Below are 111,833 nucleotides of genomic sequence, written 5' to 3' on the forward strand. Positions count from 1 at the left end.
GCTTCCCTGACCTCATATCAGTGATCTTCTCGACTTCGAACTCGTCGTCTTCGAGATCCACATTCCAACTATCTTCCGGTAGGAGGACTTCGTCGAAATCCACTCGGTCGGATTCATCCACCGAAAGACGGATCTGCGGCCGATCCGGGTATTCTTTGACCAACTTCAGCTTGGATACGTGTACTACAGGGAACAGGCGATATTCGGTACCTGCCGTTTCCAGCTTTACCGCATGTTCTCCAATCTTCTCGCTCACCCGGAACGGTCCATGCCATAGATGGGCCAATTTGCGGGCGTATCCTTCTTTCACTCGATCCAAATAAAGCCACACCTGCGATCCCACTTGGATTAGATGTGGACGGGCATCTTCGTTGTGTCGGTCCGCTCGATCCTGTATCGCACTCCGCAGTCGTTCGTTCACCTGGGATCTAGCTTGCTGGTAGTATTTCTGGACTTGGTATCGCCATATGCGAGTCGTAGACTGCGACGCAGTGTACACATCAATGACGTAGCTGTTGCCAGTACCTCGAGATACTTGCACCTGGTGGATCTGCTTGAGTTTGGTCAGAATCTTCATGTGACGAGAGTACCGCTCTGGCATCAGGTTGACCGGTGTAAGGCGCGCAAGATTTCCAGTCACCACATTAGGACACGATTGTTGCGGGACGTTTGCCATGGAGGATAGCGCGTTAATTTAAAAATGAACCTTAACTAGTCCTTCAGAACACTGACTGCGGATGACCATTCTAGAATGCTCCACCAATTAACGGCTCTTTTCGGTCTTGCGTCGGCTTTGCTTGCTCTTTCTCGTGACTGAATGCGAGGTAGAGCAAATCATATGTTTTCCACCTGTGGCAACAGAGTCTGGTGCCACACATTTTCTGACGGAGTGTCTGCTGCGCAGACAGTTATTTTGGTCAAAAATGTCAGCAAAAAGTCAATTCTGCCCTGATGTGAATTCCGGTCAAATTTGCCGATGCTGGCCTGGGTTGAATCTCCCGATACAAAAATCAGGCTTTGTGGCCTGATGCTCCATTTAAGTCCGATGTCGTACCTATTAATAATGTGAGCTTTAGTACATAGCCATCTTGACTCAATCAAACAAAAATGATTTTTTTTCAAGCTTTTACAGTTAGTGCCACCGGAAGTTCTGGCACACAGGGGCCGCCACACCGAACCTACATGTATCACTCTCCAAGTTGACGTTGCCAATCACCAGCGCAAAGGAAACAGGCAGGGACGGCCTTATTAATAGTGGAGCCGAGCGCACGTACAATAGTATGGTCTCGGTGTTTCAGTGCTCGGCATGCGCTCGATAAATGTCGGGCAGGCAACTACCGTAGTTACATCAATTGACCTGGCGTATCAAGGCGTATCCTTTTCGAGTCGAAATTCGACATCAGGCGACACAACGACTAGGTGAAGTGGAAAACATGAAGTCGATGACTGCTTTGTTGTTGTTGCGGGTAACTTGGGCGCAGGTAGAAGGAAGTCAGGGTAGGAAGGAGTAAAAGAAGAAGTAAGATTAATGTTTAAGAAAGTAGCGGGCTACTAACAAGAAATTAGTATGCGGCATTCAGAAACATAGTCTAGAATTGCCGCTACCATTCATCGTACTAAAATGTTCAAGACATTTTAGTACATTATTTATTAGAGTCAAAAATACCGTGTCTCTTCATTATTAGTTTATAGAGAGCACGATGGGAGAGGCGGTCCCTGTGACGGGCCCTAACCTCAACAGCCTCCCTGGATCGACATCAGGGAACGTCATTGGATAATATAATACACGTGTTTTGATTGGTCTACGAAAACCCTGCTAAAAGTGTTCAGTCAATTTACAAAATGGCTACACGAATTCGTGTTTTTTGCGTTTCTGAAGCTCCTAGAGGCCCTACAGCCAAACGGAGACCGGATTTGGACTCTACTCGCCAGGGCAGTTTTCTGGGGAGGTGGAGTCCAAATCGCCATTTGACCACCTGTGCACCAGGTGGCAGACTGAAAAATGACTCGAAAGTTCAAAACGAATTAGTTTTGACAGTGATAGGTTTTGAGAGTACACTTGTATTGAAGTTAATAGCAGTTACAACAAGTGGCCATCTTATCGGAGCGTGTATGTTAACTTAGAGAAGCTCAATGCCAACAGAATCGGCCCACATGACGGACAGCCTTGAATTTAGTAGAGACGACAAACGCAGATGATGCTGGGACGGCATAAGGTCTTATTCTATGGTCCGGCGCGCGGTATAGGATCAATCAGCAGCTCGGGGGCTCATTGAGCTGATCTCGTAGTCTCACATCACAATTTACATTCTACTGTCACCGCACCAGCCACACGCACGTCAAGGACACGCACGTCAAGGCCACGACACCAACAAACTTCGGTGCTTCAACAGCCAGCTTTGGGTATTGCAACGCTTCATTCTCGCTCAGTCGGCGTCATTCAGGATACTTGTGGAGACCAGGCAGATTGGCTCGAGGCTCAGTTATTTAACGCCAGCTTTGAGGATCATGCCTCGGTCGGCGCAGGTGGCCCGGATGGACCCTACTATCGCCAAGCATCTCATTACAATGGCTGCCCCAAAGCAGCTACCTTCGACTACGAATTCTCTATCGGTTATTGACACGGCTACGGCTAATTCTTCGAGCACGATTTCAACTCAAGATCAACCCACTTCAACTACATCTACATGCACTGAGCCAACGACTTCGACATCAACAGTACCGAAGATTCGCCGCAGTACTCGATCCCGGCAACCTCCGGCCGCCTTTAGCCTGTCGTTCATACGAGGGTCCAAACCCAAAAGGCGACGTCGACGCAAGGAGCGTCCGTGCGTGCCCCAGACTTGGGGTGTAGCATTCCTAAAGGACCGAAAAACGAGTACAACTGGTGGCTTACTCTACAGGGTTTTGTGGAGGACCCACAAGTATGGCCGGCTACCACGCACATGGGAGCCACGTGCCATGCTAGTTGAGGACGGATTTGAAACCGCTATAAAGGTTGTGGACGAGTGGGTTGATGGAGGTCGGCAAACCGACTTCTTTCAGTTCGTCAGCAACTTGTACCCATCGGTTGCTGGTGCCAACCCGATGGGTACATGCATGTTTCTCGCACTGCAACACGCATTGCTGCTAGTAGGTGAGCCGTTTGGTGTTCGGAACTCCCATGTTCAGGAGTTCCTTGCGAGAGCAACAGAATTAAAGCAAGATCTGTCTCGTGGAGTGCCGTGGACAATTTTTCGAGCTTTTATTTTACAGTTACATGTAGGTGGTTCTCGGCTATCATTGGAGGATATTGAGTACAACAGGCACCGTACTGGACACCGAGGTGTCGCTGCCATAGTACGGTTGCCATTAGAAGATGGTATTTACTTGGTTGCTGCCTGTAATACTATGGCGGTTGGACATGCATTTGTCCTCCAGGTCCGTGGAGCCCAGAGGACAGTTTTTGACGATTCGTCTCAGTGCCCTTTGAAGGACTACGGTGAGTGGATCGACAGAGTGATGTTCGTTCGTAAAGTTTCACTTTTAGATTAAGATCAAAATATAATTTTTTGATTTGTTTACCTTCACTTTTGTTCTATTATAAAATTAAATGTACATGTATATTTGGCGGCTGTGTGCCAGGGAAAAACACTTTCAGTGTAAAAACCTTATCGAAAAGTAACACGAGAAAACCTTTGCATGTAAAAGTTCTTAAAGGAAAAAAAACTCATGTTACCACGTGACTCTTTAAAAGTTGTGAGGTAATATAAAAATGGTTAATTTATCGTGTATTTTAAAGTATGTTTAGCTGTTAAGTTTAGCGAGAGAGCGCATACCTAACTTGTTTCTTAAGTCTCTAAATTGGTGCTTATCAAGGGCTTTAGTAAAAATGTCTGCTACCATCACTTTGGTGTTGCAATACTCAATACAAAATTCGCATCTCTCAACCTTTTCCTGTACAAAGTGATATCGAATATCAATGTGTTTTGATCGTCCGTGTAGTTCAGGATTATTTGAGATTTTAATGCAACTTTGGTTGTCTTCTTTAATCGTGACTGCTTTCGTGGTTGTGAAACCGAGTTCCTTAAGTAGTAACTTCAGGAATATCAGCTCCTGCATGCAGTGGCATAATGCAATGTATTCAGCTTCTGTGGTCGAGAGCACAACCGTGTGATGCTTTCTCGAAAGCCAGGATATAGGACTTTGGCCTAACATAGTGATGTAGCCACCTACAGAGTGCCTACTGTCAGGACAGTTAGCATAGTCTGAGTCGGTGTAAGCCGTGAGGTGATCTGCAAGATTTTCTGTGTTAACCGTTTGTGATCCTCCTAGTAGTAGACCAAGATCCTCTGTACCAGAGAGATACTTCAGCCCTCTAATCACTGCTTTCCAATGTTCCTGCCCAGGATTAGCAAGAAATTGGCTGACATCACGCATGTAGAATGCTAGGTCGGGTCTTGTGCCAACCATGAGGTACATGACACTCCCAACAACTTCACGGTAGGGAATGTCTTGCATTGTTTCTTTTTCAAGTTGTGTCTTTGGTTGCATTTGACTTGTTAGCTTGGCATTACGATCTGATGGAGTTGCCACTGGATATGTTACCAGGTTCTTAAAGCGATCTAACACTATGCGAGCATACTTGCGTTGGTGGATAAATATCGTTCGTGCATCGCGGTTTCGTTCGATTGACCAGCCGAGGATGTACTTCACCTCCCCTAAATCTGTCATGGAGAAACGTTCGTTCAAGGCAGATTTGATTTGACATACGAGGTTGACAGTTGGTGCAATGATCAGTAAGTCATCAACATAGACTGCAATGTAACATGTCTCGCCTTCGAAAGCCGCCATGAATACGCACCGATCTTTAATCAGTCTGTGGAATCCAGGGCTTTCCAAAAACGTGGACAAGGTGTGATACCAGATACGGGGTGCCTGTTTGAGACCGTAAAGGCTTTTGAGGAGCTTGCAAACGAGGCCTTCCTTACCAGGAACTACAAACCCTTCTGGTTGTTTCATATAGATTTCCTCGTCGAGGGTTCCGTTGAGAAACGCTGTCTTGACATCCATCTGGTGAATTTCAAAGTCAAGCAGAGCTGCAATCACTAGTAGCAGGCGTAGGACTTCCATGCGGATGACAGGGGCAAATATCTCATTGTAATCGACTCCATATTGCTGTAAAAAACCTTTGATAACTAACCGTGCTTTAAAGCGATCGATTTCTCCAGAGCCAGTGTATTTAACAACAAAGACCCACCGATTTTGGAGTACTTTGCGGTTTTTGGGAGGAGTTACCAGGATCCACGTCTGGTTTTTCATTAGTGACTGGTATTCCGAGTCAGCAGCTGCATGCCATTTGTCTGCATACGATGAACGCATCGCCCCGTAATATGTTTTTGGTTCCGGCACATGGCGAATCGCAAGGAGACTGAGGACTAGAGACATGCGTTCTTCCTCTTCCTGAACGTCTTCGCGGGAATTTAACTGGCTAAGGTTGATTTCTTCCTCATACCGAGGGCGTTTTACACCTGTCCTCGAAGGTTGAGAGGGTGTTTCCGTAACGAAAGAGTATGTCAAGACGCCACGTTCCAGTGCCTCCCCAAGGGAAGGAAGTTGGTTCGAAGTGGTAACACATGCATGTTGTGGTTCTACAACTAAGTCACCCGGAGATTCAGGCTGAGATGGATTGGTTGGTGTTTCCAAAGGAACACATGCTGGAAGTTCAACGTCAGTAATGGGGGCTTCTGTTAAGTGATCCGGCAGCTGAAGCGGGCCTGAAGTGACCTCAATATTTTCAACAGTAGGAAAGTCAATCTCATTGAAAACCACGTCGCGACTGTAAACGACACTATGGGTTTTTACGTCCATGAGTCGGTATCCTTTCTTGTGCTCAGGAATTCCAAGATAGATGCAGAGTTTTGCTCTGGGATCAAGTTTGTCCCTGTATATGTCGTTGACATGGACATACGCAGCACAGCCAAACACTTTCAGATACTGAACAGTTGGTTTTCGATTGTACCACAACTCAAACGGTGTGCAATCCTGTGTGTTAGCGCTTGGTGTCATGTTGAGGAGTGTCGTAACATGTGAAACACATTCTGCCCACAGTTGTTTGGGTAGCGAGGCATCTAGCAGTAGCGCACGGACACGTTCCATGATTGTGCGCATGCGGCGTTCTGCAACACCATTCTGTTGTGGTGTATAAGCATTGGTAAATTGAGCGTGCGTCCCATATTTAGAGAAGATAATGCGTCCCAGTTTCTCGTACTCTTTAGCATTGTCAGCCTGTAACGCCTGGATGTCCACATCCGGCGGTGGCAGGAGATATTCAAGAGTATGAATATCACTTCGGAAAATATTCAAAGCTTTCATGCGAAAGTCTGTGTAGCATGAATAGAGCTCGCTACGTGCCTTCATCGGATAGGTAAACATGTAGCGACTGAAGTCGTCAATGAATACTACGAAGTAGCGACATCCGCCAAGACTAGGGACGGGAAGTGGGCCACAAATATCAGAGTGAATTTTATGCAAGGGGCTAGTAGAGCGTTCAACATGTCTATTGGATGGGAAAGGAGCGCGGTGTGACTTCGCGTAAGTACATGCAGTGCAAAAGAAAGAATCTGGTCTTACTACAGCCGGTGCATCCAGTCCATGAAGAGCTTGGTCTTTAGTGAGTGCCTGCAAAACACGGATGTTAGGATGGCCAAGACGTTTGTGCAATAGCATGAGTCGGGTTGGCTTACCTGTGGTAGCCACGTGAGCTTCGGCCTTTGTCAGCGGAGAGGCTTCGAATTGATAGAGCTTCGACGTTGCGGATTTCATCGCCTTGATAGAGAAGCGTTGGTTGGTTTGGACAGTACACAGAGTACGCTTGAAGCCAAAACGGAAGTCATCGTCGACAGCGGCAGCGACCGACAGCAGGTTATACTGTAGTTTCGGCGCTAGGAGGACATCGTGCAGCGTAAGCGTCCGCGGTTGGCCCTTGCTGTCGGTGATCTGAAGCTCCACAGTACCAATAGCTTCGATGGGGACCTGCGATTTTCCACCAACAGTGATGCCTCCGCTTGCAGGTGTTTTAGTCTTGAACCAGTCCTCATGTTGAGTAACGTGACTGCTGCAACCGGAGTCGATCGTCCAGCTGGAATCAAAGTCCTGGCTAGGTTGCGCCGTGAGGCTAATAGCGGATGGAGCTGTTTGCACATCCGATACAACAGCAATTAGGGTCTCTTTGCGGCGTGACTGATCGTAGCCACCTTCATCGCGACGAGAGGATTTGTTGTTGTTGTTGCTGTTGCCGTTGTTGTTGCCGTTGTTGTTGTTGCGATTGCCACCATAGTTACCGCGGCCACGACCACCGCCACGACCACCGCCACGACCACCTCGGCCAACTTGATGCCATGACCCACCACCCCCAGATCGCCCTTGGTTGCTGTTGTTGTTGCTGTAAGGATGCGACCGGTAGTTGTTAGGTCCACGTAGCTCAAAGTTAGCAGGGAGAACAGTGCCAGCCTTAACGCAGCCATCACGTAAGTCCTTCTGTAGAGCACGGCACTGACGGATGTTGTGACGTGGTTTCTGACAGTAGCTGCAGACATCAATAGGGACGGTCGCTTGAGCTGCCAACGCAGAATCCTGAGAAGGAGCAATGAGAGCCCGTTCAGCCTGAGTTGATTGACTCTCAGGTGTCCCTTTGATACGGCTGTAACGTTCTTGAGCCTGGATTTCGCGAACCTTGGTCTCAATACTCATCTTGAGTTCGTCATACGGGATATACTTCCGCACACCTTTCCAAACTCGGAGATCGTCCTTCTAAGTCTTCGGCATCGAGTGGAACAGGTACAGTGATTTCTGCCCGTCAGTCAAGGGAGACTCGGTTGCTTCAGACGCGGCTTTCATCGCGTTTTCCAGCTCAAGGAAGAAGCTAGTCAGATCACCACCTTCTTCGTACTTGATCTCCATAAGGAAATGCTGGATGAAGTAGGGGTCGCCATGAAAGGCCGCACCCTCATACTTGGTACAGATGGCCTGGAAGATGTCGAAGGCCGTTGACAGATTCTTGACAAGACGGATATGAGTATCATCCATCGTCTTCATCAGGAACGCCTTGGTTTGTGCCTCCATACGGCGAAGGTGACGAGCAGATGGTAGAGACGTCTTACGCCGCGTAACTTGCTCCCGATCACGGCTGACGTGGCGTTCCGCAAATCGCCGAACTGTTGGTAGATCAGCACGCTTCGTTTTCTTGGACGATGGAGTATCGTCGTCGTCGCGGGGCTGCAGCTCATCCGAGCTGTCCTCGAAGTCGACCTCATCCGAGTCAATACCAGCCGGAGAGCTGGGCTTGGAGGGATCGTCGTCGTCGTCCGACTCAGCCAAGTCGTCGTCGGAGTCGTCATCTTCGTCTTCACTGACCCCATTGTAGTCCTTCTTGGTGACGAAACCGAGCAGATGCTTGCCATCGAGTGACGCACTGACTCGGGCCTTCCACACGTCGAAATTTTTGGCGCCAGAGAGGCGGGGGAAGTCGTCACCGGAGGCTTGCTGAGGGCTCATGACCTGTTGCGGGTAACTTGGGCGCAGGTAGAAGGAAGTCAGGGTAGGAAGGAGTAAAAGAAGAAGTAAGATTAATGTTTAAGAAAGTAGCGGGCTACTAACAAGAAATTAGTATGCGGCATTCAGAAACATAGTCTAGAATTGCCGCTACCATTCATCGTACTAAAATGTTCAAGACATTTTAGTACATTATTTATTAGAGTCAAAAATACCGTGTCTCTTCAATATTAGTTTATAGAGAGCACGATGGGAGAGGCGGTCCCTGTGACGGGCCCTAACCTCAACAGTTGTCGTAATTTACGACAACAAAGCAGTCATCGACCTCTGGGCAACATGTATTACACTGTAATAGCGATTACAGTGTAATACATGTAACCCAGAGGCTCTGTCAGAGCCGGCGGCGTTTGGGTACGGGAGGGGATGCGGCGACCGTCGCTCGAAGAACCTAGTGGTGGCCTGAGGATGATAGTAGCACTAGGGCACAATCCACGGCCACATCCGAACCCTCTGCGTCAAGCCTTGGCTCAAGGTGACCAACGCACTATGTGCGTCGCACATTCGGCGGTGGATTCTCCGCTGGCTTGCTTGGAGAGTGCTAGTGCCGCGGGGCGAGGGACCATCGTACAGACTCGGACGAAATCAGGGAAGCGTGATGCCGTGTGGGACCAAAATGTTAAGGCCACGGGCTCTTCTGTTCAGCGTTGAGTGCAAGTTGAAGCGGTCTACTCTCAGTGGGGCCGCCATCGCCGCCAGTGTATGGAGATTCATGTGCAACCCCATCCAGTCAGTGACGACCGGCACGGGCGAGTCAGCAGCGCCCGAGGATGGGATCGTCGCCGCGAGAACACGCCAGAGTGGCGCAGCGTGTGTCAGCGTTGAACGCGGTGTAGCCAGAGTCAAGTGTGCGAGTGACCATCGCGAAGCCCACCGAACGGACGCGGGCTCTCAGGTTTGAATTTGCGTCGCCCAGAGCAAGCCGCTTGAACTGACAGCCCAAGTCTCCTCTATCCCATCGCCATGCAGAGCACTAGCCCCAATAACTATAGCCAGCCCATCGACGACAACGCTGCGCCGCGCGAGGTGGCGCCATTTCTCAAGAGCCTTCGTCGAATGCTGTTGGACGAGAGCGACACTGTGCTGCGATGGACGCCCGACGGCCGCGCCTTTGAGATCCACGACATGCAGGAGATGACGGCTCGCGTACTTCCCAAGTACTTCAAGCACTGCAAGTACACGAGCTTCCAGCGCCAGCTCAACTACTTCAACTTCCGCAAGTGGACCAAGTCCAAGGCTGTCGTCTGCACCTTCTCCAATGATTTCTTCCTGCGCGACCAGCCTGAGCTTGCATGGAGAATCACGCGCAAGAAGTCTCTCAGCCCGCATGTGCTGCCCAAGTACCGACCCACGGCTGCTGCCCGTGCATCTGTCATGCCCTACTGGAAGAAGGAACCTCTTTCCGCTCCACACCCTATGAGCTTTGAGAACATGCTAAACGGTGACAGTCGATGTCGCATGCCCTACCCGGCAGTGGGCAACGACCTCATGCTCAAACAGCACGAAATTCGCCACCCACAGCAGACGCATATGAGCCGGCGCTACTACAGCTTCAACATGACTGCACCGCCGTCGGAGCCGTACACAACTACGAGAAGCTACGACCTCCCGAATGGAGAGCAGACTGAGCCACTCGACTGGATTGACTGTCTGCTACCGCCGACGGACGACTCGTACATGTGTATGTACCCGCCAGCAGTGCCCTTCACTATGAACAGTGTCAACATGCGCAAGAGCTTCGAGTTCGTGCCCTCCGCTACTCTGTGAAACTTTGCAGCACTGTATGTGTATAGTCTCTATGCCGAGGAGCGGAGGCCAAAATTTGCAACGTAGCAGCCGCACGTCCGTAACCAAGACATCGAAATACTTGTACCTACCCATCGACCCATTGCTGCGGGAGAAAGGTTTAGCAGGATCAACATGTCCTTGCTGGTCTCTTCACTGCATAACACCGCTAACTCCATTTATTCTTCAACGTCTCTAGACACACTGTCTGGGTTGATCTTAGCTTCACATGATCGTCTCTCTTCGCAATTTTATTTCCATGTTATCATCTGAGTCCACGGACAGTCGACGAATGTGTGCAGCTGCAGGCTAGGAACGTGTTGGTCAACGCTGCAACCGGGTGGTGTCTGACACCCGCACAAAGGCCTTCACGAGTTCGCGATAGCCCTGCGCCATGTCAGCAGTGGCTCGTGTGCTTTGCTCCAGTGAGCGCGCGATGGCCAACAGCACGCTGCGCTGTTCAGCCAAAACCAATGACGGCGTCTCCGTGTTGCCTTGCGTCAACTGGTCCTCTAGCTCTCTGCACTTAGCTGTTTGCTGCTGGAAAATCTGAATCAGATCCTGGAAGCCACGTGCCATACCCGCAGCCGCCACCGAACTCTGTTCCACGGACCTGGCCAACGAGCGACTGTCGTTGTAGTCACCTCCAGCATCGTCGCTCGCGGTCGTAGCACTGCTGCCTTGCACCTGTTCGTGCTCTCGTGTCGAGTCTCGCCTGATCCGAGAATGGACATCATCTTCTCTCTCATCATCGCTGCGTTTCCGCTTGTGACGCGGAGGAGGGACCACGGCCACCTCCGACGGTGTTGATACCGACGTAGCAGTATGAAACGCTTCAGAGTTCCCAGACCCCACCTCCTCCTGCTGCTGCTGTTGCTTAGTCCCTTCATCTTTTGACCCCTTCTCCTTCAATCGCCTGTTCACGGACTGCTCTTGCGAATGGTCTGGTCCGCCGTCGCCCACGACCTTCTTCATGTGGGCCTCGAAGACCCAAGGCAGTTTGCTCTTAAACTTGTGGCACTTGGGCCGCAGTCGTTTGGCATTTTGCCACCATTCCTCGCTCATCTCTGTGCCGCTCGCTTGAAAGCCTGGCTGGGAACTCAGCCACTTATACTCGGCGTACTCGCCGCGTAGGTTTTTAAATTTAACCGCCACTTGGCTTTCCGTCCATGGTTGCTCGCGCGGGAAGCTCCGGTTCAGCGACGCTGTCAGGTGCTCGCGCGCGCTCTGCGTGAGCAACACGCCGTTTTTCGATTTGTTGTCTGAGTCGGCGCGCAACGCCGCGTCTAGCTCTAGCAGCCTCAGTATCTCTGCCTCGAGAAACAACACCATCGTAATTAGGGATGGTTTTGGACTAATTTAAAACTGTCTAATATACTTCCAGAAAACGTCCGAAATTCCATTCAAAATTCCAAACTATCTAAAACTAACAGACAGAATATTCTCATTTGAGGGTCATTGAGCAGCATTGCGGCACTACTGCACTGCCAGTGCCAGCACAAGCTAGGATACTGCACGATACGTCGGCGCATTGCTCACTGCCCGACCTGGCAGTAGCTGCAAGTCTCGAGCTCATGCAAGAAGCCTAAGAGAAGGCCAACCGGGACCGCAGCCTCACACAGCTCTAGTTCTTGGAACTGCCGAAGTACGTTACCTCTTTTTTGCCTATGTATACGATATAGTGCGTGACTGACTTCCCATTTGTGTTGTTCTAGTCAATATCTGTGATGCGCCTGTCAAAGCTGTGGACATGTTAATGCAGGGGAATATGCAGCCAGTGGCCCCGAAGGATGCGAATGAACCGATTCCTTTACACGGAGGAAATTCGCGATGCCTTCATGAAACAATTCGCTCTGGTAAGTTGCTTATTTATCTGACACCTAGTCACAAGAAACTCTACCTCACCGATTTCATAAAGATTATCTTACGTGTCAGTTGCCTGCATTATCCGCCCAATACGCAGACGGTGGCTGATGCCGTTCGTAGTCTTCAGGCGCTGCCGCTCAACCACGACGCATTAGTGATACAATTTTGCGAGGTGGGCTCTATTCAAAGACCGTCTAGAGGGAGGTTGGGCATGCTTGTTTGTGCTGCAAATTAAAGAATGACTTATGGGTTTTTAGCTACAGATTTAAGTCATAAGAGCGCGTTGTATTTAATTGAGGATATCTACACTTTCAGGACACGATTGATGCCTTGCAAGGTTGATGTCATCACTTTGAATTGTGCCATAGTTGATGTAGATATAGGCAAGCCTTTCAACTTTTTCAACTGATAGCCTGTTCCTTCGCTTGGAGTGAATGTGGTCGAATATACTCCAGGCCCTCTCACTGGCTGCTGACGACGTAGGAACCGCAAATACCATTTGAGCTACCTTTTTGAGAAGAGGGTAGCTCTTTTCGTCCTTGGCACCCCAATAATCACGTGGAGATGCTTCTAAATACTTCATTCGTAGATCTTCACCACCCCTCCGCTTCATGCATTTAAATTTGAGAATCTTGGCGGTCAATTTGGCCATATTCGCAGGAGTTATCAGGCCGCATCGTGGCCGCAGTAATTGCACCGCCTGTGTTTCTTTCCATTCTCACGCTCAATAGTATAGTGATTCCAGGTTTCATCACGCGGGCGTCCGACCTTCAGTGGAGACACTCGAAAACGACGAGATGACCCTGGAGTACGAGGCGATCGCGCGGGATTAAGAGAAGTCCTGGGCGACCGAAACGAAGCGTGAGGAGGCCTGGGCGATCGTGTAGGAGTAGAAGCACGTGGAGGACGCGATGGTGTTGCTGAGCGAGGTACTTCCGCCACGGTTGGCATAGGGGGGGATCGCGCTGGTGCTGGTGTCGGAAGGGGTCGAGATGGAGGTGGCGAGTGAGGTGGAGGCGAGAACATCACCCTACGCGAGCCTGTTGCCGGCGACGTAAGATCCTCTGGCGGGCTTAGCGGAGAGGAACCTCTTTGGTAAGGGCTGTAGCGAAGCGTCCTCCATAGTGCCGAGCTGGGGGGCGAGCGGAACCTTCCGAAATCTGCGTGTAGATCGCGGGGAGTATCCCCAGATGATCTTTGCTGTATGTTCTCCCATTGTGGCGGCCCGCTGCCAGTATCTTCCTCCCTTGTCGCCATGAGCAGAGCCGAATCCTCTCTTTCGCCCGGGTACCTTTGGGATTCTATATGAATTTTGGAATTTTGGATACTTCTAAACTGTTTAAAACGTTTTTGTGTATTTTAAACTTTTTTACTCTTCAAATCTGAAACCATCTCTAATCGTAATTAGTGGTGTAATAATCTGAAAAAAACACGTGAGTCTGATCGAAGTGACAAAATTTGACATTTGACAGTAATATTGAAGACCCGGGGCCAGGTCATCTGGACCTACCGGTAGCAGGTGCCCGGGGGATTCGCATTTCTATGCTCGCGCAGTACTTCCTGGTCCAAGTTCTCAGCACAGTATGGTTGATGATGATGAAAGGTGATCCTTTGTTTTTGGAGTTTACACTTAATTTCTTAAAGAAGCCTTATAGATATTTGTGACGGGGTCACAAAGCACCTTGCGCTTGAGGAAGTCGGCTCCCGAGAGCTTATACACTCTCAGTGAACAGTAGCTCTCTGGATATTCATATCCAGAGTTTTAGAAACCGTCGATGATCCCCTATAAATAATTAGGGTGCTACATTTGTAATTATTAAAAGTATAGTGGCTTGCAAGTGATAGGCTAAAAGGACGGAATACCTAATAAACTACGGTAAAGCATAAAAAGCACTGGTGAATGTCGTTCCAAGCCGCCTGGGTCAACATTCACGCTATCTGGTTTTAGGTGGATGTTGCTCCAATATACGATACCACCGATGGTGGGTGGTACAGTACATGAAGGCTACATGATTTAAAGAAGGGAATAGATGAATACTTATAGGATTCCTATCGAGGCCGTCTCGCGTCAAGACAGCAAGGTCGGACGACAGCGCACGTTCGACCGCGGCTTCTTCATTTTGGCTAAGCTGTATCCTCATACACATCAACCTTACGACGTAACGCGTAAGTAAGCCCCCCTTCCTCTCTCACACACACACACACATCACACACATCAGAGGAAGAAAACAAATTACCACGTCGGGTATTTCAAAGGGAGGACTGACAGTAGAGAAAATGATTCTTGCTCCGCTTCGTCATCCGACTCGCAGGATTCCTCAGCGTTCATCTTTCTATGTCGCCGTCACTCGAGTGAAAACGTTATCGCAGTTGTATCTCATGGCCCCCCTTACGAAAGCGTTTTAGGAGTATTTTGCTCCAAGTCGTGATGCGCTGGCAGAAACCCAAAGACCTCATGCAATTGAGGATCGAACAGATTAAGAAACCATAATGCTGTGGAAAAATTGCTACAGGTCTTCTTTAAAATACAGTACTTTCTTAAGTTAGGGTACCAGCTTGTTTTCAAGTTTTTGAAGTTTGGGGATAGCCACTCAAATGAATGACTATCATTCTCGCTCGGTTTGTTAATGTCTTCTTCTAGACTGGAAGTCTTAGTTAAATCGCAATTCTTCTCCTTTTTTTCTTCTAAAAAGTCCTTCATTCCGCACTAGTTATTACTTTTTTAAAATACCGTAATATCCAGAGCTTCACCGGGCTTAGCACGGCATTAGTTCACAGGTCCCTTTTTTGGCGAAGGGAGAGAATTGGCCAGTTTTAGGATATTTGTAATCTCGATGTATTTATAGGAAGGGTGTATCCTTTGGTTACGGAGTATGCGGACGTGGTGAACAAACACCCACCGACCCAGCTCCCACCGGATCGAGGCGTACGGTGTAACGGGGTACGTAGCCCTAAGAGTACCCTGGTTACATGAAGTGTGACACGTCATTCTTCGGATATTTGGTACAAAGTACCAAGGTCGTCCAAAAGCCAACCATTGGTTGATGACATTATATTTCTATAGGTGACTTATAGTTTGTATTAAACCCAAGCTTTATCTACCTATAAATATACTCAGTTTACATTCCACCTTAATTAGGTCACTTCGCTCTCTTTTGAATAAAGAGGGGACCTGTGAACTGCCGTTCACTGAGAGTTTGTATACTCTCGGAAGCCAACTTCCTCTAGCGCAAGGTGCTGTGTGACCCCGTCACACTTGGTAGCACTCGTAGTCAATCCACGCCACTGCGGGTAGACTACCTGAACCTCTCCGAAGTTTGTTGCCATGGATAGGAACGACTTCTCCCATATGAACGACTCTCAGTTCGAGTCGGTTCGGAAGATGGCAGGCATCTTCGGGATGGAGGCCCTGCAGAGCCTGGGGGTGTCAACACCGGCCGAGCAGCTCGAGCGCGTCAATGCGTTTGACGCGTACGAGCAGGGCCTCATCGCGCATGTGCGGGAGAACCGGTAGGCTTCGGCGGCGGAAGAAAATCCGCCTCACCCGAAGCCAATACGGCTGAAGGTTAAGCCGTATGAAGGGAAGGAAGGCGAGAATCTTCACATCTGGGTCCGAGAAGTAGCGCTCGCGATGGACGCGGCTCTGATCTCGACCGAGCAACTTCGTGTTGCTTTTGCACTCTCCAACCTTAGCGGCCGTGCTAAGAGTTGGGTGTACACACGGGAAGCAACATCCCCTCGAGGTTTCACATCCTGGGCTCAGCTGTGTGAACAGCTTCGAGCCGCGTTCCTCCCGGCGAACTACGAGTACCGGCAGCGTTCGCGCTTCCTCTCGTGTAAACAAGGGAGGTGTGAACTGCACGAGTACGTGTAAGAGATACGGGAGCTCACGGCGTCCCTAGTAAGAAACCCACTCAACGAACACATCACGATGACTGTGTTCATGGACGGCCTTCGAGTGGGCCCCGCACGCACTTAGCTGTTCCGGGTGCAGTCAAGCACGCTTGAAGAGGCGATTCAAGTGGCTCTTCAAGAAGAGTATAGCCATCGCCAGGCGCGTACGCCGGCCTCAGCGTGGCCTGGGAGCTCCTTGTCGGCTCCCGGTCGAACAAGCCCCAAAACGGACCAGTTCCCATGGAGCTCGGGTCCGCCGAACAGCGTGACATCCGCTGCTTCGGCTGCGGGAAGATGGGCCACTTCAAGCATGACTGTCCCGCGGAAAGAATCCGCAGACGGTCCTTCCCCAAGCCCGTCCTCAAGGGTCGCTGGCAGAAGCCAGAATCCCGGGGACAGGGGAACGCCCGAGACCAGTAGGGGCGGGGCGCCCTACTGGGGAAGAACTAAGTCTTCGTGATGGGTGCGCGGGTGGCGCGTACCACGAAGACTTAGCCCCTGAGAGTCTTCGCACTCTCGAATCGGCGAAGAGCAGCGGCGGGTTGCTCGTAGTACACGGATGTGTACGGGGATACGATCATCCCTTTAGAATCTTTATCGATTCTGGAGCGTCGAAGAATTTCGCACGCCGCCAGACGGTTGCTCGTAACAGCAACAAGTTGTCCGATGCTTTGAGGGAAAGCAAGGGCAACGGGACGGTGTCAGTGCGACTGGCCGACGGGAAGGTCGTCACTGTCCCCAACGTCCAAGTGGATCTGGCCGTCAAGTTTGAAGACTTTGACAGCCTCGAACAGCTCACTGTTCTCGATATGGATCCATATGAAATGATCCTGGGCATGCCCTGGCTTGAGAAGCACGAGCCCTGGATCGACTGGCGAGGCAAGGCAATCGGTGCCAGCCGCCCTGCGCAGTCCGACAGAGCATTGGTGAGTCATGTTCCCACCTCTGTCAGGACCCGGGGCGCCCGCAAGGGTTGCCAGGGTACCAAAGCATCCGGCAGATGCTTGGGAGTCGTCGACGTATATGACGACTCCGAAGATGTTTTGATGGTGGCAGCGCCCAGAAGAGGCGCTGACCAAGTGGGTAACTTAGGTCCACAGGCGGGTAGCTTAGTTCCGCAGACAGCTGCAGCTGTCACGAGCACTGAGAACAGCGTGTTCAGAGTGGATTACAGAGTTCCACTCACGGTCGCCTAGACCTTAACTGAAGAGGAAGACGTCGGATACGCTTCCTGTGTGGGTAACAGAGTTCCACACACGGTCGCCCAGACCTTAACTGAAGGGGAAGACGTCGGATACGCTTCCTGTGTGGGTAACACAGTGCCACACGCGGTCGCCCAGACCTTAACTGAATAGGAAGGTGTTGAACACGCTTCCTGTGTGGGTACCAGAGTACCACACGAGGCCACGAGTGCCTCGGATGTCGTAGCGCCGACATCCCTAGACGTGGGCAGCAAAGCTCCACGTCACGGTCGCCGTCGTCAACGACGCCGCCGCCGCCTCAAGTCGGATCCGAACTTCGTTCAGATCGACGTCGCTTCAAGCGACTCGGAGTCCAGGGCCCGGGCTCCTCCGACAAGGCCGGTGGAAGAGTGTTATCACATCTTCGATGGCGAGACCGGTTTACCCGCCAAGGCATCTGGTGTCCACTTGGAACCGTTGCCAGAGGTTGCAGAGATACTGAACCTCGAGGAAATGACGGTCGAGTCTTTCCTGGCCAACCTCAAGGCTGGAGAGATTGCTGAGATGGTGCTCATGAGACCTGAGATCACTCGGAAGGAGCTGAATTCCTCCTCTGTCTTGGACGAGAACGTCCTGGAAGACCTAAACAAGCAGCGTCAGGCGCGCTTGGGTTCTGAGATCCTTAATAACCCCAAGGATCCGGTGTATCCTTTGGTGACGAAGTATGCGGACGTGGTGAGCAAACACCCACCGACCCAACTCCCACCGGGTCGAGGAGTACGGCATGAGATTGACCTCGTGCCTGGCACAAAGTATTGTGTCACGAGGCAACCTCTCCCGCGCAAACAGTGCGAGATCATTGATGCCTTCTTCGCCGCGAAAGTGAAGGCAGGCATGGTGCGGGAGTCGAAATCCCCGCACTTGACGCCGACTTTCTGCGCTCGGAAGCCGAACGGAAAGTGGCGTCTAGTTCATGCTTACAACAAGCTGAACAACGCGACGGTGCCGACCCAAACACCAATCCCACGAAAGGATGTGTTGCTAAACAACATGACCGGCAGCGTACTGTACAGTGCGCTGGATTTGGTAGACGGATACTACCAGATCCTGATGAGAGAGAGCGACATCCCGCTCACCACGGTGAGCACTCCAAGCGGTATGCTTTGGGAGTGGCTCGCCATGCCGCAGGGCTTGTCTAACGCCCCGGCGACGTTCAATCGCCAGGTGACGCAATTGTTCCGCCCATTACGTACCTTCGTACAGACGTACTTCGACGACATATTCGTCCATAGCCGTGCCGAGGGAGGCAAGACGGCCATGGAGGTGCATTTAAGGCACCTCCGTCGAGTGTTGGACGTGATGCGAGGGAACAAGCTCTACGTTAACATCGACAAGTGCGTCTTCGCGTCACCAGAGATTAAAGTTCTCGGTTGCTTCGTAAGCAACGTGGGCGCTCGGGCTGACCCAGACAAGGTCAAGGTCATCGCAGCATGGCGACGCCCCGATCCCAAAAGGATCTTCGAAAGTGGTTGGGCTTGGCCAACTACCTTCACAAGTACAGCGCAGGGTACGTGGGCTTCGCTAAGCCCTTGTCGAGCCTCCTTCAGAAGGACGTCGACTGGCGCTGGGAGCAAGAGCACCAGGCTGCTTTTGACAGCATCAAGGCCAGTCTCCAAGAGGCCCCTGTCCTGGCCCTGCCGGACGAGACGAAGCCGTTTAGCATCGTCTGCGATGCCTCCGACTACGCCATCGGATGTGCATTGCTGCAGGCCGACACGGCTGGACATGAACGAGTCATCTTGTTCCAACCCAGGCAGCTCAAAGCCGTCGAGCGGAACTACCCTGTCCACGACAAGGAGCTCCTGGCAATGAAGTATGCCCTTGTGTAGTTTCGGGTTCACATTCTGGGCTCTCGGCCCTTCGTGATCTACACAGACCACGCATCCTTGTAGACGGCGACTAACGCCTCACCTCTCCCAAAGGATGGCGAGGTGGCTGTCCTTCTTCGCGGAGTACAACTTCCGCGTCGAATAGAAGCCGGGCAAGCTCAACGTGCTTGCGGACGCCCTCTCTCGGCGTCCTGACTATGAGTTGGCCCACATCACACGGGTGACAACAAATCTATATGATCGGATACGCTTGGCGTATCGGGACGATGAGGCTGTCGCGCCTATCGTCAAGTTCCTTATGGCAGGAACGAGCGCGAAGTCCGACTGGCTCTCGTCGCGACAGCGCTCACGGCTCCACCGATATGAGTTGAAAGATGGCCTCCTCTATTACCGGGTGAAGCCCACTGATCCTCCACGGGTGGTCGTTACTAACGACGAGGATCTGAAGTTCGATATCCTCGCGGAGGCGCACGACGCGCCCTCCAGCGGCCACTTGGGCCGCGAGAAGACCTCTCTGTCGGTCTCTCAGGCCTTCTGGTGGACCCACATGTACAAGTGGGTCGCCCGGTACGTTAAGACATGTGAAACATGTCAGCGGGTCAAACCCGCAGGGCACTCTTCGGCTCCACTACAGAACCCGCCCATACCGGCTGACTGTTGGAAGTCGATGAGTCTTGACTTCATCTTTGGGCTTCCCGCCGACGGGCACGGCAACACCGGAATTTTGGTGCTCGTGTGTCGGCTGAGCAAGATGGTACATCTTGCTCCGGTTCCCGTCACTTTTACGGGCGAGCAAACCGCAAGGTTGTTCGTCGATGGCGTGTTCCGCAAATCACGGTCTCCCGGAGACGATTGTCTCGGCCCGAGACCCGCAGTTCACGGCTGCGTTTTGGAAAACACTGCTCCCTTTACTGGGATCTCGTCTGCAGATGTCCACTGCGGACCATCCGCAGACAGACGGTCAGACAGAGCGCGTCAATCGAGTGCTCGAGGACACTCTGCGCACTGTGTGCGCGGCAGCACCACGTACGTGGTCGACGCAGCTTCCAGTTGTTGAGTTTGCGCTTAACAACGCGGTGCACGCGTTCACGGGGTTCATGCCGTTCTACTTGAGCGGCTTCCGTCACCCCAGAGTGCCTCTCACTCTTCGAGGAGAAACTGACCCCTCTATTCTAAGTGGGGGAGAGGCTCGGAAAGCCCTTTCCTCCCAGGTCTCGGATGTGAGACAAGTTTCGCTGCGGAAACAATTGAAATCTATTATGGATACCAAGCTGAGCGTTGTCAGCAGGGTCCGCGATGCCATGGCAGCGGCCCAAGACAAACAAAAGGAGTACTCCGACAAACATGGAAGAGGAAACTTAAGTGTATTTAAAGTGGAGGACTTAGTGTTACTAGACACGAGGAGCCTACCTCTTGACACTGTCAGCTCTGTTGGCAGCAATACGCTGAAGCACCGCTTCATCGGACCATTTGCAGTCCTGGCCAGACATGGTGCGTCGTACACCATCGACCTGCCAAAGTCAATGACGACGCACCCGACGTTCTATGTTGGACGTCTTAAGCGGTACTTTGATCCGCAGGAGGTTGCTGATTCGCGGACCCACCTTGACCCAGCTCCTCGAAGCGAGGGCCGGTCACAGACGTCGACGAGGGCGTCGGAGCAGGCACCCAAGCCTCGGTCGGAACGGCAAGGCTGCGGTCAAGACCGTACGCCGGAGGGGCTCCGTACGAACGGACCCCCGGCGCCATACGCCGAGTACGCTGAGTACGCCAGGTATGCACCATACGCGTACGTCTGGGAGTGTGCCGAATGCGGCTCCGGACGTGGCAGCAGAGCCTCGATCCGTCGGATCATGCGAAAGGCCTCGTCCAGATCGGACGAAGAGGCCCGGCGATCCACCCGCAGATGCAGGCTCGCGACCTCTCGCTCCAACAGGTCCAGGCGGTCCGCAAGACGAGCGAGCTCGCCCTGATTCCCGGCCTGAGCGGCAGCATCACCGCCAGTCCCAAGGCCAAGTGCAATCTTAAGCACGAGGACACGTTGACGGAGGCGGTCAACCTCAGGGCCCTGTGTCGGACCCGCAGCCGGAGCACTCGGACGAGAGTGGCGTTCGGGAGGCGCCGAGTACTCGTACTCGTACGAGGGCACCTCTGCCCCTGCTTGACCGGAATGGAGAAGTCCACTTCCACGTGGGGCGGATCCTCCAGGAGCAACGGCGTCGCGGTAAGCGACAGCTCCTCGTGAAGTGGAGGGGTTATGCCCACTCCGAGAACTCGTGGGAGCCGATTGAACGGCTCCTGATTGACTGTCCAAAGGCTGTCGCAATCTGGGAACAGAAGCGGCGGCAGCTTCATAAGTAGTCCGGGGCTTCTTGCCCGAACGGGGTACGGACGATGAATACATTCCGTACCCGCGCTCATCGTGAGCGCTGGAAGCCGCACGCTTCAGGATGTCCCTTGGCAGTATGCGCTTGCTGACCAAGTGGGCAAACCGAACACGAAGATCACGCTGGTCCAGGATGCGGGACAGCAGCTGATCTTCATGTAGGTCCCGCAACACCGAGGGTGAGTACTTGAGAAACTCCACCCAAGCCCAGAACATGTCCTCACAAGAACTCCAGGTGGGACAGTTCTCGGGCATAACCCAGGAGTATCCCCAAAGAGGATAGAGACCACCCCGGGTCTCGAGCTTCTTACGACAAGTCGTGAAGTCCTTCAGGGGGATGCGGTGTGCCGCGAGAAGCACACACCGAGCAGCCTCCAAGTTGTCAACGAACAACTGTTCTTTCTGAACAAGGGCACGTTCGTAAATGCCCCTAGAAGTGTGGCCACCCACAAGGCCACGAGGAGCGACGAGAACCTCTAAGAAGAGGTCAGCCCCAGAGCTCTCCTCGGGAGGCCAATACCCTCTTGAGTTGATGGCAGCTCCCTGGCTGACGGGTGCCACCACCGAACCCCCACGCACACGCTGGGCATCTCGGAAATCCTCCTGCTGCTGGTCGAGGGCGTTAGTGACCTCCCGGGGCTCAGAGATAGCACCCTCCTCCTCATCTTCTTCCTCCTCCTCGTCCTCTTCATCCGAGGAACCGAAAAAGTTCCGATAGAAGTACCCAGTCTCTTTCTCCTCGCGGAATGAAGTGGAGACTTCGAAGCCGTAAGTTTCTTAGAGGGCTTGGCGTCTTCGGCTTTGGCGGTCTTAGCACGCGCAAGACCCTCGGCAAGCGAGGAGTGTTTGCGAGGTTTCTCCTCCCAGCCCTTAGCCTTGACGGCCGGACTCTCGGAGCGCACCGACGTCCTGGGACTGTTCTCCTCGTGATCACTAGGGAGCGACTGGACGCTGTCGTCTTTGTGCTCGCTGGGCACTGGGCTGTGCCCTCCCGCAGAGCCCACAGGGGCATCGTGCGTGCTCTCGGACTCGGCTTCGTCCTCACTGCCAAAGTCGAACTCACGTTCAGCGAACCGAGGGCTCGGACGATTATCTGGGAAGGCCGAGGGCGACGGGCTGCGGTGCTTGCTTGTTCGCTTGCCCACAGCCGCGTCACCAGATGAGCCGATCGCCTCCGAGGCCACCTTAGTAGCCTCCTGGAGTGCAGAGCCTTAGCCGCGAGGCTTAGCGCTCTTGGCTTCCGCCTTTCCGGAAGCAGCCTTGGAGCGTGTCTTCACACCGCTCATCACAGTGCCACGGGGCATGCCAACGGCTGAGGTGGAGATCAAGAAGAGGAGCGCACAGACTGCTGCTCGAGGCTCTAACTGTAAAGTGAGCCTCCGCCACGCTCGCACGGCCAAGTCGATGTTTTTCGACTTTGAGAATGAAAGTTTGCGACGTACACTTCTTAATTCTGACTGGTCGGTAAGCCGAACCTAAGTGGGGGAGGATGTAACGGGGTACGTGGCCCCAAGTGTACCCCTAGTTACATGAAGTGGGACGTGTCATACTTTGGAATATCTGGTACATGGAACCAGGGTCGTCCGAAGCCAACCATTGGCTGATGACATTGTTTTTCTATAGGTGATTTAAAGTTTGTATATTTAACTTAAGCGTTGCCTACTTACAAATATACTCAGCTTACAACTTACCTTAAATTGGTCATTTCGTTCCCTTTCGGTAAAAGAGGACCTGTGAACTGCCGTTCACTGAGAGTTTGTATAGCCAACTTCCTCTAGCGCACCATACCTGCCTTCGCTTTCGCAGCGAAGAAGGCATCGATGAACTGTTCGCGTGGAAGAGGCCATTGTCTCGTGACACAGTACTTTGTGGCAGGCACGAGATCGATCTCATGCCGTATGTGACGGGGTCACACAGCACCTTGCGCTAGAGGAAGTTAGCTTCCGAGAGTATACAAACTCTCAGTGAGCGGCAGTTCACAGGTCCCCTCTTTATTCAAAAGAGAGCGAAGTGACCTAATTCAGGTAGAATGTAAACTGAGTATATTTATAGGTAGATAAAGCCTGGGTTTAATATAAACTATAAGTCACCTATAGAAATGCAATGTCATCAACCAATGGTTGGCTTTTGGACGACCTTGGTACTTTGTACCAAATATCCGAAATTTGACGTGTCATACTTCTGAAGTACACTTCATGTAACCAGAGTACACTTAGGGCTACGTACCCCATTACATCCTCCCCCACTTAGGTTCGGTTTACCGACCAATCAGAATGAAGAAGTGTACGTCGCAAACTTTCATTCTCAAAGTCGAAAACCATCGACTTGGCCGCGCGAGCGCGGGGAAGGCTCACTTCACAGCTAGAGCCTCGAGCAGCTGTCTGTGCGCTCTTCTTTTAGGTCTCCACTTCGACCGTTTACCATGCCTCATGGCACTGCAAAGAGCGGTGCAAAGACACGCTCCAAGGCTGCTTCCAGAAAGGCGGACGCAAAGAGCGCTAAGCCTCGCGTCTAAGGCTCTGCACCCAGGAGGCTACTAAGGTGGCCTCGGAGGCGATCGGCTTATCTGGTGACGCGGCTGTGGGCAAGCGAACAAGCAAGCACCGCAGCCCGTCGCCCTCGGCCTTCCCAGATAATCGTCCGAGCCCTCGGTTCGCTGAACGTGAGTTCGACTTTGGCAGTGAGGACGAAGCCGAGTCCGAGAGCACGCACGATGCTCCTGTGGGCTCTGCGGGAGGGCACAGCCCAGTGCCCAGCGAGCACAAAGACGACAGCGTCCAGTCGCTCCCTAGTGATCACGAGGAGCACAGTCCCAGGACGTCGGTGCGCTCCGAGAGTCCGGCCGTCAAGGCTAAGGGCTGGGAGGAGAAACCTCGCAAACACCCCTCGCTTGCCGAGGGTCTTGCGCGTGCTAAGACCGCCAAAGCCGAAGACGCCAAGCCCTCTAAGAAACTTACGGCTTCGAAGTCTCCACTTCATTCCGCGAGGAGAAAGAGACTGGGTACTTCTATCGGAACTTTTTCGGTTCCTCGGATGAAGAGGACGAGGAGGAGGAAGAAGATGAGGAGGAGGGTGCTATCTCTGAGCCCCGGGAGGTCACTAACGCCCTCGACCAGCAGCAGGAGGATTTCCGAGATGCCCAGCGTGTGCGTGGGGGTTCGGTGGTGGCACCCGTCAGCCAGGGAGCTGCCATCAACTCAAGAGGGTATTGGCCTCCCGAGGAGAGCTCTGGGGCTGACCTCTTCTTAGAGGTTCTCGTCGCTCCTCGTGGCCTTGTGGGTGGCCACACTTCTAGGGGCATTTACGAACGTGCCCTTGTTGAAAAGGAGCAGTTGCTCGTCGACAACTTGGAGGCGGCTGGGTGTGTGCTTCTCGCGCCACATCGTGTCGCTCTTAAGAACTTTACGACTTGTCGCAAGAAGCTCGAGAACCGGGGTGGTATCTACTCTCTTTAAGGCTACACTGGGTTCTTCCCAACCAACTGGAGTTCTTGTGAGGACATGTTCTGGGCTTGGGTGGAGTCTCTCAAGTACTCACCCTCGGAGTTGCGGGAACTACATGAAGATCAGCTGCTGTCCCTCATCCTGGACCAGCGCGATCTTCGGGCGACTCCGATGGATCCATCGATTTTCCATCGTGATGTCGGTGGACGTCTCGGATTGTTTGTCGGCGCCTTCCAGCAGTTCTCGATCGAGCACCGGATCGCGGTGTGGGAGGGTTCCCACAAGCTCCCAATCTCCTGGATCCAGTTGCGGGAGTCAGCGTGGCTGCTCAATTTCAACAAGCAACAAGGCTATCGACGTAGTCACGCCGGGAGGGCTTGGAAAAGGTCCTTGTGATCCTGATTCTGTCGATGCCGGATGGTTGGTGTGACGTGGAAAATTTTCTGGATTCCTTCTTCCTACACCTCCTTAGACGCGGGGACAAGGTGACGTGATTCTCTGGATCTGCCTCTCGCCGCGCCAACTTTACGTCGCTTTGACATTGCCTGGTGACTGCCCTGCAATCGGGGGTCGCCCCTTGTTTGTCTTGCGATCCACACCTTCACCGACGTATTGTTGTACACTTCTGACCTCTCCAATGAAAACAATCTCGGATTCACTGATTAGTGCGGCCGATGCCGTGATGACCACCTTCCAGACTGGCGTGCAATCACGTTGTGGCTCTGATATCTATACAATCGTGTATATCCGTTACCCGTGCTATCGTGCTCTACAATGGTATCGTGTTTTGCGGTGTGCAATCGTGGTCTCCCAAATCGCTTCCCCGTGATATTGTGGCCCGGCCCGCCGTCCGTGTAATCGTGTTAAAATGTATTATCGACCTCCGTGTCTCGGTGAGCACATGTTCTACACAGGTATCGTGCTCCGTGGCTCATTGATTTCCCGTCCATAGATTCAGTGGCTGCAGGTTTATCATGGCTTAGTGGCTTGGCCACCGTCCAAGCAATCGTGTTATGTTGTGGTGTCGTCGTTGGACTGCCGTCCGTTCTATCATGATCTACCGTAGTATCGTGCTCCCTGGCTCGGTGATATTCGGTTCTACCCTGGTATCGTGTTCCAATGCTTGGTGATCTCCCGTTTATGGTCTTTCGGGGGGTCATGTTTGCTCCCTTGACTATGCTCCATGTTCTACCGTCGTGTTTTTTTGGAGAATTGTTTTCGTGCACTCTTACCGTTACGTGGTCTACCGTGGCTTCGAACGTGCGTGCTCTTCCGAAGCCCGTGCTTTTTAGCATGCTGGGGTGTCAATATTATAGTTCCCTTCCCTGGCACGTACACTCCCGTCATATTCTTGTCCTTCCAATTTCTTATGGCTGCGTGCTCTCCGTGGTTCGTCCTTTTCAGAATAGTTCGTGGCTTTCGTTGTTTTCGTGCCCATCCGTGCTTCCGCTTCCTTCCCAGCGTGTACATGGTCTAATTTAATGTCCTTCCAAGTTCCCTGCTCTTATTTGGTTTCATGTCCTTCAGTGACCCCGCGTCAATTTGATCACCCAGTGTGTGTGATGTACGCTACGTAACGTGTTGGAAAGTGCACAAATTATCTTAGATTCAAACACTACGCGCGCGAATACGAACAAATTTTTATAGCTAAAGGAAGACGCTCTATTTTCGCGGCAGCGGAGTGGTGTGTATGGGTGTAGGATGGGAGGTCACTATTATTAAATTTTTAATTTTTTTCTAATTTCCGTATTTATACTGTAAAACATTTGTGCATCCGGACCTTTTGTCCATCCGGACGCCAGAATTAGCCAATCATAATGATGTAGCTATTTGAAAAAACCTTACTATGGAGCATTTGTCCATGCGGACCTACCTATTTTTACCCACTCTACTATTTATGCACAGGATAAAGCCGCGGTGAAACTACTAGCAAGCAGACAACCAGCCTTTCACATTCAGAGCCTGCAAGAGCCAGCATGGCAAGAGGGCGGAGCCGCGCTCCTGGTGGCGCTGGGCGAAAGCCAAACGGCTACAAACGCGAGTGCGAGAGCTACACTAAAAAGCTGGACGTAATAAATTTCCTTCGTGACAACAATGATGACATGGATGCTACTCTCGATAGATTTTACTGCCAACTCATCCCAGCAAAACGCGTATCAAAGCGCAAGCGGATCAACGAGTGGTCGAAGCAGCGTACACACATTGAAGCCATGGTTGCCTCCACCGCTACGGCGAATTTGAGGTCTTACAGAGCCCCAGGAACAGCAACAACAATCAGCAAGTCTGGAGAAGAAAGCATTGTTGAGTGGATTAATTCGCTACGTGGTGAGGGTATCCCTGTGTCCCGTCTAATGCTTCAACTTCAAGCTCAGGAAGTTGCCCGTGACGAAGGCGTAGCAGATGGTGTTTTCACTGGGAGTTGGTGCTGGCAGCAGGGGTTTCTGTCTCGTCATGGCTTGTCTTTGAGAACAAAAACTCGTCAAGGCCAGAAAACCCCTGCTGCCATGGAAGACGCTGCCAACAACTTTTGGCAAGAGGTAGAGCAAGCAAAAAATGATCTTGGTGTAGATAAATTCTACAATGCAGACCAAAGCGGCATTTGCTTCGAGTATCTGCCCAAGCAGACGGTGGACAGAAAAGGTGTCAATACAGTGTGGGTCAGATGTGGTGGAAAGGACAAGGAACGCCTGACAGGCATGTTTCTGGCAGATTCGACTGGAAAACAGTATGACCCTTTTTTCGTGGTTAAGACTGAGCCCTCGCGCAACCCCGACAAAGCGGCCTACAACTACGTGGCCCAACATGGCTTTGGAGACTCCTTGTGGAAAACAATGCAAACAATTCAGAGTGATGCTGCTCTGCAAATCTATGGCAACAGCTCTGCGTGGTGGAACTCAGGCTTATCCGTCGCTTTTCTGGACTACCATTTCGCAAATCGAGATGAGGTACAGCCGGTACTGTTGCTTTGGGATGATTTCTCGGCTCATTGGACTGATGAAGTGCTTGAGCATGCAGAGCTGCTAAATGTGCACCTTCTTAAAGTTCCTCCTGGATTAACTTCTGTGTGCCAACCAGCTGATATATCCTGGTTTCGACCACTTAAAGAACGCCTTCGAAAGCGCTGGGTTCAGCACGTGTCGGTGCAGCTACAACAATTCCGTCAAGGAAATTCAGGCGGCAAATTTCAGCTTAATCCTCCCTCTAGAAACGATGCTATCTACTGGGCTACGGCAGCGTGGAACGATCTCGGCGCTTCGGTGATTCAAAGCGGCTTTAAACGCCAGCTTGCGGTAAGTCCGGCAACTGAGCACGAAAACCAACTCGTTGAAGCGTTGGAGCGACTGCAACTGGTTGAAGAGACCGTCAACGAATCTGACGATGTCATCAACCAGTTCATTAACGAGACAGATGATCAGCAGTAGTGGATCTGCAGGAAGATTTGCATTTTGCATAGGAGTAGAGAAAAGGTAAGCTTCAAAGCATGAGGTTTTTCATTTGTATGCAATCTTGTGCGTCCGCATGCACAAATGTTTTACAGTATCTAACACTAATTTAATACTACTACTACAAAAAATTGCAAGCAGAAATATGAAAGATATTTAATATCTTTCCTATTTTTGCTAGCAATTTTTCTTAGTAGACTTTAGATTCTAAATTTTAGAAAAGTACTAAGTACAACAATTTTGTGCGTAAAATTATTTTTAAAAAAGTACTACGTTTCTTCAATATCATATTTCTAGCAATAAACACTAACTTGATCATTTAGAACGAAATATGAGTCGCCAGGGACCACAATTTTTAGAAACAGCTTCTAAGACCATATCGTACATGTTCGCATATCGGTGTAATCTACTAATGCAGCATAATTCTCACACACGCAGCGCAAGTGAGTGCGAAATGAAATTTGAACGGTGCTTATAAGTACGGTATGTAGACCACATATAACGTGCTCACCACATATTGCAATTTTAGTTAATCGGCCGCCCTCGCTGCGCTCGGCAGAATTTTAGCCAATTGAGGCGTCTTGGCTGCACTCGGCAGCCAGTTGAACGCCCGTACTATTAACTCTTTCACTACCACTCCATCAGATGGTCTTTACAGACATTGTACTGTTCATACAGAGACAAATTCTTGCGTCCTATTGGCTGATAATAATAGGAGAGTTGTTCATAATTGCTTAGGTACATGGTGCTGTCTAGAAGAAACCAGGCCTAACACCTTTCTATAAAGCATCGAGCCACCAAACCGTCACTTCTATGAGCATGCCATGAACAAGCTGTCGACCGCCGCATAAATCTTTAAACACATGTAGATGCTCACCACACTGTCGGTGGTCGCCGTGCTCGTGGCCAAGATGCACGCGATAAGTGCGGTGGCGACGTTCACCCTGAAGGCCACGCTTTCTTACTCATCCACAGCGGAGCCAATGCAGACCGAGCCGTACGAAAGGTTCATACTCACCAGACTGTTGGTCGTCGCCGTGCTCGTGGCCGAGATGCACTCGATACCTGCGGTGGCGAGGTTCGCCCTATAAGGCGGTACTAATTTCATAATGGACACAACGGAGATGAATCCACACGAAATGCACATGCATATTAGACTGTTGGCGGCCTCCGTGCTCGTGACCAAGGTGCACTCAATGCATGCAAGAACGAAGCTTGCCCAATACGCCGCACTACCGTATTCGTCCGCAATGGACACGACGGAGGCCACGCCGAACGAATTGTTGATGGTTACCACACTGTCTGTGGTCGCCGTGCTCGTAGCGAAGGTACACTCAATGTACGCGGTGGTGAAGCTCGCCCTAAAGGCCACACTACCGTAATTGCTCGCAATGGACACGGCGGAGACCGAACCGTACGAAGTGTAGCTGGTCACCTCACTGTCGGTGATCATCGTGCTCTTGACCAAGGTGCTTTCAGTGTAAGCAGTGGCGAAGTACGCCCTAAACGCCGCACTACCGTATTCGTCCGCAATGGACACGACAGAGGCCACGCCGAACGAATTGTTGATGGTTACCACACTGTCTGTGGTCGCCGTGCTCGTAGCGAAGGTACACTCAATGTACGCGGTGGTGAAGCTCGCCCTAAAGGCCACACTACCGTAATTGCTCGCAATGGACACGGCGGAGACCGAAACGTACGAAGTGTAGCTGGTCACCTCACTGTCGGTGATCATCGTGCTCTTGACCAAGGTGCTTTCAGTGTAAGCAGTGGCGAAGTACGCCCTAAACGCGGCACTACCGTATTCGTCCACAATGGACATGACGGAGACCGAACCGTACGAAGTGTAGTTGGCTACCACTCTGTCGGCGGTCGCCGTGCCCGTGACCAAGGTGCACTCAATAGATGCAGTGGCGAAGCTCGCCCTAAAGCCTAATGCTGCTAAGGCTGGAGATGTACGGCATTCGCAGGCTTTACAAGCTGAGCACTACCACATATACCGGTATTTGATAGTGTTTCAAAAGCTATTGCAGAATTGCTGAAAGCCGCCAACAAAAGAATCAAGTTTATGTGGATGTGGCGAGGGTACGAATCACTTTAGTCCACTCTACAGTGCAACAGCTTCTTCAGATCCTTACAAAATGATTGAATACCTTCGCTAGGATCCACGATGCAGAGATTCAACGTGGAAGCCCACTTCAATTTGGCCCAGCCAATCGGAGCTGAGGATGATTATTGGTGGTCTAACTGTCAGCCAATGAGATTACCCAGTATTTTGGCGCCAAAAATCTTGTCGATTCAAAGGTCGCAAAGAGTACAGCACAGACCCCCGCGCCGATCGGCACCGATTGGCGCCGCGGTCGCAGTTTAGATTATCATTTTTCGCTTTGGCAGCCGATCATCACGCCTCGGGATATGCTGCGATAAGGGGGCCCCGCTAGTCTCCATCTCTACAATGGTATTGATCGCTGTGAAGAGGAATGCTGTCCGAATGTCGAGCCACCCAAGATCGCCGCCCAATCTCGTCATGACGGCACGCTGTCAGCCGGGCCAGCATGATTCTCTCGCCAGTTCATGGCCTCCACGCCGTCCGTCGAGCTGCTGAATTGAATGATTGCCGCCACGAGGAGGGCTGGCAGCTCTCCGTGACGACCGACCTAATCAAGGGGTATCGGCAGAGCTACGACACTATATGTCGAGCCCGACGTCCTCCCTACTACCCGAGTGCTCATGGACCGGCTAATTCGTCATCACACTGACGTTGGTGCTCACGCTGCATGGCACAGTACCCGCTTGCTCATGGTAACCATGATGTGCGCCAATCTGCTTCGTTGCGGGTGAGTACCCGCGAGGGTGGCTGCAGCTTTCCGTACCATACCGGCAGAACTACGACAATATCGGAAGAGCCCAACCTACTGCTGACTTTGTCCGTGCGCATGGCGGTCCGGTGCGTTTCTTACTAGCGTTGTTGCTCTGGGAGCACGGTATGCTGTCCGTCGTACGAGCTCAGTGCCTGCCTGATCATGGGTACCCAGTGGGTCGAGAAGATTTGCAGTGTATCCTGACTGCCAAGCGAGCAGCTACCCTCATAACGAGGCCGCTGATCTGGGCAAGGGTACCTACAGCGCTTCGAAACCTTCAATCGAGCTCAACAAACCGACCAAAATCATCATGTATTTGTGCCTCTCGCCCATCGTCAAAGTGTCGCCATCATTCGTGCTGGTGCGTGCAGGTGATCACCTGTCCGCTACGGCAGCCCATCGTCAAAGTGTCGCCATCATTCGTGCTGGTGCGTGCAGGTGATCACCTGTCCGCCATGGCAGCCCATCGTCACAGTGTGCATTTTTGTTGAACTTCGAAAGTAGCGTAAATGATGGTAATTGAAGTGTGGAGTGTGGTGGTTAAAGCTCATTACGCATCTTCTAGGCCACCTCTGTTACTCTAGTATAATGTGCTAGCACAGTGTGAGAGCTGGCACTTTCGAATTTGCTAGCATGACGGGAATAATTGAATCTTTGGAGTTGGGTGATGAGGTGGGAGGAGATAGCCGTTATGAAGAAGAAGATATCAGTTCCGAAGTGGAAGATTTTAATGAAGCAATAGTTGGGGGAAAGTATGTCAGTGATGACGAGACCTAGGTCATAGCTGATAATGACACTGCCGACGAAGACAGTGATGAAGACGCAGAGCCTGGCATCACCGCAGAAATACGTGCTGACGGTGCTGATCGTGGTTCAGTTGCGGCAAATTACATTAACGGCTTAGCAAGCTTGAGTGGGCTTTACCTCCCGTGGCACAAAAAATGTCGAGAAAGCTTACACTACCAACCGCGAAATAGGCTTTTTTTGCTGCTCATAAGCAAGGAGTTCAGGCGGCGGTCCAACGCTGGACAAACTAAGGGCTATCACTGCGCGGCCACCAAGTGACTACCGAGATCGGATTCGACGAGTACATAGGTCTAGAGGTCGCGATGAGCATTTGCCCTCTTACCGACATTGCAGATTTCTGGAGTGAGAAGCCTTTTCTCGGCCAACGTGATTTTTTCGAAACATTAAGCCGCACTCGCTTCCAGACTATCCGGGCCCGCGTCAATTTCACCCGCTCGAAGCTACTGCGGGAGATGGGGCCGACTCGCTTTGGCACAGCAGAGCTTGAATGGAGCACATGCAGACTAAGTTTGCAGAACTTGCGACTCCATTTGGAACCAGCAGCCTTGACGAAAACAGTGTGCGCAAGAAGGCCCGAACGCATGCAAAATATTTTATCCCGTCTAAGCCAGAGAGATATGCGATTCGGTTCTACGCCGTCGTAGCATGGTCATCGCTCTACATTCATAGCATTTGGGATAATGGTTCTGGCAACCTTACCCCGGGTGCCTCTTCATCCCGCTATACCAAAGTTTTTCCTAACCTAGGAACGCCACTTGCTCGCATCCTAGCTGACCCCGACTGCACGGTCGGCAAAAAGAGTGCTTCGGCTTTGTGGATCGCCATGATGGGCCATCAGGCATCACGTTTGCCGTCACCGAGTGGTCGCCGTCTAATGGTTACAGACAATTTCTATGCAAGACACGCCTTAGCGAAGACACTGTGGATGTTCACGGACGGTGAAACGAGACTGCTTGGTACTATGCGCGAAAACAAGGTTGACAGCAAGAGCAAAAAGGTGGTAGCGGCCTCGATTGAGCGCGTTACAGAACAGCCGCATGGGTCTTGGGAGCTCATTGCGATTCTTGAGGGTGAACCGGGATATATTCAGAGGAAGAAGGATCACTCTAAAAAGTAGCGGACGGCTCCTAAAAATCGACGTACAGTATTCCCACCTCGTAAAATGGTATTTGCTGCGAATGCGGGCTACATTGTTTTTAGAGACAAAAAAGTGGTCCTGTTCTATACGAACGATCTACGGAGGAAGCCTGACGAGCTTATCATGAGGCAGCACGACACCAGGGCTATTGACTGCGTCCATGGATTGTTCCCGATCAAGCGCTGGACGGGGAATGAAAATCTTCACCGGAAAGTCTTCATGGCACCTTCAATCATTGCGGCCTACAACATGGCAATGAACGGCGTTGATCGTGTCGATCAGCTTCGTTCCACAAATCCAACACGCCGCAAAGAGATGCACCTCTCGATGAGCCTTTTCACATGGGCTCTTGATCTGTGCGTTATAAACGCATTTGCTCTGCTGAACGAAGTCCGACCAGCAAACGCACCAAAGATAACACTACGCGAGTTCAAGCGTCGCGTTGCACAGCAATTGACGGAAAAGCAGGCAGCGATAACAAAGCAGCTGCGTGAGCGAAAAAGAAGACGTGACGATGCAAGTATATCCAACACAGTAGGAGTCATCTGTAGCGAGCACATTTTGACGCCCAACTCGAAGGTCCAATCGGATGGCTGGTTATAGTGCATGTTTTGTAGCATTCGCGGTCGGCAAATGCGTGCTAGATGGGGGTGCGTGGGGTGCCAACGCGGCTTTCATGTAGAATGATTTGCAGCGTTCCACTTCCAAGATTTATTCAAGGCTTCAGTCATACCAAATGTGCGTGTGGCGCTAGATTTGGTGTGTGCGACTGCGACTGGAAATCAAGCCTTCCAAACACGAACAAGAAAAAACAACACAATCACACCGATCAACATGCTCACGCTTCCAGATTGATCACTACCAGCAGGACGTAAAGTCGTTACCACTTTGCATTTTTTCTGAATTGAAAGTTCTTCATTCTGTTCCTTTCCATGTTGTATCAAACTGCTACCTATACAGGTTAGTCATCGCGAGGTTTGGGTAGCTGGTCGACCATGTACTGATGCTGGCTACGTTGTACTGCAGCAGATAGGTCGACATGCTGCCGGCGCGTCGTCACTGCGTCTAGTTTGTCATGTTTCTAGCAGCCTGGTAAGTCACCAAGCTAGTTGGGTAGCCGCAGTGCTGGCAGGCCTAATCGTCTTTGTACTGCCGGCTGGGTGTCACCTTGGACTAAGCTGATTGGCTAGCCGGTTAAGCGATGTTCGTGCTTCGGCTGCAGGCTGGCGGGTCGTCGTGGCTTGCTGTCATTGGGGTTTCATGCTGCTGACTAGGTTGGCTGGGTAACCGAAATGCGTACCCCTGCCCTACTGGCTACTCGAGCTACTGCATTCATGTTGGGCTCGTGGGTCAATTGGTATGTCGAGCTAGTTGACTATCTGGTGAAGCGTCGCGCAAATATCGCCTTTGCGACCACGCCATAGTTGAGCTCATTGAATTTCAGCGTCCAACTGGTGAAAGTGAGTGGATGATAGATCCCATCATGCTCTTGTACTACGGCTGCCGAGATCGCCCAATCCATGGTATACACACCGTAGGTTGAAGGCCTGGATCAAAGTGGCGAAGGATGGGCGCTATTGCAATCCTGTTCCTCGCGCACGATAAGGCTGGATCCACCGAGATTCCGCGTCATTAGAAAATGTACCCAGATCCATCGAGGCCGGATTTGACCGTTCTTGGTCCAAAGCTGGATCCATCCTCTGCCCCAAGTCACCCTTCGGCCTCTCTAACTCTGGATCCACAGCACCTAAGGCTATGGCTAGCTGGATCTTGGTTCGAACAGCAGGCATAGCCATCGCGGCTAATTCCACCTCCCTAAGTTCATAAAGTATTGCAGCGAAGATCGCGTAATTTTCAAATAGCCGGCTGTAGTAATTCAAGTTACCCAATAACGACTGCATAGCCCGGAATTATTCGAGGAACATCAGACCGGCCAGCGAGAACAAGTCCTTTGTATTCGACTCCGTTCCTTCTATCGAAACCCGATGGCGAAGGTAATCCACCTTGCGCATCCCCCAATAGCTCTTCACGACGCTGATCGAAAGGTTCCACATACTGCACGACTTCAGCAGGGATGCGATTAGTTCGCACAGCTGATCCCATGACCCGCAGGGCCTAGCATGTCGTCGATGTAGGATATGCGTCCCAGTACTGATGACGTACCTGGGCCCCCTGGATCGCCCGTTTCAAATGGATCCACATCTGCTTCGTCTCGTCCGAATTCATCTCCTTCAGATCCAGGTATCCGAATTAATCCATAACGGGCGCTGTCGATCAGACGTTGAAAGATATGTGCGCACTCTTCAATCCAAAGGGCATCCCGTTCCGCTCGAAAAGTCTAAATGGTGTGATGAAAGTCGAGATCGCACGTGCTCGGTTCATCATAGCTACCACCTAAACTCCGCTAGCCATATCCAAATAGCAATACCAGAGGACCTTGTCCAGATCCTCCAACAGGCCGTAGATCAGTGGTATTGGATACACCATGAGCCTAGTCAAACCGTTCACCACTCGATAATCAATACATAATCGTATATCCACACCGTTCTTCTTGACAATAATGACAATAGGTGATATCTATGGTGACATCGAGAAACGGGTGATCTCGGCTCGCGACAGACCCTTAATCAGATCCGATATTTTTTCGCTGAATTGGGGTGCTACCTTCCGCGCTTTCTGGGCAATCGGTCTTGTGTCATCGACATCGATATCACACTTAGCACCACGCGCTGCCGGTGGTAGCGCATTGTCCTTACCAATCAGCAGTCGACTCTCTCGGATCTTTTAACGGCGGATCCATCTAGCTGTCCTCGATCGTCACTTCTTCCGTAGTCTGTGGTACCTCCGGGATCACTGCTATGCCCTTGCCGAGATTCTTTGCATACAAATCCCCACCCTCGTGGTAACAGACCTGCTTATTCTCCGCCTTCACCGGATCCACCACTGGATCTGGATCCAGTTGCCTCACCAAGCTCACTGGGTCTGGTTGTTTTATAGGCTTCAGTTCATCACTGGGTCCATCCGATTTCGCGTCTTGCGATGTCATTGGATCTGGGGAGGTACCTCCCACCAAAGGTCATTGATATCTACGGGTGGATTGGATCTCACCAGATCCCGGTCGTTCCAATCTACACTCCTCAACATGTTCCAAATATTCTCTATCTGTATCTGCCGAGATGAGGGTGGATGTTCGTGTGGTGTATCCTGTTTAATCAACGTTGACACCACCGGTGACGATCCGTGTACTCCATTTGATGTAGAGTTCCGAACCAGCGGTGGATCCACAGGATCCAAACCATCAGCTTTCGTCATCCGTGATCCATTATCCACAAACTCTCCGCCACCTGGAGATTTGCCTTTGCCATTCCATATAGCCTTGGATCCAGCTTCCACGGACTGGATCCCGGCTCGGTGACTTTTTTGTAGGATCTTCCGCGGGGCTGGATGTGAAAGTCGATCCACCAGAGGACCGGTCGGTTCTGTTGGCGCTTCTTCCACCCCGGTGGGGCAACTATTGTGGGGTGTGATTGGTCAAAACTGCTACAGCTTTCTTAGTAAAACGTAGCGGCATTTTAATAGTACTAAATTATCGCCAAACTAAACCGGAGTAAGACTGCACACAACGTTGGTGGCGTCGATCCGTAGCCATGAGCAAGGTAGTAATCCAGCCCACTCCTCTCTTTGTATGTGTGTTTGCCTTCTCTAACGACATTTTGTGACAGGAGGTACTGGTGACGTTGCTGGCCCGAGAGATGGAACGTGTGGCGCGCAACACCGAGAACTGGCAAGAGCGCATGACGGCGCTGGGTGAGATGCAGCGCGTCTTCGAGCAGCTCGAAAAGGACCCACCGGCCAGCACCGTAGCTGCCAGTTTGAGCACCGAGGTGTGGAAGACGCTACGGCCACTTAAAGCTATGATACAGGATCTACGTTCGCAGATCGTCAAGGAAGTTTGCGCACTGCTCACGACCATCTCACGGGTCACTCGAGACGCAATGGCTCCGTTCCTGCGTGATATACTGCCTACACTTGTGGAGGTGCGTGGAAGTGGTAACAAAGTCTGTGGTACGTACTGCGGCGAGTGCCTTGAGGCCGTCGTAACGCAGACGGTGGTCAAGGGCCCGACACTGCGGCTCTTTGTGGAGATTCTACTGGACAGCAAGAACAAACTCATTCGACTATGCTGCATCTCGTGTCTTCGGCACGCGCTCGTCGCTTGGAGCCCCGTGATGGACAAGAGCGACGTGCAGAAGCTCGAGAAGGGACTGCAGCACGCTCTGTACGACGCTAGCTCCTCATGTCGAGCACAGGCGCACGAGCTTTTCCTGGTCTTCCACACTCTGTTTCCCAAGCGAGCGTTCGTGGTCATGAGCATGGTCGACTACAAAATTCAGAAGCGACTCGAGGCGCTCGTGTCTTCGGACGTGGCTGAATCCACGAAAGGTGCCGGCTCGGCGTCGAATGCCAGTGTGGATGGAGACACCACTCCAGTGCAGCAAGTGCAGGCCTTAGCGGGCTTTAACTTGGATGTGGGCGATCGTGTATGCATCCCGGATAATGAACTGTTTGGGTTTGTTCGTTTTTTAGGTGAAATTATCAGCGTGAAAGGAGTTTGGGTGGGCATCGAACTGGATGAAGCTTACGGCAAGAACGATGGCAGTGTCAAAGGACGGTATTACTTCCGCTGTAAGCCTAAGCACGGCGTTTTCGTGCGTCCTCATCAGGTTTTCCTCACAATGTCAGGCTCCAAGCTGCACGAGCACCAGCTTCAGCAGCAACAACAGATTCAGGACGGCGACAGTTTCGTCCACAAGGGCGATACTAGTACGGAGCTCGGAGATGAAGTGGGCGGCGGTATTGAGCCTCTTCCACCACCAGGAGGGGTGGTGCCACCATTTTCAAGCACCCCTAGCACTTCACCATCAGCAGCGGAACCTACTTCTTCGTTGAAGCTGCCAGCCCCCACCGATACTCCAGGGCCGTCCAAGTTGAGTTTAGTGCTGAACCGAGCTTCTATAGCTCACCGACGGTACCTAAACCGTCTACTGATCCATGTTCGCGCTGAGTTAGAGGAGCATGAACGTTTTGAAAACTACGGAGCAACCGCTAGCTCGGCCGACGCAGTCCAGTACTTGCAGCAGCTTCAAAACAGCGCGCAGGACAAAATTGTTCTCTCCGATGAATTTATCCAGCAGATCATTCAGGCCCAACAAGCTGCGAGGGAGTCCTAAACAACGGAAAACCATACTCCCGTCAGTACAATCAACATAGGATAAACTCGGAGACATAAGCTACTGTAGATGATTGATACCAGATAGTCAAGCAGGTATGTTTGATGGCAAAACCGGCGGTGAAATGATCTCATCACTCGCAAAACATCTTATACTACATGTAGTAGTACCTCGAAGTATATTGACATTCTCACGTCGTTGTACCTCGCTCTGCTTTAGCGTGTGAGAAAGATGGTTGGTCCCGGGACTGCGCGACGCTACCATAAATCAAGCCTTCATCTCTGGAGACTTCACTGTCCACAAAACTTCGTGAAGCAAACGAAAGACGACGATCAAAACTACCGTCAAGCATCTTCCCCCTTCCGTTCGAAGTCCACGACGAAACGCTGGCCGAGGCAGGATCACTCATCACAGTTCCACCTCGCGGGTTACTGCTTGATAGCCAGGAATCGTCGCTCAAAAAAGAACATGTAGTACCGCGGTCAGACCACCAGAAACTGGCACCCCCGTAGCTGTCGTCGCTCAGTTGAGCCGAGCCCCCTTCCTCGCTCGAGACCGACGTCACTGATGCCGATGACGCAGGTAGCAACATGGACCCGGTAGTCGAACCTGCAGCTCGAACCAGCAGCGATCGATGTCTCCCGTCCGCCTTCTTCTTGTTCTTCGTTGATGAAGCCGAAGTCACCCCGGGGAATAGTCCCGTTTCCTGGAAAATAGTTTGTTTCTCTCGCTCAATGGCCAATCGCGCCTCCACCACCGCTTCAGCCACGTGTTTGTCGATAAATTTCTTAGCTGCAGCAGCCTTCAACTCCTCCAGCAATTGGTGATCACTCTGCGTAGATTCATTAGATGCCTCTAGTTCGTCTCTGGTGCTGCTCACGCTGCTTCCACTTGCTATGCGTCTATGCTTTCTAGTAGCATTGTGCAGCTGAGCATGGGCATCTGACAACAGCTTTTTCTGGCCGATCCGCTTTGCAAGCCAATCCTGAGCCTCATTGCGAGCTTCCTGTGCAACTAGCGTCAATGTCGTCTGCTCTTCTTCTCGCAAATAATCCAGAGTCGTTGATGATAATGTTGGAGGCCTTGGAAGTGCTCGGAGATACTGAGCCGTCTCCAATGGCACTGAATCTGCAGGTGGACGCGAAACACTGATGCGAAGCGGTAGAGGCACTTTGGTATCTGCTGGTTGTGCAGAAAAATCTATGGGTGGAGAATAGTCAGAAGATATGCAAGCAAGTTGTTCGCCACTACATGACGCCGGATGAAGCGGAGGCGGTCGATTCCGACTCCCAAACGAATTATCCACTGTGTTCCCATCAGTGTTAGCGGACGGACGACCTCCTACTGCCTCCTGCATGTCAACTCCACTGCGCTCCTTCCCCCACACCTCCATCAACCTTACCCGACCATCTCGAGGACTAACACCCCACTGATCAGCTAAATCCGACTGAGCTGAATGCTCCAGCGCCGGATCGTCAAGCAGATACGCAAGCAGTTCAGGATCACGCACTTTGAAGTGCACAGCAAGCTGCAGTAGTCCAATACGAGCACGCGGTATGAGAGCTCTCGTGCGCGCCCCACCACGCACCAATGCGCGAAATGCAGAAGCGTTCTCCGACTCCACAGCCAACATTAAGGAATTCCGTGGACACGCCGTTACCATTGCCACAGCACTTAGACGGCCGCCAATATTAGAAAAGTCGCCGTCTTCGTCGTCTTCGGATGTATTGCCTTCAGTCCAAAGGTTTAAATCCTGCCCGTATCGTGAAAACAAGTCAATTAATGAATCATCACACTCCTCGCGCAGTGCTACATGCAGAGGAGACAAGCCTGCGCTGTTCCAGTTTCCAGTATCCACATGCTCTTGAAGAAGCAGCTCCACGATGAGCCGCATCGAAACACTACGAGGCCACGTACAGGCCAAGTGAAGTGCCGAATCACCAAATGCATTAGTCATCTCCAAAATTTGACCACATACGGGCCCCGCACCGGCAGGACTGCGGACTTGAAGCTCATGCAATGAATAGAGCAGCAGCAAGGCGTTTTCAGCTGCCCCTGCTGCAAGTGCAGCATGCAGTGGTGTCTCCGCACGAGGACCCATCGGACATCCAAGCAGCTGCGCTGCTGCACAAGCATCCGCAGCCAGCAGAAATGCTAATAGTAATCGAAGTAGATTTGACGTGGATGAGCCACCGGACGCTGCCACATGCAGCGGTGACACATTTGTCAGTTCGTCGTCATTGAAAACTATCGGTGGAGACGAATAAGTTGGGGTTGCAGCTGTTGGTAGACGGATCGCTATTGGGAGAGTCAATGGAGACACAGAAGTGGACGTCGTGTCACCTCCAATAACTTCGGTCACCGACACCTTTCCACTGAGATGAAGAAATTTCACCATAAGCGACTGAATCCCTCGAAGAAGAAAGTCGCAGGCTTCTCTGTCCTCCTCAGTAGATGCACTTGATGATAAACTGATCCCGCTATGGCGAAATGTTTCCCTGTCCATCTGCTTCCAGCCTCCATCACTGCGACGTTTTGTGGGTTCACGAGTCCAATTAGACGACCGAGTCCTTTTTTGCTCCTCTGATTTTCTACCTTCATCGGCATCACTGTTCCTCGATTTACGCCTTGAAAAACTTGACTTGGTTGATACCACGCTGTTATTAGCCCCAATACTAGCACCTAGCCAGGAGCTTATCCGCAATAACAGAGGAAGAATCCGGGCAGAATACAATTGACCTTTGTCTTGGTTAATGCAATCCAGCAAGAGTGCTGCCAGCTCAAGTTGCCCAGCTTGAAAAGCCAACATCGCCACGGGTCTTCCTGTTTCTCCATCCACCCACCACTGTTCACTAGCTGATTGCTTCGTTTTCTTCTTTTGATGCTGGTCTACGAGAGCAGCAGCTAGCGCGTATAATCCGTAGCGGATAGCAAGGGCTAGTGACGATGCGCCTCGAGAATCTACAAGATAGATATCTGCTTTATGGGCAATTAATGCCGCTGCTGCGAGCTCCATTCCAGCCTTAATAGCAACATGGAGAGCGCTATCATTGTCTCCAACCACCATCCTCTCCTCAGCAACCTCTTCATCTCGAGTGTCCCGCTTCCCACTAAATGCGTGACTCCATCGATAATCTGAACCTAAGTGAGAAGCCCCAGACGCAAGTAATAAAGCAACGACTTCTTGCTGACCACTCTTGAGAGCCAACGATAGAGGAGTATCATTACTTCCACGACGACCAGCTCGCCCATCTAGACCTCCGGACGGCGAAGAGTGACGATAAACTTGAATAAGACGCGCGATAAGTGCTACAGGTGCACGAAGCTGAATGGCAAGATGCAATGCTGTATTTCCCAGAGCGTCATACGATCGAGGATCAACTGCCCCACCTGCCACCAACACGTCTACAACGTGCCATTGACGTGCAACGAGTGCCAAATGCACCACTGGTTCACCACAAGCGTCACATTGATGTACCGTCTGAGCATTCGCTAAAAGCGCGGCCTCCACAAGCAGTAACGCTATAGGCTCTTTGCTCGACTTTATTGCAATATGAAGCGCCGTGTCGCCTGCCGCATTAACATGATCCAGACAAGTCACAAGCTGCCGACTAATAGTCCTGCTTTGACTTCCTGAAGAGCTCCCAACCCCAGTCACAATGAGCAGCTGCTTCACGCCCTCAACGTCCCCAAGCCAGCAAAAATACATGAGCAAATTCCACCGAGCTCCGTCATCTGCCTGAGCTTCACAACACCGGAAAACGGCACTTTCATCGCCATCACTCTCCACCTTGTCAAGGAGAAGAAGGCGCTTCCGTAATCGCCGTCGCTGGTGGTGTTCCTCACTTTTCTCTTTTTTATCACTGGACAAGGGCGAAAAAACTACTTGCGTTGCATAGTCCCAGTACAGGAGACTGCGTGGGTCTGCGTCAGCTTTTAGTAGCAAAGCAATTGTACTCTCGAAGCTGGGAACACGTGGATCTTGCAGAAACGCGAGTTGCAATGCAGTCACCATCCCGCGAGGCGGTTGCTTTACTTGACTTCGTCTTCGCGTTCCATCTTTTGGATCTTTGGGCTGTGAGATGCGAGGAATACGGATGCGAACGTTCACCATGGCACCGGCTACAATGTATCGACGTACTTTGGTCATGGATGGAAGGCGATCTCTTCGTGAAAGCTCCAGGTACAGCGCAAACGTGGCGATGTGATCTCGAATCGAAACGAGCGTATCAGACGTGTTGTCGACACCGAGTATAAGCGTCTTGATGTCCTGATTGATTGTGGTACCAGAGCTGCTGAGGCCGTTGTATGACGGCGTGACTGTTGTCTGAAACTTCAGGGTCAAAGCTGCTTTTCTACCGGTGGCTGAGGTCGACTCTCCATCACTCACGTGCGCCAGTGTCAGAGACACCATATCCTGTAGATCGTATGTCTTGACATTGGCTGCTGCTCTAGTGGTTGTGAGCGCTGGAGAGGAAGCAGAACTGAAGCTGTCACCTCCGCGGATGCTAGTATTACTCATTGCAGCGCTGGAACTGGCACCTGACGTGTGATGGCGGAACGATCTGGCAGATAAGTTGCGCTGGGGAGTTCTGGAGATGCGTTTGTGCATTTCTAGGAATCCCCAACGCAGCACCAACTGACGCGCTCGCCAGCGTCCTAGCCAGCTCTTAGACTTCTTTACCACTTCAGCCTGGAACTCCCGCAGAACCAGCGTCGACGTGGTCTCATCGGGTGCATTTTCATTTCCACTTGTCGACCCTGGGACGAACGGGGCGATACTGCGACGACGTTCCCCCTTGGGCTCGACACAAGGCTCAAGCGGAAAGGGATCCTTAGAAACAAGTCTCGTACTGCCGTATTGTCGCACCAACACGCGCTTCAACTTGTCGAACGTGGCGGTCACGAACTCCTCATCATTCTCTACGGGTCTATTTCGTTCTGTCTCCGCGGCTCTTGCGGCCTCCCTGGCTAGTGATGCGCACAACGCAGAGAACGCCGCGGGATGCTGCGCATACTGCGGAAAGTAGACACTCAAAAAGCTGAGTAGGTCTGAGCGCCGCCATGTGGTTACTTCTCTGCTCTTGTTGGTATTACTGTGAGCAAGCGCAGCCGCCTCGTACGGCTGCCGCAACGCCTCCACAAACGCGTCCTGGAAACTACACGACGGTGACTGCGTCAATTCCTCGCGAGCCTGCAGGAGATCATCGTGCGCAGTCGTGAACGCCCGGTCGAGCGCCGACATGGCGAATACTACAGGTAGGATTCAGTAGCATACCGGTATTAGTAGGGGTCCCCCAAATTGTGGTCGGACGTTTTGTTTTGGCCAATGAGTTGGTGCCATTTTGGTCTTTCGTTTTGTCCATTGTAAAAATCAGTTAGGGATAGGTGGGAATGACCGGTTCGGCGAACCGTGACTTCCACCAGCCATTCGCCTTGAATTGCCTTCTACCAACCCAGGCAGCTCCATTTCGCCTTTAAGAAAAAGCTAAAGACAACCATGGCTGTCGGTGAGTGTGCTTAAGACCCCTTTTTGATAGCAACTATAGCGCAGTGAGTACAATGAGTCGCGTCTGGTAGACTTGTCGCTCTCCCCGCCCCCATTGCCGAGCAGCGACGACGCACACAGCAAGAAAAGCAGCCAGCAGGAAAAGAAGAGCAGCGTTTAGAAAGCGCCTTTTCACTCGAGACAGATCACAGAAGGAAAAATAGCCGGCAATAAGGGGCGGAGGATGCGATAGACGCGATTGACATTGGTCTCGTGCGACGCGACTTCGAAACAAGGCGAACAGATCTCTAACTTTTGGAATGGCTGATCACAGGAAAAAACAAACGTCTAACTAAGGGCAAGAAGGGTGGCAAGAAGAAAGTGTACGTTACACCTTGGTCCTAGCACTGACCTCTAAACGCCTGGACAGAGCTCAGCGCTACTAGCAAAAAAAAATGCATAGATAATCCTAATCTTGTGATGTTTTTTCATAACAGCGTCGACCCGTTCTCGCGCAAGGACTGGTACGATGTCAAGGCCCCTGCCATCTTCTCGGAGCGCAACTGCGGCAAGACTCTGGTGAACCGTACCGCCGGAACCAAGATTGCTTCGGAGGGTCTCCGTGGCCGTGTGTTCGAGGTTTGCCTTGCTGACCTGAACAAGGACGAGGACCAAGCCTTCCGTAAGATCCGCCTTTGTGCCGAGGAGATCCAGGGCAGCCAGATCATCACTGGATTTCACGGCATGGACTTCACCCGCGACAAGCTGTGCTCGCTGATCCGCAAGTGGCAGACTCTGATTGAGGCATTCGTCGACGTTAAGACGACGGACGGATACCTGGTGCGTCTGTTCTGCATTGCCTTCACTAAGAAGCGCCCGAACCAGATCAAGAAGACCACCTACGCCAAGACGGCTCAGATCCGCGCCATCCGAAAGAAGATGACGTCGATTATGACGGAGGAGGCCTCCAAGTGCGACATCAAGGACCTATTCCTGAAGTTTGTGCCTGAGATCATTGGCAAGGAGATCGAGAAGGCCACGCAGGGCATCTACCCGCTCCAAAACGTGTACATCCGTAAGTGCAAGATCTTGAAGAAGCCCAAGTTCGACCTGGTGCGTTTGATGGAGCTCCACGAGGGCGGTGCTGAGGAGAAGGGTGCTAAGGTCGCTCGGGAGGAGGACCAGCTGGTTGAGTCGATGGCTGGCTCTGGTGGCCGTCTGTAAGCGCGCTCACTAGTTTGGTTTCTTGGTGACACGGCGGGACATGGTTTTTGTTGTCGGTGAAGGAAGGAAAGGCGTCCGGGCTTCATGCCTAAGCGAGTACTTGTTTCTAAGACGATGGAGAATAAAGGCGAAATTCTAATTCAACCAGGGCTTCATTCTTGTCAGGTCCACATGGGTAAGCTCGTTTTGGCAATCTGCCAGCAGCAGATACAACGAATTCTGTACGTGTACATGTAATGTTTTGTTGTCGTCTACAGTAGTCACCCATTTTACTACATCCTATGCGCAAAATAGCATAAATCTAGCAGTATTAGAAGGGCCTTAAAAAACAAGGGTGCATAAATGTGATACATCTCATTTGTGTTTGCATACTACACACTGCTCATAGCGAGTACCCAAATACTGTTCCGTCGCGCTACACGGCGCGCTTCATGTTTGAGGCAATGAAAGGAGCGTGTGATAAGTAGCCGGCAACCCTCGATGCTGACGGCCACCTCCCTGCCCACGACGGAGCAGTACAAGCTCATATGCGCGTCGACGGCGTGCAAGACGATGGTAAAAAAGATCATATCGCTGAACGCGCCCGACTGTGGTGCAAATTTTGTAATATTTGAAATAAATATACTAGCTCAACACGTTTACAGTTGGTTTGTCCAGCAAGGACAGCTCCTAGCTGACGAAGGGAGCCATGTTTTTTAGTCAGCAGCTTTATAAAAAGAGGTGTTATGCAAGGGAAATCACTGAGTGCTGATGGGGAGCGTTGATTAACATTTTATGGAGATGCAGCCGTGTTTTTTACTAACAAACTGTAAGTACTTAAGTAGTGTCGCACCACTTTGAAGTTCTCGCCTCATAAAGTACCTATTGCTTAGCTTAATCCGTGTCAGTGATGCTGATATTTGTAGCATTCTATCTTCTCCTACGCGTTTTGAGGGTGATCATTTGCTGATATTTGTAGCCTTCTATCTTCTCCTACGCGTTTTGAGGGTGATCATTTGCAAAAGAGTAGCGGGCCGTAAAAGTTGTTAAGGCTGGGTGGGACAAGACACAGAAAGATCGCGGATACTGAACGGCAGGATGTTGCACGTTTGTGCATGAATCGTATTCCATCAACTAGATCGTTGGTGACCTACAAGTTTCTCTTCACTAGCAAAATCCTCTGTAGCAGAATTCGACTTATCCCGACTTCGCTGCTTTCGCGCTGGCACCCTGGGCTCGACCAAAGCGAGACGCTGCGGGACGAAGGGGTTGCAGTCCGTGAATGCGATGAATGTGAAGGATGCAAGTTGTTTAACGTTCAAGAAACAAAAAGAAAGTTGTGCGACAGGAGATTATGGACACCCCAGGCAGGGGAAAACCTGGCAAGCCTTCTAATTCTATGAATGAAAGTAAGAATGCTTCATCAAGCGAAACTGATGTTGGAGCTGTTTTTGGTGTTTTCGATCGTGTCAAGGAGGGAATCTGTATCAGGTAGATGAACCAAACGGCTAACGTTGGAACGATACCGTATGTAAATTTCTGGAGTTAGTTTACGAGCAGATGGCTTTAATTATCAATGTGAGATCGTGGTTAAAGGGAAAGCTTCTAATTATGGCTCATTGTACAAGTTTCGCGCTTCTGATGGACATGGTTATGCTAAGCTTCATCAGCTCGGCGCTTCCCCTGAATATGAATGTGCATTTCATGGTTTCCGCATGGCGGCAATTATACTTGGTCTTTCCGATTGGAGTTACACCAAAGTTGTGGAGAAATTTAAGGAGTTATGTTGGGCGGAGCCGTGCAAGTTTATACAAAAAAGTTTCTTTTCTAGAACTTCGTTTTTTTTTTTTACAAATTTCGCAAATAATGAATGCGCGAATGGTCAAACTTGGTTGAATGTATTAGATAAACAACACATCTCTGGAGTACAAGTTGAAATGGCAACTGTTAAGGTAAATGGAATTCATCATTGTGCTGCGTATGACTCTCTTCGAGTCACACATTGTTTAGTCTTCCATGTGCAATCTACTTCGACTACTGTATTCGACTACAAAAGCGATGTAGTGTGTTTGAACCAGATCTTGTAAGAAGACCTCGCATTAACAGTTTCCTGCCCGACTATCTAGAAGCTATATTCGCTTATTATTTTCGGGGGGCTGTACTGTTTTTCTAATCCAAATTCTGAATTAACTCGCCGATTTTCAGAATCCAGTACCGGTACCAAGTAAACTGTATCCCAAATCCGTCATCTAAATGCTCTTTTCGACCAATTGACAGTCCCCACGTTTCACGTCGTAATAAGCTTTATTTTTCCACAATCGCAATTGGCAAGCCACGACAACAGGACCAAGAAACTTGAGCAGCATGAGCGTGATGGATAAGACGCCGCGCGTTGCTGAGGAGACCGCCAAGTACCCGCGTGACGAACGTCTGGGATTGCGCGAGCTACGCTACGGCACAGCTGGCTTCCGCGAGGATGCGAGCCTGCTAGTGTCCACGTGCCACCGCATGGGAATGCTGGCGGTTTTGCGCTCCAAGAGTGTGGGAAAAATTGTGGGTGTGATGATCACGGCGTCACACAACCCGGCAGGTGACAACGGACTCAAGATCATTGACCCCAAGGGCGACATGCTGAGCCAGAGGTGGGAGAAATACGGCATGCAGCTGGCCAATGCGGCTCAGGACAAGGTCGTGGAAGTGCTGGACGCCGTCGTGGCCGCTGAGAAGATCGATTTGGACCACACAGGCAACGTCTTTATCGCCAAGGACACTCGCCCCTCCAGCGAGCACCTGGCCGAACTCGCGCGTGAGGGAGCGCTCGTGATCGGAGGTAATGTCTTGGACTTTGGACTGCAGACGACGCCGCAGCTGCACCATCTGGTTCGCATGGTACGATGCCCCATATTATTGTCGAAAAGTGATAGCTACTGACTCATATTTGCAGTGGAACTATGAGCACTACAACAAGGGTGACTGGGCGTCCGAGGTGGGCTACTACAACATGCTCAGCGACGCCTTCAAGCAGCTCACGGCCACGCATGACTCCAAAGTGGGATCCATTGTAGAGAGAAAGGTATCTGGGCTAACTGACTGATGTGGTTATTGTCATTGTCTTAGCGCCTGGATACGCGCTCGCCGCTTTACGTGGACTGTGCGCACGGCGTCGGCGCGTTGCAACTGGCCAAGTTGGCCAAGGATCTGGGTGATTCGCTTCGTCTCGAGATCGTTAACATACCTAGCGACGGTGAGCTGAACCTTCAATGCGGTGCTGAGCACGTGGAAAAGTCTCGCCAGCCGCCCACGAACGTGACCCGTGAGAGCGACCGCGGTAAGCGCTACTGCAGTATGGATGGCGATGGCGACCGTGTCGTCTTCCACTATTTCGATGATGAAGGCACGTGGCATTTGCTGGACGGCAACAAGATTGCCTGCCTGTTCGCCGAGTTCCTGTCCGACAAGTTGCACGCGCTGGAGCTGGACCAAGAAGGCGTGACGTTTGGCTGTGTGATGACTGCGTACGCCAACGGCGCTGCCACTCAGTACCTGCAGGCGATAGGCATCCGTGTGGAGCAGGCGAAGACTGGCGTTAAATACTGTCATGAGAAAGCGACGCAGTTCGACATGGCCGTGTACTTTGAGGCCAACGGCCACGGCACGGTTGTCTTCAAGGACGCGCTGATGGACAAGCTACACAAGTGGGAGAACACGCTGCACGACGAGCGCAAGAAGTTGGCCTTGTCGCAGTTGCTCGCCGCCTCGCAGCTTGTGAACCAGGCTACGGGTGACGCTATGTGCGACTTGCTGTTCGTGGAGGCTCTGCTGGTCCAAAAGAACTGGAGTATTGCTGACTGGGACGCCATCTACAACGACCTGCCGAGTCGTCAGACGAAGGTCAAGGTCGCAGACCGCAGTGTTATCAAATCGGACGAGGAAGACGATACCAAGGTGCTGGCGCCTGAGAGCCTCCGCGACGCTTTGAACGCAGCTCTGCAGGAATACGTCAACAAACACGGCCGCGCATTCGTCCGGCCGTCCGGCACCGAGGATGCGGTGCGTGTTTATGCTGAAGCGGACACGCAGCAGGACGCTGATGCTCTCGCTCTGCAATTCGCCAAGGTGATTCACCAAAACTGCGGCGGCGTGGGTGTCGAACCCGCTAGTTTCGTCGCATAGGCGTTGTGTAAGAGTGAAGGTTGCAGCAGTAGCGAAAAAAGTGCTAGTGCTGCTAAACGCTGGCGCCTTAGGCGAGAATCGTAGTTGCAATTGAAATCGTACTACCTCCGCTCTGAAAAAGATAACCATTTCAAATTATATTACAGCCTACCCCAAAAGAATACCCCCTCTATGCCGATCAGATTTTGGATTTCGAATCTCCCGCGCTTTCCCGACCAGACTGGCTCCCGCGCCTAGCTTTCATTTTGAAAGCTGGCACATGGGGGAGATCACAGACAGTGAGCGGCAGGCCGTCTGGGAGACCTTACTGCTTCGCAGCGTGGGAGGAGTGCTCAAACATGGAGAGATCGTTCGGGTTGCAGCGTACTTCCGTGTGGGCCGCCAAGTTGTCGAGCGAATTTGGAGGCGTGGAATCAATTCGATGGGAGATCGAGTAGCAGCCGTGGTCAAGTCAAGGAAGAGCGCATGTGGTAGGAAGAAGGTGGATCGAGCTGAGCTGTGCGAGAGAATCGCTGCAGTTCCTGTCAATGAGCGCGAAACCCAGCGTCTGCTTCAGCGCGCGTCCAACATGAGCTGCTACCTGGTTCAGCAGCTGATCAAGGAAGGCTATCAAAGCAAAGTGGCCACAAGAGCAGAAGGGTGTTGCCATTCGCATCCAACAAGATAACGCTCGGCCCCACGTCCTAGAGGATGATGCCTACGCTAACGCGGCAGGGTCCTCGGATGACTGGAACATCGCGCTGCGGAACCAGCCTGCACAAAGTCCTGATTTCAACTGCCTAGACCTGGGCTTTTTTGCCAGCATTCAATCGCTGCAGTCGCGGACAATACCACGAACAACTCAAGACCTCATCAGGGAAGTGGAGAAAGCTTTTGGAGAAACTACAGCGGACACGCTTACCAAAACGTTCTTGACTCTGCAACACGTCATGGAGCAGGTTATGAACTGCAAAGGTGGTAATCATTACCGTCTCGGACACTTGCACAAGGACAAGCAAGTACAAGCTGCCTACGTCACTGCCTTGTGACGCTATCTCACTCGCCAATGCTAACGCGTACATGCTGCTTCTTGCAGCGAGCAGCCCCCCACCGTCTACCGCTGAAGTTCCAGAAGCCCCACTGAGCGCCCCTTCAGAATGTGGCGATATAGTTGCCGTCTTAGATCCGTTTTTGTATCTATAGTTGCACGGCGGAGCATGAACGCCTGTGCCTTGCTTAGTTTCTCACTGTCAGCTCTCGGTCATAAAGCTAGCTAGCCAGCCTCTCACAAATTAATAAACGCTCAAATGAACGAGGCGGAGCGCTGCGCAAAAAACAAACAAATGGTTATCTTTTTCAGAACGGAGTCAGGGTACGACTAATAAGCGTGAACGGTGTAGTGTCCACCAGGATAAGCTATATAGTAGGATAAACCTATGAAATAGCATCAATTTCACTGGAGCCCAAAACTTTTAAAGCATGGCGGCCCGCGTGACTAAGCTCTTCCTGCAGAACTGTGCCTCAGCTAAGGCGAATACCAGCAATCCTACCAAGGAAAAGGGAAAGTTGCCTAAGTCCACCACCACGCTGTCCACAAATATTCGGACTAAACTGCGCCAAAAGAGCAAGAAAGTGTCTCGCAAGTCCAACGTGAAGGCACTGGAGAAGGCGCGACGCGAGCTGGAGCAAACCAACCGCACAGCAGAAAACCTGCGCAAACTCAAGAACATAACGTCCACCAAGTCACAGCGCCTCATGGCGAAGGTGCGCCCGTGTACTGCTGACGGAAGGCTGTTTAACAAGGTACGGCTAACTACCGTTTTGCTGTTTTCTTAGCAGGTTCTTGCGCAGCGGACTGCTGCATTCCGGTAGACTTGTGATGTTTTCTTTAGTGCAGCTGAGCAACGTTATCAGGGGGGGGGGAGGAGACACTACAGTTTCCAGTGGAAGCTCGAGTCGGCCTTTTCGAAATAAAAAAATTGCAGCTCTTAAGTCACTCTTACACATGTATCCTATTCTCAAGTTGAAATTACAAGATGACGAAAAGTAGTTGCTTCAAGACTCTTGAAGCAAGAGCCGACACACTAAAAAGGTTTTATATTCTTTAGCTTGAATGCGTCGTGATGCATTTGAGTTTCCTACTCGTCATGCTTGCCAACAGATGAAGGTTTCATGCCACTCGAGTGCACGTTCACCTTGACCGTATCCAAGTCCTTGAAATCGTCCTGCGGAGCACCAAACGGTCCCACAGCACAAACAGTCAGACTATAGGTAAAACATGGGAGGTGTAGTGACAGCTTAGCAGTTGCTAGCGCACCCGGCTCATCTGGTAGAAGGTATATCCGAAGATGGAGGACGCAAAGGTGGCGAGGCTGCCGCCGAGGATAAAGTTCTTAGCGCGTATCGACAAAGCCATTACGAAGTGCTGATGGAGGTCTATCTTCTCGACCTCACCCTTGTTATCCGGATTATTTTATCCGGATAAATAAATGGGCTGAGAATCGGGGGCTAAATAGCACTTGTCAAAAAATTACTTTGAGGTTGCCCATTCCGATTACTACTATTTTAAAGCAGTACGGATATTACTATTGTACTGGCGAAATGAAATGCACCACCATTTTGTTTTGCCCATAAATACAGAAGTAATTATCGGATTAATGCCGGGAGACCCGTAATGGAAACAGAATAGCACAGAGATCACAGACAAACACACTTTATTTAACTTTCTTGTCTTTTATTAATATGGTGGAGGCTAAAACGCCTGCGGGAAATTGATGCTGATCATGCATGCACATAACATTTTTCGCGATATTTGATAAACGAAGAAGCCTTAACCCCTTAGTTCCCGGCCTCAAATATGAGGGTATATTTTGACCTCGTCCCATATACAGATATAAAGGAATTTGTATGGGGTTTCAATTAAGTCCGGATATCTTGGCGCGGGATCGGGGTGGTAACAACGACTTGCCAGTGTGTATAGTACGGATTCTCCAACATAAAGGAGGGTTTATGTAGTACATTGAGACGATCATATACAACTATGCTGTATAAATAAACATAAGATATGTACTGTTTATTGATTAGCCTATCTTTGTGCTGTTGCATACGTCCAGCAGCTGTGAGTTCATTTATTATAGCCAATAACAAGAAAGATCAAGTGCCGTATCAATTGATTGCTCCTTGCATAGACATGTACGACCAGACGGCGCAACCACTACGCCTCCTCCTCCACCGCTTCATCATCTTCTTCGCTCGACTCCCCAGCACCAGCACCAGCACTTGCTCCGCTCTCGCCTACCTGCTGTCTGCGTCTCCGCTTCTTGCCTGGACGCTCCGCTGGCGCTCGGTCGCGTATCTTGTGGTCGCGTAGCAAGCGGCTCAGGATGTCATTCCCGTTCTTCCAGTCGAGGTGCCATATCTGAAAGCACGTGCGCTCCCTTTCCTCCCTAACAACGTTGCAGAGATACTTCCTGCGGCACAACCTACAGTCAGCGCTATCACCGTGTTAGTATCAAGCATGAACAGCATGTACGTACCTCTTTGGCCCTGCAGAGCATTCTGGACAGTAATACTTCGTATACTTCCGCGGCACCACCTTGTAGATAGCACACACTTTGCAGGTTCTGTGGCGACGCTTCTTTCCGGTTTCAGTGTCGGCCTTGTCTGGGTTCTCCGCCAGTTCGTGGCCATCATCAATGCGGTCTGAGCCACGTCGCTGCTCCTCCCGTCTTGGCGACGCTCCTCGTGCAGGTGAAGCGGCTGTACGCTCCTCAGCGGAGGTGGATTTCTAGAATAGGAAACATAACCAACATAACACATATTAGTAAATGCATTTATGTTGCCAAACCCATCATAGCAACTTACCTCAATCTCAGCGAAAGAGTTTTCATCAACAGCAAGTAGTTGTTCCATGAGTGTCTCGAAGAATGCGGAATGCTTCGGGGATTTGTGCCCATTGGCACGCTGGTTGTGTCGATACACAATAAAGGCGTTCACCAACGCCATGTCCAGCAATCCGAGAAACAAGGTCTTGTAGTACTTTCGTGATTTGTACGAAAGCTGCACGCTGTAGCGTTGCATCCGGAGCTGGTCGTGCACATCAACACCTCCCATGTATCGGTGATAGTCACGAACCAGCTCCGGTGCCGGTAGCTCTTTCATCTGGCCTTTGATACGCCGCACTACAATAAAAAAGCACAATAGTGAGCAATGATACATATATATAAACACACAGGCTTACTTACTGACACTGACTGTTTCTCTGCTGCCACCACTGCTCAGCATGTGGACGGGATTGCGGTCCATCCACATTGCTGCGGTTATCTGCGGAAAAAGCTTATTTTCAGCCAGCTTGATTGTCCCCTGTGGTGGTACTAGCTCTCTCACACCATTCACGGTTCTGTAAGACTTGTCAGTCTTCACATCCTTCGCGTACCCTGCCATACGCGTCTGGATCGTACCCGTAATGTACATCCGTCGCTGCAACAGCTCCAACGCCAGCTTCACCGACGTGTAAAACCGGTCTGTGATTACCAAACGCCACGGGGAGGTCGGTGATGGCGGGCACAGCGCGTTCATGTTCCTTAGTACGGCAGCCTCGCCGCAATTATTATCAGCAGGAATCGGAGTCCGGAGATTACTCTTAGCACCACAGTACACCTCGAATCTGAACAGTCGCACAAACGCACACGATATTAGTAAAAGTAATAAATATGTTGGATTAGGAAATTCTCCACAATGTGGATGTTTGCCCGTCCAACATAAGCACTTAGACAAAAAAAAAAAGTGGCAAGCATTAGCTTGCCACCTTGAACGCACCTCATGCAATAAGCTGTATCTGCACACGCTGCCACGAACACCTTGGTCCCCCACTTGTGCGGTTTGTCCTTGTTGAACTGTCTGGTAGGATTGTAGCGGGATCTTGAAGGCAGCGTAGCTTCGTCAAAGCTAATGACAGGAGGAATCTTGTAGCCGCGCGCAAATGTACGCTGTAAAACCTCGATAACCGGCCGAATCTTCCATACACGATCCGTGCTAGCTTGAGGCGACTTGTTGTTGGAGAAGTGCAAGTATCCCATTATGTGGAAGAACCGGTTGCGGGACATGTACTTGCCGAAGCGTGGCGTTGGCAACGCACCAGCCGGTGTCAACTCCCAGTGAGCAGCAATCCCCTTTCGCACTGGAGACAGCATCCTTGCAATGAGAAGCGCGATGACGCGCAAAACCTCCCACGGTTCTATCGGCTTCACACGTGCTAGTCGCCGACGAATATCTGCGAGGTTCTCTACTTCTCCACCACCACGACGCTGCTTCACTTGAATCGCCTGCGCACGACCCGGTATCGACTGCGTGTGGTAGCGATTGCTCTCGACGGCAATCTGTCTCCACAATTTTGGCGGTAGGTAGTAGAAGAACAGCGCCAGTGGGTCTTCAGCCACTCCAAGGACGCTCTCAGATGGTCCATAAGGCCCGTCGTAAAGGTCTTCATACGTAGGATTGTCTCCAAATTTGGACTGGTCTACAAATAGCACATCAAAGTGAGTTAGATAATGTTAACATTATGTTGGACAACGACGGAATAATAGTTGCGTATGTTGGATAGCGTTCAACATAACTTACCATACTCCCAGCCAGAATGTTTCATCTCCGCCAAACGCGCCGCATTCATCGCCACCGACTTGCAGAACGTGTCCGGTAGCTCAGTTCCAACGCAATCGGCTAACTCCTCATCAGAGAGTTCTCCAAGCTCCCAATCTCCTTCCCACTCACTGTCCGCGTCGTCATCGTCTGAATCAGGACCAGATTCCTCTTCTGATCCGAGGCCAGTGCACACACGTGCACCAGCCGCCATGATGTTAGGATCACCGTCGACTACGCAGGCGACAGGGAGATGCGGGCCCGGAGAAGCAGCACCGGTGTCTGTGGTGTCACTTATGGTGCCTTCAGCTTGAGCTTCGCGTTCTGGACTGTCTTGTAGGACGCGGCGGCGTCGTTTCGGGGATCTTTGCGTAACCGGCGCCTGCTTGTTCGTCCGAGGGGGGCGCAAGGTCTCCACAGCGCCTTGAGCATCTCGCACAGGCGTTAGAAGCGCACTTGAAGCCACAGCTGAAGCCACAGCCATCACCACGTCTGCTACAACTTCCTCCACCTCTGGTTCCACAGAATCTTCCTCATTTTCTGCAACAGGTATTACCTCTTTAGCTTCGTCCGTACTCGCTGTTGCTTCTGTCTCTTTGGGTGCTGCCGGCTCAATATGTGGACCTCTAGACTCTGCTATCTCCATGGCTGTCGTCGTAAGTTTCATCGCCCTCTTCCTAGACTGCTTCTTCAACGCACGCCCCTCAGCGCCATGCTTTGGCTCTGCTGCTGACTGCCTCTCGTCGTCTCGACGAAGGCGACGCTTGTGGCGGTCACTGAGGGCTGCCTTGCACAACCGGGTCTCTTCCGCTGTCAGCGTCCGTCGTGGCATCTTGCCAGACGTCGCCACCATTCTGGTCTGCTGCCCCCGCGGTCGTTTTGAAGAATGAGAGAGTTTTGTGGCTGTCGGCCACCCGTTGGTGGTGGGTGACACCGCCTCTCTTTATCTCGTTCAATCAGGAATCCGGTCCAGCTACCCTAAGCCTGTGCATCCGGCCGTTTTAGGCTCCCACTTTTGTCTTGACTTCAGTATTGAGCTTTCCTGCGCTCTCTTGAGATCTGTTCAATACAAACCCCAAGTCAGTTTTTCTCTTATGTTTAGCCGCTAAACATAACATAGATGCCGAAAAAAACTGAAAGAAGCTATACACCTCTTATGTTTAGCGGCTAAACATACGGGAACTAAGGGGTTAAGTGACAAACTTTACGCCATAATGTAGTTTGGAATGCAGCGCATCTGCAGGAGTTGGTTTTAGCTACAGGGGCAGCGTAGGGATTGCTGCATGCCGTGTTAAACGCATCGCCGACACCACTTCCTTGGATGAAATGTGCACAGAAATGAGTAAAAAGGGCATTGTTGACTGTAACTTTGACGTTTGTACGGACCAAATCATCTGGTGCCATATGTCATGAACATAGCCCCGATGTTTTGGGCGGAACGAAGGACTTGCACTTTGCGCTTAACCCTTTCGCGGCAAAAGGTGCTATTCTGGCACCTTTTGTCGGGTTTTCAGGAGCCGCTAAGAAAATCGCTTCAAAAGGAGCTTTATAAGCACGTTTTGCTTTGTATCCATGTTTCCACACACCGCGATTTGTAACAACAGCATTTGTATCTTCTGAGAGGAGACGGACAGTTGGACTTGCAGTCAAAAAGACTAAAATCACTGATATAGACTATTAATTAAAGCAAGATAAATTTCCCCTGCTAGTACCCTGAAGATGGTAACTTTTCAATTGTCTCATCAAGATGCTTGCATACTCGACCGTCAGCACAAGCTGGAGCTATCATGCCGATTTCTGAATGGTCGCCATGACTCGGACCACGTTCTTGGAGGAAGAAGATAAGGCGCTAGTGCAGCTCGCTCGCACCTACACAGAGCGCGGTAGCAAAGTAGCTTGGAGTGAGGTGGCCAAGAAGATGCGACGCTGGAGACGAAGTCCCGTGCAGCTCGCTCAGCGATTGAATGCTCTAAAGCGAACATTTGGCAGGAATCTGATGTGGTGTTGGAAATCCCACGTGAACTCTAGCTACAGATGTAGTTAGGATGTTCCCACAACAATACGTCTACTAGGATAGTAAACGATCGTTCGGGCGGACCTGAAGACCCCAGCTCTGCCCTTGCACCGGGACAAACTGGACCTTGTAAACTACTTATATAGGCCAACCAGTAAAATAAGAACACGCTTCTAGCACGAGCAAAGCTAGCAGGTGTTTTGAATCCTCGTGGTCCCAACAGCGGAAGGGTACCAGGCACGGGTAAGCCTTTTACGAGATCACCGAGTGTTCAACACTCGGCTGGAAGAAATAAAAGGGAGGCAATTCAAGCACTCCCAGTCGTGCAAATAGGCAACAATAAGCCGTCACGTAAAACCTCCCGATAATAATCGGCCAATACACAAAGTCTCTTGGCCTTGCCGGATGAACCCTCGCTACAGAGCTTCGAGTTCACCGACAGGCATAACACACTCAAACAAGCTTGACCTGACGCTTACCTTGAAGCCGGACGTCGCTCTGTGTGCTTGAGTGGAAATTCTGTTCTGTATTTAAGCTTACCCTTTCGGGTCTATTCCTAATAAGAAGTCCTAATCAAGTATACAAATATCAAGTGAACAATGATCCGTTATGGATCTTCTTGCATGCCAAGCGTCGTCTGCACCGTCGCATGAGCATCTTTAACGGTCCGCGCCCTGTCCCAGACGGTGAACGTGTCTTCCAAAGGTCGCTGAGTATTCCGCGAACTCATCCCAACCGCCACTGAGGGCTCGTACCGTAGATGGTCCGCTGAATGCGAATCCGGCCAGTCCATTATTAATAATAAGAACAGCCTGGATTCAGTGACATAGGGCCGTATCCGATACTTGTTGAAAACTCGGAGGTGACGCCGTCGAGTCCCTTGCACCTTGGCGTCTCCGTACATCACCCGACCGAGGGTTCGTCGCTTGAACAACTTGGGCGGTGTCACGTCTTTGTCGACGGGTGATAATCCGCAACCACGGAGAAATCACTACACCACAACTGCCCCTGTCGCAATGGAAGCCACGGTACTGGTGCCCGTTGTGACATTTCTTCATTCTTCAATTCACCATCTCGCCACCGTATGTCCAAGCGTCTGAATCGAGCCGTGTCCGACGCTTTTCAGCGTCTCAATCCTCATAGACGTCGCGAACGTGAACAGCTGGAGGTACATCAGCTCATCCTTCTCTTGAATCATCGGCACCTTGCTCATCATCTCGCATTACTCGACTTGTTTCTCAGGAGGGCAAGGCCGAGGGTTCGAACGTCCCTCAGTCTGCTACACTTCCTCCGACAGCGGCGTCATCAACTGGTCCTTCGGCGCTTCCTGCCCCAGACTCTTCACTCCCTGCGGTAGCTCCTGCAGCACTCCCCGTCGTCGCTGAATCCGCGGAGATGGCTCCTGCTGCTCCTCCTGCCCCAGCTGGTGGTCCACCACCACTCACCGAAGATTCGCTGCGCGCCATGCTGGCTGAAAGTACGGATGCATCGGTCGATCACATGATGACCTCGATAATCCCGTACTTGACTGCAATGGCTCGTCACCAAGTGCAGATCAGCGTTGTGCCTCCTCTCCACGGCGATATACACACTCAGCGTCGTCTCGAGACAGCTATTGGTTTCGATGAGGTCCTCGCTGCGATACAACCTGTTCCTGACGCGCTGTCGGCATTACCCCAACGCGTTGCCGACTTAGAGCGTCAGTTGCGGTTTGCTCAGTCCGAGGCTGCTGCCGCCGTGCGTTCGGTGGCACCCCACATCATGGCTCGTGAGAACGCGGAGACGTTCCTCAAGGCTGCAAACGCTGAGATTGAAGCCTTAGACCACCACGTCAAGATTCTCCGCGAGTCGAACGCCAAGAACGACGCCATGCTCGCCACTGTTCAAGCCACTATGGAACGACACGCAGAAGACTTGAATCGTCTGCACTGCGAGGTCCAAGCTCGGGACGTTTTTATCAGCACGTTGCAGAAGAAGCTGGCTCGCGAACGCGAAGTGTACAAGTCTTCTATTGGCGCGAATACTGAGCAGACCCGGAAGCTCCACCTCCTTCTGGTAAAGCTTGACCAGGGCAAGTATGTCGATAACGACACGCTCAAGGTCCTCGAGAACCAGCAAGACCGTAACACTCGCCTCCTCCAAGCGAATCGTACCCTCCGTGCACACGTGAGTCTGGCAGAGATGGATCCCGAGGTACTTCGTCTTGGCTGTCGAAGGTACGCTCTTAATGTCGCTCCCTTCTACCGTGTGTTCAGCAACTAACGCTCGTTCACAATCCTTCGTGATAGGTCTGACTGCGGGTGAGCTGGACCTGGATGCGCTGGACTTGGATCAGGAGACGTTAGTCGCTCTGCGGCGTATTCAGTCTGCCACCGCGTCTTCGGACAATCCTCAAGCCCTTCCGGCAGCTTTGGCCAAAGCAGCTCACCAAGTGGCCCATGGGAAGTCCCATAAGCGTCTTAGACCAGGTGGCGAGGATTCAGACGACGATCCGGACGACTCTGACGAAGACAAGGCTCCAATCCCAACGGACAAGGCCAGTGCTTCGATGGCAGCTGCCGGTCTCGGTGATGCGCCACCTGCCGATACTTCAACTCCCAAGTCGGCTCGTAGATCGCTGTTCGGTCCGAAGGCGTTCGTGCTTCGCACGGAAGAATGCGTCAATGACGTCACACTGCTCTCTCGGCAAGGCCATTGCCTTGTCACGCAGTATTTGGTTGACAGAAACCATGTCAATCTCATAACACACGCCTCGATTCGGAGGCAGGTCCATCGGTGGGGCTTTCGAGACAACGTCTCCATACTCCTTCACCACAGCATAGAAGGGAACCGAAGGATCTTTAAGGATCGCCGATCCACTTCTGGCGCTCAGCGCCATCTTGGTGTCCTCTAGGACAGCGTCGTCTACGACGGATGAGGAGTTCAACTCCTCCTCAGGTCCCAGCAGGACCACCTCGGCTAGCTCGCCTTCCTTTAAGGCTTCGCCAAACTCGGCAATGGAAATCTCGTCCAGCTCTAGCGGAGCATCTACAGCGGGGAGAGTGGCAAGGCTGATGTCGCCTTCAACCTCCCCCGTCACTCCGCTCACGAGTGTGTACAGCTGTTCACAGCAATCACGTGGAAAGTCACCGCTCGTCACGTTGGACACATCGTCCGACGTCGAAGACGTCACAGACGCCCTGCGTCTTCTTCTCCTCTTCCTCCGCGACCGAGCCCGGCCGGATGAGGGTGGTGTGGCGACATCCCCGTCACCACCACCGGGTGCAGCAGCACCATCACTCCTCGAAGAGGATACAGTGTCTCGAAAGACACTCGGCTGAAAGCCAGGAGGTCCTTGACCTTCACACAGGGAACTAGGTATCACTTCACCTGCATCGCCTGGGCCACGCCCATGATGCCTCGACTTGCAGTCGACCGTGCCCTCGGGCCACGCAGCGGTAGGTCATCGACCAGATCCGTACCACGCAGTGGATTACGCGCCACTCCGCGCTCGTCCTCACCAGGACCCAGCAGTTGGTCATTGACCTGACCTGCACCGCTCAGCGGATAACGTGTCGCACCACGTACACCCTCAGGGCAAGCAGCAACCTCGTTGCTAACAATTTCTGACATACCAATGTCCAGCACTACGGCCGCCTCGGCCTCGTGCTCGCGCCAGAAGCGCTTCTGCTTCCTAGCAGAGGTGGGTACATGACTCACCAAAGCTCCACTAGGAGCAGGGTGCGACGCACCCAGCGTTTTCGCCTTCCAGTCGATCCATGGCTCATGGCGTTCCAGCCATGCCATGCCAAGGGTGAGGTCATACCTCGCATCCAGGTCTAAGACCAAACAGCGTTCCACGCTATCGAAGGTCTCAAACTTCACTCCAAGGTCGACAGAGACCTTCAACACAGTTACCAGTGTCCCCGTCGCGAGACGGACAGAGATCGTATCTCTCGTTCGCACTTCAAGGGTCTCAGCATACAGCTGACTCCCTTCCAGGGTGGAGCGACGGGCGTAGTTGCCCGAGGCTTCCGAGTCAGTTAAGACTCTCCATGGCTTTGTAAAGGTCTTCACGTTCGCTTGCACGACCAGCAAGCCCGGCTTGCACACACGCTTCTCGTAAGAGAGCTCAGCTCTCTTCGGGGCTGAGCCCCGTTGCCTTCTACCTCTTCGAGGCACAACAGAACTCAGTTCTTCCCCAGTAGGCCGCCCCGCGCCTACTGGGAGTTGCCGTTTCCCGGCGATGACCCGGAGGGTTGGCTCGCCGGAGCCTCGCGCTTCTTGCGCAGAGGTCAATAGGCCCTCAAGTGCTGAGTGCCATTGCACACAAAGCATCGGCGGATGCCGGCGCGCTGCTCCGCAGCAAGAAGCCCCGCTTCTTCATCTTCAGCATAGCTGAGGCCCATCGGCTTTGGACCGCTCGAAGAGCTTGCGCTACCAGCGCGCCGACCTGAAGTTGTGCTCGGCATTCAATGCCACATCCACCGCCTCTTCGAAAGCGTTAGGGTGTACACGCAACACTTCCGTTCGAGCTTCGCTCACACGAAGTCACTTCATGAACACGGTCACGCTGACCAGTTCCGGAAGAGGGTCCGCCGCCATTCGGCGATAAGAGCTCTCAGCTCTTGGACATAGTCCTATAAATCCTTCTTACCCTGGCGGGTAGCAAGGAACTTCGACCAGATACGGTACGCCTGATTAGGCGGCGCGAACACGCGCGAAAGCTGTTGCTTCAGCTGATCCCTGGAAGAAGGCGGCCCAGAAGAAGCGCAGGAAACCCCGTCCTCATTCTCCTGCTAAGTCGCCACGACGTCATATGAAGACTCGGTCCAAGTCTGTACCGTCTTCTCCAAGTTCATGGTCGCCACCTCCTACACCAGCGTCTTCCTCGACTCCCGCAGTGGTCGACCTCAGCGGCGACCAGAGTGACGTGGACATGGGGACTGCTGATCCAGGCAGCGTCCCTTCGGTTCAAGAAACTGCTACAGAGCCTTCGGGTAAGGACGTGAACCCTGAGGATCACGACGATGTTCCTGTCTCTCCTGACGCGCCTTCGCCCCCGCCTCAGGGTCCACACGATGTGGCCAAGTCACCAGCTTCAACGATTTCACCTTCTCCAGCCGACATACGTGCTGCTGAAGAGGCTCTGCGCGAGGCCGAGGAAATGCGGCTCATGTTTGGCTCGAGCGACGAAGGTGAAGAGTCAGACCAGACTGTCCCACAAGGCAAGTCTGCTTCGGCGTCTGCCGCGACATCCAAGGCAGTTGAAGTCTCGGGAGTGGTTTCTACAGCAGGGTCTGCCCCTGTTGAGGCTGATCCACTAGCTTCCGCGTCTTCGAAGTCGGCTCCGACTGTTCCCACGACTGATGTATCAAGCGTGTCTTCGCCTGGCCTTTCGATGGAGATTGATGACGATGGGAATGCTGATGACGACCATGGAGATGACGTGGATGACAATGAACCTTCGGTGGATGACTCTCCTGATGCTCCCAGTGGTAGCGGTGATGTTCCGCCCCCCAACCGATCATTCAAGCATACTCGATGACGAAGATGTTGAAGATTCGAACAGGAACTGGAGTAATCTTGGATCCAGCTCGTCCTCCGACTCCACCTCGGCCAAATCCTTCGCCGATTATGACTTCCCCAATCATCGTTGCCGGTCCGCCTCCTTCGCCACCAGCAAGTCCCCCGGCACCAGCAAGTCCTTCGCCACCAGCAAGTCCTCCGGCACCAGCATCTTCTCTTCCTGTTCCAGTGTCTCCTCGTCCGTCTATTTGGACTCCTCGATGCTGGGACCTGGACGCATGATTACGGCAACCTATACTTCGGTGCCGCGTCGTGGTGGTGCACCGTCGGTTGAGCCGTTGCCTCACCAAGTGTTATCTGGTACTCGCCCTACGGTGCCGGCTTCGTCCACCCTGCCACCGTGGGTTCTTCCGTATGTGGACATGGAGTTTACCGATGCAGGCGCCAAGAAGTGTTTCGAGCGAGCGACTCTTGAGCTTAACGCTTCCTGAACCAGCTGGTGAGGTGACCGTGCGTACAACGTTGGAGGGTCTCCAAGCAGTTCTTTTGATTATTCGCATCCTGATCACCCGTACCAGCAACTTCGGCAGCTTTATCCTCTTCAAGCTTGCCTCTTTGACACTGTCGACTTCAAACCAAGCGTCCCCATCTCCAAGCGTGCTCCGATTGAGACCCGTCTCAAGATGATCTGGGCGAACCTTCGGGGTGACGGCGGTAAGCAAGGTGACCTCGGGTTCGCGTTGTGGGAGCGTCTCCACTGGCTTCCGTTAGCTGGTATTGAACGAGGTCTCGCTGAAGAAGCTAAAAAGGTTGGCCACGACAAGGAACGCTTAAAGGAACTGAGAGCTATGTTAAAGAAGCTCTTCAGTGAGCGCGACCGTCGTGCCGATCGTCTTCGTAACAAGTACCGTTAGCAGTACATGGCGTGGAGTCGTGACTCGGTTTCATCTAGTGCTTCCGGCGTGTCATTCATTCGTCCCGAGTTGCTTTTGGAGCCGTCTAAGCCGTGGTACCCCATTGAAAACTTGTCATTCGCACCTCGGACATCTGACTGGCTTTCCGAAGTTCCGGCTCTCGACGCTCGTCAGCCATGGCGTACTGGATGGATGAATGCGCCGCATCAGCACCCGTACAACACCACGTACTTCCCGTGCCAGCGTAATCCGGAGTTCTTCAATCCTCGTGGTACGCGTTTCGTGGATGTGTACCGAAGCGTGATCGTTGACCCGTCTCTCGATTCAACCGAGCTTATTCCGACCTGGCGTTCGTTGTTTGACTCGCCACCGGGTACTCCACGTCCTGCTCTGGCTGCTGCTCCTGTTGAAGCTGGTACCGAGGATTCGCAGGGTCCGGCTTCAGCTCCAGCTGCCGAGGCTCAGGTTCTTGATGAAGAGGAGAAGGAGAGTGGTGACTCGGCTTCGTTGACACTCTTGGCCACCGCGGCCAGACACTTGGAATCGATTTGAATCCTCGCTGCACGTTCTACGACGTTCTCCAGCATCTCAGCTAACTGTTGAGGTGTCCCGCGTGACTTCGTTTTCAGTGATCGCTCCGCGGTCGGCATTCATGTTTTCTTATTCTTAATCCACTTCCACAGCGTAATCATGTTCATGTTGTTCTTCAAATGCATATACAATTTGTTGTTGCAGTAACGTTCTTCGTCTGTTACCACAGGCTGCATCGCCCTGTGGACAGTTCATACGTGATCCAGTCACGCTAGTCTTCGTCCGCCACTTGCGCCATCTGCAGCCGATTCTCGCTCTTCTTGGCTCGCAAATAGTCGTACAGCAGACCTCCACATGACAAGTTTGATGATGGTTCCCAAGTTGTATCTTCATAGCCAACCCACTTGACTTTGAACTCGCGTACAGCACGCTCCGTGCTCGTCGTTAGTGGTGTTCTGTCGTCGAGGATGGCCTCGACTTCAGATTCACCGGCAACTTGGTCTGGTTCCCAGCTGTCCTCAGGCAGTAGTTCCTCATCGAAGTCGAGTCTTGCTTCATTAGTCGCGTCAAGTACCAACCGAGTGTTTGGTCGACTGTTGAATTCGTTGACAGCCTTGAGTCTTGACACATGTAAAAGCGATACCCACTTCGATCAGGCAGTTCCAGCTCGTACGCAAACTCTTCCACCTTGCGCTTGATCCGAAAAGGTCCATGCCATCGGTGAGCTAATTTCTTCGTCAAGCCCGGTTTGACGCGTTCCATGTACAGCCACGCCCGGCTCCCAATCTCGAACAGAGATCTCGGTGGGGCTCTTGCAGGATCTTCCATCTCTTCCGAAGCTTCTGGAGGGTCCGCCGAGTCTTCGTTTCCACTTGGTTGAGGTACAGCAGCTTTTTCCAGTCGACTCAGAGCATCATTATGCTTTTTAGCCCTTCGCTCCTTTTCTACAGCCTGATAATCCTTGGCCATAGTGAGGGCGACCTCATGTTGTCGATTGATCTCACGCCGCCACGCCAGTGCGTCAGACTGCTTGCCGAGTCCTCGTTTGAGTGATGACGACATTGCCCGCAACGTCGACTGCGCATCCCAACCATGAACGAGGTAGAACGGCGTTTCCTTCCTCGTAGTGTCTTGAGAAGTATTAATAGCAAATACTAGCTTCTCCGCGATTTCGTCCCAATCTTGCTGTAGAGGGTCTTCCGCGTACACCCGTACGGACCCCATCACTGACTTCACCGAGCGTTCCTGCTGTCCATTAGCCTGTGGCCGATAGCTCAACGTCGCTCGTGACCTTGACTGCATCATCTCCGTGAAGGCTTGGAACACCTCGCTCATGAAGCGTGGGTTGCGGTCGTGCCTGATCAATGATGGGGCTCCGAACCGTCGGTACACTCATTCTTCGAGCACTTGAGCAACACTCAGCGCCGTTGTATCTGACATAGCCTTGGCAATAACAAATCCCGTGAACGAGCACTGAAATAAAAGCAATGCAGTGTTGCCCTTGCTAGACTTCGGTAGTGGGATCACAAAATCCATCGAGACGATCTGGAACGGTCGTTCGGCTAGTACGTTACCCACGAAGCTGCGGACGGCTTTTACTCGAGCTGCAATCCAGACATGACTTCACATGCTTCTCCACGTCAGCGCACAAGCCGATCCAATAATAATCGGACTTAACACGGTGGAATGTTCTAACCACACCTTGATGTCCACGTTCCAGCGAGTCGTGACAGTTCTGCAAGACCTCTTGAATCATCGTTGTTGGTACCACAAACCGCAGCTTGGTCTCTTCTTGCCAACCGTGGTCGTACCGACGATTCAATCCAAGATAGTGAAGCACGCCGTCTTCTGATAAAACGAACCGGTCAGCATAGTTCCAGGCTTCTCGAGCTTCTTTATAACTCAGCTCTTCTGCTTGGCCCTGAAGCACCTTCTTGATGTTAGACCACTTCTGCTCCTCGTCTTGTGCGACCATTATCCGTCTGCGTCGCTCACGCTGTACTGCTACCGGGTCAACATTTTCCGCATCGGGAAATATCGCTGGCACAGTCTTGTGAGGGTGGTCTAGCAAATCCTCGCCGATTAAATCCTCGTTGGACACTTCTCGTCGCTCTTCATGATGTTGTTGAGCTTTTGAGACCCCCTCCGAGTGTTCATCTGCAAACCTGACGCGTTTCTCGACTTTCGTCTGTCGCCTAGTCATCACTGCAATATTACCAAAATCGTACTCTGGTGAGCTGTAATCAACCACGAAATTTTCGAAAGTTTTCCACTTTGAAGACTCGCTGCCTGACAGTACATGTACTTGACGCTCTGCTCCTTGTGACGAAACATCTACCGAGTCTTCATCCGGCTCGTAGATCATTTCCTGGATGCGGTTCAGCGATGCCAATTCCGACTTGCGAGTTTCAGCCAAGATTACCCGACTGACCTTTGATTCCAGCGCTTCAGTGGCTAACGAATCCGCGGCCGCGTTGTATTCTCGTACAACGTGAAGATATTTAACTGATCGAAGCTTGGTCGTGAGTTCCTTGTGAGTATTCAGCAGCGCTAGCAAAGTTTCCTTCCTGCATGCGATCACCCCTAGTGATTGTTGAATCGCGAGCCTTGAGTCACCAACGATGACTAAATCCTCGGCACCGTGCGCAATAGCAGCCTTGACACCGTTTATCATACCTGTATACTCTGCCTCATTCACCGTGGTAGCCGAGAGGTACGCGTTTGCAGCAATCACTACCTTCCACTCAGGAAGGCTCCACAGCACCCATGATCAACTCCCGTAGCCACCGTACTTCTCTGTCTTCGCTGATCCGTCAAAGGACATGACGAATCCGCTGTAATTACGGGAAAGCCTGGCGTACAGCAACGCGGGGTCCATTCGAATAGTCGGGGAACCCTTGTTTGGAGGCGCCACCGGCGCGAGCGAGTCTTCCAGGTCAACGAAGCTCGTGATGCTTGACTGCAGTAGCTGCGCAAAGGCGACATCCTTCTCCTTCACGCGCTGCACCTTAAGGTGCCACTGCGATAGCAGCACTGCGAACTGGACCGCGCGTCCGAAGAGAGACTTCGACTTATGCACCCACTCTAACGTCGAGAATCGTGTATAGACATGTAGCGTCTTTCCTGCCAGCTGGACGTAACAGATCTTCAACAGCAGAAGTAACGCCAAAACTTCCTTCTCAGCAGGATGGTAGTTCATCTCGGCCTCCTTGAGCACCCGACCGAGGAACCGTACGGGGTGTAACTTGCCTTCATGTTCTTGCATTAGCGTAGTGCTCAACGCCCATTCATTCGCAAAGAGCATGACGTGAATTTCTTTCGACCGATCGAAGTGCCTGAGGATGGGTGAATGTGAAACACTCGTCTTCAATTTTTTGAAGGAACGACGTGCCACAGAAAGACCATCTTCAACGACAAAGTCTTCATCCTTGAGCTGGTACAGCGCCGCACCGTAGACCGCGAAGTCTTGAATGAAGCGGCTGTAGTAATTAACCGCTCCAAGAAACGACTGCATGCCCTTCTTGCTCGTTGGAAACGAAAGCTCGGTGATGGCCGCAAGCTTCTTGGGGTCAGCTCTGATACCTTCTGGCGAAATTTTATGCGACAGAAAGTCCACCTTGGGTTGGCAAAAGATGCTCTTGGTGAAGCTAATGCTGATCCGACACTGTGCAAATCTTGCTAGCAATCGGTCCAGCATCGCCAGGCAGCTGTCGAAATCCTCGCCACCGAAGCAAATGTCATCCACAAACGACCGTCGACCAAATACAGGTACCAGCGATGATTCGTCTGGCTCCCCGTTCGTAAACATGTCAGCGACGGGGCTGTTGACGAGTTGTAGTACAGGGTCGGTCTCTACCGGTGCTTCGCGGTCTGCCGCGAACTTCGTTTGAAACGAACCCTCGGCGCTTGGCCCACGACGTTCCTTGGCCTGTTCTTCAGCTAAACGCATCTTCTCCGAGTATTCAAACCAACCTCCTTTAGGTTGAACGAACCCCCAGAGGGCGTTGTCAATCATACGCTGATAGATCATCGGCGCGTTCTTTAGCCCGAAGGGCATGCGTAACCACTCGAAATGTCCGAGTGCGCAGACGAACGCCGATACTTTACGCGCTCGCAAGGTCATCATGACCGCCCAGAAGCCGCTTGCTGCATCCAGCGAGCAGAACCATAGGTAGCGCCCGAGATCTGTTAACAGGTCGTCGACTAGCGGCATTGCATACTCCATGATCGCAGTGATAGCATTCACCATCTTGTAATCAATGCAGAGCCGGATGTCCAGCCCGTTCTTTTTCATCACAATCACGATCGGTGATGCCCATGGACTGTCTGAAAAGACGATCAGTCCCGCACGCAATAAAGCGCGCAGCAGCTCGTACAGCTTGCCGAGAAATCGTAGCGGCACGCGCCGGGCACGCTGTTTAATTGGGGCGTGCCCCTGTGTGTCGATATCGCATACCGCGCCATAGGCTGGCGGCGGCAGTGCGTTACCACTAGCAATCAGGATGTGCTCGTGGTTTTTTAGCGTCGCGACCAGACGTTCTCGGCGTTCAGCCGACAGCTCAGGATCAGCAACATTAGGCGCAGTGTAGTCAATTGTCGTGTTGATCTCTTCGGTCAGATCCGGCAGGAATGCCAGCTCCTTCGCGTAGTCGTCCAAGCCAATGTTGTTAGCTGGGTGTTCGTAGAAATATTTTTCTCGTATCCTCCGTTGCTTCATTTCCCTCGGTTGTTAGCACTCGAGCAACCGAGATGTATGTTCCGTCCAACGCCGCTACGGATTCTTCCCTTGACTCAACATTGGCATCCGCTTTGATTTCAACAGTCGGTACTTGGTCCATCTCCTTCCCATCCTGGTTTCCCATCTCTGGGCCATCTGCCGAGTCGTCGTTCGCAATATTGAATGCGTGGGCCGCCGACATATTGGGTTGTTGAGTTTTGTTCCGCTCCTCGTTCTGCCGCTGTCTTGACATTTCGGAATTCGCACCAATCTTGCAATGAATACTCGGTGCCGTACTCAACACCTTCTGCGCGATGCCTGTATCCTCTGGATCAACCACCGATGGCCCGTTCGCAGATTTGGTGACACACAAGGCCGGGACAGCTTCGTCAAAACGGGTGACTCCATTCAATCCAGTGCCGTTGCTTCTCGCTTCCGTGGTCACCCCTGACTGGACACTAACACTCGTTGGCGTATGTACCACGTTTACCGGCCTCAGTAGTTCGTGTGTACGCACTACCGAGGCTTCGTTCGCGTTATTGCCTCCGCCATGGGTTGTCGTGTACGTGTCCAAAGGTTCTGCGGAAGGCTGACCATCGGTCGAATCCCCGGCTGTCACCCCAGACGCCAGACAGGCTTCCACTCGTTCACGTTCTTCCAGGATCAGTGCCCACCGTTCTGCACACGTCAGACGATCACTAGAATCCACTAGCGAGTCTTCTAGAGGTCGTGCTAGCACTCCACTGGGTTCTGGGTAATCTGGTCGATTAACTGCCGAAGGCTGAGTTGCAAGCCATTGTTCGTAGATTTCACATTCACGCTGAAAGAGCTCGCGGTCTCTACAACCTTCGTAGGCCAATACTTGCCAGTCTTGGTACTTCTTGGACTCCAGACGCACATAGCCGTCACCTCGTGGCAAATCCCCATCTGGAATCCACATTGCGATCGAGTCGTGTGCTGGTAGGTACACAGCTCGATCAGACACGTTGGTCAGTCGAATGCTCTGAGGCCGTCCACGTCGAAACCTCGTCACTGACGGGATTAGCTTGTTCGCTCGACGAACCCACAGTACGTGTTCTTCCAGACCGACGTGGCGCTTCGCTAGTCGGTATTCTCGCCACTCGTGCGCTTGAATGTCCAAACGCTCGGGTGGCCCGGCGTTAACATGGGAGCCGTATTCTTCGCTGTCGATCATGTTCTTGGTCTTAATCAGCGGGATTTGAACTTCGTGCGGTAATTGCGCCGCGCCGTGAAACAGGTCCAACCGGATCCCAGCTGGGATCATAAAGTCGGTCCCGAGTACTACGTCGACGCCTGCACTATGCGCCATTACCCACATCTCGAACTCGTACACCATCTCCCATCCAAGCGTAATCTTGACGCACGCTCGTCGCGTCGTAGACACCTTGCCTTCGTTGATTCCTTGAATGTCAATGCGGCGTCCGTGATCAGGTACATCTCGGAGTCGCAACTTCTTGGCAAAGGCGTCAGTGATCACACTAACGTTTGCTCCTGTGTCGAGGAGGATCCTCGTTCGCTGGTCATTCACAGCGCCTTGCACCAGAGCTCTCATTCTGATCCGTCGGTCGAATTTCTTGGCCGACCACCACCCCTGTCTCTCGCCAAGGTTCAACTTCATCATCTTGGAGTGACCCTTGGGCTCGTCTCGCGCTGCACTCGAAACCAAGCCGAGCGAATCCCCGCTGGTGCCCTCATCAGCATCAGCACACTCCACTCTCTCTCCAACACCTCCACCGAGGATTCTACTCCTCTCCTTTTCATTTTCCGTCGCGTTCACACTTGTTACGTAATTATCAGGCCATTCACTCTGCCCCATGAAAGCAAAGATACACTCTGCTTCCATTGAAGGCTCGGTTAACTGTGGCAGCCCAATAGGGACCAACCCAGTTGTAGTTGGCGGGCTGCCTAGTTTAAATGACGTTCTTGAACGACGGCCTTGAGCTCTGGCGGGAGTTCCTCCTTCGTGCCTTTAGTGCGCACGAATTTGGCAAGGTCTTGGAAGTTGCGGAAAAGTTCGCATTGTCCAGCATCGTGGAGCTGCTTGCAGAACTTGCATCGCTTGTTACAGTAGTGGGCGGAGTGACTCATGCCACCGCACACCGCGCATGGTCCGTACTGTGGGCGTCGGTTGTCGCGGTTGAAGTCACGTCGACCGCGTTGGTCCTGATTGAACCCACGGTCACTACTTCGGCGATCTTGATTGAAGCCATTCTCGCGATCAGGCGTGTTTCCACGCGGTTGACGGTTGTCCGAACGTGCGTAGGTGCCTTCAGCAGCTGCACGGCGCTCGTTTTCGTTAGCAGCGGCGAGGTATCGGTCGTTTTCATCCAATGAGAAATCACCATCCGTATTATCGGGCTGAAAGTCGTTGTACTCATCTTGGACATTGTCGTAAGCGTTCGGATCTTCGTTTGAATACTCGTTGCCTCCTTGAGCAGCTTCACGACCTTCTAATTCAGCTAGTAGGTCGTCCACCGTAGCTTCAATGAGTGTCACTCTTGGTTTGTTGCGGTTGTCATTGCGGCGACGGTCATCACGCCGGTTGTTGCGGGCGTACCCATCGTCGCGTCGCGTATCACGACTCTTAGAGTATCGTTACTCACTGTCACGCTTGGCCATTCTCTCCTTGCCCTTGAGAACATCTTCGATGATCTCTTCGAGCTCGTGAATGTCGGCGACTCGAGCGTGGTAGAGACTCGCCGCTAGCTTGTCATCGTCGCATATTGCCAGGAACTGCTGTACGTGTTCTTTCGCGTCGCGACCACCCTTCTCAAAGTGTAGACGGGCGGTCCGAGCGTAGCCGTTCAGCCTGTTTATGTAGTCGCACAGATGTTCATTTCGTTCCCGCTTGGCGGAGTAGTAACGCGACAGTGCCATCTGCGTGAACTGCGAGCAGTAGTAGCGGATGAACGCATCGCTCAGCAGCTTCCACTTGCGCTTCGTCTTCTTCGGAAGTTGACGGAACCAATGAATGGCTCCGTCTCGGAGACTTAGCTCAAATGGAATGCACCATTTATCGGCATCTGTGTGGGTTCCAGTCATTTCATAGACGAACCCACGGAGCCACTGCATACAGTTCTCGCTTTTGTTGCGAGAGCCTGAGAGCGGCGTGATGCGATCCAGCGGTCGGTGCGAAGCCATTTCAATCCTCGGTGTTGGGTCCACGTCGTTCAGCGTCGCTAGCTCATTCATCTGACGCATCAACTCGAGTTGAGGATCTTCCTCGTCGAATGTACGCACCAAAATGTCATCGTCACAAGACGAACCATCGCTGTCGACTTGACGACGTCCGGCACCACCTTTGGGAACTCGCGCACCGCCTCGGCGACCGAACGAACCCTCGTTACTTGCGTAAATACGTTGCATACGGCTCTCCGAGCGTGGCGTAACCATGTGCGAGTCTTGAAAGTACGGTGAAGCTTCAGTAGTGCCAAAGGCACCACGCTCAGCTCCACGCTTGGTCGGAGGAGTACGAACGAGTCGTTGGGGTGTCGGCGGCAGTGGAATCGTGGACGGATCTTCTTCTTGAATCATCGGTCGACTCACAGGCTGTTTTCCGGCGTTGATGCCAACGGCGCCAAACGCCTTCCGAAGCTTCTTCTTCCATTTCTGGAGAGCAGTTCCGGCTTGATGTGGACTCCAATCTTGGAGAGCAACATCGTTGATGGGTACGTCTCGTTCTCGAGCCCCAGCGACAACAGTAGCGAAACTGAATCCTCGGCAACTTGACTAGTCGAAACCGAGCTGACTGGGTATTGAAGTTCCTGCGCAAGCGCAGGCCAGTCGGCCTTTTTCTTGGGGATGGGCTTGAACAGCTGCATCCACTCATCATTCTGCATCAGCGCTTGTACGCGGTCGAAAACGCGCTTGGCGGCTGGTGTATCACCGTTGATAGGTGGGCGAGGTGCCTTCAGCAGTGCTGAATGCTTTGCACTCGCCACCGAAGGTTTAAAACCCTCGGTCCCATCGTCATAATCATCATAGGCCGGTTCCGGTCCCGCAACATCATCGAGCTCGTCGGCGAGGTTCCTCGAAAGGGACTTGGTCGCCCCGCTCAGCCCCGATGATAGCGTGGCCGTCTCCGGCGTCGCTGCGCCTGGCTCTGGAGCCGGCGTCTTATCTTCGTAATCTTCATAATCGTGGGCGTCAGGACCGATGTCCGCTTCGTCGTCGAAGCTCACTGAAAGCTCGGTGGCGGCTGCAAAGCGCGCAGCCGGGCTTGAACTCTTGTTGCGAGCCCCGCCAGACTTGGCAGGCGTAACTGGTACCGTCGGTTGTCCTTTCGCCATGTTTCTTGTCTTTTTCTTGTTCTTCTTCTCTTGGTAGCTCGTAAACTGGAAGGCCATACAAACAGTTCACAATGGTCACAATCTGTTCCCGGGTCGCGGCACCAGTTGTGGTGTTGGAAATCCCACGTGAACTCTAGCTACAGATGTAGTTAGGATGTTCCCACAACAATACGTCTACTAGGATAGTAAACGATCGTTCGGGCGGACCTGAAGACCCCAGTTCTGCCCTTGCACCGGGACAAACTGGACCTTGTAAAATACTTATATAGGCCAACCAGTAAAATAAGAACACGCTACTAGCACGAGCAAAGCTAGCAGGTGTTTTGAATCCTCGTGGTCCCAACAGCGGAAGGGTACCAGGCACGGGTAAGCCTTTTACGAGATCACCGAGTGTTCAACACTCGGCTGGAAGAAATAAAAGGGAGGCAATTCAAGCACTCCCAGTCGTGCAAATAGGCAACAATAAGCCGTCACGTAAAACCTCCCGATAATAATCGGCCAATACACAAAGTCTCGTGACCTTGCCGGATGAACCCTCGCTACAGAGCTTCGAGTTCACCGACAGGCATAACACACTCAAACAAGCTTGACCTGACGCTTACCTTGAAGCCGGACGTCGCTCTCTGTGCTTGAGTGGAATTTCTGTTCTGTATTTAAGCTTACCCTTTCGGGTCTATTCCTAATAAGAAGTCCTAATCAAGTATACAAATATCAAGTGAACAATGATCCGTTATGGATCTTCTTGCATGCCAAGCGTCGTCTGCACCGTCGCATGAGCATCTTTAACGGTCCGCGCCCTGTACCCGACGGTGAACGTGTCTTCCAAAGGTCGCTGAGTATTCCGCGAACTCATCCCAACCGCCACTGAGGGTTCGTACCGTAGATGGTCCGCTGAATGCGAATCCGGCCAGTCCATTATTAATAATAAGAACAGCCTGGATTCAGTGACATAGGGCCGTATCCGATACTTGTTGAAAACTCGGAGGTGACGCCGTCGAGTCCCTTGCACCTTGGCGTCTCCGTACATCACCCGACCGAGGGTTCGTCGCTTGAACAACTTGGGCGGTGTCACGTCTTTGTCGACGGGTGATAATCCGCAACCACGGAGAAATCACTACACCACACTGACAAGCTTTCCGCCGTCATTTTTTACTAAGGTTCAAGCTCGGCGAGGTCGTCGTAGCGCGCTGGTGCTGCAGATTCGGCAGCCTGCTCCAGCACCACAAGATCCAGAGAACACATTGAGCTCAACAGCAAGCCCAGTTTGTATGGATACACAGCTCAGCCAGTTGGCACCTGTAGCTACACAAAACGTGTTGGAATCGGAGAAAGTGACGCCAAGTCAGCAAATCGAAGCCTATCCTAGTGAAGTGCATGGGGCGGTGGCGATAAAAGCAATGGAACGTAGCGGAGTAATGGTCTTTCCGGCATCCTTACCTGTGGCCTCTATCCAGCCTTTGGATGCAATTGGGCTGGCGCAGTCTACTACGCAGCGATCTGATTCACGAAAGAACTGTTTACTATCTCCTAATGCAGCAGCTGATACGATGTCAGCCATTTTTCAGTATGTATCAAGAAAAGATATCATTTATCCTGCGGCAGCCCCGGCGTTGAATGCTGGGGAGCTGCTATTAGTAGTCTTATCGCTGCTATCTCCAAAATCAAAACTATTGATGCCCAATATGTGTTTCTTGACATCGGCTGTGGTATCGGTAACGTATTGGGGCAATTCGCGCTACAAACGGCAGTTCGAGCAAGTCTCGGAGTCGAAATTCGCCGCGAGCTCATCGGACATGGCTCAAATGCAGTTAGCAGCAATTCGTTACGGTGGCCATCACTTGCTAAAGTGAAATTGTATGGTGCTGATGTGCGCAAAATCGAAATCTCGACGATAACACCGTTCTCGACAGCCACCATTGTCTTCGCGAATAATCTGAAGTTTGAGCCGTCCACGAACAATTACATCAACGGAGAGTTATTTTTAATGTTGAGCGCGTGGGTCGTTGCGTTTACCAGCGAGGTGTGCCCTCGCCACAACAGCGCTTTTACAAAAGATTTTTGTAGTCGTTGGGAGATAGAGGACGTGATCCAAGTACCTGCGAGCTGGACAAACCTCATCAGCGTTTACATTTATACAGAGAGATATTGATGTTTACATCGATAATATCAAAGAATTCTTCTAGCTGCTCGACCCTTTTTGGTCTGTGGGGGAGGTAACGTCGAGTCGCTCTGCTTCAACTTGTATAGCTTGGACGCCTTCATAATGTTCCCCTTTACGGAGAAAAGGTTTCGAGGCAGGTAAAAGTTATGAAACTTCTCCCAGCACGTCCATCGTGCTGTTTGGCAGAAGTACGGTCTTTCTGGGGCGGTGTGAAGAAGTTGACAAAGGCATACGTTGTGCAGCGTACAGTGATCAGTCACGACAGTTGGTAAGCGGTTCCCAGCGACAAACCACGCATTGACGTCGTTTCTTGCTCTCAGTAAAAAGTTGCTTCGAAGAAACAGTAGTACAAACTTTTTGAGGACTATCGACAATATCGGGTGTTTCCACTGTCATACTCCATGTAGTTGCAGCACCACATAGATCGACACTATTACCAGTACGTGCGTTTCCGTACAGCATTCGGCGATCACTTGGTGCTTTCCAGAGAGTAGCTCTTCGGCCAATTGAGTCACAAAAGCGCGGTGAGGCTCTCTCTCCTTACTCATATCCACGACAAGCTTTCTCGACATGTATGCATTGACTCTAGCGACATCTACTAGTGACATTGCCAGCTTCTTGTACCATTTTTTGAAGGAATGTCCATCAGCGATGGAAAATCGCGCACGCAGTTGGTCCAGGCAGTCGACACCCTGCATGTGCTTGTTGTATTGCGATACGCATGATGGGGCTCGGTAAGGCTGCATTGTACTTCCTACTCGACGGGTTAGCTCCGTTGCTGTTGAAGTGTCAGCGTTTGATATCATTTTGACAATGGTACTATCGAACCAGGAAACTGCAGTCATCTGGTGGTTCAGCGACACAGCTTGCCGAAACTTTCCTCTTGTACACTCGGTTTTCTTCAGGATGACATGGTTTGGGAAGTGCATTCTATTTTTTCGAGCTGTCCCTCGACCGTAAAGTCCTTTGAGCTGCAATGCAGCAAGTAGTTGCACGGACATGTAGTAGTTATCCGCGTTAATAACCCGACTGGTATGATACAGTGGACGGGCAACTTCCACTACTTGGCCACGAACGACGGCGAGTGCATCTAAATCTTGGCGCAGCTCCTCAATTTCAGCATCGGATGCAATATTATGAAGCCGATCCGATACATCACTCTCACAGTGCACTTGGAAATTGACAGCAATCCAAGTCGTAAAACAACACAGCATATAAAGCCGAAAATGGTATTTCCCTCCTGGTTTCATGGGGTTAAACATGATAAGCCGCCTTCCGAACTTGGAACGACATGCCACGCTGGCTTCATCCACTGCAACATCTCGACCAACTTCGACGTATTTTCCGCCAGTCACTTTCATCAAATTCACAAGTGTTCGAATCCGAGCGAGTGCATTTCGCTTGCTGGTTTCATTTGACGCTTGATGCGTACTTTGAGGTTGCTGCGTAAATATTTGTGTAGGCGATGCTATCGGCATGTTGTTAGTAGCATGATCGGTATGCACTTGATGGTCCGACCTTGAAGTCGACTCAACTCCCTCTCGCTGGTATTCCGATGAGCTCTGAGCTGCAGCCACGCTCGAGCCATCTACAGTGGCGCTCGCATCGTCATTGAGAGCGTCATTCACTGAAGCAGCACTAGGTCCAGCCCTCAGTGAAGAAATTGGTGTTGCAACGTTAGCCGAATGTCGAGCTCGCTTTGAAATTGCTCTAAAGCAAAATGACTTTCGTAACAGCTTGAATCTTGCAAGAGGCATGATATTATCGAGCCCAACACTGCAGCCACCCAATATTCTATCTTCCACTTGCTGTCCCCAATAATTAGCGTATTCACCCTTGTCCACCAGTGCCATATAAAGCAAAATACCCAGAAAAGTCATCACTTCTTGCAACGTAAAAAGAGGTCGGTGTGTGATACGGTTTTCACGTTCGTATTCACGCATCGCTTTGTTAGTTTGGTGAGCCACTTCGAACCAAAAGTAGACAGGGATGTACGCAAAAAATGCCGACGAAGGTGAGTGCGTAAACAAATGACAATATTCCGGTCGAATCCTAGTCTCCGTGCCTCCGTCATGATGTTCGTAAAGATCGGAAGGAGCTTCCATTTGTGCTTCTGGGTCAAACTTCAAGTTTTCAATTGACTCCACTTCCGTCATCGACGACGGAAAAACCCATCTGGGTTGTAGCGGTGGAAGGACTCCTCTTCTTCGTTCTCCACAGCTTCAATGTCACTGGCATCTTCTTGAACTTCGATCTCGCTTTGATCAGCATGACAGAGAGCAGTCCATGCCGGTTTCGATGGTGACGACATTATGTTACTGTAGTTTTCAACGCCGCGCTGCACTATGCTTATGTTTAAGTACTCACTTTTCTTCTGGAACTGTGTGCCGATCCATTGGATTTCAAGCAGGGCTTTTTTTTTGTCGAATCGTGTTACGCGTCCAACGATATACGCGCTTCCGACATCAGAATACACACTGTCCTTTAGCCAGACTTCTTTGACGGGTGAATACGCCACTAGTTTCTCGACGTAAGCGCGGGAAACAAGCGCGTTGTGATTTCGTGCTGCTTGGGCACGCGATCGTTTCGATCCGCCGCGTGTTGTAGACGTTCGTGTAGGGTTTGGGTCAGGATTCGCGTCTCCATCCACGGTAGATTTCCCCGCTGCTCCAGCGCAAGAGGGTTCATCATCTGCGGTGGCGTCATCCATAAGTTCGGCAAGACTTCGCTGCCGCTTTCGTGTCTGCGTAGTGCTGTGCTTGTGAGAACCTTTTGTCCTCCCCTTACTTAGCTGCGTTTGCTGTGTAAATTCACTTTGTGTGCTTGGTATCAGCTGATGACGAGCACGTTGTTCTTCACCATGGTTACCCTGACCACCGTCGTCATGGTGATCTTGACGATGGAGTGGCAGCTCTTCTCCAGCCTGACCTAGGTCGCCACAACTTGCTGCTGTCACGTCGCCTACGACCGTAGCCTCATCAGAACTAATCAATAACGAAACAAACGATTGTGTGTCATCGCCTCGCGGGGGTGTAGACGTTCGCCGCACTTGCTGGCCGCGCGCCATGATCGCCTATTGTCGGTAGATCCAGCAGTGATTGACCGACTGTTGGTGGTATTCCTTACTGAAGATAAATTTGCATAGTGAAAACAACACATGTAACCTTCCCTATCAAAAGCCGCTTGTACGACACATTAGCATAGTGAAAAAAGTATATTTGCCCATATGAGATTAAAAGCTGCTTTATTCAAGCCTGCGCGAAGGACGCTTACTTCTGACACGATACTCGCTAACGATGCGATACGTCTGTCGCTATGCGATGTTTTTGAGTAGAACTTGGGGCAACTGAACAATACACTTTGTGACGCGTCGATATTTATAATCGGATAGAATGTAGTGGTGTGGAGTGTTGTTGGACGGAAAACCCGCGCTTACTAATATTCATTCGGATAAGACTGGCGGTGTCATATTCAGCTTAGTTAGTTCAAAAAGAGCATGTTGTTCTGGATGCCGTTCTGGCTGTACGACGACACTATCGCTGACGGAGGTGGCGTTCAGGACGGCGACGTTGTAGATGCTCATAGGACCACGGAACACCAGGGCAACCTCCTCCGTCGACGACGTGACGTGGTTGTTGACCGACACGGTTTTGGTAGTAGATAAAAAAAATCTCCGCCACATTGCCGTTCGTACCGGTAGTGGAACCGGCCTCCGTTCCGCTGTGTACAAAACTGGAGCTTAGAGTGACGCTTGAGAACGATGACGCTGCCAGTCGACGTCGATGTCGTGGGGGTGGCTGAAATCGAAGTAAAAGTCTGCGTAGCTATAGACGTGCTGCTGGTTAATGGAGTTTTATTGGTGCTGTCGGACGAAGCAGTCGCGGTTACCGACTTGTAGTCACAATGGTCCTTCGGGGCGGTAGTGGTAACGGCCGCAGTCGTGTTGTCAGGGTATTCAGTCGCTGACTCGGTAGCCGACTGTGCATAGTGATTGTGCTGGCGTTAATCCGCCGGAACTGACGGTGACAGTCAATTGAGACAGCTGTCCATCTTGGTATCGTTCGGCGTGCAGGTTGGTGTCGGAGCACTGTTCACTCTCGCAGAGGAGGGTGGCGTAGGAGCTGGAGGTGGACTTGATCGAGCTTCTGTTAGGTGCGATGCTCATGACCACATTGCAGCAGGACTTGCCTGTGAGCTCCTTGTAGGTCTCGCGAGACGAGGAAATGTGTTATCGAGCAGGTTGACACTGACGTCGTACCAGGTGTGCTGAACCGATACGTAGAGATCAGCGAGAGTGGCCTTGTCGCCCATTTCGTCACGTTGGGTAACCGCAGGACAGATCTCGAGACGTGGAGGCTCCACGCTCCAGTGGAGCTGCCGTCCGTGATGGCATCAGTCTTGCTGCTACCGTACAGGCCGATTCATTTGGACGTTGGTTGTGCTAGGTGGGGACTGATCGGCTCGAGTGTGATGATGGGCGTTGGCCGTATTTGGACGTATTTGCCAAATTGCAGATCTAGTCAGTTAGTCTAACCAATCAGAGTATGAGAGGGCAGTTCTAGCCTATCAGGAATCTGTATGAAAAGGGGCTAAAAGAGCACGTTTTGCATAGAACATGGTGGCCAGAGACACATCACCCTTTAGCTCGAGAAGACAAAGCAGCGTGAGCTTAGAAACAAAAAGGGTCATTTTGGGACCTTTTGTTTCTGAATGACTGATTTTTGTATGGAATACAGGCTCATGTAGTTCGCGAAAGGGTTAAGTGTAGTATGCGAATTTGAGCAGATATTCAAGGCTACTCAAGAAATGACCCATATTCGATATTCAGCACTGATTGGATAAAACGCAAGATTTGCCAAAATAATTTATCCTATTAATACCATTTGTAAGAAATTGTTAAAGTGTGGTACCTGATTTGCTAATAACCTTAAGTATATGCTGTTCTTTTATGTACATGTGTACGCCCCCCCTCCTTGTTTATTGCTATTTTCTTCGGCAGTGGCAAGTAACCAAAGATTGATTACTTCTCTTACCAAACTCAATGAAAGCTAGCAAATATTCAAATTGTAACGTTTTAATGCATGTAGCGTTTATTTTGTGCTGATTCAAAATTTAGTCATTAGACACTCGCTTCTGTGCCAGTTATGATTAAAGTATTTGCATAATGTGTCGCAAGACGCCTTGCTGTTGTTGTTGTTGACGGCAGGTTTTTTATTTGATAATTTAACCATGATTCCAGGATGATTAAACGTCATTTATGCTCCAAGTTTATTAACGTTTCTTTATGGGGTCTACTTAGCCAACTATAATTCACACATCTCGTGTTTGTTGTTGTCTTACCGCTCCATTGAAAATCATAGCCTACGCCCTTGTCGGCGTCACGTCTGCCCGTTAAGTAGTATCGGATTTTGCTGTCAAAATAACTCTTAGAAAACAATGGTTCACAGCAGTAACACATATGAGCTCTTTTTGTTCAATCTAGAACTATCTATCTTGATGGATCAAGTGACAACGTTTATTAGCACAGCGTTGTTCTTACGGCCAGTTCTTACGGCCAGCTTCTGTTGTACATGTACCACCTCACACTCAGATAATTTATTAATATTTCTGCAACAAAACATTGGTAGTTATAATTATAGTCATTGTAACTTGCAGAAACTATTCAATATTATGTCCTTGGAAACACGCATTCCTACGTGTACGCTAAGCACCTTGCAGCATTGGAAACGTCTTTAGAAGCTGTCTCACCTGAGAATATCTAGCTCAGTTGCACTCAAATATTAAAAACGACATGCATTATTACAATAGTAAATAGTATTAAAACGATGCCTAATGGATAGCCTAGTGCAAATCTCCATATGTACACTGTGAGCCACATGAGTTTACTGATGTACGCTACGTAATCCTATTTCAAACAATCGGATCGGCCTTCGCTTCGCTCGACAGCCAATGATAAAGCTCCAAAGTCTGAGCGTTTCGTCTGATGACAGCGTGCTAGCCTTGATAGTTCAGGATAACTAGTGCTCTGGGTGCCCGCTCCGCGGACGCTAGGGCATGGTTGGTTGGTGTAGTGTGGGCTGTCCGCCTCTGCAGCGGTGCGGCGGATGAAAGAACATTCTGAAATCAAAGCTAAACGTATTAGATGTATTACGTGCCCTACCAAGTCCGCGTCCCAAAGATCTCCCTATACACAATATTGTTGGTGTGTACGTTCCCGTCCTCATCGATGGCCTCTGGATCTACAGCAATCTTGATCGCCTTCCTCGAAGTCACCCTCGATAACGCCACATAAAGCTGCCCATGTGCGAAGACCGGTGATTCCAAGTATATACCCACGTGGTGGATCGATTGTCCTTGGGCCTTGTTAATAGTCATGGCGAACGCTGGAACCACGGGGAACTGCTTACGCGTGAGTTTGAACGGGAACTCCTTGTCATCGTCCTCACTATAAAAGACGATCCGAGGAATGAACACCTTCTTACCCTTGAACGACCCGGACATAATGCTGGCCTCGATGCTTCTCTCGCGCAGTGACACAACCCGAAGCCGCGTTCCGTTGCAAAGTCCTGCGTCGCTATTCAGGTTTCTAATCATGATGATAGGTGTTCCAACCTTCAGAACAATCCTGTGCGGAGGGATACCGGAGAAGTTAAGAGAGCTCAAGAACTCCTGCTCAAACATATTTGCATCCGCGACCCCTTCGAGGCTGTCCATCGAGAGTTACTCCTTCGTTTCACCCGACAGCCGTTCCGCAACCATGTCGTTGATACGCCGAACACTTGCATTTGTGGGGGCTAGTATGGCTCGCTCAACGAAGAATTCATCGGGTAAATTCTCCGTATCAACGCCCGGGTACACCGCATCTATGAGTGCGTTGACGTTGCGGACTCGTCGGTCTTCTTCAACAAGTCTCGCTCGTGTTCCTCGTCCGCCGGAGGGAGTAACCTGAAACATGGGGGAGGCTCCATATCCGCGTCTTCTTCATCAGAGGTCATTATTTGTACCCGTCGTTCTGGAATTATACACATGTCGCGTGGGAGGTATATATCGCCATCACCGATCTCATGGTTGACTGGATAACGGCCTTCTCCAATTTGAAGTAAAAAATTAGAGAATTCCGCTAACTCAGCCGCACTGGCTGCGTCTGGGGCGGTGCGGACACGCATGTTCTCGGTCAGCCGCACTTGACGCAAATGCTCCCATAGCGGCGAAGACTTGAAGCAAGCTCGAATCGTCTCCGCACGCGATGCATCCTTCAGTACATGTATAATCCGGCGGTGATCACCGCTGAACACCATTACCTTTCCGCCGAACGGCTCCAGCTCGTTCTTCATAATATCCCGAAGGGACATGTCAACAGCTTTAAAGCAAGCTCGGTTCATCATCGGCGCTTCGTCCCAAATGATCAAACTCGCGCTGCGAATCAATTCGGGTTTCTGGCTCTACCATGAAAGGCTGCACGTCGACGTCTCTGTTAGTTTGAGGGGAATCCGGAACGTAGAATGCGCGGTATGGCCTCCAGCTAACAGAGTGGCTGCAATCCCACTCGATGCAACCGCGATGGCAACCTAACGTTGCATCCGAACGTGAGCGAGTATTTGCTCGAGTAGAAACGACTTTCCTGTTCCACCCGGACCATCCAAAAAGAAAAGCTTCTCCCTTCCAACCGGTCTGCTCACAGCAGCAATGACTTATTCAAAAATATTCCTCTGGTTGCTGTTCAAGTGGTCTGCCTGCTCCGCAACATGCTCCAGTTCGTTTTGGGGGTACGCGTCAATCTCTTGCTGGACAACATCAACCGACTCTGTATCCGGGTCGTCCACTTGAGCAGATACATCGTCGTAATCGGCTAGCAGAGGAAGGCCGTACATGTCGAGGGACTTTTGGCTCAAAACCTAGTAATCAGCCAAGTTCTTTAACGCCTTGTACTCCGCCATTCGAAGACGCCCCTCCTCATCGCGTACATTATGCAGGTCTGCGTCTCTTACCTCTATGCTTCGTGCATAATCCTCTGACATATCCTTCTTGAACCTGTCCCATAGATCTTTGGCATTACCAGGCATCGAGTAAGCCAAAATGATGCCGAAGAGTTGGCGTAGCTGGTACGGCATGCTGACCTCGGAGGCTTCGCGTAAGACATGTATCCACTCGTCGTCATTTTCCAAATACCCAAACGCCAAAGCTGCTTGCTGATATGTAGGATGTTCCATACCATCAACCGTTCGAAGATCCGCAAAGGACTTAGGCGAGCGTCGGTTACACAGGAGGAGTCACAAGTAGAAGCGTTCCGGGTCCTGCGGAGATACGTGCACCAAGCGTCCCAGAGAAGCAACGTACTTCTTGTACGGTTTCCACGTCTTGTGTTCCGTCCACCTGTACTTCCGCGGTACAAACTTGTACAGTAGATTGACCGTAGCTTCTGGGTTACGCGCGCACAGCTTGAAAAACTCCGTCAGCATTGATCTGTCCCCGCGGTTAATCAAGTTGTGAAGCTGGGGGATCGTCGTTTGGTCGCGATAAGCAACCATGCTCATTCTTTCCAAGTGGATAGGTAGCGTCACGACAGAATGTTTTGATCCTTGTGTTGGATGCATGAATAGTCGCATGCAAGCTTCTACCGGAGAAATATATCTCCCGAGGAGATACTTAAGAATTTCGTTCGCCCGAATTTCTTCGCCTTCAATCGTGATTGTCGTCATGTCCGAGCCCTTGTAGACGTACTTGTAGATGTACTTGATGGTATTTTTCGTGGCACAAACCTCGACCTTAATGTGGCAGTTGTATTTCTGCGACAGGAACGGATTGTACGGGACCACCAATTGATTGATGGTCGCGTTGTCCCATACTTTTCCCTTATGGCACAGAATTCCATCCGGACGGCGACCACGCTTGTACGTGGGGTATTCGTCGGGGGTCATCAATGTTTCGTCCGCGAGCGCCTTTGGAAACTTCTTGGAACACATTCCGTTCTTCATGCACGGGCAGTTCGGGTTCTGTTGACCACAGGGGCCATGCAGCATATTGGAAATCACCGTATCGTACAGCTCGGGGTACTTCTTTTTATCCGGGAGCTCCGAGGACACCAGATTATCGACGTCTTCCTTGGTAGTGGGCTTGTCCTCCGGACGCAGAATAAGCAGTATGTGGGCGTGGGGAAGACCACGCTTATGATATTCCACTACATGGACTCAAGCGGCTTGAATCCCCAGCACACCCTCATCGAGATCCTTGTTAAGAGCTTTTAGTTTCTCCATGAACACGCGGGCCACGATGTCCGGTCGGTCGGATGCCTTTTCCCCACGGCGTAAGTTTTCCTTGATCTCAGGCCAGTTCGGGTTGCATGTCATCGTAATGAACAGGCTAAGGGCTCCTGTTTCACGGACGATAGCCATGGTATCCAAGAAGCGTTGGTACATGTAGCGGGGACCACCTGTAAACCTCGGAGATATGATTATCTTGCTTCCAAGCTCACCCGCATCTGGCTCCGCCGACTCCAGCTCCGTATAATTCCCACGCCGAGTCCTACGTATGGCCGCCTCGTCGTCATCTGCCATTCTGTGGATTTCAACAGACTCGCCACGCAACGCGTCCGTGAGGCCCTGGAGGGTTTCCAATCGATACTGGAGTTGGTTCTTCTTGATGAAGCGCAGACGTTCTTGTTCGCATTTGGCCCATTGGTCAACGCAGTATTGCTGCGTCAGTCGCCCACCGCGCAGGATAAGAGAATTACTAACCGTCCGGTCGTAAAGCAGATACGCCTCATATTCCCGAACGGACATGGTTAAGGGGTCACCGTGGCGATCGACGGGATTACCAACGTACGGAATATCGTAAGTCCAGCCATTATCCCCGTACGGAAAGAGTAGAGGGTACTGCAGCGGGTCGTAGGTAACGCTCGTCTCAAAGATGCGCTTGAAACCTCCTCCTCTCGTGTGTAGGATTATATCCCGATGTTCAGCCGCGTTTGTATCGATCACAACGGCTGCCACCTCCGATGCAGTTGGGGTGCTATGCGTACCCGGGTTCACATTCCGTGTGACGTGTAGACGCAGCTTAAGGTGATCCCCCTCCGGAAGAAAATTACTCAAGGCTAACGACGGATCATGGTCATCAACGTCTTCCCCTGCCGCTCGGCGTAGTTCGTGCTCCCTGATGGCTGCTGCATACGCCTCCCAACCACGATCTATCAAAAACCTACGCGCATTGATAAATTGTTGTGTGTACGGGTTGTGCGCCACCATCATCTGGTCAATCTTTTCCATAACGGCGCGATCGAGGCCTTGCGTCATGTTCATACGGCTTTGCACACGTGCATCCACATCTGGATCGCTAAAGTAAACTTGGGCATACATGGAGCGACCGAAGGTAGGAGGTAGTAACGATCCCATGCGATGCCACAATGACCCTTGTACACGGAAGTTGTAGACACCACTCCGTGTCACGCTTTCGTCAACGCTTAGAGGCCGAGACCGCGAAACTCCCACGGACGTAAATGCGAATACGTTGTTGTAGGCCCGGATTGACCGCATGAAGGTCGGGTTTTCGAAAAGTGTCAGAAGCGCATCAGGTGCTGTTCGCGAAGATGGAACGAACACCAGTCCGTTACGACAGCAGGATCCATCTGTCTCTTGCGGAAACTTTCTTACCCGTTGCAAAAGCGACAGAGCCGTTCGCAGTCTCGACTGTCGTTCGTGTAACGCGTGAAGTAGTGTCGACCACCGTCCACTTTGGAAGGATCAAAATGTGGTGTAATAGAACGCACAAATACCGTCAGATGTGGATTCCTTACACAAACCACATCGAATCGCCGAGTTAGGTCGGCGGTTGTATGGCCTGCGCAGAGGGTGGTTCCCTCGCGGTTCGGCCCTTCCGGGACAGACGAGTGGCTCACTTCCACTCGGTTCCGACTAACCAAGTCAGAGTACTTCCGAGGCTCCGCCGAGTTTGGTTCGGCTGAGCTCGTTCACAAACCCTGTGCCCTCCACCAAAGGATGAACGACGGCGCGCGGGCGCTTTAACAGGTCACCGAGCGCAGAGGCTGCTCAGCTAGAAGTGTTGCGGCACCCGGGCTATCCGACGTACCGGCCCGCTGAGTGTGCGGGGCTTTCTTTCGCGCGTAGCGAGACTTTGTCCTACCCGGACCGACCTAATCTCTTGGCGCTACCAGTAAATACCCTGCAAGCTATGCCTCTCGAGTATTGACGGCAGGCATAATCCAGCCCTATGCAGGGACTTACCGGAAAAGTGTACACGTGTCTTGGACTAGGAAAATTCTGCTCTGTTATCTTCTGGGAGCCTTTTCGGCTCCCCCTATTTAATCCTATGCTTCTCATACAAATATCTAGTGAAATGTAGTCGTTTCGGATCTCTACCGACCCTTCCGCTGGGTTCAGGCGACCTTTGAGCTCAGCGGCTATCCGGATAGCATCATCCGAACAGATCGCTGAGTACTTACCGTGATCCTTTGTTCCTAAGCTCTGGGTTATCAGACCGAGCCGATTCTTGATCTAAAGTAGGTTGGCGTATGGTCGAATCTGGAAATCCCTACACCACAACTGCCCCGGTTATGATACGAGCCGAGCTGGTGAGTGTCTTAATCCTTCATTTAGTTCTGCCACCGTTGCTCCATACTCGGCTGATGACGTCTCGCGGCTCTCCACCACCTTCTTCGGTACGTTTGTTGCTTCCGCTGTCGCTCACTTGGCAGCTCCTTACTCCTCGCATGTTACTCCAGCACAATTCGCGGCGCCATCATTCTCCTCCAACTCCTCGTCGAGGTGAAGGCGCGCCAGCTGAGTCAATTCCTCGACCCGTCGGCACTCGTGGGGTCAGCGACCGGCATGAAGCTGGGTTGGTCGACCTGACAACTTCCCATGAGTCTGACACGGAGTCGGCGGAGTCCTCTCACGCACGCCCTCCTGGTCCACCGAGCTTGCCGGGCGACACCACTTCGGGCGCCAACAGTCAGTCAAGCTCGGCTGCTTCAGTGAGTCTTGACTCCCTCATGACCAGAGTTACCGAGCAGGGATACGAGCGTCGAGAACTATTTGACCTTCTTGACGAGGCTCATGGCCTACGGATTCACTCGTTCCGTGGAACCTTCCGATCCCGTGCAGCGGCGAGCGATCCTGCAGGCTTCTTCCGCGGGGGAGCTGCTGGACATCTTGGAAGGCAACTACGCCGCTCTTGATTATCCCCAGATCATTGGTGATCTCAGGGCCGACAATCAAGCTGTTCAAGAAGAGAACCGCGCATTGACTCGGCGATTGGACACTCTTGCCTTCAGCAATGTTGACTTGTCCACTCAGCTCTCATCGGCGCGACAACAGGTGTCCCGATTGGAGGCTGCTGCCACGCAGTCTGCTAATCTTTTTGCTTCACTGCGAAAAGCTGTAGCCCTGAGTGAAGCGAAACTTGCTCGGGCTATCGAAGCTGAGCAAGGCAAGGTTGAAGCTGCGTTGAGTCAGGCCCAGCTCCATCATCAGCAAGTCTTGGATCGAGACGCCGAGATCGCAGTTCTCCTCCGATCTATTTCCGAGAGGGATGCGGCGTTCGTTACTCTCCAAGGCATCGCTTCCAAGCATTTCGAACAGCTGCAGGAATCGGTGCAGCTGTACAGCTCAACCAGCACTCAACCCTTGCGGCACGCTCAGTTGGTGATCGCTGAGCAGCGGGCAGTGATCTTGCGGCAGAAGCGGCTCATTCGTCGGAACGGTGTCATTCCGATGCACGACCCTCACATGGCTGCTGCTGCTGGCGCTGGGTTGGAGGTTCCTGGACTTGATCCGTCCGACATTCGTCTTAACGCCCGGCTGTGTCGCGTCTTGGAATCTCGCTTCCCTGAAGTTCTCCACATTTCAGCTGGCGAAACTCGGCGGCTGGCGTTGATTGTCCATCCTCGCCAAGACGCTTCAGTGACTGGTTCTGCTGCTGGTCCTAATGTAGCTCCTCCAGTGGGTCCGGCTTCTTCTGCGACCCCTTCGGCGGACTCGGCTGCGGCTCCTTTCAGCTCAGCGACGGATACGAGTCAATCCGAGCCGACTCTTGACCAGCTTCATCGTACTCCGTTGGCGGACTTGACGTCGACGCAGCGGCTTCGGCGTTATGCCAATCCCAAGTCTCCAACTGCTGCAGGTCCTCGTCAGCGTTCGCCGGCGCCGCATCCGCCTCAGCCGTACGCTTGTCCACTTCCCGGAGAGGAGGGACACGAGGCTATCAGTGCACTTCTGCGTTCGAGCTCTCTTCAAGCTACCGTGTCCGATGGAGGGAAACCCCGCTCTGGTAAATCTCGTCATCGGACTCGGCGGAAAAAGGTTCGTCACCTTCAGTTGAGTTCTGCTACACAGCCAGCTGTCTCTGCTCACTCTGAAGACAACGATGAAGCTTCGAGCGAGGTTGAATACGAGTTTGAGATGCCCGAGCCTGCCGACGACGCCGTTTCTGCGTTTACTTCAACGACTCTGGTGAGTTCTTCATCTTCTGGTCCTCTGTCGACGTCGTCAGTCGCGGCTACTCAACCACCGCCGGTCTTTTCTTCCACTGTCGCGGCTTCGCTGCCTGTCCCGGCTACGCATGTTTGTGCCCCAGGCTCGGCCTCACCTATCTCAGCTGAGTTGCCCCAGTCAAGTGTGCCGCTTAGCGTCGTATCAACGGAGGTTGGCCACTCCCGGTCGTCATCTGGTCGATCTTCTCAAGTCTCTCCCTCTCGGGGTCTGAGCGTATCCACTACACCGACTGACCTAGTGACTCCGGCCGCGAGTGTCCTCAGACCGTCTCTCCCTGCGAGCTCGGCGGTGTTGACGTCCCCGTCTGGGCGCCCCATCCGGAGATCTACTGCGACTGCTCGCACTGTGACTGATCAGCTGCTTGAGGACCTTGACGCGTCTGACGACGAGGTCTTAGGGCCTGGCGACGGTTCTGCACCGTCCGCCGGCTCGACGAATCTTGCCGCTGGGTCGCTCTCGGATCCCATTTCTTTATCCGAGAACTCGGCGGGTAGTCCTTCAGGTTCTGACTCGGCGGCCGAAGATGCTCGTAAAGCGAGAAGCCTTCATGCGGCAATCTAAAGCGAGAAGCCTTCATGCGGCAATCTTCGGCTCTGACGGTGAGATGAGTGATGAGTCCTTACCGCCGAGTGATCGCCACTCTTCGCGACTTTTATCGATGGATTCTGGTGACGGGACGACGCCTTCTACCTCTGCGTCGGCTTCGGGGAGGCAGCAACGTCGCAATCGTCGTGCCACGTCGAGTCCTACCGGTCACCGGTCGAAGCGACCCAAGAAGCACCAGAAGCACAAGAAGTATCACAAGAAGCACCGACACCACAAGCATCGGCAGCCTACGTCAACCCTTGACATGGCTTCTGCCCAATCTCTTTCGGCTGCTCCTTCGCCGAGTGTGCCCCCGGTAGCGTCAGTTCCATCTCAGCCGAGTTCGACTACATCACGGCCGGCTTCGGTCACTCTGCCAAGCGTTTTACACCCCCGCTGGCAACGTTACGGACCCGAGCCTCGCAAGCGGCCCCCAAGGATTGTCGTTTGACTCTTCACATGGCTCAGCTCCGCGAGGTACCATTTATGCATTTCGGCTCAGCTCGTTGTTGGAATGCATTATTGGATACACTGAGCGGAGGGGTGCAGCTGGAGCTCGTAGATGGCAAGGGTCGCGTGCCACCCACGCCGTGCTCCCTTGACGGCATACGAGCTTTCATGGCTGTCGTTGATCCGAGTCATCCTTGTCAGCGTCTCCGGCGGATGCTCCCCGAGCTTCCTTTCTTCTTTTCTCCGTCAGTGCTGGAGGAGGCTCGGCGGTGCTTGGCTTCTCAGACCCGACCTCAAACCTTGATGCAAGTTCTTGGAGAAATGTGGGTGAAGCTTCGTGGTGACAGTCCTTTGGACTCGGCGGGGAGGCCTATCAAGACAGGTGACCAAATGACTCGTTACTTTGTTGCTCTCTACGAGCGTCGCCACTGGATCGTCGAGTCAAGTGTGTTGATGGGTCTCCATCCCGACGTCAACCCGACTGCCACGTCTGCTCAGCTTGCTGAAGTGTATGAGCTGTGGCTGGTGTACAAGCGCGAGCGCAAACGCCGTAGTGACACCCTACGATCCTTGGTTGTCGCTGTCTACGGCCAGCTTTACGCGGCGGTCACCCAGAAGCTCGGCGGTGAACCTGCTCCTCTTGTGGATGCTGAGGTTTATTTCGATCCGTCCGTCCCCCATTACGCTCCTGTTAACCTTTCGTGGGCTCCATCCGGGAAAGACTGGGTTCAGTGTGCTCATGATGTGGATCTAGCCGAGCCCTGGCAAGCTTGGTGGCTAACCGACCCGGCGGTTCACCCGTATAACACGTGCTTCCGCGCTCGAAACGTGGACTTCTTGGTTTTCGCTCCGCGCGGTATGGACCCTCAGGTTGTTGACGACGCGATCGAATAAGACTTCGATCTTGCCGAACAAGCGCCTCCGGCGTACGCTCAGGCTGCTCCACCTCGGCTGAATCGTCAAGGTATCCACATCTTCGCTGGGTCTTCAATCGGTGAGCTCGGCTCGGATGACGAGAGTGCATCTGATGACGCCTCGGCGGACGACGGGATGGGTTCTCCCAGTCTCCGAGGCGCGTCTGCGAGTATGTCTCTGTTCGGCACTCCACTTCCAAGTGGAACGGATCCGCCTCAACCCACGTCAGCCGAGTCGGGTTCTGAGGCACCGGCTCTTCTTCCGCCTGCTTCGGCGTTAGTCTCCTTGGCTAGCTCGGCGATGATACTTCTTGCCACGGCTGCGGATGTTGCATCTCCTCCAGCAGTTTCTCAAGGGGCGACGTCTGCTACGCCACCACGCCTCCAATCGTCGAGTCCGCTGAGCTCTTCCCAGTTGTCTCCGTCGGGTTCACCTCTCTTGGAGTCCGGATCGCCTTCTTTTTATTTTCTTCTTTATGACTGAGCGTCCGGTAGGTATCGTTCAGGACTTCATTTCGTAATTATTCAGTATATGTAATTTAGACACAGTAGCATTCCATCTCAACTCGGCCTGTGTCGTCCGCGAGTTGGTGTACCATTTGGTGCAATAACTGTTAATCCTCATCTGCAACTTACCCCCATTTGCAGACGGTTTTCACGCTTCTTCTGTCGTAGATAGTCAAACAGGAGACCTCCACATGACAAATTCGACAGTGGTTTCATCGTAGCCGACCCACTTAACCTTAAACTTCCGTTGTGACCGGGACGTACTCGTGGATAATGGTAGCTCGTCGTCGAGGATTACTTCGACTTCATACTAGTTCATACTTGTGTCTGGCTCCCAGCTATCTGCAGGTAGTAATTCTTCGTCAAAGTCAAATCGCTGAGTCTCTTTGAGGTCGGCGATTAGCCTCGTCTTTGGGCTTCCGCCGAGTTCGGTGACTGCCTTCAGACGTGATACATGGACCACTGGGTAGAACCTATATCCACTCTTGTCGGGTAACTCCCGTTCATAGGCAAATTCTTCCACCTTCTTCTTCACCCTGAATGGTCCATGTCATCGATGTGCTAACTTCTTAGTCAGGCCCGACTTGACTCGCTCCATAAACAACCAGACTTGGTCTCCTTCTTTGAACAAGGATTCGGTGGATTCGTCGCCTGGTTCTGCAACTCCATCTTCGTCATCTGCTGTGTCGGGAATGGATCTTTTCTCCTTCTTGCTCAGTGCTTCGTTGTGCTCTCGAGCTCGTCGTGCCTTCTATCGCACTCGGAACTCAGCTGCTAATCGTAGGGCAACTTTTCGTTGTCTGTTCGCTTCTTGGCGCCACTCGACTGCGTCCGCCGAGTTGGCTGAGCGTCCCTGTCCACGTCGTATTGAGATCGTCATAGCCTTGAGTGTAGACTTGGCGTCCCAGCCATGTACCAGATAGAAAGGAGTTTCTCGCCGAGTCGAGTCTCTTGAGTTGTTGATAGCGTGTACCATCTTCTCGGCGATGTCATCCCAGTCGGCTTGAAGCGGGTCTTCCACGTAGACCCGTATAGTCTGAACCATTGTCTTGACTGACCTCTCTTGTTGACCGTTGGCTTGTGGTCGGTAACTCAGCGTAGCCCTTGATCTCGACTGCATCATCTCGGAGAACTTTTGGAATACTTCACTCATAAACCTTGGATCTCGGTCGTGCCGTATCAGAGACGGAGCCCCGAACTGCGTGAAGACGCATTCTTCAAACACCTTGACCACTTCGAGTGCCCCGGTGTCATTCATAGCCTTAGCGATAACAATCCCCGTGAAGTGGTCCTGGAACAACAGCAGTGCAGTATTGCCCCGCTGAGTTCGAGGTAGGGGAATCACGAAATCCATTGACACGACTTGGAATGGATGGTCTGACACCACATTTCCCGGCGAGTAACCTCTCAAATGTGGCTTGCTCTTACTGGGACTGCAGTCCTCGCAGGCTCTAACATGTTTCACCACGTCGGCGTAAAGACCAATCCAGTAGTACCCGACTTTGACTCGGTGATAAGCTCTGAGGATGCCTTGATGCCCCCCTTCGATCGAGCTGTGACAGTAATGAAGTATCTCGTCGACCATAGTTGACGGAATCACCAATCTCAACGAGAAGTTCGGTTCGCCGAGTTCGCCTTGTCGGCGCGTCTCATCTCGGCGGTATAACAGGCCGTCTTCGCTGAGTACAAAGACTTCTGCGACTTTGCAGGCATTCTGAGCTCGACGGTGTGTAAGGTCCTCAAATTCATCTCTCCGGTACGCCTTCAGATCGGCCCACCTGAGCTCTTCGTCTTGTACCTTTCGGGTCTATTTCTAATAAGAAGTCCTAATCAAGTGAGCAATGATCCGTTATGGATCTTCTTGCACACCAAGCGTCGTCTGCACTGTCGCATGAGCATCTTTAACGGCTCGCGCCCTGTCACAGACAGTGGACGTGCCTTCAAAGGGTCGCTGAGTCTTCCACGAACTCATCCCAACCGCCACCGAGGGTTCGTACCGTAGATGGTCAGTTCTTGGCTGCTGAATGCGAATCCGGTCAGTCCATTATTAATATTAATGACAGCCTGGATTGAGTGACATCTGTACCATATCTAATACCGTTGAGAGATCGGTAGTGACGCCGTCGAGTCTCTTGCACCTTGGAGTCACCGTACATCACGTGACTGAGGGCTCGTCGCTTGAACGTCTTGGGCGGTGCCGCATCTTTGTCGACGGGCGGTTATCCGCAACTCTGGAGAAATCACTGCACCACAACTGCCCCTTTCGCAATGGAAGCCACGGTACTGGTGCCCGTTGTGACATTTCTTCATTTTCCAATTCACCATCTAGTCACAGGATGTTCAAGCGTCTGAATCGGGCCGTGAATAACGCGTTCCAACTTCATAATCCTCGCCGACGACGTGAACGTGAGCAGCTGGAGGTAAGTCAGCTCATCTTCTTCTTGAATCATCGGTACCTTGCTCATCACCATGCATTACTCTTCTCGTTTCTCAGGAGGGTGACACCGTGGTTTCGAACAACCCTCAGCCTGCTACACTTTCTTCGACGGCAACGTCGTCAGTTAGACCTCCGGTGCTTCCTGTCCCGGACTTTTCACTTCCTGCTGCAGCTCCTGCGGCACTTCCTGTCGTGACTGAATCCACGGGGATGGCTCCTGCTGATCCGCCTGCGCCTGCTGGTGGTCCTCCACCACACACCGAGGATTCGTTGCGCCATGCTGGCTGAGAGTACGGAAGCGTCGGTTACATGATGACCTCGATTATTCCGTACTTGACTGCGATGGCTCGTCATCAAGTGAAGCTCAACGTTGCGCCTCCTCTTCACAGCGATGTCCGTACTCAACGTCGCCTCAAGACTGCAATGGGCTTTGATAAAGTCCTCGCCGCCGTACAGCCTCTTTCCAATGCGCTGTCGGCCTTGCCCGACCGAGTTGTCAGCCTGGAGCGTCAGTTGCGGGCTGCCCAGACCGAGGCTGCTGCCGCCGTACGTTCCGTGGCACCCGGAATCATGACTCGGGAGAACGCGGAGGCGTACCTAAAGGCTGCCAGCGCCGAAGTGAAAGCTCTTCGCAAAGACGTCAAGATTCTCCGCGAGTCCAACGCCAAGAACAATGCCATGCTCGCGAGTGTTCAGTCTTCCATGGAGCAACATTCAGAGGACCTGAAGCGTCTGCACTGCGAGGTCCAGGCGCGGGACGCGGTTATCGCCACCTTGAACAAGAAGCTGGCTCGCGAACGCGAAGTGTACAAGTCTTCGATTGGCGCGAGCACCGAACAGACCCGCCAACTTCATCTCCTCTTGGTCAAGCTTTCTAAGGGCAAGTACATCGACAACGACACGCTCAAGGTCCTCGAGGATCCCCAAGCTCGCAGCACCCACCTCCTCCAAGTAAGCCGTACTCTGCGTGCACACGTTAGTCTGACCGGGATGGATCCAGAGTTCCTGCGTCTGGCGGTTGATGGAACGTTCCTCATGTTGTTCTTTCCACTGTGAGCTCAGCAACAAACGTTCATTCACAATCCTTTGTGACCGGTCACACTGCGGGTGAACTGGATCTGGAAGCTCTAGACTTGGACCAGGAGACGTTGGAGGCCTTGCAACGCATACAGTCTGCAGCCGCGTCTTCGCATGATTCCCAAGCTCTTCCTGCAGCCGTAGCGCAGGCTGATCATCAAGTGCCTCATGGAAAGCTTCACAAGCATCTTCGACCATGTGGCAAGGAGTCGGACGACGAGTCCGAAGATTCCGACGAAGTCAAGGCTCCCATCCCGACGGACAAGGCCAGTACGTCTATGGCAGCTGCCGGTCTCGGTGATGCGCCACCTGCCGACTCTTCAACCCCCAAGTCTGCATGTCAGCTCGCTATTCAGCCCGAGGCATGGAAGCAAGCGGCCCAGAAGAAGCGCCAGAAGACTCGCCTTCGCTCTCCCGCCAAGTCGCCCCGACGTCATATGAAGACTCGGTCTAAGTCTGTACCGTCATCTCAGCAGCTGCTTTATGAATATTCGACCCCATCCCTGGCCGCCTCTCTTCAGCTTCGGTGACTTAATCGAACACACTTCAACCCCGACCGCACGTGAGGAGCCAGCTCAGACCGTGAAGGCGCCTCGTTCATGGTCGCCACCTCGCAAACCAGCGCCATCCTCGACCCCCGCCGTTGTAGACCTCAGCGGTGACCAGAGTGACGTGGACATGGCTGACGCGGGTCCCCTCGGCTCAGGATACTATCACCGAGTCTTCGGGTAAAGATGTGGGCTCCGTGACTGACCACCACTTTTCCGAACCTTATGACGCGCCTTCGCCTCCACCTCAAGGTCCTCCTGTCGTGGTCAAGCCATCAGCGTCGACGATATCACCTTCTCCAGCGGACATACGCGCTGCCGAAGAGGCCTTGCGTGAGGACGAGGATTTTCGACTCATGTTCGGCTCGGATAACGAAGATGATGAGTCGGATAACACCGTCCCATCAGGCAAGGTTGCTTCGTCGTCTGTTGCAACTTATAAGACGGTTGAAATCTTGGGAGAAGTTTCTACAGCAGGGCTTGCCCCTGTTGAAGCTGCTCCACCAGCCTCCGAGTCTTCAAAGCCGGCTCCGACTATTCCAACGGCTGCCGCACCAAGTGTCCCTTCAACCGATTTTCCCATGGCGATTGATGACGATGGCAATGGTGGTGATGATCATGGAGATGACTTGGATGATGACGAACTTTCGGTGGATCATTCTCCTGGCTGGTGATACAAGTGGTGGCGGTGATGTTCCGCCACCTACCGAACATTCAAGTACAGCTGACGCCGACGATGTTGAAGATTCCGACGGCAACTGGAGCGGTCTTGGCCCTGCTCGGCCTCCGACTGCTCCGCAGCCAAATCCTTCGCCGATGGTGACCTCTCGGATCATAATCGGTGGTCCGCCTCCTCCGTCATCGCCAAGCTCACAGGCGCCACCATCTTTTCCCTCTGCTCCGGCGTCTCCTCGCCCTTTTTCTCGAACTCTCGATGCTGGGTCTGGGCGCCAGATTACGGCCACCTATACTTCGGTGCCGCGTCGTGGCGGTGCACCGTCGGCTGAGCCGTTGCCTCACCGCGTGTTGCCTGGTGCTCGCCCTACGTGCCGGCTTCGTCCACCTTGCCACCGTGGGTTCTCCCGTATCTGGACATGGGGTTCACCGGTGCGGGTGCCAAGAAGTGTTTCGAGCGGCTCTTGAGCATGACCCTACCGAGACCAGCCGGTAAACTAATCGTCCGTACGACATTGGAAGGCCTCCAAGCGTACTTCGACTACTCGAATCCCGATCATCCGTACCAGCAACTCCGGCGGCTCTATCCCCTACAGGCGTGGCTCTTCGACACCCTCAATTTCGACCCAAGCGTTCTTATTTCCAAGCGTGCCCCCATCGAGACCCGCCTCAGGCCGATCTGGGCGAATCTTCGGGGTGACGGCGGCAAGCAGGGTGACCTCGGGTTCGCGTTATGGGAGCGTCTCCACTGACTTCCGCTAGCTGGTATCGAGCGGGATCGTCGAGGAAGCCAAGAAGGTCGCACACGACAAGGAACACTTGAAGGTCTTGAAGGCTCTGTTGAAGAAGCTCTTCAGTGAGCGCGACCGTCGTGTCGATCGTCTTCGCAACAAGTACCGTGAGCAGTACATGGCGTGGAGTCGTGACTCGGTTTCTTCTGGTTCCTCTGACCCACCGTTCATTCGGCCCGAGGTGCTCTTGAAGCTGTCGAAGCCGTGGTATCCTATCGAAAATTTGTTGTTCGCTCCACGGACTTCTGACTGGCGTTCTGAAGTTCCGGCTCTCGATGCTCGCCAGCCTTGGCGTACTGGATGGATGAACGCGCCGCACCAGCACCCGTACGACACTACGTACTTACCGTGCCAGTGCAATCCGGAGCTCTTTAATCCTCGTGGTACGCACTTTGTGGATGTGTACCGCAGCGTAGTCGTCGATCCGGCTCTGGCTCCACCTGAACTTATTCCGACCTGGCGCGACCTGTTTGAATCGCCACCGGTTACTCCACGTCCTGCTCTGACTGCTGTCCTTGTTGAAACTGGTGCCGAGGGCTCGCAGGCTCCGGATACGGCTCCAGCCGCCGAGGTTCAGCTCCCCGACGAAAAGGAGAAGGAGATTGAGGACCCGACTCCGTTAACACTCCTGGCCGCCGCTGCCAGCCAATTAGAGTCACTTTGAATCCTCGCTGCATGTTCCACAACGTTCTCCGACATCCCGGCTAACTGTTGAGGGGTCCAGCGAGGTTTAGTTTTCAGTGGTCGCACTTCTGTCGGCATTCATGTTTCTTATTCTTAACTCACTCCCACAGCGTAATCATGTTCATGTTGTTCTTCAAATGCATATACGAATTGTTGTTGCAGTAGTTTGTTTCGTCAGTTACCACAGGCTCCATCGCCCTGGGGACAGCTCGCACGTGATCCAGTCACGCTAGGCTTCGTCCGCAACTTGCGCCATCTGCAGTCGATTCTCGCTCTTCTTGGCTCGCAAGTAGTCGTACAGAAGACCTCCACACGACAAGTTGGATGCTGGTTCCCAGGTTGGGTCTTCGTAGCCAACCCACTCGACTTTGAACTCGCGTACAGCACGCTCCGTGCTTGTCGACATTGGTGTTCTGTCGTCGAGGATGGCCTCGCCTTCATATTCGCCGGCAACTTGATCTGGCTCCCAGCTGTCTTCAGGCAACAACCCCTCGTCGAAATCGAGTCTTGCTTCATTAGTCGCGTCTAGTACCAACCGAGTCTTTGGTCGACTGCTGAATTCGCTGACGGCCTTGAGTCTCGACACATGCATCACTGCGTAGAAGCGATACCTACTTCGGTCTGGCAGTTCCAGCTCGTACGCGAACTCTTCCACCTTGCGCTTGATCCGAAAAGGTCCATGCCACCCATGAGCTAATTGCTTCGTTATACCAGGTTTGACGCGTTCCGTGTACAACTACGCCCGGCTCCCAATCTCAAAATGAGATCTCGGTGGGGCTCTTGCAGGATCAATTGTCTCTTCCGAAGCTTCCGGGGGTCCACCGAGTGTTCGTTTCCACTTGGTTTGGGTACAGCAGCTCTTTCCAGTCGACTCAGGGCATCATTATGCTTTTTAGCCCGTCGCTTCTTTTCTACAGCCTGATAATCTTTGGCCATAGTGAGGGCGATCTCGTGTTGTCGATTGATCTCGCGTCGCCACGCCAGTGCATCAGACGGCTTGCCGAGTCCTCGTTTGAGTGATGACGACATCGCCCGCAACGTCGACTGCGCATCCCAACCGTGAACGAAGTAGAACGGTGTTTCTTTCCTCGTAGTGTCCTGAGAAGTATTAATTGTGAACACATGCTTCTCGACTATTTCGTTCCAGTCTTGTTGTAGAGGATCTTTCGCGTATACTCGTATGGAACCCATCACCAACTTCACCGAGCGTTCCTGCTGCCCCCTAGCCTATGGCCGATAGCTCAACGTCGCTCGTGACCTTGACTGCATCATCTCCGTGAAGGCTTGGAACACCTCGCTCATGAAGCGTGGGTTGCGGTCGTGCCTGATCAATGATGGGGCTCCGAACCGTCGGTACACTCATTCTTCGAGCACTTGAGCAACACTCAGCGCCGTTGTATCTGACATAGCCTTGGCAATAACAAATCCCGTGAGCGAGCACTGAAATAGGAGCAATGCAGTGTTGCCCTTGCTAGACTTCGGTAGTGGGATCACAAAATCCATCGAGACGATCTGGAACGGTCGTTCGGCTAGTACGTTACCCACGAAGCTGCGGACGGCTTTTACTCGAGCTGCAATCCAGACATGACTTCACATGCTTCTCCACGTCAGCGCACAAGCCGATCCAATAATAATCGGACTTAACACGGTGGAATGTTCTAACCACACCTTGATGTCCACGTTCCAGCGAGTCGTGACAGTTCTGCAAGACCTCTTGAATCATCGTTGTTGGTACCACAAACCGCAGCTTGGTCTCTTCTTGCCAACCGTGGTCGTACCGACGATTCAATCCAAGATAGTGAAGCACGCCGTCTTCTGATAAAACGAACCGGTCAGCATAGTTCCAGGCTTCTCGAGCTTCATTATAACTCAGCTCTTCTGCTTGGCCCTGAAGCACCTTCTTGATGTTAGACCACTTCTGCTCCTCGTCTTGTGCGACCATTATCCGTCTGCGTCGCTCACGCTGTACTGCTACCGGGTCAACATTTTCCGCATCGGGAAATATCGCTGGCACAGTCTTGTGAGGGTGGTCTAGCAAATCCTCGCCGATTAAATCCTCGTTGGACACTTCTCGTCGCTCTTCATGATGTTGTTGAGCTTTTGAGACCCCCTCCGAGTGTTCATCTGCAAACCTGACGCGTTTCTCGACTTTCGTCTGTCGCCTAGTCATCACTGCAATATTACCAAAATCGTACTCTGGTGAGCTGTAATCAACCACGAAATTTTCGAACGTTTTCCACTTTGAAGACTCGCTGCCTGACAGTACATGTACTTGACGCTCTGCTCCTTGTGACGAAACATCTACCGAGTCTTCATCCGGCTCGTAGATCATTTCCTGGATGCGGTTCAGCGATGCCAATTCCGACTTGCGAGTTTCAGCCAAGATTACCCGACTGACCTTTGATTCCAGCGCTTCAGTGGCTAACGAATCCGCGGCCGCGTTGTATTCTCGTACAACGTGAAGATATTTAACTGATCGAAGCTTGGTCGTGAGTTCCTTGTGAGTATTCAGCAGCGCTAGCAAAGTTTCCTTCCTGCATGCGATCACCCCTAGTGATTGTTGAATCGCGAGCCTTGAGTCACCAACGATGACTAAATCCTCGGCACCGTGCGCAATAGCAGCCTTGACACCGTTTATCATACCTGTATACTCTGCCTCATTCACCGTGGTAGCCGAGAGGTACGCGTTTGCAGCAATCACTACCTTCCACTCAGGAAGGCTCCACAGCACCCATGAACAACTCCCGTAGCCACCGTACTTCTCTGTCTTCGCTGATCCTTCAAAAGACATGACGAATCCGCTGTAATTACGGGAAAGCCTGGCGTATAGCAACGCGGGGTCCATTCGAATAGTCGGGGAACCCTTGTTTGAGGTGCCACCGGCGCGAGCGAGTCTTCCAGGTCGACGAAGCTCGTGATGCTTGACTGCAGTAGCTGCGCGAAGGCGACATCTTTCTCCTTCACGCGCTGCACCCCAAATGCCACTGCGAAAGCAGCACTGCGAACTGGACTGCGCGTCCGAAGAGAGACTTTGACCTATGTACCCACTGTAACGTCGAGAATCGTGTATAGACATGTAGCGTCTTTCCTGCCAGCTGGGCGTAACAGATCTTCAACAGCAAGAGTAACGCCAAAACTTCCTTCTCAGCAGGATGGTAGTTCATTTCGGATTCCTTGAGCACACGACCGAGTAATCGTACGGGGTGCAACTTGCCTTGGTGTTCTTGCATAAGCGTCGTGCTAAACGCCCATTCATTCGCAAAGAACATGCCATGAACTTCCGTCGACCGGTCGAAGTGCCTGAGGATGGGTGAATGTGAAACACTCGCCTTTAGTTTCTCGAAGAAAGGACGTGCCACAGAACGGCCACCTTCAACGGCAAAGTAAGTCTTCATCCTTAAGCTGGTACAGCGCCGCACCGTGGACCGCGAAGTCTTGAATGAAGCGGCTGTAGTAATAAACCGCTCCAAGAAACGACTGCATGCCCTTCTTACTCGTCGGAAACGAAAGCTCGGTAATGGCCGCAAGCTTCTTCGGATCAGCCCTGATTCCTTCTGGCGAAATTATATGCGACAGAAAGTCCACCTTGGGCTGGCAGAAGATGCTCTTGGTGAAACTATTGCTGATCCGATACTGCGCAAAGCTTGCCAGCAATCGGTCCAGCGTCGCCGGGCAGCTGTCGAAATCCTTGCCACCGAAGCAAATATCATCCACAAACGATCGTCGACCAAACACAGGTACCAGCGATGATTCGTCCGGTTCCCCGTTCGTAAACATGTCAGCGACGGGGCTGTTGACGAGTTGTAGTACAGGGTCGGTCTCCACCGGTGCTTCGCGGTCTGCCGCGAACTTCGTTTGAAACGAACCCTCGGTGCTTGGCCCACGACGTTCCTTGGCTTGTTCTTCAGCTAAACGCATCCTCTCCGAGTATTCAAACCAACCCCTTTTAGGCTGAAGGAACCCCCAGAGTGCGTTGTCAATCATACGTTGGTAGATCATCGGCGCGTTCTTTAACCCCAAGGGCATGCGTAACCACTCGAAATGTCCGAGTGCGCAGACAAACGCCGACACTTTACGTGCTCGCAAGGTCATCATGACCGCCCAGAAGCCACTTGCAGCATCCAGCGAGCAGAACCATAGGTAACACTTGAGATCGGTCAAGAGATCGTCGACTAGCGGCATTGCATGTTCCATGATTGCGGTGATTACATTCACCATCTTGTAATCAATGCAGAGCCGGATGTCCAGCCCGTTCTTTTTCATCACAATCACGATCGGCGATGCCCATGGACTATCTGAAAAAACGATCAGTCCAGCTCGCAGCAGAGCGCGCAGCAGCTCGTACAGCTTGCCGAGGAATCGTAACGGCACGCGTCGGGCACGCTGTTTAATTGGGGCGTGCCCTTGTGTGTCGATATCGCATACCGCGCCATAGTCTGGCGGCGGCAGTGCGTTGCCACTAGCAATCTGGATCTGCTCGTGGTTCTTCAGCGTCGCGATCAGACGTTCTCGGCGACCAGTCGACAACTGAGGATCAGCAACATTAGACGCTGTGTAGTCTATTGTTCTGTTGATCTCTTCGGTCAGGTCCGGCAGGAATGCCAGCTCCTTCGCGTAGTCTTCCAAGCCAATGTTGTTAACTGGGTGTTCGTAGATATCATTTCTCCTATCCTCCGTTGCTTCATTTCCTTCGGTCGTTAACACTCGAGCAACCGAGATGTACGTTCCGTCCAACGTCGCTACGGATTCTTCCCTTGACTCAGCATCGGCATCCGCTTTGATTTCAACAGTCGGTGCTGGGTCCATCTCCATCTCCGCCTGGTTTCCCATCTGCCGAGTCTTTGTTCGCAATATTGAATGCGCAGGCAGCCAACATATTGGGCTGTTGACTTCTGTTCACTGGCTCGGCTGACCTTTGGCTTGACAGCTCGGCATTCGCTCCATTCTCGCAACGAACACTCGGTGCCGGGTTCATCACCTTCAGCGCAACGTCTGCATCCTCTGGACCAACCACCGATGATTCGTTCTCAAATTTGGCTGCGCACAACGCCGGGACAACTTCGTGTAGACTGGTGTATCCATCTGGTCCAGTGCTGTTACTTGTCGGTTTCGTTGTCACCCCAGACTCACAACGAGCACTCGTTGGCGTACGCCCAACGTTTACCGATCTCAGTAGCTCGTGTGTACGCGCTACCGAGGCTTCGCTTGCATTATTGCCTCCGCCGTGAGCTGCCGTGTAAGTGTCCAAAGGCTTTTCGGAAAAATGACAATCAGCTGAGTCCCCGGTTGTCACCCCAGACGCCAGACAGGCCTCCACTCGCTCGCGCTCCTCCATAATCATCGCCCAGCGCTCTGCACATGTCTGACGATCCCCAGAGGCCTTTAGCGAGTCTTCAAAAGGCCCTGCTAGCACCCCACCGGGTTCTGGATAGTCTGATCGCTCGACTGCCGAAGGCTGAGTTGCAAGCCATTGCTCGTAGATCTCGCACTCACGCTGAAACAGCTCGCAGTCGCTGCGACCTTCATAGGCCAGCACTTGTCAATCTTGGTACTTCTTGGAGTCCAGACGCACATAGCCGTCACCTCGCGGCAAATCCCCATCCGGAATCCACATCGCGATCGAGTCGTGTGCTGGTAGCTACACTGTTTGGTCGGACACATTGGTCAACCGAATACTCTGAGGCCCGTCCACGTCGAAACCTCGCCACTGACGGAATTGAACTTGCCCGTTCGACGAACCCACAGTACGTGTTCTGCGAGCCCGACTTGACGCTTCGCCAGTCGATATTCTCGCCACTCGTGCGCTTGAATGTCCAAACGCTCAGGTGGCCCGGTATTAACATGGGAGCCGTACTCTTCACTGTCGATCATATTCTTGGTCTTGATCAGTGGGATTTGAACTTCGTGCGGCAATTGCGCTGCGCCGTGAAACATGTCCAACCGATTCCCAGCTGGGATCATAAGTCGGTCCCGAGTCCCACGTCGACGCCTTCACTATGCGCCATTACCCACATCTCGAACTCAAACACCATCTCCCATCCGAGCATAATCTTAACGCATGCTCGTCGTGTCTTTGATACCTTACCTTGTCTTCGCAAATTACTTGAATGTCAATACGGCGTCCCTGATCAGGGACATATTGGTGCCGCAACTTCTTGGCAAAGGTTTCAGTGATCACACTAACGTTCGCTCCCGTGTCGAGGAGAATCCTCGTCTGCTTATCGTTTACTGTACCTTGCATCAGAGCTCTCATTCTAATTCGTCGGTCAAATTTCTTGGCCGACCACCACCCTTGTCTCTCGCCAGGGTTCGGCTTCATCATCTTGGAGTGATCATTAGGATCGTCTCGCACTGCACTCGAAACCACGCCGAACGAACCCTCGCTGGTGCCCTCATCAGCATCAGCACACTCCACTTTCTCTCCAACACCTCCACCGAGGATTCTACTCCTCTCCTTTTCATTTTCCGTCGCGTTCACATTTCTTATATAATTATCAGGCCATTTACTCTGCCCCATGAAAGCAAAGATACACTCTGCTTCCATTGAAGGCTCGTCTAAGTGTGGCAGCCCGATAGGGACCAGCCCAGTTGTAGTTGGCGGGCTGCCTAGTTGAAATGGCGTTCCTGAACGACGGCCTTGAGATCTGGTGAGAGCTCCTCCTTCGTGCCCTTAGTACGCACAAATTTGGCAAGGTCTTGGAAGTTGCGGAAAAAGTTCGCATTGTCCAGCATCGTGGAGCTGTTTGCAGAACTTGCATCGCTTGTTGCAGTAGTGGGCAGAATGGCTCATGCCACCGCACACCGCGCATGGTCCGTACTGTGGGCGTCTGTTGTCGCGGATGAGTCGTGCCGACCGCGTTGGTCCTGATTGAACCCACGGTCACCACCCCGGCGATCTTGATTGAAGCCATTCTCGCGGTCAGGCGTTTTCCCACGCGTCTGACGGTTGTCTGGGCGTGCGTAGGTGCCGTCAGCGGCTGCACGGCGCTCATTTTCGCTAGCCACGGCAAGGTATTGGTCATTTTCATCCAATTAAAAATCACCATCCGTATTATCGGGCTGAAAGTCGTTGTACTCGTCTTGGACATCGTCGTAAGCGTTCGGATCTTCGTTTGAATACTCGTTGCCCCCTTGAGCAGCTTCACGACCTTCTAATTCAGCTAGTAGGTCGTTCATCGTGGCTTCAATGAGTGTCACTCTTGATTTGTTGCGGCTGTCATCGCGGCGACGGTCATCACGCCGATTGTTGCGGGCGTACCCATCGTCTCGCGCGTCACGACTCTTGGAGTATCGGTACTCACTGTCACGCTTAGCCATCCTCTCCTTGCCCTTGAGAACATCTTCGATGATCTCTTCGAGCTCGTGAATGTCGGCGACTCGAGCGTGGTAGAGACTCTCCGCCAGCTTGTCATCATCGCATATTGCCAGGAACTGATGTACGTGTTCTTTCGCGTCGCGACTACTCTTCTCGAAGGGTAGACGGGCGTTCCGAGCGTAGCCATTCAGCCTGTTTATGAAGTCGCACATATGTTCGCTACGTGCCCGCTTTGCAGAGTAGTATCGGGACAGTGCCGTCTGTGTGAACTGCGAGCAATAAAAGCGGACGCACGCATCGCTCAACAGCTTCCACTTGCGCTTCGTCTTCTTCGGAAGTTGACGGAACCAATGAATGGCTCCGTCCCGGAGACTTAGCTCAAATGGAATGCACCATTTATCGGCATCTGTGTGGGTTCCAGTCATTTCATAGACGAACCCACGGAGCCACTGCATACAGTTCTCGCTCTTGTTGCGATAGCCTGAGAACGGCTTGATGCGCTCCAAAGGTCGGTTTGATGCCATTTCAATCCTCGGTGTCGGGTCCACGTCGTTCAGCGTCGCCAGCTCATTCATCTGACGCATCAACCCGACTTGCGGACCCCCTCGTCGAGCGTACGCACCAAAATGTCATCGTCACTTGACGAACTATCGCTGTCAACCTGACGACGTCCGGCACCACTTTTGGAAGATCGTGCACCGCCTCGGCGACCGAAAGAACCCTCGTTACTAGCGTACACACGCTGCATACGGCTCTCCGAACGTGGCGTAACCATGTGCGAGTCTTGAAAGTACGGTGAAGCTTCGGTAGTGCCAAAGGCGCCACGATCAGCTCCACGCTTGGTCGGAGGAGTATGGTCGAATCGTTGGGGGTGTCTACGGCAGCGGAATCGTGAACGGACCTTCATCATGAACGGTCGGTCGACTCACAGGCTGCTTTCCAGCGTTGATGCCGACAGCGCCGAATGCCTTCCGAAACTTCTTCCATTTCTGGAGAGCAGCTCCGGCCTCATGAGGACGTCAATCTTGAAGCGACATCGTTGATGGGTACGTCTCATTCTCGAAGCCCAGCGACAATAGTAGCAAAACTGAATCCTCGGCAACTTGGCTAGTCGACACTGAGTTGAATGGATATTGAAGTTCCTGCGCAAGCGCGGGCCAGTCGGCCTTTCTCTTGGGGATGGGCTTGAACAGCTGCATCCACTCATCATTCTGCATCAGCGCTTGTACGCGGTCGAAAACGCGCTTGGCGGCTGGTGTATCACCGTCGATAGGTGGGCGAGGTGCCTTCAGCAATGCTGAAGGCTTTGCACTCGCCACCGAAGTTTTAGAACCCTCGGTCCCATCGTCATTCTTCATAGACCGGTTCTGGTCCAGCAACGTCATCTAGCTCGTCGGCGAGGTTCCTCAAAAGGGAACCGGATCGCCCCGCTCAGCCCTGATGATTGCGTGACCGTCTTTGGTGTCGCTGCGCCTGGCTCTGGAGCCGGCGTCTTGTCTTTGTAATCGTCATAATCGTGGGCGTCAGGACCGATGTCCGCCTCGTCGTCAAAGCTCACCGAAAACTCAGTGGCGACTGCAAAGCGTGCAGCCGACACGTCCGGACTTGAACCCTCGTTGCGAGCTCCGCCAGACTTGGCAGGCGTAGCTGGTGCCGTCGGTTGTCCTTTCGCCATGTTTCTTGTTTTCTTGTTTTTCTTGCTCTTCTTCTCTTGGTAGCTCGTAAAATAGAAGGCCATACAAACAGTTCACAATGGTCACACTCTGTTCCTGGGTCGAGGCACCAGTTGTGGTGTTGGAATTTCCACGTGAACTCTAGCTATAAATGTATTTAGGACGTTCCCACAACAATACGTCTGCTAGGATAGCTGACGATCGTTCGGGATAACACCTGGAGACCCCAGTTCTGCCCTTGCACCGAGACAGACTGGACCTTGTAAACTACTTATATAGGCCAACCAGTAAAAATAAGAACACGCTACTAGCACGAGCAAAGCTAGCAGGTGTTTTGAATCCTCGTGGTCCCAACAGCGGAAGGGTACCAGGCACGGGTAAGCCTTTTACGAGATCACCGAGTGTTCAACACTCGGCTGGAAGAAATAAAAGGGAGGCAATTCAAGCACTCCCAGTCGTGCAAATAGGCAACAATAAGCCGTCACGTAAAACCTCCCGATAATAATCGGCCAATACACAAAGTCTCTTGGCCTTGCCGGATGAACCCTCGCTACAGAGCTTCGAGTTCACCGACAGGCATAACACACTCAAACAAGCTTGACCTGACGCTTACCTTGAAGCCGGACGTCGCTCTGTGTGCTTGAGTGGAAATTCTGTTCTGTATTTCAGCTTACCCTTTCGGGTCTATTCCTAATAAGAAGTCCTAATCAAGTGAGCAATGATCCGTTATGGATCTTCTTGCACACCAAGCGTCGTCTGCACCGTCGCATGAGCATCTTTAACGGCTCGCGCCCTGTCCCAGACAGTGGACGTGCCTTCAAAGGGTCGCTGAGTCTTCCGCGAACTCATCCCAACCGCCACCGAGGGTTCGTACCGTAGATGGTCAGTTCTTGGCTGCTGAATGCGAATCCCGTCAGTCCATTATTAATATTAATGACAGCCTGGATTGAGTGACATCTGGATCGTATCCAATATCCAATATTCGTTGAGAGCTTGGTAGTGACGCCGTCGAGTCTCTTGCACCTTGGAGTCACGTGACCGAGGGCTCGTCGCTTGAATATCTTGGGCGGTGCCGCATCTTTGTCGACGGGCGATTATCCGCAACTCTGGAGAAATCACTACACCACACAGTCGATTTCGCCATAATTAGTCATGCCCCTTATATAGTCGTGCACCTAAATTATTCATGCCTATTTTCAGACTTCATCGTTCATCACCATTTTTAGTCATGGCACGACTAATTAGAGTGAACGGTGTAGCACTGCTTAGAGGTTATGCGCTCTCTCTTTTGGGTTCATGATCTTTAGTACTGCCCCTTTCGTGGATGCTAACTATTCTCTGTATTCAAACGTTTACGTGGGTTGCACCGGTTTCGTGGTACATATTGTTCTTTGGCATGTGGCCTTCCATCGGCGTTACTCTAGCCGAAGGGTGCTATTCCGTGGTGTGGTGCCTCCACGTAGTCGTGTTGCTCCGTCGCCCGTGTATCGTGCTTTCCTCGTGATATTCCATCGACCGCGTTATCACGCTATCGTGCAATCGCGGTGTGGTAATGTTGTCTATAATATTGTGCTCACGTAGTGCACCTGCCTATCCCGTGATATCGTGTTATACAATGGCATCGTGCTCCACGGTTTGCAATCGTGGTTACTCCAACCCCCCCCTGTATTTTGTGGCTGGTCCGCCGACCGTGCAATCGAGTTCTAATGTACTACTGTCCTCCGTGGCTCGGCAAGATCAGGTTCTACTCTGGTATCGTGCTCCAAGGCTCGGTGAATTCCCTTCTATAGCTCTAGTGACTGCATATTTAATCATGGTTTAGTGGTTGGCCCATCGTCCGTGCTATCGTGCTATATCGTGGTGTCGCGATTGGTCTGTCGCCCTCGCTTTCGCTAGCTACGGTAGTATCGCGCTCCCCAGAGAGCTCCGATTCTTCCCTATTATCGCGCACCAATGCTCGGTGATCTCCTGTTTATGGTCTACCGCGGTTTCATGTTTGGTCGGTCTACTGTGCTCCGTATTCTACCGTGGTGATATGGGAGAATTCCCGTCCGTGTATTTTTAACGTTACGTGTTCTACCGTGGTTTCGAAGGTGCGTGCTCTTTTGTAGCCCGTGCTTTTCAACATCTTGGGGTGCCAATTATATCCCGTTATTTGTGCGCTCCCATCATGTTCTTGCCATTCCAAGTTTTCGTGGTAGTGTGCTCGTCCGTGGTTCGTGCTTATTAGAATCGTTAGGTGCCTTCATTGATTTAGTCATCTTTCAATATTCGTGGCCTTCCGTGCTTCATGTCCTTCCTTCTATCGCATTATGTATAAAGTGTGACTCGGTGTTCCTCCGTGTTTCGTGTTCGTATTTAATCACGTGCCTCTACGCTAATTCAATCACAAACACTGCTCCCAGTGCACTGGATATGCGCTACGTATCGTGCTGGAAAATGCGCACATTCTGTAAGGGTCGCACACTACACGCTAATACAAAGGATCACGTTCTTTTTTTCGCGGTGGAGGAGTGGTGTGTTTGGGTATAGAGGTGTGTGGAGCCATTATAGTCGTTTTTTTTTGCAAGCAATCAATCTTTGTAATTAAAATGTGTTTCTTAAGCGTTATAAAGAATCATTATTTTAACGGAAAATCTACTGCCCAGGTTGTTTTTACATAGCCGTGCGACAAATGACCAGGGTACTGACCAGGTAATCAGTAAGATATTGACCAGAATGTAATTAAAAAGTAAATTACAATGATGTGCAAATACTCCCCTTTCCCTATCAAATCTTAAGACTTTGTACAACGGTGGGCGGTGCAATGTTCTTCTGGCCTCTCATTTCTCAATTTGCGTCGAAAGCCCACAATGAAGCGAAAACTGCGTAATGTGGAAGACGTCGATTCCGACGAAGACGACGAAGCTGTTTCAACGTTCGGTGGAGGAGAAGATAGTTCAGGCGACGACGATGAAGACACGGACTGGACACAGCTAGCTCTGGGCACGCAGTTAGTTCAGGAGGGCAGCGAAGACTCACTCGACGATCTCTTGCTACAGGAAGATTCATTTGAAGGGAAGGAGCTGAAGCGGCTCCAGGCCAGTTGGGACGCTTGGGAGAGGTATCGCGTTTTTTACTGCGAGGAGGAGAACGCTCATCTAGTCGTTCAAGAGGTAGAGAGTGTGTCGAAGCGGCTACGTGAGTCTAAACGTGCGAAGACTGACCGGGGCGTCCGCTACTTACCTGACGACTTACCGCGGTGGCGACGCAGGTATATTTGCACCCATGGAGCGAAATCTCGGCGCCGTGGTATGGGAAAACGGCAGCTGTACCGACTTCGTGGTACTGGCTGTCCGTTTCGATTCACAGTCGAGAGTATTTTCGTCAAGGGCAAGTGGATTGTAGAGGTGAAGAACCCTATATATACGCACAGCCACGCGCTATCCGAAGTGGTGTACGAAAACTATCCACATAATCGGCAGATACCGATGTGTGAGCCTATTGTTGAAGACCTCCGGCTGATGGCTCGAGCAGGCGGTAAACATTTGCGCATTTACGAGTACATTCGTGACACTTCAAGCTACAAGGTGACGCACAAGGACGTAGCTAACCTCCTGGTCAAGATTCGCAATGAAATGCGTGGAGAAGCAGACGACGATTTGGCTATTGCAGAGTTTCTTATGGAGTTTGGTGAAAAGGACAAAGACAATGTGGTTAGTGTGGACGACACATCTTCCGGAGAGATCGGTGCTATTTCGCTGACTACGAGACGTATGCGAGCCACGTTCGACAGGTTCCCTGAGCTCTTGTTGGTTGACTGTACCCACAAAACCAACAGGTAAGGTTTTTATAGGGAATTTGCCAGGTTTCATTCCAGGTTTATGCCGGGTTAGATACCAGGCTTTCACATAGGTGATTTGCCAGGTTGAGTATCAGTTATAAACCAGGTTTTAATCCATACTAATTCAGCTCCCGTTTGTACCTTCAGATATGACTACCAACTTTGCCGTTTAATGGTTATGGATGCGTTCAGTCGAGGGCAATTCGTGCAGCATTCGTTACTTGAAACGAGTTCCGACTGGCACATGCGCAAAGCTCCTACTCACTTCAAGACTGCCAACGTTGGGTGGGACGCACTCCAGAAGACAACCCTGAGAATCAACGTGATGAAAAACCTGGAAGTGAGCATGAAGTTAAACCTGTAATGAAACCTGGTGAAGTGCCTGTAATGAAACCTGATGAAGAACCTGTATTGTTATCTGGCAGTAAACCTGTTACGGATCCTGTTGTAAATGCTGTTACTACATCACGTTTCTCACCAAGCTTCATAGCAGCATCACTAAAGATCAAGCGTTCAGTAGCTTCAAACTGGTTTTGGTCGCGTCGCCGACCCTTACTAATTGAGTTCACGTTTGTACTACTACCAACGTTGCCGTTTAATGGTTATGGATGCGTTCGATCGAGGGCAATTCGTGCAGCATTCGTTACTTGAAACGAGTTCCGACTGGCACATGCGCAAAGCTCCTACTCACTTCAAGACTGCCAACGTTGGGTGGGACGCACTCCAGAAGACAACCCTGAGAATCAACGTGATGAAAAACCTGGAAGTGAGCATGAAGATAAACCTGTAATGAAACCTGGTGAAGTGCCTGTAATGAAACCTGATGAAGAACCTGTATTGTTATCTGGCAGTAAACCTGTTACGGATCCTGTTGTAAATGCTGTTACTACATCACGTTTCTCACCAAGCTTCATAGCATCATCACTAAAGATCAAGCGCTCAGTAGCTTCAAACTGGTTTTGGTCGCGTCGCCGACCCTTACTAATTGAGTTCACGTTTGTACTACTACCAACGTTGCCGTTTAATGGTTATGGATGCGTTCGATCGAGGGCAATTCGTGCAGCATTCGTTACTTGAAACGAGTTCCGACTGGCACATGCGCAAAGCTCCTACTCACTTCAAGACTGCCAACGTTGGGTGGGACGCACTCCAGAAGACAACCCTGAGGATCAACGTGATGAAAAACCTGGAAGTGAGCATGAAGATAAACCTGTAATGAAACCTGGTGAAGTGCCTGTAATGAAACCTGATGAAGAACCTGTATTGTTATCTGGCAGTAAACCTGTTACGGATCCTGTTGTAAATGCTGTTACTACATCACGTTTCTCACCAAGCTTCATAGCATCATCACTAAAGATCAAGCGCTCAGTAGCTTTAAACTCGTTTTGGTCGCGTCGCCGACGCAAGGCGATGGAAATAGCTGCGGAATATACATTCTGAACTTCATGTGGAGACTGCTTGACGAAAATGTGAAGAGTGCGCATAAGGACACTGGACTCAATAACTTTCGGCTACGTGTGCTAGCAGCACTGCTTAATCTGTGATACATTTATTTACTTTGTTTAATTGATGTGTACGTGTTGCTGTTATAGCGTAAGTTCCTGTGTAAAAGACGCACCAGACATGTAAAGAAACTTGTCCATGAAAGACACAGAGAAAACAATAGAAGCTATCGACGCCTTGAAAAAACGCAAAGTGCTC

The 111,833-nt window shown here is 52.0% G+C and overlaps 10 protein-coding genes across 10 annotated transcripts; 6 read left to right on the forward strand and 4 right to left on the reverse strand.

Annotated features, from left to right (window-relative positions):
- Positions 1 to 9,645: 9,645 nt before the first annotated feature.
- On the forward strand, positions 9,646 to 10,356 carry PITG_11760 (HSF-type DNA-binding protein, putative; the record flags this gene model as incomplete). The annotated part of the gene is made up of 2 exons (XM_002901224.1): positions 9,646 to 9,918; positions 10,210 to 10,356. The coding sequence occupies 2 exons, from the start codon at positions 9,646 to 9,648 to the stop codon at positions 10,354 to 10,356; spliced, it is 420 nt and encodes a 139-aa protein (XP_002901270.1).
- Positions 10,357 to 10,698: 342 nt separating this feature from the next.
- On the reverse strand, positions 10,699 to 11,706 carry PITG_11761 (uncharacterized protein; the record flags this gene model as incomplete). The annotated part of the gene is made up of 1 exon (XM_002901225.1): positions 10,699 to 11,706. The coding sequence occupies one exon, from the start codon at positions 11,704 to 11,706 to the stop codon at positions 10,699 to 10,701; it is 1,008 nt and encodes a 335-aa protein (XP_002901271.1).
- An 823-nt stretch (positions 11,707 to 12,529) lies between these two features.
- Positions 12,530 to 12,853, reverse strand: PITG_11762 (uncharacterized protein; the record flags this gene model as incomplete). Its single annotated transcript, XM_002901226.1, has 1 exon — positions 12,530 to 12,853. One exon carries the CDS (start codon positions 12,851 to 12,853, stop codon positions 12,530 to 12,532), a length of 324 nt encoding a protein of 107 aa, XP_002901272.1.
- Positions 12,854 to 31,412: 18,559 nt separating this feature from the next.
- Positions 31,413 to 32,241, forward strand: PITG_11763 (uncharacterized protein; the record flags this gene model as incomplete). The annotated part of the gene is made up of 3 exons (XM_002901227.1): positions 31,413 to 31,423; positions 31,602 to 31,765; positions 32,150 to 32,241. 3 exons carry the CDS (start codon positions 31,413 to 31,415, stop codon positions 32,239 to 32,241), a joined length of 267 nt encoding a protein of 88 aa, XP_002901273.1.
- Positions 32,242 to 36,929: 4,688 nt separating this feature from the next.
- PITG_11764 (uncharacterized protein) lies at positions 36,930 to 38,513 on the forward strand (the record flags this gene model as incomplete). The annotated part of the gene is made up of 2 exons (XM_002901228.1): positions 36,930 to 36,938; positions 37,005 to 38,513. 2 exons carry the CDS (start codon positions 36,930 to 36,932, stop codon positions 38,511 to 38,513), a joined length of 1,518 nt encoding a protein of 505 aa, XP_002901274.1.
- A 190-nt stretch (positions 38,514 to 38,703) lies between these two features.
- On the reverse strand, positions 38,704 to 43,758 carry PITG_11765 (uncharacterized protein; the record flags this gene model as incomplete). The annotated part of the gene is made up of 3 exons (XM_002901229.1): positions 38,704 to 39,713; positions 39,882 to 41,104; positions 41,156 to 43,758. The coding sequence occupies 3 exons, from the start codon at positions 43,756 to 43,758 to the stop codon at positions 38,704 to 38,706; spliced, it is 4,836 nt and encodes a 1,611-aa protein (XP_002901275.1).
- A 234-nt stretch (positions 43,759 to 43,992) lies between these two features.
- On the forward strand, positions 43,993 to 45,385 carry PITG_11766 (40S ribosomal protein S3a; the record flags this gene model as incomplete). Its single annotated transcript, XM_002901230.1, has 3 exons — positions 43,993 to 44,023; positions 44,336 to 44,384; positions 44,499 to 45,385. 3 exons carry the CDS (start codon positions 44,014 to 44,016, stop codon positions 45,223 to 45,225), a joined length of 786 nt encoding a protein of 261 aa, XP_002901276.1.
- Positions 45,386 to 47,530: 2,145 nt separating this feature from the next.
- Positions 47,531 to 49,497, forward strand: PITG_11767 (phosphoacetylglucosamine mutase, putative; the record flags this gene model as incomplete). Its single annotated transcript, XM_002901231.1, has 3 exons — positions 47,531 to 48,093; positions 48,149 to 48,253; positions 48,322 to 49,497. 3 exons carry the CDS (start codon positions 47,569 to 47,571, stop codon positions 49,375 to 49,377), a joined length of 1,686 nt encoding a protein of 561 aa, XP_002901277.1.
- Positions 49,498 to 50,835: 1,338 nt separating this feature from the next.
- PITG_11768 (uncharacterized protein) lies at positions 50,836 to 51,356 on the forward strand (the record flags this gene model as incomplete). Its single annotated transcript, XM_002901232.1, has 2 exons — positions 50,836 to 51,120; positions 51,193 to 51,356. The coding sequence occupies 2 exons, from the start codon at positions 50,836 to 50,838 to the stop codon at positions 51,226 to 51,228; spliced, it is 321 nt and encodes a 106-aa protein (XP_002901278.1).
- Positions 51,357 to 78,628: 27,272 nt separating this feature from the next.
- On the reverse strand, positions 78,629 to 79,459 carry PITG_11770 (uncharacterized protein; the record flags this gene model as incomplete). The annotated part of the gene is made up of 3 exons (XM_002901233.1): positions 78,629 to 78,668; positions 78,843 to 79,126; positions 79,400 to 79,459. 3 exons carry the CDS (start codon positions 79,457 to 79,459, stop codon positions 78,629 to 78,631), a joined length of 384 nt encoding a protein of 127 aa, XP_002901279.1.
- Between the last annotated feature and the right edge of the window lie 32,374 nt (positions 79,460 to 111,833).

This window comes from Phytophthora infestans, genomic scaffold (assembly GCF_000142945.1).
Source record: "Phytophthora infestans T30-4 supercont1.22 genomic scaffold, whole genome shotgun sequence".
In the NCBI taxonomy this organism is placed as follows: domain Eukaryota; phylum Oomycota; class Peronosporomycetes; order Peronosporales; family Peronosporaceae; genus Phytophthora; species Phytophthora infestans.